Source organism: Muscardinus avellanarius, assembly GCF_963383645.1.
Source record: "Muscardinus avellanarius genome assembly, chromosome: 10".
Taxonomy (NCBI): Eukaryota; Metazoa; Chordata; class Mammalia; order Rodentia; family Gliridae; genus Muscardinus; species Muscardinus avellanarius.
Window position 1 is genome coordinate 88,250,760 of NC_137796.1, and position 141,436 is coordinate 88,392,195.

At 47.2% G+C, this 141,436-nt stretch overlaps 8 protein-coding genes across 11 annotated transcripts in view; 4 read left to right on the forward strand and 4 right to left on the reverse strand.

The window, feature by feature from the left end:
* Positions 1-7,381: 7,381 nt before the first annotated feature.
* On the forward strand, positions 7,382-7,690 carry NUPR2 (nuclear protein 2, transcriptional regulator; the record flags this gene model as incomplete). The annotated part of the gene is made up of 1 exon (XM_080704626.1): positions 7,382-7,690. One exon carries the CDS (start codon positions 7,382-7,384, stop codon positions 7,688-7,690), a length of 309 nt encoding a protein of 102 aa, XP_080560752.1.
* An 8,953-nt stretch (positions 7,691-16,643) lies between these two features.
* CHCHD2 (coiled-coil-helix-coiled-coil-helix domain containing 2) lies at positions 16,644-20,817 on the forward strand. Its single transcript, XM_080702259.1, has 4 exons — positions 16,644-16,734; positions 18,888-19,137; positions 20,026-20,173; positions 20,686-20,817. The coding sequence occupies exons 1-4, from the start codon at positions 16,685-16,687 to the stop codon at positions 20,694-20,696; spliced, it is 459 nt and encodes a 152-aa protein (XP_080558385.1). The 5' UTR covers positions 16,644-16,684; the 3' UTR covers positions 20,697-20,817.
* Positions 20,818-26,661: 5,844 nt separating this feature from the next.
* PHKG1 (phosphorylase kinase catalytic subunit gamma 1) lies at positions 26,662-35,328 on the forward strand (the record flags this gene model as incomplete). 2 transcript variants are annotated; one of them, XM_080702399.1, is made up of 9 exons in its annotated part: positions 26,662-26,744; positions 27,833-28,011; positions 28,243-28,297; positions 31,569-31,634; positions 32,751-32,914; positions 34,155-34,245; positions 34,352-34,505; positions 34,762-34,887; positions 35,080-35,328. In XM_080702399.1, 9 exons carry the CDS (start codon positions 26,662-26,664, stop codon positions 35,326-35,328), a joined length of 1,167 nt encoding a protein of 388 aa, XP_080558525.1. The 2 variants fall into 2 exon arrangements, with proteins under 2 accessions (XP_080558525.1, XP_080558526.1); XM_080702400.1 differs by having other exon boundaries at positions 27,833-27,989; positions 28,248-28,297.
* A 1,711-nt stretch (positions 35,329-37,039) lies between these two features.
* On the reverse strand, positions 37,040-50,295 carry SUMF2 (sulfatase modifying factor 2; the record flags this gene model as incomplete). Its single annotated transcript, XM_080702797.1, has 8 exons — positions 37,040-37,124; positions 39,664-39,808; positions 39,949-40,033; positions 42,413-42,468; positions 43,463-43,613; positions 43,909-43,953; positions 44,838-44,952; positions 50,159-50,295. 8 exons carry the CDS (start codon positions 50,293-50,295, stop codon positions 37,040-37,042), a joined length of 819 nt encoding a protein of 272 aa, XP_080558923.1.
* A 5,458-nt stretch (positions 50,296-55,753) lies between these two features.
* Positions 55,754-74,456, reverse strand: CCT6A (chaperonin containing TCP1 subunit 6A; the record flags this gene model as incomplete). 2 transcript variants are annotated; one of them, XM_080704453.1, is made up of 14 exons in its annotated part: positions 55,754-55,826; positions 56,001-56,073; positions 56,977-57,079; positions 58,193-58,326; positions 59,826-59,973; positions 60,198-60,294; positions 62,203-62,285; positions 62,650-62,809; positions 63,054-63,164; positions 64,962-65,065; positions 66,241-66,414; positions 69,393-69,527; positions 73,845-73,908; positions 74,320-74,456. In XM_080704453.1, 14 exons carry the CDS (start codon positions 74,454-74,456, stop codon positions 55,754-55,756), a joined length of 1,596 nt encoding a protein of 531 aa, XP_080560579.1. The 2 variants fall into 2 exon arrangements, with proteins under 2 accessions (XP_080560579.1, XP_080560580.1); XM_080704454.1 differs by lacking the exon at positions 69,393-69,527.
* A 19,996-nt stretch (positions 74,457-94,452) lies between these two features.
* Positions 94,453-102,767, forward strand: PSPH (phosphoserine phosphatase; the record flags this gene model as incomplete). The annotated part of the gene is made up of 5 exons (XM_080704296.1): positions 94,453-94,592; positions 96,770-96,904; positions 97,335-97,480; positions 99,713-99,861; positions 102,660-102,767. The coding sequence occupies 5 exons, from the start codon at positions 94,453-94,455 to the stop codon at positions 102,765-102,767; spliced, it is 678 nt and encodes a 225-aa protein (XP_080560422.1).
* Positions 102,768-109,765: 6,998 nt separating this feature from the next.
* On the reverse strand, positions 109,766-136,247 carry NIPSNAP2 (nipsnap homolog 2; the record flags this gene model as incomplete). 2 transcript variants are annotated; one of them, XM_080702798.1, is made up of 10 exons in its annotated part: positions 109,766-109,830; positions 111,170-111,253; positions 112,832-112,926; positions 119,426-119,457; positions 120,917-121,057; positions 123,140-123,210; positions 124,098-124,192; positions 128,123-128,168; positions 128,249-128,388; positions 136,156-136,247. In XM_080702798.1, 10 exons carry the CDS (start codon positions 136,245-136,247, stop codon positions 109,766-109,768), a joined length of 861 nt encoding a protein of 286 aa, XP_080558924.1. The 2 variants fall into 2 exon arrangements, with proteins under 2 accessions (XP_080558924.1, XP_080558925.1); XM_080702799.1 differs by lacking the exons at positions 123,140-123,210; positions 128,123-128,168.
* Positions 136,248-140,429: 4,182 nt separating this feature from the next.
* MRPS17 (mitochondrial ribosomal protein S17) overlaps positions 140,430-141,436 on the reverse strand; it is a gene marked incomplete at both ends in the record, with an annotated part of 1,982 nt that continues 975 nt past the window's right edge. The window contains one exon of the mRNA XM_080703004.1: positions 140,430-140,699. Coding sequence (XP_080559130.1) covers positions 140,430-140,699 — 270 coding nt within the window. The remainder of the gene's footprint in view (positions 140,700-141,436) is intronic.

Here is a 141,436-nt window from a genome sequence, read left to right on the forward strand (position 1 = left end):
CATCACATCTGACTTTCCTCCATACTGTTTTTTTATGATACTGAGGATGGAACTCAGGGGTGTTCTATCTCTGAGCTACACCCCAGCCCTGTTTTTCTGTTTGTTTGTGATATTGGGGATTAAACCAGAGACATTCTACCTCCAGGCTACATCCCCAGCCATTTGTTTTTATTTATTTATTTATTTATTTATTGTCGTATTGGGGATTGAACCGAGGGGCGTTCTCCCTCTGAGCTACACCCCCAGCCCTAGGGTGGCATGCACCACCATGATTGGCCTATTTTTTACTTTGAAACAGTGTTGAAATATGAAAATAAGGTGACTTTTATAGAGGAATTTCGCCGGGTGTGGTGGCTCACGCTTGTAATCCCAGCATTTGGGAGACTGAGGCTGAGGATGGAACCAGGGGCATTCGACCTCCGAACTACATCCCCTGCCCTATTTTTTATTCTTTATTTTTAAACCGGGTCTCACTGAGTTGCAAAGGGCCTTACTAAGTAGCTGAGGCTGTCCACGAACCATGGTCCTCCTGTCTCAGCCTCCCGAATGCTGGGATTACAAGCGTGCACCACCATGCCCAGCTTTATTCTTTGTTTTGAAACAAGGTCTCAGTGAGTTTTGAAGGGCCTCACTAAGCAGCAATCTTTCCCCTTTCCCAGAGGCCAAGATCTAGCCTTTGTGGGGAGGGCAAGACTGTCGACCACGGGATGGTAAAGAAGTTACCAGGGGTGCTGGCCTCACTGGTGATCCCAGGACTTGGGAGGTTGAGACAGGAGGAGCCCAAGTTTGCGGCCAACCTCAGCAATTTTTTTTTTTTTTTTTTTTTTTTTTTTTTTTTGGTGGTACTGGGGTTCCTGGAAGCCCTTCTACCTCCGGGCTACACTCCCAGACCTATTTTTTACATTTTCATTTTGGAAACAGGGTCTCCTAAGCCAGCGCGCGCGGCTGGCTTCGAACCTGCGGGATCCTCCTGTCTCTGCCTCCCAAGCGCGGGGATTACAAGCGTGCGCCACCACGCCCGGCCGACCTCAGCAATTTAACGAGGACTTTTTGAAATAAAATAAAATATGGCACATGCCTGTAATCCTAGTACTTGGGAGGCTGAGACAGAAGAACCACGGGCTCGAGGACCGCCTCAGCAACTTCACAAGGCTCTGCAACCTAGTGAGGTCCTGTTTCAAAATAAAAACAAAATAAGGCTGAGGGGGTAGCTGCAAGGTAGAATGCCCCCGGGTTCGATCCCCCAGTGCCATAAAATAAAAATAAAATAAAGCTGGGGCTGTAGCTCAGAGGTAAAATGTTCCTGGGTTCAAATTCCCAGTAACACACACACACACACACACACACACACACACACACACACACACACACACACACACACGAGTCATGGTGAGGCCATGCTGGTGGAATTTCCCGGAAACTGGCCCTCTGAAATTTGTCAGAAATCCGCCCTCTAGGGGCTTGAGGAGCCCTGTCCGGCGGGATTGTGTGTGTTTCTCTGAAGGCGCTCGGCTGTGGAACCCTGGACGGCGGGGCCTGGGGAGCTTCGGGCTGGCGCTGCTGAGCCAAACGCGGGCCAGGAGCCGGCTCTGAGAACCAGCCGCCAGCTGAGTCCTGGAGAGGCTGCCCGCCCCGGGACCCCGCCACCTGCCGCAGCAGCGCCAAGAAGCAGGGAGGAGCTGCTTTCCCCTGCAGTGTCTCCTCCACTCCCTCTACTGACGAAGGGTCACATAATACCAGCTGCCAGACATGTTTATTGGGGTTTGTTGATTGGCACTGGGGAGTGAACCCATACCACGGCCATTTATTTATTTACTTATTTTTGTTTATTTATTTGTGGTACTGGGGGTGGAACCCAGGGGCTTTTTTTTTTTTTAACTCCAGGCTATACTCTCAGACCTATTTTATATTTTATTTGGAAACAGGGTCTCACTAAATTGCCGAGAGCCTCACTAAATAGCTGAGGCTGGCTTCGAACCTGCGTGATCCTCCTGTCTCAGCCTCCCGAGTGCGGGGATTACAAGCGTGCGCCACCACGCCAGACTTTATTTTTGTTTTGAAACTGGGTCCCTCCTAGTTACTGAGTCTCACTACTCGCTGAGGCTGGCCACGAACCCTCAATCCTCCTGTCTCACCTTTCCAAGTACTGGGATCACAAGCGTGAGCCACCATGCCTAGTAAATTCTTGGGCACACTCAAAAGAATCTATCCCACACCACAGCCTTCAGAGTTATTCTGCCCGGCATAGCTGTCAAGTGTAGCTGTCGCTTTGCCTCGGTCAGCATTCCATCCCAATCAACAAGTGATAGCTCCATTGATTGTGAGATTGCTTCATAACATAAATTATCAGCACCTCCTTTTCCATGACCAAGATCAGCACTGTACTCAAGGCAAAAGCCACTAACCAGCTGGCTGTGGTACAACAGGTGCTTGTACTCCCAGTACTTGGGAGGCTGAGACAGGAGGATCGCAGGTTCAAATCCCAGTCTCAGCAACTTAGTGAAGCTCTCAGTAATTTTTTTTTCTTTTTTGCAGTTCTGGGGATGGAACCCAGGGGCATTTTACCCTCGAGCTACATCCCAGGCCTATTTTTTATCCTTTATTTTGAAACAGGGTCTCACTGAGTTGCAAAGGGCCTCACTAAGTAGCTGAGGCTGTCCGCGAACTGCAATCCTCCTGTCTCAGCCTCCCGAATACAGGTATTACAAGCGTGCGCCACCACGCCCTTCTAGCTCTCAGTAATTTAGCGAGATCTTGTTTCCAAATAAATAAAATAGTCTGGGGACCTACTTGGGGAGCTGAGACAGGAAGATCGCAGGTTTGGACAGCCTCACGAAGCAGCAGGTGCGAGTAGGCACCGTGCACTGTGGGAGGCGCCGGGAGAGAAGCTCTGCGGGTGGGGAGGGAGCTCCCAGCCAGAACGCGGCAGAAAAGCCTTCGCCTTGTGATGCTTCTCCAGCGCCCTCTACTGACCACGTCTGGTGATGTGTCGGCTGCCTGAGGAAACCGTAAAGGGTCCATCTCTATGTTTCTGAGTTTGTTTTTGTTGTTGGTTTTTTCTTCTTTTTTCTGTTTTCTCTTTTTTGCGGTACTGGGAATGGAACCCAGGGGCATTCTACCTCTGAGCTACACCCCAAGCCCTCTTTTTTATTCTTTATTTTGAAACAGGGTCTCACTGAGTTGCAGAGGGCCTCACTAAGTAGCTGAGGCTGTCTCTGAACCACCATCCTCCTGTCTCAGCCTCCCGAATGCAATGCTGGGATTACAAACGGATTACAAGCGTGCACCACCAAGCCTGACCTTTTTTTTTTTTTTTTTTTTTTTTTTGGTACTGGGGATGAAACCCAGGGGCATTCTACCTCCAAGCTATATCCCCTGTCCTATTTTTTATTCTTTATTTTGAAACAGGGTCTCACTGAATTGGGGAGAACCTCACTAAGTAGCTGGGGTTGGCAAAAAAAAAACTGCAATCCACCAGTCTCAGCCTCCCAAGTGCTGAGATTACAAGCGTGCACCACCACTCCCATTGTCAGGGCTATTTTAACTTCATGTTTGCCACCCTCTACCAGAGCTGGGCATGGTGGCACACACTTGTAATTCCAATACATGCTGAGGATCGCATGTTTGAAGCCAGCCTCAGCTACTTAGTGATGTCCTGTGAAACTTTGTGAGACCTTGTTTCAAAACAAAAATAAAATAGGGCTGGGGGTGTAGCTTGGAGGTAGAATGCTCCTGAGTTCAATCCCCAGTACAAAAAGAAAAAATAAAACCCCAATTGATACATGCCTGTAATCTCAGTATTTGGGAGGCTGAAATGAAGATGGGAGGACAGCAGGTTTGTAATCAGTCTTGGCAACTTAGTGAGACTCTGTTTCCAAATAAAAAATAAAATAGGGCTGGTGGCCGGACTTGGTGGTACATGCTTGTAATCTAAACATTTGAGAGGTTGAGACTGGAGAATTGTGGTTTGCAGACAGCCTCAACTACTTAGTGAGGCCCTTCGCAATTTAGCGAGACCCTGTTTCAAAAATAAAGAATAAAAATAGGGGTTCCATCCTCAGACCTGCAAAAAAATTAGGACTTGGGGGTATATCTTGGAGGTGGAATGCCCCTGGGTTCATTCCCCAGATTTAAAAAGGAGGAAGAGGAGGAGAAGGAAGTGGAAGAGGAGGAGAAGGAGGAGAAGGAAGAGGAAGAGGAGAAGGAAGAGGAGGAGGAAGGAGAGGAGGAGGAGGAGGAGGGGAAACCCACTTGGAGGCTGAGAAAGGATCTCAGGTTTGAGGCCAGCCCCAGCAATTTAGGGAGGCTCTTAGCAACTTAATGAGACTCTGTTTTCAAATAAAAAATAAAATAGAGCTGAGCTTGGGGGCCCAGGCCTGTAATCACAGTACCTGGGAGGGTGAGACAGGAGGATTTCAGGCCAGCCTTAAAAATTTAGTGAGATAGCCAGGCATGTTGGCACATGCTTGTAATACCAGCATTCGGGAGACCGAGACAGGAGAATCACAGTTTCCAAACAGCCTCAGCTACTTAGTGAGACCCTGTTTCAAAATGAAAAAAAAAAAAATAGGGCAGGAGGTGTAGTTCGGAGGTCGAATGTCCCTGGATTCCATCCCCATACCTGCAAAAAAAAAAAAATTTAGTGAGTAATGTACATGATGCACGTTCACACGCATGTCAAAGTCAGTCACTAAGCCAAACCTGAGAAGGGAGGGGGAAGGCATGGGGTGAGAATTGGTTAGGGCTCATTGAGTGATATGTGATGTATGCCTCTACCATCTCGTACTCCACGAAGATATATGACTACAATGTACCAATAAAAAAAAAAAATTTAAAGTAGGGCATGGCGGTGCACGCTTGTAATCCCAGCATTCCAGAGGCTGAGACAGGAGGATCCAGGTTCACGGACAGCCTCAGCTACTACTTAGGCCATTTGCAACTCAGTGAGACCCTGTTCCAAAATAAAGAATAAAAAATAGGAATTGGGCGTGGTGGCGCACACTTGTAATCCCAGCATTTGGGAGGCTGAGACAGGAGGATCGCGGTTTGCAGACAGCCTCAACTACTTAGCGAGGCCCCTTGCAACTCAGTGAGCCCCTGTTTCAAAATAAAGAATAAAAAATTGGGCAGGGGGTGCCGGGCGTGGTGGCGCACGCTTGTAATCCCCACGCTTGGGAGGCAGAGACAGGAGGATCGCGCAGGTTCGAATCCAGCCGCGCGCGCTGGCTTAGGAGACCCTGTTTCCAAAATGAAAATGTAAAAAATAGGTCTGGGAGTGTAGCCCGGAGGTAGAAGGGCTTCCAGGAACCCTAGGACCACCAAAAAAAAAAAAAAAATTGGGCAGGGGGTGTAGCTCGGAAGTCAAATGCCTCTGGGTTCCATCCCCAGACCTGCCCTCGCCCCCAAAAATTAGGGCTGGGAAGTAGAATGCGCCTGGGTTCCATCCCCAGTCCCAATAAATAAACAAGTTGGGATGTAGCTTGAAGGTAGAATGCCTCTAGGTTCACAATCTCCAGCAACTCACTCTCTCTCTCTCTCTCTCTCTCTCTCTCTCTCTCTCTCTCTCTCTCTCTCTCTCTCATCAACAATTTAGTCACAGAAAACCAAGAAGATCAAATATTTGAGAAGCTTTTGATTTAAGTAGGGAATTATTTTCGATCTACTAAAAATAAATCCCCAAGGGGGTAGCTGCAATTTTGTGGGATAAGAATTATCTGGGCTAGTCAGAAAGAACCAAAACAAGGCCTCCTTCCTGCTAATTGCCTGGCAGCAGCGTTTAGAGAGCAGTAATTAGGTAATTAGACCTGGGAGCCGCGCAGCCCGGGGTGCGAGGCTCAGGACCCCTCCCCGCGCAGCCCTCGACTTTTTTGAACGCAGCTCCCTTGGCCTGATTCCTCTGCCCTCTGATGTTCTTGTCGAGCGCACGGTCCCCTATTCCCACCCCCGCCCCTGCCGGTCCACCTGACAGAGCCGGTCCCACGAGCCTGGGCTGCTGCCTCCTGGCTATGGCTAGCTCACCAATTTAGCATCTCAGACACCGAGGCCGTGGGTCCCCGCCGTGGACCACGGCTCCCAGGACCGGAGGGATGGGCTGCGGGGGAGGGGGAGGCTCCTTCGGTTCCCGCCTGGCAGCATACTGATTTATCTCTCTCTCTCTCTCTCTCTCTCTCTCTCTCTCTCTTGTGGTACTGGGGACTGAACCCAGGGGCAATCTACCTTCGAGCTACACCTCCAGCCCTATTTTTATTGTTTATTTTGAAACAGGGTCTCACTAAGTTGCCGAGAGCCTCACTAAGCACCTGAGGCTGTCTGCGAACCGTGATCCTCCTGTCTCAGCCTCCCAAATGCTGGGATTACAAGCGTGCGCCACAACACCCGGCTTCTTTAATTTTGAAACAGGGTCTCATTAAGTAATGGAGGGTCTCATTAAGTAGCTGAGGCTGGCCGCGAACCCTCGATCCTCCTGTCACAGCCTCCCAAGTACTACTAGGATTACAAGCGTGCGCCACCACACCTGGCTTGTATTCACTCTAGTACCATCACTCTCGATACATATGAGGCTTATTCCTTACACAGAATTGTGGAAAGAGAGAAAATATAAAATAATGTGCCCTGCCGCCCAAATACACTTTCAGCATTAATGAATGTCTATTCTCTTTTGTACAGACAGGTGTGTTTAAAAGTACATTTCAGAATCAGGTGTGGTGGTGCATGCCTGTAATCCCAGTACTTGGGAGGCTGAGACAGGAGGATCACAGATTCAGGACGCCATTAACAAAGTGATGAGACTGAGACCTGCAGCCAATTTAGTGAGACCGTGTTTAAAAATAAAAGGTTGGAGGTGAAGCTCAGGATGCCCCTGGGTTCAATCCCCAGTACAAAAAAAAAAAAAAAAGAATCTACATACTTCATTTTGCGTCATTACTACGCACCATTCTCGAGCCATACAGCCTAACAAAATGTTTACGGCTGATAAAAGTCCTCGGGAATGCACTACTCTCCTACATTTTCCTTAAACTGGTAGTCTGGGATTTTCGGCTGACCCTGGGCCTGGGTTTGTCGGGCGCCCTCTGCAGGCAGCGGCGGGCGTCGGCATTCCGAGTCCGGCCAGGGAGGCTTAGCCGAGGCACCTCCGGCTCTGTGACGCAAGACCCCGCCCCCTCCAGAGGAGCCAATCGGGGCTCGGGGGCGGAGCCTCTGGGCCCAACCCGTGCCATCCCCATCTCCGCCGCCAGGCTGCGGGGCGCCGTGGACGCGGGCGCCGGGCCCCGCTGTGACGTAATACCCCGCCCCCTCCAGAGGAGCCAATCGGAGATCGGGGGCGGAGCCTCCGGGCCCAGCCCCTGCCATCCCCATCCCCGCCGCCAGGCTGCGGGGCGCCATGGACGCGGGCGCCGTCCCTGCGGGGCCTGGCGCCCAAGGTCGGGCCCGGCCCTGGGCGCCCGAGGCGCGGGCGCTCCTGAGCCCCGAGGAGGAGCTGTACGACTGCCTCGACTACCACTACCTGCGCGACTTCCCGGCCTCCGGGGCGGGGCGCAGCAAGGGCCGCACGCGGCGCGAGCAGGAGCTGCGCACCAACCGCTGCGTGCCCGGCGGCCACGAGCGCAAGGTGGCGCAGAAGCTCCTCAATGGCCAGAGCAAGCGGCGCCAGCGCCAGCTGCAGCCCCGGCCGCGCACTCGCCTCGCCTGAGCGCCAGTAGGCGAGGCCGGGCACACCTGGACTTTTGAGGCCGCCCAGCAGGAGCGAGTCGTAGCTGTGCCCGCCACGTCCCTGACATCTCCTGGCCGAAGCTGGAATAGTGTAAGACGACACCGGGCGCGGTGGCGCACGACTGTCCTCTCGGTACCTGGGAGATTGAGACTGGAGGGTCCCAGGTTCGAAGCCGGCCTCAGCATTTTAGTGAGACCCTGTTACCAAAAAAAAAAAAAAAAAGATTAAGCCGGACGCAGTGGCGCACGCTTGTACTCCCAGTCCTTGGGAGGTTAAGACAAGAGGACCGCAGATTCGAAACCAGCCTCAGTGGTTTAGAAAGGCTCTCAGCAATTTAGCAAAACCCTAAATTAAAAAAAAAAATAGTTCGAGGAGTGTAGCCCGGAGGTAAAAGGCCCTTGCCTTTCAGCCTCTGTGCCACAAAAATAAACAGCCGGTACAGTGATGCATGCCTGTAATCCCAGTTTGGGGAGATTGAGACAGGAGGGTCCCAGGTTCGAAGTCGGACTCAGCATTTTAGACCCTGTTTCAAAATAAAAAATAAGTCGGAGCCGGGCGTGGTGGCACACGCTTGTAATCCGAAGCATTCGGGAGGCTGAGACAGGAGGGTCACGGTTCCGGGACAGCATCAGCTACTTAGTGAAGCCCTTTGCAACTCAGTGAGACCCTGTTTCAAAATAAAGAATAAAAAAAAAAAAAATAGAGATGGGGTGTAGCTCAGAGGTAGAATGCCCCTGGGTTCCATCCCCAGTACCGCAAAAATAAATAAATCAGACATGGTGGCACATGTATATAATGCCGGTACTTGGGAGACTGAGATGAGAAGATTGCAGATTCAAGGACAGCCTTGGCAAGTAGTGAGACTCTCATCAACCTAGTGAGACCCTGTTTCAAAAACAAAAATTAAAATAATCCCAGTACTTGGAAGGCTGAGACAGGAGGATTGCAGGTTTGAGGCCAGCCTCAGCTAATTAGTGAGACCTTCTGCAACTTAGTGAGATCGTGTTTCAAAATAAAAGATAAAAAATTGTGCTGGGGTCGCAGCTCAGAGGTAGAATTCCCCTGGGTTCCACCCCCAGTACCACACACACACCCAAAAAAAAAAAAAAAATAGGGCTGGGGGTGTAGCTCAGAGGTAGAATGCCCCTGGGTTCAATTCTGAGTACCCCCTCAACACACACACATAGAAAAACACCTCTTTGGAACTTCACAGTTGAGCAGAAGGTACTAGGAAACAGAAAACCATTTACAAAATAAAATTTTAGCTGGGCGTGGTGGCGAATGCTTGTAATCCCAGCATTTGGGAGGCTGAGACAGGAGGATCGCAGGTTCATGGTCAGTCTCAGCTACTTAGTGAGGCCCTGTCGCAAAATAAAGAACAAAAATTAGGGCTGGGGGTGTAGCTCAGAGGTAGAGTGTCCCTGCGTTCCATCTCCAGTACCGCACACACAAAAAAATATAATTTTATTTCTAATGCTCATGATTAGGCCAAAATGAATGAGTTTTGTTTCTCTCATTTTTTCCAGGATACCCAAAGGACCTGCTCAAAATATTTTCACTGACTCCAGCTGTAACTGTGGCCCTCCATGTTGGTCAACAGAACTTTTTGACATTAGTTTACTAAAGCTTCAATCTTTTCCTTACTAATTGATTGTTAAGTAAGTAACATCCAAGTGGGTATGCCTTCTTAGGGTTTTTAATTAAAATTGAACAGCAAGAATGACATTTTTAACTCTCTCTGTTTCTTTTTCTTCAGTTACTATGGTAACTCATTTCCAACTTACAAATACTTCTGTTCTTATGTGTAAAGAAGTCACAGCCCAGCTTGTTGGTACATGCCTATATAATCCCAGTATTTGGGAGGCTGAGATAAGATTGCAGGTTCAAGGACAGCCTCAGCAAATAGTCTCTCTTAACCTAGTGAGACCCTGTTTCAAAATTAAAAAAAAATTTTTTTAAATGGGGCTTGAGTGTATCTCAGAGGTAGAATACACCCAGGTTTAATCCCCAGTCCAAAAAATAAAATAAAAATGCCTACCAACAATCAAAGGGAGAGGAATTAGGCTTCTTTTTTTTTTTTTTTTTTTTTTGGTGCTTAGGATTGAACCCAGGGGCTTTCTACCTCTGAGCTATACCTCCAGACCTATTATATTCTTTTATATGGAAACAAGGTCTCTGAGTTGCTGAGAGGCTCATAAGTTGCTGAGGCTGAGCCCTTCTACCTCCGGGCTACACTACCAGACCTATTTTATGCTTTTTTATTTTTGGAAACAGGGTCTCTTAAGCCAGCACGGCTGGCTTCGAACCTGTATGATCCTCCTGTCTCCGCCTCCCAAGTGCAGGGATTACAAGCGTGCGCCACCACGCCTAGCTAGTTTTAAAAATATATGTGAAAGCCGGGCATGGTGGCGCACGCTTGTAATCCCTGCGCTTGGGAGGCGGAGACAGGAGGATCACACAGGTTCAAAGCCAGCCTCAGTTACTTAGTGAGGCTCTCAGCAACTTAGTGAGACCCTGTTTCCAAATAAAATATAAAATAGGTCTGGGAGTATAGCCCGGAGGTAGAAAGCCTCTGGGTTCCACCTCCAGTACCACAAAAAAATAAAAAATTTAAAAAAATAAAAATATATGTGAAGCCAGGCGTGGTGGTGCACACTTGGAATAGAGTTGTCCGTATGTCCTGGATGTAGAAGGCACTTGGGTTCCACCCCCAGTACCACAAAGAAAATATATGTGAACTTTCTCAAAAATAAAGCTACTGTGTATACTACTTTGTAAACTGTTCTTGCACTTAATAAAATGTGATAAGACTTTTCATGTCAAATATTCTTTCATAGCTGGGTGTGGCGCATACTTTTAGTCCCAGCAATTGGGAGGCTGAGACAGGAGGATCCCACAGTTTCAAGGCCAGCCTCAGCTACTTAGTGAGGCTCTCAGCAACTTAGTGAGACCCTGTTTCCAAATAAAATATAAAAGAGGTCTGGGAGTGTAGCCTGGAGAAAGCCCCTGGGTTCCATCCCCAATACCACACACAATAAAATGTTCTTTCATAACTCTGTGTGTGTGTGTGTGTGTGTGTGTGTGTGTAGTGCTGGAGATTGAACCCAAAGATGCTGTACCACTGAGCTACATCCCGAGCTCTTTTATTTTCAGACAGGGTCCCACTAAGTTGCCCAGGCTGGCCTCATATTTGCAATACTCCTGCCTCAGTCTCCCAAGTACTAAGATTATATGCATGCACCACCATGTTCAGCTCCAAACATTTTTCAGGGAAGAGGGTACTGGGGATTTAACCCAGAGGCATTCAACCTCCAAGATACACCCTCAGATCTTTTTACTTTTTGCTTGGAAACAAGGTCTCACTACGTTGTAGAAAGTTTTGCTAAACTGCCAAGGCTGGCCTCAAACCTGAGATCGTAGCTGGGCGTGGTGGCACATGCTTGTAATCCCAGTACTTAGGAGGCTGAGACAGGAAGGTTGCAGTTTTTCGGCCAGCCTCAGCTACTTAATGAGGCCCTCTGCAACTTAGTGAGACCCTATTTCAAAATAAAAAATAAAAATAAAGCTGGAGGTATAGATTGGAGATGGAATGCCCCTGGGCCCAACCCCAAGTACCAGAAAAGAAAAGAAAAAAAGAGATCCTCTTGAACCAGTCTCCCAAGTATTGAAATTACAAGCACCATTACATCAAGCTTATAATTTTTTTGTTTGTTTGCGGTACTGGAGATTTATTTGTGTGTGTGTGTGTGTGTGTGTGTGTGGTACTTGAGATTGAACCCCAGGGCATTCTACATCTGAGCTATACCCCCATTCCCATTTTATTTATTTATTTTTTTGTGGTACTGGGTTCCAACCCCAGTACTCCCAGCCCTATTTTTATTTGGAAACGGTCTCACTAAGTTGCTGAGAGCCTCACTAAGTAGCTGAGGCTGGCTTTGAACCCGTGCGATCCTCCTGTCTCAGCCTCGCAAGCACGGGGATTACAAGCATACACTACCACACCCCACTTATTTTTATTTTAAAACAGGACCTCACAGGTTGATACTGGGATTACAGGCATATGCCACCATGACTGCCTATTTTTTATTTTGAAACAGGGTCTTGCTAGGATGCTGACAGTCTAAGTTGCTGAGGCTGGTCTTGAACCTGTGACTCTCCTGTCTCAGCCTCCCAAATACTAGTATTACAATCATGTGCCACCATTTCTGGCCACTCATAAAATTTTAATGGCAGCATATGTTTCCTCATATGTATGTATCAATATTTACCTATTTTTGCAGTACTGGGGATTTGCTAGCAAAGTAGAGAAACCAGTGAACATGAGCATTTAGGAGCAAGCCCTGGGTCTCTCAGAACAAAGTGATCTTCAGGGTCATTCTGGGTCTTATCACGTCTAAGTCATCCTTGTGGCCTTCTGATTCATAGGCCAGAGTCTGGTGGCCAATGTGAGGACTGAAAGTTTAAGGCCAACCTTAGCAACTTGGCAAGATCCTGTTTCAATATAAAAATAGCTGGGTCTAGTGGCACCCAACTGTAAACCCAGTACTTGTGAAGCTGAGACAGGAGGATCACAGGGTTGAGGCCAGCCTCAGCAACTTTAGTGAGACTCTCTGCCGAGACCACCTGCCTCAGTCTCCCAAGTACTTTAGTGAGTACTCCCAGCAACTTTAGTGAGACTCTCTCCCTTCGACTGAGCAGTTTACGGCACTCTCAGCAACCTAATACCCTGTTTTTGTTTTGTTTTTTCTTTTTTTGCAGTACTGGGGATGGGACCCAGGGGAATTCTACTTCAAAGCAACACTCCCAGCCCTATTTTTGTTGTTCTTGTTGTTGTTGTTGTGGTGGTGGTGGTGGTGGTGGTACTGGGGATATAACCCTTCTACCTCCAGGCTACATTCCCAGACCTATTTTATATTTTTATTTGGAAACAGGTTCTTTTAAGCCACCGAGGCTGGCTTTGAACCTGCCAGATCCTCTTGTCTCTGCCTCCCATACTCGGGGATTACAAACCTGAGCCACCACGCCCGGCTTCCCAGCCCTATTTTTAATCCTTTATTTTGAAACAGGGTCTCACTGAGTTACAAAGGGCCTCACTAAGAGCCGGGCATACGCTTGTAATCCCAGCATTTGGGAGGCTGGCAGGAGGATCGCCGCAGTTCCAGGACAGCCTCAGCAACTTAGTGAGGCCCTTTGCAACTCAGTGAGACCCTGTTTCAAAATAAAGAATAAAAAACAAAACTAGGCCGGGCATGGTGGCTGGTACTGTGGTTTCCAGGAACCCCAGTACCGCCAAAAACAAAACAAAATAAACAAACAAAAACCTAGGGGTGTAGCTCAGAGATAGAATGCCCCTGGGTTCAATCCCCAGTACTGAAAAAAGCAGTTTAAAATTAGACATAGTGGCCCATGTCTGTAATCCCAGTATTTGGGAGGCTGAGATAGAAGGATAACAGATTCAAGACCACCCTTAAATTATCGAGACCTTTCAAAATAAAAAAGGGAGAGACTGGGGATTGAACCCACGGACATTCTACCTCTGAGCCACACCCCACCCCTATTTTTTAAATATTTATTTATTTATTTATTGGTACTGGGAATGGAACCCAGGGGCATTCTACCTTCGAGCTACTACACCCCCAGTCCTATTTTGTATCCTTTATTTTATTTTTATTTATTTATTTTTTTTGGTGGTACTGGGGGTGGAACCCAGAGGCTTTCTACTTCCAGGCTATACTCCCAGACCTATTTTATATTTTATTTGGAAACAGGGTCTCACTAAGTGCTGAAAGCCTCACTACGTAGCTGAGGCTGGCTTTGAACCTGTGCAATCCTCCTGTCTCAGCCTCCCAAGCGCGGGGATTACAAGCATGCGCCACCACGCCCGGCTTGTATCCTTTATTTTGAAGCAGGGTCTCACTGACTTGTGAAGGGCCTAAGTAGCTGAGGTTGTCCTTGAACCATGATCATCCTGCCTCAGCCTCCCAAATACCAAACATGTTCCACCACACCTGGCTCTATTTATTTGGTAATGGGGATAGAACCAGGGGCTTTTACCTCTGAGCTATACCCCCAGCTACATCCCCAGCCCTATTTTTTATTCTTTTGAAACAGTCTCACTAAGTGAGGCTAGCCAGGAAACTGTGATCCTTCTATCTCAGCCTCCAAAGTACTGAGATTACAAGCATGCACCATCATGCCCAGATTTAAAATTATATATATATATATATATATATATATATATATATATATATATATATAATTTTGGGGGGGGAGTTTGGGGATGGAACCTAGGGGCATTTGACCTCCGAGCTACATCCCAGCCCTATTTTTTATTCTTTATTTTGAAACAAGGTCTCACTAAGTTGCAGAGGGCCTCACTAAGTAGCTGAAGCTGTCCGTGAACCACGATCCTCCTGTCTCAGCTTCTCGAATGCTGGGATTACAAGCATGCGCCACCACACCCAGCTTATATTTTATTTTGAAGCAGGGTCTCACTAAGTTGTGGCGGGCCTCACTAAGTGGATGAGGCTGGCCTGGAACCCATACATGAGATCCTCTTGCTTCAACCTTTTTATGCTCTTGCCAAGGCCTTGAACCTGCTGAGGCTGAGGTTGAACCTTCAATATTTCTGTCTCAGCCTCCCAAATACTGGGAATTCAAGCATGCAGCACCATGCCTGGCTTCAACCTTCGGATTACAGGTGTATGCCAACATGGCCTAATAGGGATCTTCATTGTTTTGAAAGACCCTAGCTCAGCTTAGCTAAAGCGAAGCCATGATTAACCTAAATCTGAACCCGGAAGATAGAGTTGCTGCTGTGGAGGGTTTCAAAAGTCAGTAAGCCTGCCAAACAGGAAGAATGGGAGCATAACTGCTCGCTTGCAGTCTCCTGGCAGAACAGACCGTTACCGTATGTCCTATACAATTTTCTATTAAGTAAAGGCCAAAACAACCTCATGATCGAGGTCGTCTTGTTCCCTAGTTACCTGGACCAATAACAACTCTGTATCTAGGCTAACAATGCTTTTCTGCTTCTGTAACCCCGCTTCCGCTGCCCCTATAAAAACCCCCTGAAAAAGACCAGGGGCGCGCAAGTCTCTGTGCAGACTCTGCCGCCCACAGGTACCTGTGTCCTTCAATAAAATCCTCATGCTATTGCATCCTGTGGTCTCGGGCTGATCTCTGGGTTTCGGGGTCTCCATTCCTAAGGGAAAGACCACTCGGGGGTCTTTCAGTTTTTTAGTGGAGATTGAACCCAGGAGTATTCTACCACTCAGGCACACCCCAGCTCTATTTTACTTTTTAAATTTTGAAACAGGATCTCCCTAAGCTTCTAAGGGTCTCACAAAATTGCTGAGGCTGGTCTTAGACCTGTGATCCTTCTGTTTCAGCCTCCCTAGCACTGGGATTGCAAGTGTATGCCACGGGTCGGGTTTAGGACTCTTTTTATTTTATTTTTGGTACTGGGGATGGAACCCAGGGGCCTTCTACCTCCAGGTTACATCCTCAGACCTACTTTATGTTTTATTTGGAAACAGGGTCTCACTAAGTTGCTGAGAGGCTAAGCTGCTTAGAGCTCACTAAGCTGCTGAGGCTGGCTTCAAACCTGCGATCCTCCTGTCTCAGCCTCCCAAATACTGGGATTACAAGATAATGTGCCACCACGCCCGGCAGGGCTCTTCTTTCACAAGGGACTTTTGTAAGGATCGGGCAGGAGGAAGTAGATGAAGATGACATCAGTCCGTCATCACATGACATCTGGAGTTGGGTCATCTACCAGGTCCGGATGACCTTCACTGTTTTATCAGGAGGTGCGAGTTTTGTTTACTCTGTTCAAGAACAGCCAACACCACCAGAGGAGATTGCTCTCTGGAGGAGTGACAACAGAAATTCCTCTCGCCTGCTCTGTTGTCATCCTAACTCTTGGATGTAACCATATAAAATGTTCCTTGTTTTCCCGTACATCTCCTTTCTACCTTAGGTCTTCCATACCATCTCAATGCATAAATAAGGCACTACTGTTTAAATTTCATTTTTTACTGGTTCCATAGACAAGAAAAGGAAATACCATTCAGACCTCAAATTTAGCTCCCAAACTTTGTTTCTTTAGTTTGGGTCTGTGTGTTACTGGGGATTGTACGCAGGGGCATACTACCTCTAAGCTACACCCCCAACTCTATTTTTTATTTTCAAACGAAATCTCACTAAGTAGCAGAGGGCCTAAATTGCTGAAGCTGGGCTGGAACCGACGATCCTCCAGTCTCAGCCCCCCAACCAGGCTTAATCTTCCAACATTTAATACATGTTTGAAGAAACTAGCGTCAGTCCTTCTGCCCTATGAAGCAAAACTGCTAATAATGGTTCTGACTCAAGATAGGCTGGGAGCCCGTGGTGGCGCACGCTTGTAATCCCAGCATTCGGGAGGCTGAGACAGGAGGATCGCGGTTCGCGGACAGCCTCAGCTACTTAGGCCCTCTGCAACTCAAGTGAGACCCTGTTTTAAAATAAAGAATAAAAAATAGGGCTGGGGTGTAGCTCAGCGGTAGAATACCCCTAGGTTCCATCAGTCCCGCAAAAAATAAAGAATAAAAAATAGGGCTAGGGACTAGGGATGCAGCTCGGAGGTAGAATGCCCCTGGATTCCCTTTCCAATACCGGAGGGCGGGGGTGGGGGGGGGAGCGGCCGGCAGCCGCGGTCGCAGGGCAACTGTAGAAACTTCCAGTTCCCTACGGCGCCTGCGCGGAGCTCCCGAGGTCGCCGGAACCGCGGCGCCGTCTGCAGTCTTGCTCTTCCAATGACCTTCAGGGCCGCGGGGACGCCGGCTTACGTAAGGCCTCTTTCTGTGCGCCGATTGGTCGAGCACTAAATCCGGTCCCGCCTCCCGGCTTCCGCTCCCCTTCTACCCAGAAAACGCCAGTCTGCGGAGGATCTTGCGGTTGCAGACGCCGAGCTCTTGCGCGCTCAGGCCCAGGATGCCGCGTGGAAGCCGGAGCCGCACCTCCCGCGTGGCCCCCCCGGCCAGGTGAGCGGGTCGTGGGCTCGGGGCGCGGCTGGCGGCGGCGGGGAGCGGGGCCGAGGCGGCGCGGCCTCCGGGCTCACCGCGGTGTCGTCGCACTGTACGCCGGGAGGGCAGGGGAGAGATTCGCTCGCGGAAAGAGGCTTGCTATGCTAAGCCAAGTTGGGGAAGACGCTAGCCAGGGCCACGTGCTTCTTGACACGAAGGAAAGTCATAACCTTCGACCTAGACTTATTTGGGAGAACGCCCAAGGAAATAATCGCGAAAGGGGCAGAGAGCGCTGGTTTTTTGCGGTACTGAGGGTTGAACCCAGGGGCATTTTACCTCCGAGCTACACCCCCAGCTTTGTTTTTGGTCCTGGGGGTGGAATTTGGTGGCTTTCTACCTCCGGGCTATACTCCTTATTTTATATTTTATTTGGAAACGGTCTCACTAAGTTGCTGAGAGCCTAAGTAGCTGAGGCTGGCTTCGAACCTGCACGATCCTCTTGTCTCAGCCTCCCAAGCGCAGGCATTACAAGCGGGCACCATCACGCCCGTGGTGGTTTGTTTTTTTTTTTTTTTTTTGGTGGTGGTGGTACTGGGATGGAACCCAGGGGCCTTCTACCTCCGGGCTACACTCCCAGACCTGTTTTATATTTTATTTGGAAGCAGGGTCTCTTAAGCCAGCCTCCGGCTGGCTTCGAACCTGCGCGATCCTCTTGTTTCAGCCTCCCAAGCGCGGGGATTACAAGTGTGCGCCACCATGCCTAGCTCTTTTTGTATTTTTGAAATAGGCTATCACTAAGTTGCTGAGGCTTACATTGAACCTGTGAGCCTCCTGTCTCAGCCTCTCAAATACTGGGGTTACAGAGGGGCCACCGAGCCCTATCTTTGGTTTTTTTATTTTTATTTTTTCCTGCATTACTAAGAATTGAGGCCATGGACATTTTACCTTCCAGCTGTACCCTCAGCCCTTTTAATTGTTTTGAAATACGGTCTCACTGGGCTTCTGAGGCTAGCCTTAAACTTGAGATCCTTCTGTCTTAGCCTCCCAAGTACTAGGATTACAGGCTTGCACCACAGTGCCTAGCTAAGTGTTTTGATTGGAGAGATGCCCCTGTACTCCCAGTACTTGGAGGGCTAAGACAGGATTGCAGGTTTGATGCCAGTGCTCAGTAACTGAGCAAAGACCTTGTTTCAAAATACAAAGGGCTAGCCGGGTGTGGTGGCGCACGCTTGTAATCCCCGCACATGGGAGGTTGAGACAAGAGGATCGCACAGATTTGAAGCCAGCCTCAGCAACTTAGTGAGACCGTTTCTAAATAAAATATAGAATAGGTCTGGGAGTGTAGCCCAGAGGCAGAAGGGTTCCATCCCCAGTACCACCAAAAGGGGGGGGTTGGCTCAGAGAAGGATGTCCCTGGGTTCAATCTCCAGTACAAAAAAAAGTGATCTCGGCTCTGAATAAGTACATGGAAATGCTTACAAAAAGTTTGTTAGATCATTACAACCTTAATAAAAGATTAAAGAGAGAAAGCAGCCGCTGGGTGCAGTGGCACACACATAATCCCTGTACTTAGGAAGCTGAGATTAGAGGGTCGCAGCTTCAGGACCAGTCTCAGAAACTCATCCCGTATTTCAGAAGTAAAAATTAGCCGGGCGTGGTGGCGCACACGTGTAATCTCCGCGCTTGGAAGGCAGAGACAGGAGGATCACACTGGTTCGAAGCTAGCCTTGCTGGCTTAAGAGACCTTGTTTCCAAATAAAAATATAAAAAATAGGTCTGGGAGTGTAGCCTGGAGGTTAGAAGGGTTTCCAGGAACCCCAGTACCACGAAAAAGAAAAAAGTCAAAATTAGAGCTGGGCATGGTAGCGCATGTCTATAATCCCAGTACTTTGGAGGCTAAGACAGGAAGATCGAAAGTTCAAGGACAGCCTCAGCAAGTGAACCTAGCCAGACCCTGTTTGAAAATTAAAATGAACAAAGAGGGATAGGGGTGTGGCTTGGAGATAGAATGCCCCTGTGTTCAATCCTCAGCACCAAAAGATTTAAAAAGATGGCATAATAAAGTTATTTTCTCTAAAGTTTTCTTGTATGTATATTTATGTTTAATATATGGTTTTAATTGCCAATTTCCAAAACTGGCTGGAAGTAAGCACTTTTTTTTTCTTTTTTAGCCGGGCCCCTCAGATGAGAGCTGCACCCAGGCCAGCACCAGCAGCTCAGCCACCAGCAGCAGCCCCACCATCTGCAGTGGGCGTGCCCGCGGCTGCGCCCAGGCAGCCAGGGCTGATGGCCCAGATGGCAACCACTGCAGCTGGTGTGGCTGTGGGCTCTGCTGTCGGACACACACTGGGTCACGCCATCACTGGGGGCTTTAGTGGAGGAGGTAGCAGTGAGCCTGCCAGGCCTGACATCACTTACCAGGTAAGATCTGGAGCAGTGATTCTAAGGGCTGGAAGCCACACTTGGTGGCAAACACTTGTAGTCCCTCCCACTTGGGAGGCTGAGACAGGAGGGTCGCACAGGTTCAGAGCCAGCCTCGGCTACTTAGTGAGGCTCTCAGCAACTTAGTGAGACCCTGTTTCCAAATAAAATATGAAATAGGTCTGAGAGTATAGCCCGGAGGTAGAAAGCCTCTGGGTTCCACACCGAGTACCACCAAAAAAGAAAAAAGAAAAATCGGGCTGTAGGTGTAGCTCTGAGGTAGAATGCTCCTAGGTCCAGTCTTTAGTGCCATACCCCCACAAACACACACATACAAAAGACCTTGATGTCCTCCCTTTTAATCCCGTCTATCTTAACTAATTCTAAATCTCTTTTATTGCTGATCCTTACCTGGTATTTTCCACTATCTTTTTTCCTGTATAGTCTCGTTTTTCCTCCATGAAGCATCACTGGAATTTCACATGTTAAGCATATATCCTACCACTGGGCTTTATCTCCAGCCTGTTTTCCTTTTTATTTATTTCCTTTTATTTGTGCAATGCTAGGGGTCAAACCTAGAGCCCGACCGACACCCCCCCCCCTCCCCAGTCCATTTAGTCTTGAGCCCGGATAGCCAGTCTACCTCATTTGCATCCTTTTTCTTGACTTTCTGTTGACGCTGAAATTTTGTTAATGTTCATTTGCTTTCTGCCTTTACTTTTTTTTTTTTTTTTTTCACTTTTCTTGGAAACTTTATGGAAATGAAAACTTTAATTTGCACCTGATTCTAGTTGTTTCCCCAGTTAAATGCAATGAGAGTGCATATGGCCCTTCGTCTCTGTGGAAATAGGCTTTTTTCTCAGCAGTACTGAATATTTTTCTTTGCAGGAGCCTCAGCTGGCGCAGCAGCAGCAGCAGTCTGGTGGCCCGTGCCTTTTTGAGATAAAACAGTTTTTGGAGTGTGCCCAGAACCAGAGTGATGTGAAGCTTTGTGAAGGTTTCAATGAAGTGCTGAAACAGTGCCGAATTGCAAATGGTAGGTGACTTACCAGATTGAAACCCTGTTCATTATTCAGAGCTGACAAGTTAGAGGAAATTGTGTTTAGGTTCATGTTTTTGCCAGTTACGTCCTAAGTCTGAACCTTCCTTATGCAGGTATAAGGAAGAATCCTTATATCTAAAGATAAACCTTCAGACAGGATACCTCCTGTCTACCTAAAGATCCAGGCATCTTTTGAAAGCTTATTTTCACTTTCTCACCTCTCTCCTGTTATGTAGGTAGTCAAACTATAAAATTAAAAATGCCATGTCTAGATATAGTAGGTCTTTGTTGACATTACATTTAGTTCGAAAGCGGCTCCATTCTGCTTTAGACCTCTTTCCCTAGAGGCACACATGCCTTCTTCCCTCGTTTGTGAGTGTGGCGTTGGCGTTCTGTTGGTTGGAGGGAGCCTTCAGATGCTTACCAAAGCAAGCAGCAGCCTTGAGCATCTGTTTTGTAGAATATCTGCAGCTGGCATTCTTCTAACATAACTTTTCTCTTTGCAGGATTACTCTAATCAAGAAGTTCAAACTGAAGAAACAGAAAATTGGCTCTGACTTTAGCATGAAAATTAATTGGTAATGAAAGAGTCATATGTAAAATCATAAATTAAGCCTCAGGATTAATAGCTTCATTGCTTCGATGGGGGAGGTTATTCTAACTTTAGAAGCTCACTGAGTTGACATAAAATGTGGGCCTAGGCAAATGTTTGTATGGCCTCCTTAGATCAACTGTTGCAATATTATCCTTTGTTAGTTCATTAAAATAAAGTGGTTTTCTTCCGTGGTGTGGTGTGTTTAACTGTGAGTTGTGAACTGCGGGTACATGCTGAGCTTCTCGGCATCTTTCAGTTCATCTCGTCTGTAGTCTGGATATTAAATTAGCATCCCAGATGATCGAACAGCTTCCTTAGAGTTATAGAGAGTAGCTTGCTAGCAAACATGCTACTTATTTAAACGGGTTTATGTGTTGGGCATGGTGTTGCACGCTTGTAATTCCAGTTCTTGGAAGGCTGAGTCAGGATCACAGGTTCAAAGACAGTCTCAGCAAGTAGACAGATTCTCATCAACCTAGTTAGTGAGATGCTGTTTCCAAATTAAAATAGGACTTGGGGTATATCTCAGAGGTAGAATGCCTAAGTTCAATCCCCAGGGCTACATAAAAAGCTTTCAGCAATGCTGGGCGTGCCTGGGAGGCGGGAGACAGGTTCAAAGCCAGGTCTAGGAGTGTAGCCCGGAGGTAGAAGGGTTCCATCCGCAGTACCACCAAAATAAAAGGTTTCAGCAAGGTGGGGGGGTGACATCTGCAATCCCAGTACTTGAGAGGCCGAGACAAGAGGATCACAGGTTCAAGGACAGCCTTAGCAAGTGAGGCTCATCAGCTTAGAGCCTGTTTCAAATTAGGGTTGGAGATGTAGCTCAGAGGTAAAATGCCCTGGTACCTCAAAAAAAGAAATCCTGTTTTGGGTGAATGATAAAAGGGAAGAGACTTAATGGACTTCCTTGGCCAGCCTGCATTACTGTCACTTCCCGCCAGGTGCTGGTGAGTGAGTGGATTACACTTTGCTGTCTCCCATCCTCAGCACCGCTCTTAGAGCGGTTTTCACTACATTAACACTTTCTGAAAGGGGCCAAGGCTGTACTCAGGACCCCAATGGCCAGACACTATTCTTGGCCAGTGTTGTGTGTTCCTTCCTGAGTTTATCCTCTGCCATCTCGAACCTCACCTACTTAGTGAGGCTTTTAGCAACTCAGAACATATTTCAAAAGTGAATAGACAAGAGCTGGGCGTGGTGGCACAGGCTTGTAATCCCTGCGCTTGGGAGGCTGAAACAGGAGGATCGTGCTACTTAGGCTCTTAGCAACTTAGGCCCTGTTTCCAAATAAAATATAAAATAGGTCTGGGAGTACAGCCCGGAGGTAGAAAGCCCCTGGGATCTACCCACAGTACCACAAAAAAAAAAAAAAAAAAATTTTTTTTTTTTTTAATTTCTTTGCAGTACTGGGGATGGAACAAAGGGGCATTCTACACCTCCAGCCCTATTTTTCTTTTCTTTTTTTTTTTTTTTTGGTGCTACTGGAGGTGGAACCCAGGGACTTTTCTACCTCTGGGCTATACTCCCAGACCTATTTATACTTTATTTGGAAACAGGGTCACACTAGGTTGCTGAGAGACTTACTTCACGCCTGGCAAAAATTTAAATAAATGAAAAGACTAGCCAGGCGTGGTGGTGCACACTTGTAATCCCAGCATTCAGGAGGCAGAGACAGGAGGATCGTGGTTTGCAGACAGCTTCAGCTACTACTTAGGTCCTTTGCAACTTAGACCCTGTTTCAAAATAAAGGGAACAAATAAGGCTGGGGGTGTAGTTCAGAGGTGGAATGCCCCTGGGTTCCATCCCCAGTACTGCCAAAAAGAAAAAGGGCTGAGGTGTAGCTCAGAGGTAGATGCCCCTCAATCCCTAGTACCACAAAAATAAAGAGCTGGAGATGTAGCTCTGAGGTAGAAAGCCCCTGGGCTTAATCCCCAGTACCAACCAAGGGAAATGAATGTTCCTCACCAAGCTGGCTTTACCTGGCCTGGAAGCCAAGTGAGCTGCAGGGAGGACCCCATCCATGTTCTTCCTCATCCTGGCCACCTTAGCTTCCCTCACCGTCCAGCAGAGGTCGCCACGGTGAAGTCTGGCCGGGGCCCTGTCCCTGCAAGGCCTTGGCTGCCCTCCTAGGTTTGCAGTTGTGATTTATTTTTGGCATGTCAGTCTTCCGTCATCAAACAGCAAAACCCAAAAGGAGAGCGGCAGGATATCTTACCCCAGCTGCAGTGTATGCTCCAGACAGCTCCGGCCCTCCGTCACTTCTTCCCCAGGGGCTCTGGGGTTTTGGGGATTCTTGTCACATTCATTAAAGGGCCTGCGAACACCCAACGGTGAGTAGTGGGGCGGGGGAGGGGTTAGTAGAGAAGAGAGAAACCCCTAGTCTGCTAGAACCATTTCTCTTCCCTTCTGAAGACCGGTGGATCTGGGACAGTGGCAGCAGTGACTCTTGAAACGCCCCCTGGGAAGTTTTCCACAGAAATCCTGGCCCTGTGGTTGTGCTTCCCAACTCTAGGTTTGGGGGAGGGATGTTATGTTCCAAAAAGGCCAGGTAGCTGGGCATGTGGTGGTGCATACCTGTAATCTCAGTACTTGGGAGGCAGAGACGGGAGGACCAGAGGTTTAGAGCAGCCTCAACTACATAGTGAGCAAGGCCCTGTTTCAAAACAATAACTTGAAAGGCTGAGGCTGGAGGATTGTAGGTTCAAAGCCAGCCTCAGCAACTTAGCCAGGCTCTTAGCAACACAGTGAGACACTGTTTCCAAATAAAAAGTAAAATAGGGCTGGGGGTATAGCTTGGAGGTAGAATACCAGTGGGTTCAATCCCCAGTAACACACACACACACATACACACCAGACCACCTACTACACACACACACACACACACACATATACACATACCCAGACCACCTACTCCTATTTGGGACGCCTCTCTCAAGGGGTCTTGGATGGAGGCACAAAGTTGGCCCCGGTCAGGCCTCAGAGCAGGGGATGCATATCACACACATCACCAAAAAAGGTAAGTGTGGCCAGAACTTGCCAACCTGGTTGTGCCGGGCATGGAGCCCCAGCCCAGGATGGCACCCTGGCATGGGTCCAGGTAAACCCATAGCTCCCAGCCATGGCGGGCTGGGGGAGGCGAGGGGCCTGGTGCTCCTTTGGGAAAGTAGAGGGGCACAGATGCTCATCTTGGAACTGAGAAGGACTTGTCAGAAAGTGAGCATATTTTGCGAGGCACAGATATTCCCAGGCCCTGTTGATTGCTGACAGGGCAGAGGAGGCCTGTGTGCTGTCCAGGCGCCTGCTGCTGGCAGAGGAGACTTGTTATTCTAAACCTTCCTCTGGTAACCAGGCACCCAGTCGCAGGGACACCAGGCATCCCGGCACTATCAGCCTGAATCCGAGGCTGGTCGGCAAACTGGTTGATCCTTTCAGAGCGAGGCCTTCTTGGGCTGAGGGCTGTGGAAGTGGGGCAGGAAGCAGCTTGTGCCTGTTTTCTTTCTGCCCCTCTTTTTGCTAGATGATCTGCATTCTTCAAATCCTGCCTCCGGCCAGGTGTGGTGACTGAGACAAGAGGACTATGATTTGTGGACAGCCTCAGCTACTTAGGCTCTTTGCAACTCAGTGAGGCCCTGTTTCAAAATAAAGAATAAAAAATAGGACTGGGGGTGTAGTTTGGAGGTAGAATGTCCCTGGGTTCCATCCCTGGTATGGGATAAAATAAAATCCTAGCCCAGCGTGGTGGCGCACGCTTGTAATCCCAGCATCTGGGAGGCTGAGACCGGAGGATGGTGGTTCATGGACAGCCTCAGCTACTTAGGCCCTCCGCAACTTAGTGAGACCCTGTTTCAAAATAAAGAATAAAAAATAGAGCAGGAGGTATAGCTTGGAGGTCAAATGCCCCTGGGTTCCATCCCCGGTGTGGAGAAGAAAAAAAAATCCTGCATCCGAGGTGGGAGTGCAGTTCACTGGTTGGAACCTCTTTGTTCCTGAAGCAAGTGGGCCAGCCAGCTCAGCTCCCGTGTCCCGGCTTCCCTACCCAGTTGTTGCTTTTATTTGTTACAAGGGATTGAACCCAGGAGCATTCTTCCTTCTATCCACACCCCTAGTTCCCCCTTTTATTTTCCTTAATTTTTTTTTTTTTTTTGAAACAGGGTCTTGCTACATTGCTAAAGCTAGCTTTGAACCTGTAATCCTCCTGTCTCAGCCTCTCAGTACTGGGATTACAAGCATGTACCACCAGGCTTAGCTAGTGTGTGTGTGTGTGTGTGTGTGTGTGTGGTACTGGGGATGGAACCCAGGGGCATTGTACCTCTGGGTTACATTATTTTGAAACAGGATCTCACTGAGTTGCAAAAGGCCTCACTAAATAGCTGAGACTGTCTGCAAACTGCAATCCTCCTGCCTCAGCCTCCCAAATGCTGGGATAACAAGTGTGCACCATCATGCTCGGCTTAATTTTTTATTTTGAATGAGGATTTTGCTACATTGCTGAGCTGTCCTGGAACCTGCAATCCTCCTTCTACTTAGTAAGGCTCACGGCAACTTAGTGAGACCCTGTTTCCAAATAAAATATAAAATAGGTCTGGGAGTATAGCCTGGAAGTAGAAAGCCTCTGGATTCCAACCCCAGTACCACATAATAATAATTAATAATAATAATAATAATAATAATAATAATAATGAATTTAAAATAGGGCAGGGGGTGTAGCTCAGAGGTCTAATGCCCCTGTGTTCCATCTCCAGACCTGCAAAGAAGAAAAATAAAAATAAAAAATAGGGTTGGGGTGTAGCTTGGAGGTTGAATGGCCCTGGGTTCCATCCCTAGTACTGCAAATAAATAAATAATAAATAAATAAATACGAAAGAATAAAAAATCAGGCTAGGGGTGTAGCTCAGAGGTAGAATGCACTTGGGTTCAATCTCCAGTACCACAAATAAATTAAAATAGGGCTGGAGGTGTAGTTTGGAGGTAGACTCTCTCCAGGTTCAATCCACAATAAATAAATCTCTAGGCAGCAAGGTGAGGAGAATCCACAAAGAGGGAGGGACGAGGGTCATTATGGGGGTCCAGAAAGGCCTAAAATATAAAGTTGACTAAATTTTTTCATTGCAAAACCAGGTGTGGTGGCGCACACTTGTAATTCCAGTACTTGGGAGGCTGAGACTAGTGAAGGTCTCTGCAAGTTAGTGAGACCTTGTTTCAAAATAAAGAATACAAAATAGGGCTAGGAGTGTAGATCGTAGGTAGAATGCCCCTGGGCTCAATTCCCAATACCAAAAAAATATATGTTTTTTGTTGTTCACAAACATTAATTTATTTGTACTGGGGCTTGAACCCAGGGGTATTTTACTTCTGTGCTACACCCCTAGCTCTATTTTATCGTATTTTTAATTGGGGAACAGGGTCTAAGTTGCAGGTGGCCTTGCTAAGTTGCTAAAGCTGGTGGTGAACCTGTGATCTTCCTGTCTCAGCCTCCCAAATACTGGGATTACAGGAATGCACCATCAAGTCCAGCACAAATATACATTTGTTTATTTATTTACTTACTTATTGTGCTGGGGATGGAACTCAGGCAAGTCTACCTTCAAGCAACACCCCTAGCCCTATTTTATTTTTTATTTGCAAACAGGGCCTCACGGAGTTGCCAAGGCTGTTCTTGAACCTGCAATCTTCCTGTCTCTGTCTCCTGAGTACTGGGATTACAAGCGTGTGCCACCACATCCACTTTTAAACATTTATTTTAAACCCTCAGGATAGGCCAGTCCCGTGCAGAAGAGGCCGAGAAGGGCCCTGGAGGAGCGCCTCGTCTGTCCCCTGGTGGTGCTGGCCACCGGCTTCTCTCTGCTCCCCTCAGGCAGCCTCGGCCATCGGCCCCTGAGGAGCGAGCATGACCCGGGACGAGGCCCTGCCGGACTCTCATTCCGCACAGGGCTTCTACGAGAACTATGAACCCAAGGAGGTCCTGGGCAGGTAAGATCCAGACCGTCCCGGCCAAGTGCCAGCCTGGGTCCAGCGGGCTCTGTGGGCTGCAGTGATCTCTGCTTGACTCAGCACAGGGTCATTCCTGTGCCCTGAGCACCATGTCTTGGAGAATCCCTCAGTTCAGGGCCGGCCCTCCTGAATCCAGGACGGGTCAGAGGCGTATGAGATCAGAGATCGCTTCCTTTTTTTTTTTTTTTTCTTTCATTTGTGGTACTGGGGATAGAACCCAGGTATGCTAGGTAAGCACTCTACCACTGAGCTGCACCCACGGCCAGATCAGAGATCTCTTTCAACAAAAGGTTCCTAAGAGCTGGACATGGTGGAGCATGCCTGTGATCCCAGTACTTGGGAGGGGAGACTAAGACAAGAGAATCACAGGTTGAAAGGTAGCCTCAGCAACTTAGTGAGACCCTCAGCAACCTAGTGAGACCCTGTTTTGAAACAAAAAATAAAAAGAGCTGAGGTGTAGTTTAGAGGTAGAATGCCCCAGATTCATGGTTCATTCTCCACTACCAAAACAAAAGTTCCCAGGTGCTCTTGATAGCACATCTAAACTCAGCTTTGGGCTAGGGGCAAGGATAAAGGATCAGAAGGAAGAGCAGGCCCTAAGAGCGTACCACGGCTTCTATGTTCTATGTGCTGAGGAAGAGCACTGAACGAGGAGTCCGAGGCCGGAGTCCAGGCTTGTTATCTGTCAGCTCTAGGCCCATCCCTCCTCTGTGCCTTTCTTTCTTTCTTTTTTTCTTTTTCCTTTTCTTGTGGGTCTGGGGATGGAACCCAGGGGCATTCAACCTGTGAGCTACACCCCCTGCCCTATTTTTTTATTATTTATTTTGAAACAGGGTCTCACTGAGTTGTGGAGGGCCTCACTAAGTAGCTGAGGCTGTCCGCGAACCGCGATCCTCCGGTCTCAGCCTCTCATCCGTGCCTTTATTTCTTCCCTCCATGCTCCTCCAAAGCTCACTGAGAGTTGGGGAAGGACAGACCACTAGATGAGGGCAGGACATCTCTGCTGTGGCCTTGACCCGGGACGTCCTGGGGTGAGGGTCCCACAGCATCTGTCCCGTGTGCCCCAGGGGAGTCAGCAGCGTGGTCAGGCGCTGCATCCACAAGCCCACGTGCCAGGAGTACGCCGTGAAGATCATCGACGTCACCGGCGGGGGCAGCTTCAGCTCCCGGGAGGCGCAGGAGCTGCGGGAGGCCACGCTGAAGGAGGTGGACATCCTGCGCAAGGTCTCGGGACACCCCAACATCAGTGAGTGCGGGGGAACCCAAGTCAGGGCGGGCAGCCCTCGAGGACCCAGCAGGCTGTGACGGAGGGGCGCAGGAGCGGCTGGCGGTGGAGCGCGGCCTCCTAGCTCCTGGTGGGCTTCCCTTGAGCATCTCCCCCAAGGCTTTTGAGTTAGCCCCCAGCTTCGAACCGCCTGGCCCCCACGCCCTGCCCAGCTCCCTGCTCCCGGAGACCAGCCAGCCATTTCCCTTTCAGTACAGCTGAAGGACACTTATGAGACCAACACTTTCTTCTTCTTGGTGTTTGACCTGTAAGTACGCAACCCCGGAGCCACGCGTCCTTGGGGCCCCCGGGAGAAGCGCACTCTGGCCCTGCCCGGTGCGCTAGCCCCCACGCTGGGAGGCCAGGCAGGCCTGCGGGCCTGGGCCGCCATTTACTAGCTCCATAATTTCTTTTATTTTTATTTTTTATTTTTGGTACTGGGGACTGAACCCAGTAGTGCTGTACCACTGAGCTCCATCCTCAGCCGTGTGTGTGTGTGTGTGTGTGTGTGTGTGCGTGCGCGCGTGGCTGGGGATTGAACCCAAGGGCATTCTACCTTTGAGCTATACCCTTAATCATATTTTATTTATTTATTTATTATTATTATTATTAATTATTATTATTACAGGTCTGGGGATGGAACCCAGAGGCATTTGACCCCTGAGCTACACCCCCTGCCCTATTTTTTATTCTTTTGTGTGTGTGTGTGTGTGTGTGTGTGTGTGTGTGTGTGGTACTGGGGTTCCTGGAAACCCTTTTACCTCTGGGCTACACTCCCAGACCTATTTTTATACTTTTTTATTTGGAAACAGGGTCTCTTAAGCCAGCGCGGCTGGCTTCGAACCTGCGCGATCCTCCTGTCTCCACCTCCCAAGCACGGGGATTGCAAGCGTGCGCCACCACACCTGGCGTCTTTATTTTTTATTTTGACATCGGGTCTCACTGAGTTGCATAGGGCCTCACTAAGTAGCTGAGGCTGTCCACAAACCACGATCCTCCGGTTTCAGCCTCCCAAATGCTGGGATTACAAGTGTGCGCCACCACGCCCAGCTTTTTATTTTTATTATTTATTTATTTATTTGTGGTACTGGGGATAGAACCAAGGGGCCTTTTACCTCCGGGCTACCCCCCTGACCTATTTTATATTTTTATTTGGAAACAGGGTCTCCTTGCTGAGAGCTTCACTAAGTAGCTGAGGCTGGCTTCGAACCTACGGGATACTCCTGTTTCAGCCTCCCAAATACTAGGATTACAAGCCTGTGCCACCGTGTCCAGCTATTTTTTTTTTTAAACAGGGCCTCACTAAATTGCTGAGGCTGGCCTTGAACGTGTGATTCTCCCGTCTCAGCCTTCCAGGTACTGGGACGAGAGGGTGTACTACCACACCTGGTTCGTTTGTTTATTTGTTACTGTGGTACTGGGGATTGAACCTGGGGGTATTATACACCCGAGATATATCCCTAGTTCTATTTTTTTTCTGTTTAAAGGTTTTTTTATTACCTTATTTCATCTTTTTTTTTCTTCTTTTATTTATAAGTGGAACAAGCCGGGCGTGGTGGCGCACGCTTGTAATCCTAGCATTTGGGAGGCAGAGATCGGAGGATCGCAGTTCGCAGACAGCCTCAGCTACTTAACGAGGCCCTTTGCAACTCAGTGAGACAATGTTTTAAAAACTAAAAATACGCCGGGCGTGGTGGCGCACGCTTGTAATCCCCGCACTTGGGAGGCGGAGACAGGAGGATCGCGCAGGTTCGAAGCCAGCCGCGCGCACTGGCTTAGGAGACCCTGTTTCCAAATAAAAATGTAAAAATAGGTCTGGGAGTGTAGCCCTAAGGTAGAAGAGTTTCCAGGAACCCCAGTACCACCAAAAAAATAAAACAAATAAAATAAAATAGAAAGGCGGGCATGGTGGTGCAAACCTGTAATCCCAGTACTTGGGAGGCTGAGACAGGAGGATTGCAGGTTCCCAGCCAGCCTCAGCAACTTTGTGAGACCCTCTGCAACTTAGTGAGGCCCTGTTTCAAAATAAAGAATAAAATAAGCCTGGGGATGTAGCTTAGAGGTAGAATGACCCTGGGTTCCATCCTCAGTGCCACAGAAAAATAAAATCAAGTTGGGGGTGTAGCTCAAAGGTGGAATGCCCCTAGGTTCAATCCTCAGTGCCACACACACACAACAAAGAACAAGGCTTCCCCTGTAAAAACACATCCCTCCCCTCAGCCTCCACCAAACCCATGGGTCTCTTGCCTCTCTGTGATGCAGCCACACTCTCCCTTCTGCCCTAGGGATCCCTCTGCTCTGCCTGGAGGGGAGGGAGGGCTGTCCCCCCCCTAGTTAACACTGGGCCCTGGAGGGGAGGGAGGGCTGCCCCCCCTAGTTAACACTGGGCCGTCCTAGGCCCTTGGGCAGCAGCAGCCATCCCCGCCACTGTCACCCTCACCACCCTGCCCAATGCTGACGGCAGCTCAGATGTCCTTAACCTTTTAGGAGTTGCTTGGGAGGCTGTTTTCACTGGTGTCCTGAGAAGCCCTTCAGAAGACTAAACTACAATTTTTTTTTTTTTTTTGTGTGTGTGTGTGTACATGCATGTGTGGTAGTGGGGATGGAACCCAGGGGCATTCTACCTACAAGCTACACCACCAACTTTATTTTACTTTTATTTATTTATTTAGTTTATTTATTTATTTTTTGCGGGTTTGGGGATGAAACCCAGGGGCATTCTACCTACAAGCTACACCCCCTGCCCTATTTTTTTAATTCTTTATTTTGAAACAGGGTCTCACTAAGTTGCTGAGAGCCTCACTAAGTAGCTGAGGCTGGCTTCGAACCTGTGTGATCCTCCTGTCTCAGCCTCCCAAGCGCAGGGATTACAAGCGTGCGCCACCATGCCTGGCCACTTTTACTCTCTCTCCTCTTTCTTTCTGTTTATTTATTGTGGTACTTGGGGTGGAACCCAGGGGCTTTCTATCTCAGGGCTATACTCCCAAACCTATTATGTATATAATAGTGCTGGGAGTATAGCTCAGAGGTAGAATGCCCCTGGTTTCAATCCCCAGTACCAACCCCCCAAAAAAAATAGATTCTTACTAAGTTGCCAAGAGTCTTGACCAGTTGCTGAGGCTGGCCTCAAACCTGTCATTCTTTTGCCTCAACCTCCTGAGTACTGAGATCACAGGTGTGTGTCACACGCCCAGCTGAGTCCTGATCTGGGCCCAGGGTCCTAGGTCAGTGGCTCAAGGCCCCTTCGTTCACTCTCTGACCTGTCTTGGGCCCTGACAGATCCCAGTCTCTGATGTCACTTCCAGAGATGGGGGGCCTGGCTCTGGTGCGGTTCACCTCTCCACCTCTGTTATTTCCAGCTAATGTTTCCCAGACAGCTTCCTCCTCCCTTCCCCAGTTCCCCGTCCCAGATGGGGGTCCTCCAAGAGAAGCAGCCCCACTTTGCTCTGGAGGTCTTAGGGTAGGAGACAGCTCTCTGGGGGCAGGTAAGGAGCGGTGGTCTCCGGAGCCACCCAGCTACTAACCTTCTGTTTTCACAGGATGAAGAGAGGGGAGCTCTTTGACTACCTCACTGAGAAGGTCACTTTGAGCGAGAAGGAGACCAGGTGAGGGTTTGTTGGCCTCTCTCCTCTCCCTCCCCAAGCACTGAGGCCACATAGCTGGGGTCTCAGGGAGACCTGGCACGCCGGCCTCTGCTGCTGGTGCCCAATGCTGGCTTTAGTGGCCTCTCTCCCTCTTTGGCCCAGTGTGGGCCACCCACCCTTCCCTAGGCCTCCCTCCCACACTTGGGGGCGGGAGGAGGCTGGTGTGTAGGCTTTGGTCTCCTGCCTGTTACCTGACCCTGAACAGTAAAAAAGTAACAAGGTCCTATAATCCCAGTACTGGAGAGGCCAAGACAGGAGGATTGCAGGCAGGAGGATCTCAAGTTCAAGGGCAGCCCTGACAATTTTGGAGCCAGGTGCACGCTTGTAATCCCAGTACTTGGGAGGCTGAGAAAGGAAGATGGCAGGTTCGAAGCCATCCTCAGCTACTTAGTGAAGCTCTCAGCAACTTAGTGAGACCCTGTTTCCAAATAAAAATATAAAACAGGACTGGGAATGTAGCCCAGAGGTAGAGAGCCCCTGGGTTCCACCCCCAGTACCACAAAAAATTAAAATAAAAAAAATAAAATAGGGCTAGGGAAACACCGCTGGATTCAATTACCAGTACCTTCAAAAGGAGAGAGAGAGATCGGGAGGATCACGGTTCGCGGACAGCCTCAGCTACTTAGTGAGGCCCTCTGCAACTCAGTGAGACCCTGTTTCAAAATAAAGAATAAAAAATAGGGCAGGGGGGTATAGCTTCAGAGGTAGAATGCCCTTGGGTTCCATTCCTAGTGCCAAAAATAAATAAATAAAAAAGAGAGAGAGAGAACATAACATGGTAAAACACTCCTTTTAAGAAGTGTTGCAAGCTGGGCGTGGTGGCTCACGCTTGTAACCCCAGCATTTGGTCTGGGAGTGTAGCCCAGAGAAGGATTCCATCCCCAGTACCACCAAAAATAATAATAAATAAATAAATAAATAAATACTTGAGGCTGGTTGTGAACCTGCGATCCTCCCGTGTCAACCTCCCAAGTACTGGGATTACAAGCGTGTGCCACCATGCCCAACCAATTGAGATCTTTGATCTAAAAAAGAAAATAAAAAATAAAAAGGCGCACTGTGTGCCTGCCCCCGCAGGAAGATCATGCGCGCGCTGCTGGAGGTGATCTGCACCTTGCACAAGCTCGACATCGTGCACCGGGATCTGAAGCCGGAGAACATCCTCCTGGACGACAACATGAACATCAAGCTCACCGACTTCGGCTTTTCTTGTCAGCTGCAGCCCGGACAGAAGCTGCGAGGTCCGGTGATTCAGCCTGGGCCTGTGTCAGGGGCTCCGGCGCTCTCATCAATTCTCCCAGGAGCAGAGACTGCCTGGCTTTCTCCCCTTTTTCCTCTAGAATAGAAGTCCTAGCATTTCAGGGGCTACATGTCCTTTGCCCAGGTTCCAGCGGCCTGATTTCCACGTTAGGATGGCTGACAGTGACCGGGGACCAGTAGGTGCCGGCGAGCCTGAGGGCCCTCCCCAGCCTTGGCCCTGAAGGTGGCCAGTGTTCAGAGTCCCAACCCAAGCACTATTTCTCTTCCATCTCCTATTTATTTATTTATTTATTTATTGCGGGTCTGGGGATGAAACCCAGGGGCGTTCGACCTCCGAACTACACTTCCTGCCCTATTTTTTATTCTTTATTATTATTATTTTTTGTTTTGATTTTTAGTGGTACTGGGGGAGGAACCCAGAGGCTTTCTACCTCCGGGCTATACTCCCAGACCTTTTTTATATTTTATTTGGAAACAGGGTCTCACTAAGTTGCTGAGAGCCTCACTAAGTAGCTGAGGCTGGCTTCAAACCTGTGTGATCCTCCTGTCTCAGCCTCCCAAGCATGGGGATTACAAGCGTGCACCACCACGCCCAGTTTATTTTGAAACAGGGTCTCACTAAGTTGCAGAGGGCCTCACTAAGTAGCTGAGGCTGTCCACAAACTGTGATCCTCTGGCCTCCGCCTCCCAAATGCTGGGATTACAAGTGTGTGCCACCACGCCCGGCTTTTATTCTTTATTTTGAAACAGGGTCTCACTGAGTTGCAAAGGGCCTAAGTAGCTGAGGCTGACATGAACTGTGATCTTCCTATCTCAGCCTCCCAAGTGCTGGGATTACAAGAGTTCGCCACCACGCCAGGCTTATCTCCATTTTTAAAAAATTTTGTTTTTCTTCCCCTTTAGTACTGAGGATTGAACCCAGGGGCACTGTACTTTTGAGCTAGACCCCCAGCCTGCCCGCCCGCCCTCCCTATCATCTATCTATTGATCTATCTATCCTGGTACTGGGGAACTGAATCCAGGGATGTTTTACCTCCAAGCTACACATCTGGCCCTATCTTATTATTTGGAAACAATCTCTCACTAAGTTGCTGAGAGCCTCAAACCCATGATCCTCCCGCCTCAGTCTCCCGAGTGCTGGGATTAGAGGCCAGTGCCACCACGCCTGGCTTGGACTAAGTGTCCCCAGTTCACTTGTCCCCGTGGTATCTCTCCCTGCAGAGGTCTGTGGGACCCCCAGTTACCTGGCCCCTGAAATCATTGAGTGCTCCATGAATGAAGACCACGCAGGCTACGGCAAGGAGGTGGACATGTGAGTATGGGGGCGCAGGCGCTGCCCCAGGCAGGCCCGCCAGGCTGGTGGAGTCGGGAGGTGCTGCCGGCCCCCACCCGGCGCGCCCAGCGGGCCCTGTGTGCAGGTGGAGCACCGGCGTGGTCATGTACACCCTGCTGGCCGGCTCCCCGCCCTTCTGGCACCGGAAGCAGATGATGATGCTGAGGATGATCATGAGCGGCAACTACCAGTTTGGCTCGCCAGAGTGGGACGACTACTCAGACACCGTGAAGGACCTGGTGCGGGGCCTCCCGGGACGCGGGGGTGGGGGGGGCGCTCTGGGAGGGACCCATGTGGTCGTCCTTCGAGGTCCTGGGGTTGCCTCCGAGTCACATCGCCAGCCCTATTTGATTTTTAATTTGGAGCAGGGCCTTGCTAAGTTGCTGAGGGCGTTGCTAGCCACGAGCCTGCAACCCTCCCGTCCCAGCCTTCCAAGTCCTGGGGTTCCGGGCGGCCCTGCCTAGGCATTCTCAGGCCCCCCTCCTGTGCCGGCAGGTGTCTCGATTCTTGGTGGTGCAGCCGCAGAACCGCTGTACTGCAGAGGAGGCCCTGGCGCATCCCTTCTTCCAGGAGTACGTGGCCGAGGAAGTGCGGCACTTCAGCCCCCGGGGGAAGTTTAAGGTGCTGCAGCTTCCCCCGCCCAGGGCCCCTGTGCTCCCCTGCTGCCCACCTGAGGGTCCCCGCTGACCCCGGCTGCAGGGGAAGCAGGGGTCAGCTGACTGCTTCGTCAGCCTAAGTTCCTACAGGCTGGTGGGTTAAATGGCGCGGGCCGGGGGCTGTCAGCTCAGGGGCGCTGCGTCCGGCCCTTCGCAGGTGGTGGCTCTGACAGTGCTGGCCTCAGTAAGGATCTACTACCAGTACCGCCGGGTGAAGCCGGTGACCCGGGAGATTGTCATCCGCGACCCCTACGCGCTGCGGCCCCTGCGGCGACTCATCGACGCCTACGCCTTCCGAATCTATGGTCACTGGGTGAAGAAGGGGCAGCAGCAGAACCGGGCCGCCCTCTTTGAGAACACGCCCAAGGCCGTGCTCCTCTCCCTGGCGGAGGAGGAGGACTACTGAGGGGCTGGCGGGCGGAGGCCCGGGGCGCAGGCGGGAGGGGCAGCCATGAAATACAAGCCTAAGGAGTCAGATCCGTGTGGGGCTCTGTACAGAAGGGGCACGTGGAGGCCCAGGCCGCCATCCTCCCAGCTCTGCGTGAGGCCCTGCCGCCATGTGATAAACGCAGAGGGCCGGGTGGGGAGGGAGCCCAGGGCTTGAGCCACAGGCCCTCCTGCTTCTCCACCGCCTACTTATACCACGGCTGTTTCTCCCTGCGGTGCCCAGAGGTGCAGTCTGCGGCCCTCTTCCCTACAGGCTCCCAGGGGATGCCAAGAGGGAAAGAGCTGAGGTAAACAAGGCTGTATTGACATCATGGGATCATCACAGAAGCAGGTTGTTATTCTCTCTCTCTCTCTCTCTCTCTCTCTCTCTCTCTCTCTATATATATATATATATATATATATATATAGTATATATACATTTAATATATTTTTTGTGGTACTGAGGATTGAACCCAAAGGCATTCTACCTTCAAGGGACACCCCCAGGTTGATTTTATTTCTTATTTGGAAACAGAGTCTGGCTAGGTTGAGGAGAGTCTCACTACTTGCTGAGGCTGTCTTCGAACCTGCGATCCGCCTGTCTCAGCCTGCCAAGTACTGGAATTACAGGTGTGGACCACCATAACCGGCTCTCTAGGGGTATGCTTTATTTATTTATTTCTTTATTTGTGACACTGGGGATTAAACCCAGGGGTGTTCTATCTCTGGGTTATACCCCCAGACCTATTTTTTTCTTTTTCTTTTTTTTATTTTTTTGTGAGTCTGGGGATGGAACCCAGGAGCATTTGACCTCCAAGCTACACCCCCTGCCCTATTTTTTATTTTGAAACCAGGTCTCACTGAGTGGCAGAGGGCCTCACTACGTAGCTGAGGCTGTTCTCGAACCGTGATCCTAAGGTCTCAGCCTCCCAAATACTGGGATTACAAGTGTGCGCCACCACGCCTGGCTTATTTTTTTCATTTTGAAACACGGTCTCTCCAAGTCACTGAGGATCTTGTTAAGTTGCTGAGGCTGGCCTCAAACTTGCAATTCTCCTGTTTCAGCCTCCCAAATACTAGGATTACAGGCATGCTCCACCATGCCTGGCCAGGAACATGCTTTAGAGCATATGAAAGCCTCTACATAATTAACAAAGGAAGAAGCCATTTCTGCGATTTGTCTTTCTGGAATATTATTTACTTTGTGAGGATTGAACCCAGGGGCATTATACCTCTGAGCTATACCTCCAGCCCTATTTTATTTTTTTATTTTGAAACAGGGTCTCACTAAGTTGTGGAGGGCCTCACTGAGGCCGGCTACAAACCTGTGATTCTATCTCAGCCTCCCAAGTACTAGGGATACAGGTGTGCACCTCCACGACCAGCTTGGCTTAAAATTTTTAACAAGCTGCCATTTGGAGCACTCTGTTCCAATTTGAGTACTAGGCCCCGTGTCATTAATACTTAATTCTAAGAGAAACCCCAGCTGCAGCCCGTTTATCCCCATCTCTGCAGGGCAGTGGCAGTCCTCCTCTTTGGGGAAGGGCGGTGTGTGCTGCAGAAGGATGGGGGAGGGAAGGGAGGCCGTCCTGAGGCTCAAGGAGAAAGGCTTTGAGCTGGCTGCCTGGGAGCGCAGTCGGTGAATGCGTGGGTACCAGGCGGACACTTTGCTCCCGGTCTCTGGTGGCTGCTCACAGCTCCCCGGGGGGCCGGCCTGAGCCGGCCGCACAGCGGAAGCCAAGGTTGTCTGAGGCGGAGTCTGGAGTGTTGCCCATCCTGCAGCAGAGAACGGGGAGAGAACAGGCTTGTTGAGAAAGGGGCCGTGGCCTTCGCCAGCTGCCCTGCTGCACCCCAGGGCCTGCGGAGGTCTGGTGCGCTTGACCGCAGAGGGCAGGGTATGAGGGCCAGCCCCCAGAGACCTCGCTGGAGGGCAGGACTTAGTTATTGCTGACTAATAACCTCTAAAGTTAGTGGTTTAAAATGACTCACCCGCTTGTAATCCCAGCATTTGGGAGGCGGAGACCGGAGGATCACGGACAGTCTTGGCTACTTAGTGAGACCCTTCACAACTCAGACCCTGTTTCAAAAAAATAAAAAGACTAAAAAATAGGACTGGGGGTGTAGCTCAGAGGTGCAATGCCCCTGAGTTCCACCCCTAGTACTGCAAAAAAAATTAATAATAATAAAATGACTCAGCCCCCAAAACCTGTAGGCAAGAAATAAAATGTCAAAGCACTAATCAGTACTTCATGCTTTTTTTTTTTTGGTAGTATTGGGGATTGAACCCAGCAGCATTCTACCTGCGAGCTACACCCCCAGGCCTTTTTGTTTCTTATTTTGAAACAGGGTCTCAGTTGCTGAGGGCCTCATTACGTGGCTGAGGCTGGCCACGAACCTTCGATCCTTCTGTCTCTGCCTCCCAAGTACTGGGATTACAGGCGTACACCACCACACCTGGCCTACTTCATACTTTCAAAGACCCTTTCACTGATACCCTTCACGTGGCACTTCCCGACTGCTCTGGAAGGCAGAATCTCACCATTTTACAGACCCAGAATTAGCTATTAGAAAGACTGAAGTGTCTAGGCCTGAGGCCAACCACGGCTTCGTGGTAGAACAGAATCAGTAGACACCCAGCCTCTACTGCTTGGTAGACTACTTGGTCCAGAAAGGAAAGGGGAAGAGCAGGGCATGCGGAGCAGCCTATGATCCCAGTATGTGGGAGACACAGATGGGAGGATCCCAGGTTAGAGGCCAGCCTCAGCAATGTAGTGAGACTTTTTTTTTTTCCTGGTACTGGGGATGGAACCCAGGGGCATTCAACCTCTGAGCTATACCCCCCTGCCCTGTTTGTTTTTTTTAATCTTTCTTGCTTTCTTTCTCTCTCTCTCTTTCTTTTTGTGATACTTGGGAACCCAGGGGCATTGTATCTCCAAGCGACACCCCTAGTCCTATTTTTAAGTCTTCTTGTTTTTGAAACAGGGTCGAAGTGAATTGTGCAGGGCCTTGCTATGTAGCTGAGGCTGTCCACAAACTGTGATCCTCTGGTCTCAGCCTTCCAAATGCTGGGATTACAAGCATGCGCCACCATGCCCGGCCTTTACTCTTTATTTTGAAACAGGGTCTCACTAAGTTCGGAGGGCCTCACTAAGTAGCTGAGGCTGTCCGCAAATCACTATCCTTCTATCTCAGCCTCCCAAGTACTGGGATTACAAGCGTGCGCCACCATGCCAGGCTTACAGCAAGCCTCTTAAGCAACCTAGCAAGACCCTGTTTCAAAACAAAAAATTAAAAGGGCTGGGGGTGTAGTTCAGAGGTAGAATGGCCCTGGGTTCAACCCCCAGTTCTGCAAAACAACAAAATTAATGAAGAAAATCCAGGGATTTCAACATGTCAAGGAAACCTCTCCAACTGTGACATCCTAAGGCCACAGATACAGCGGACGCTCGTTCTCCCCCCCCCCCCCAGTACTGGGGATGAAATCCAGGGACATTTTACCTCCGAGCTACACCCTACCCTATTTTATTTTAATTTTTGGTGGTACCGGGAATGGAACTCAGGAACATTCTACCTCCTAGCTATACCACCAGCCCTATCTTTTAGGCCTTTTATTTTTATTTTATTTTATTTTTATTGTTTATGGTACTGGGGATGGAACCCTTCTACCTCCGGGGTATACTCCCAGACCTATTTTATATTTTATTTGGAAACAGGGTCTCTTAAGCCAGCGGGGCTGGCTTTGAACCTGCGCGATCCTCCTGTCTCTGCCTCCCAAGCGCGGGGATTACAAGCGTGCGCCACCACGCCCGGTGGCCTTTTACTTTTGAAACAGAGTCTCACTGAGTTGTGAAGTGCCTCACTAAGTAGCTGAGGCTGTCCGTGGCAACAATCCTCTGGTCTCTGCCTCCCAAATGCTGGGATTACAAGTGTGTGCTACCACACCTGGCTCCTATTTTATTTTTTATTTTGAAATAAGATCTTGCTAAGTTGCAGAGGGTCTCAGCAAGTTTTGAGGCTGATCTCAAGCCTGTGATCCTGTCGGCCCCTTAAGTGCCCTCTAGTTTGAGAGTCATAACTCCATGGCCACATGGTGGCCCATGGACGCGGCCATTCCTCTTCCCTCCTCGGTGCTTCTAGTTCGAGGTCAGGAGGGAAACACATCGAGCGTGCCAAACGCAGTGTGTCCTGGAGCTGAGCCGAGGGGCACACGCTGCCGGGGCCGCCTCCTCCTAGCTGTAAGTGCTGCCTGCTTGAGCTCCTGTGCCCTCCCCTTGCCCCCAGCTACCGAGTGCTGCGCCCCCTCTGCCAGCCTCACCTGGTGGTGACTCGGGCCCGGTGATTGGCGGAGCCGTCAGCCGTGTCGATCCAGGAAGCTCCCCGTAGGACGCGCCTGTCCTGGGGCGCAGCCTGGTGCAGTGATGCCGTCCACTCCCACACGTTGCCCAGGAGGTCATAGAGCCCTAGGGCAAAGCAGGAGGGTCCATCCCAGGCTGGGATGTGCTACCCCTCCAGTGGGGGGGAGTCTTGCGGGGGAGGCTTTCTCTCCTCCTCTACCAGGCAGAGCGACGCTGCCAACGGACCGGGAGCGCTGGTGGCTTACCGTAGTTATTCTGCGGGGGAAACGCGTTCACTGGGGACACTCCGTGGAAGCCGTCCTCAGCCTTGTCACCCTTGGGGAACTCCCCCTGATGGGAGAAATTAAAGGATTGATCCGCCTGTTTCCAGGCAGGTGTCCCACCTGCATCCTCTAGGGGAAGGGTTACTGCCTAAGGCTCCCATCCTGAGCTCCCGACCAGTGGCCCACGGGCCTCCATGATGGCCTCGGGGCTGGAGGAGGAAGACTGTGGTTCCTCCTGTGCCCACAGTGCTCCATGCAAGCTCACCCTCCTCCTGTGCCCGTTACTCTCAGCAGCTTCCCCCTTTTGCCTCCAAATCCACTTGCCACAGTGCCTGAGGCGCGTCTTAGCCTCCTGTGCTGGAGCACCGCACCCACCTGCACCTGCTCAGCAGTCACAGGGCCCACCCCGTGCTCCCTTAACACCTCCTCGTCTACCACCAACAGATGCAACTTCACGTCTATCCTCACCATAACTTCCTATCTCCTGCTCATTAACAGTGGGTGGTGCACACTTGTAATCCCAGCATTCGGGATGCTGAGACCAGAAGATCGCAGTTCGCAGAAAGCCTCGGTTACTTAGTGAGGTCCTTAACAAGTCAGCGAGACCCTGTTTCAAAATAAAGAATAAAAGCCGGGCGTGGTGGCGCACACTTGTAATCCCTGCGCTTGGGAGGCGGAGACAGGAGGATCATGCAGGTTCGAAGCCAGCCACGCTGGTTTAAGAGACCCTATTCAAAAATATATATAAAAAAATAGGTCTGGGAGTGTAGCCCAGAGGTAGAAGGGCTTCCAAGAACCCCAGTACCACCAAAAAGAAAAAAGAAAAAAGAATAAAAAATAGGGCTAGGGGTGTCGTTCAGAGGTAGAATGCCCCTGGATTCCATCCCCAGTACTGCAAAAAAAAAAAAAAAAAAAAGGGCTGAGGTGTATCTCAGAGGTAGAATGCCCCTCAGCCCAATAAATGGCAGGAGGGTATGTGCCTCAGGGATAGAGCACTTGCCTAGCAGTGCAAGGCCCTGTGTCCAATTCCCTGTAACACACACACACACACACACACACACACACACACACACTCCCCCTCTCTCTCTCTCTCTCTCACAGTCCCTTTTGAATTCCTGCCCCCAGCTGGACTTGGTGGCACACACCTGAGACTCTTGTCAACTTAGCAAGAGGGTTTCAAACTAAAAATAAAATCAGGCTAGGGGGCGCAGCTCAAAGTAAGTAAATAAAAAGTAAATAAATTCCTGTCCCAACATGCTGGTGCTCTGTTCCACTCCCGGGCATGCGCTCTGACTCCCTGCTAGGGTCTGGATGTATTCTGCCCTGCAAGGGTTCATGGCAGTATGGAGAGGTGATGGGCCCAGGAGGTCCCATGTGACTGGGCGTCACATTCCGAATGGACTGATGCTGGCGTCCTGGGCTGGCTCTCCCGCGTGGGCCATTAGAGAGCGAGGCCCGCCCGCGTGCTCGGCCCCTTCTGCTTCTCCACCTTCGCCATGCCAGTGTTCTCAGCATCAGGCTTCTATTGTCTTTTCTTTTCTTTGAGGCACTGAGGATTGAACCCAGGGGCATTCTACCTCCAAGCTACATGCCCTATTTTATATTCTTTATTTTTAAACAGGGTCTCACTGAGTGGCTGAGGCTGTCTACGCACTGAGCTCTTCCTGTCTCAGCCTCCCAAATGCTGGGATTACCAGCGTTAGCCAGCGCGCCCGGCCACACAGTGATCCTCCTCACTATAAAGCAGAGCCAGGACTTCATGCTGTTTGCTCACCTACCCACCCCTCTCTTCTTTACTTCCCTCCCTCCCTCCCTTTCTGTACTACTGGGGCTTGAACTCAGGGGTATTTTGCTTGAGCTACACCCCCAGCTCTCTTTTTTTTATTGTTGACACAAGGTCTCACGAAGGTGTGGAGGACCTACGTTTTTGAGATTAGCCTCGACCCTGCGATTCTCCCAGGACTGGGATAACAGGTGCGTGTGCCCCAACTCAGCTTCCTTCTTTCATTTTTCACTCAACAATCTCCTTTTTTTTTTTCTTTTTCAGTACTGGGGATGGAACCCAGGGGCTTCTACCTCCAAGCCACACCCCCAGCTTTTTATTCGTTATTTTGAAACCGGGTCTTGCTGAGTTGCAGAGGGCCTCACTAAGTAGCCGAGGCTGTCCGCGAATCGCGATCCTCTGGTCTCAGCCTCCCAAATACTGGGATTACAAGCGTGCGCCACCACGCCCGGCTGACAATCTCCTATTCTACTAGCTCAAACATCACCTTCTCTTGTGAAGTCGTCCCCGCACCTTGGAAATTGTCGTCTGCCTGGCTGCATCAGTGATCAGTCCCATTAGAACCCCCTGCACAAAGCCTGTGAATCCCACAGCGGGGTAACCAAAGCCTGGCATACTGCAGGCTCCAGCAGTGCCTGGTGAGAGGAGGGAGGTGGGTCTCACCTGCCACAGGTTGGTGCGGTTTGGCTGGAACTGGTTTCCCCAGGGGTAAACCTGACCTGTAAGAAGAACAAGGAGACAGCAGAGAAACCAGAGGCAAAGAGTGGGAGGGGGGTTTACAAGACAATCAAAAGGAAGTAAGAGCCGGGTGTGGTGGCTCACGCGTGTAATCCCAGCGCTGAGAGGCTGAGATAGGAGGACTGCACAGGTTCGAAGCCAGCCTCAGTTACTTAGTGAGGCTCTCAGCAACTTAGTGAGACCCTGTTTCTAAATAAAGTATAAACAATAGGTCTGGGAGTATAGCCCAGAGGTAGAAAAGCCCCTGGGTTCCACCCTCAGTACCACTCACAAATAAAGGAAGTTAGGTGCCAGGCGTGGTGGCGCACGCTTGTAATCTCAGCATTCCGGAAGTAGAGACTGGAGGATCGTGATTCACAGACAGCCTCAGCTATTTAAGCGAGGCCCTTTGCAACTCAGTGAGACCCTGTTTAAAAAAAAAAAGACCAAAAATTAGGGCTGGGGGTGTAGCTTGGAGGTACAATGGCCCTGAGTTTCATCCCCAGTGCTGAAAAAAAAAAAAAAAAAAAAAAGAGGAAGTTAGGAGCCAGGCATGGAGACCCACGTTTGTAATCCCAGCATTTGGGAGGCTGAGACAGGAGGATCACAGTTCACAAACAGCCTCAGCTACTTAGTGAAGCCCTTTGCAACTCAGTGAGACCCTGTTTCAAATAAAGAATAAAAAAAAAGGGCTGGGGGTATTACCGAGAGAGAGAATACCACAAAAAATAATATTTTTGTGTGTATGTACGTGTGTGTGTGTGTGTTGAACCCAGGGGCATTCTACCTTTTTTATTTTTTATTTTGAGACAGGGTCTTGCTAAGTTGCTGAGGCTGGCCTTGAACCAGCCTTCAGTCCTCCCATCTCAGCCTCCCAAGGACTAGGATTCCAGGCATGCTACAGATAGTCTAAGAATTAGCTCTGGCTCTAGGAAACATGGCCCTGCCCACACTTTAACCCCCGCGCAGGACAGGAAACCGCCTTGCTCTGTGTACCCTTCAAGCCCCCTCGGGCAGCAAACTCCCACTCCTCCTCGGTGGGCAGCCGTTTCCCCCGCCACGCGCAGTAGGCCTGAGCGTCGTTCCAGCTCACGTGGACCACTGGCAGCTCCAGTTTCTCGCGGATGCCGGAGCCGGGACCTGCAGGCTGACAGCCGGGAGAAGTGAGCAGGCTTCTGCGCTCCTGCAGAAGGGAGGCTAGGCCTAGGGCTCCCCGAGCAGCTCTGACCACTAGATGGAGCAAGGAAGTTGGTGAGTGGGCACATCCATGGAAGAGAAAAGAGACTACCGAGAGACAGAAGGGAGAACTGGGATGGCGACGGGAGAGAATCAGAGCAGAGGAGACGGGCGGCTTGGCGCAGCAGCAACACAACGCCGGTGTTCCCGGTGGGGAAGGGTTGGGCGGCCATGCCTTCAGGAGTTGGCAGGGCAGCAGCGCTTACCTGCCTCCAAAATGCCCTCTCCACCGGAAGCCACCAGAGCACAGGCTGCAAAAGAGGGCGCAGGAGTGGGCGAGGCCCGGCCGGCCGGCAGCTTCCCCACAGCACAGCGGCAGGCTCGGGAGGTCACTGTGTGTGTGTTTACATGAGGTACTGGGATGGCTTCTACCATCTGAGCTGTACCCTCAGCCCTATTTTATTTTTATTTTGAAATAGGGTCTCGCTAGGTTGCTGAGAGTTGCTGAGGCTGGTCTCAAGCCTGTGCTCCTCCTGTGTCAGCCTCCTAAGGACTGAGATCACAGGTGTGTGTCACCATGCCTGGCCGCTCACAGCCCTTTTTATTTTTTTTTTGCAGTACTGGGGATGGAACCCAAGGGCATTCTATCTTTGAGCAACACCCCCTGCCCTATTTTTTATTTTGAAACAGGGCCTCACTGAGTTGTGGAGGGCCTCACTAAGTAGCTGAGGCTGTCCACGAACCGCGATCCTCCTGTCTCAGCCTCCCAAATGCTGGGATTACAAGCGTGCGCCACCACGCCTGGCTTCCTTGTTATTTTTTGATACTGGGGATTGAACCCAGGAGGCTCCAGCTCCACGCAGCACCCCCAGCCCTATTTTCTTTTCTATTTTGAAACAGGATCTCACTAAATTGCTGAAGCGCTTGCTCAGTCACTGAGGCTGGCCTCGAGCCTGAGATCCTCCTCTCTCAGCCTCTGAGGGACTGGGATTGCAGGCATGTGCCACCCCATTCAGCGTAAATCTTGCATTTATTTGGATTTTCTCAGTCTCTCTGCAGAAACAAGCTCAGTCAGGGTTAACTCCCAGGAGTGCTCGGCTGTGGGGCCCAGGAGGGTGTCTGTCGAGTCCTCTCGGCTTCCTGTTCTCAGAACTGCATCCCCCGGACCCCACAGGACCCCGATGGGTTTGCTCACCTGCATGGGCTGGGTCGCTTTGTTTCTCAGCTCACTGGAGACAAAGTCTTCAAAGACAAAACTCCACCCAAACATCTCCGCCTCCGTGCGGTACTTCTTCTCCCTGACAAACTCCCTGAAAGAGACCCTCACCTGTGTCAGCTGGATAGTCCCAGGCCCCATCCCGGCCTCCCCTGCTCCAGGAACCTTCAGACCCCCTTGTCCCACACGGCAAAGCGAGTTTGCTGCCTCCCTCCCTCCCCCCTCCCTTTCTTTTTTGGTGCTTGGAATTGAACCCAGGGCCATTTTACCTTTGAGCTACACCTCAGCCCTATTTTATTTTTATTTGTTTGTGTGTGTGGTACTGGGGTTCCTGGAAGCCCTTGTACCTCCAGGCTACACTCCCAGAGCTATTTTTCATATTTTTTATTTGGAAACAGGGTCTCTTAAGCCAGCATGGCTGGCTTCGAACCAGCGCGATCCTCCTGTCTCCGCCTCCCAAGCGCTGGGATTTACAAGTGTGCGCCACCACGCCCGGCCCTATTTTATTTTAAAATGGTCTCATTAAGTTGCTGAGGGGCTCACTTAGTTGCTGAGACTAGCCTCAAACCTGGGATTCTCCTGTGTCAGCCTCCCAAATACTGGGATTACAAGTGTGCACCACCATGCCTAGCTAGATTTTCTTTTAAATTAGGACATAATTTCATTTTTAGTGTACAGTCCTATGAGTTTAAAAATATATAATCACTACCACAATCAAGATACAGAGCAAGGTGGGCATGGTGGCACATGTTTATAAGCCAAGTACTTGGGAGGCTGAGACAGAAGGATTTTAGGTTTGAGGCCAGTCTCCGCAACTTAGAGAACAAGAAAGAGAAAAATTATCATTATTGTTATTTTTGTGTGTCGTACTGGGGGTGAAACCCAGGAGCTTTTTACCTCTGGGCTACACCCCCAGACCTATTTTATACTTTATTTGGAAACAGGGCCTCATTAAGTTGCTGAGAGCTTCACTAAGTAAGTAGCTGAGGCTGGCTTCGAACCTGTGCGATCCTCCTGTCTCAGCCTCCCAAGTGCTGGGATTACAAGTGTGTGCCACCACGCCCAGCTGAAAGAGAGAGATTATGAATAATGTCACTGAGCAGGAGGTTTAAGGGTGAGAAATACCTCTCTTCTGAAAGGTCTTCGTCACATATGTAAACACACAGCAATCAGGAGACAGAAGAGATGTTACTATCCTTCTCTCTACCTAACATACGAAAGACAGCGAATTCAATAGTAACTACACACTGACACTTGAATGGATTGCACCGTACTTTGGGATGGTTCAGTATATTTCAGCAAGCAGACCGCAGGGTAAAAGAGATTGTTGTCTCCAGGCTAACAGTACCCTTTTTGTTCCAGACCTCTGATATAAGAAGATGTTGTTTACCCATCAAAAGGCCTCTGAGACTGGGGGAGGTGATCAGGAAATTTTGTAGCAAAAGCTACTTAGCCCCAGAGCGCGAGAATAGTTTGAGAACTTATAATCAGGGAAAAATCGTGGGGTAATAAGCAAAACTTAGGCACTAGTTGGAAGTTGATATCTATATTTCTATAACATGATTTGCAATATAAAAGAATGCACGCAGGCCGGGCATGGTGGTACACGCTTGTAATCCCAGTTCTTGGGAGGCTCAGAAAGGAAGACTGTGGGTTAAGGATAATCTCGGGAATGCAGTGAGACTCTCGGCAACCTAGAGAGACCCTGTTTCAAAACAAAAAATAAAAAGGGCTGGAGTGAAGCACAGAGGTAGAATGCTCCTAGGTTCAATCCCTAGTACCACAGGAGGGGAAAGCACATATAAGGAAGCCACATTTTACTGTAGAAAAATTACTAAATAGCTGGGCGTGGTGGCACATGCTTGTAAGCCCAGTACTTTGGAGGTTGAGAAAGGAAGATGACAGGTTTGAGGCCAGCCTCAACTACTTAGTGAGGGCCTCTACAATTTAGTGAGACCCTGTTTCAAAATAAAGAATGAAAAGTAAGGTTGGGGGTTTAGCTCAGAGGTAGAATGCCCCTGGGTTCAATTCCCAGTAACGCAACAAAAAAAAAAAAAAGAAAAAGAAAAAAGAAAAGAAAAATAGGGCTGGGGTATAGCCGAGAGGTAGAATGCCCCTGGGTTAAATCTTCCATTTTCAAAAAATAAATTAACTAATTAAAAATAGCTGGCATGGTGTCACATATTTGTTTTGTTTTGTTTTTGTGGGTCTGGGGATGGAACCCAGGGGCATTCGACCTCCGAGCTACACCCTCTGCCCTATTTTTTTATTCTTTATTTTGAAACTGGGTCTCACTGGGTTGCAGAGGGCCTCACTAAGTAGCTGAGGCTGTCCGCGAACCACGATCCTCTGGTCTCAGCCTCCCGAATGCTGGGATCACAAGCGTGCGCCACCATGCCCCGCTCCTGTCGCTCACTTGTAATCTCATTACTTGGAAGGCTGAAACAGAAGGATCACAGGTTTGAAGCCAACCTCAGCAATTTAGGGATGTTTTCAGCAACTTTGTGAGACTCTGTGCCAAAAAAAAAAAAAAAAAAAAAAAAAAAGGTCTGGGGTTGTATCCTGGAGGTAGAAGACCCTGGATTCCATCCCCAGTATCACAAAATAAATAAATAATTTTTTTTTTGTGGCACTGAGATTGAACTTAGGGGCATTCTACCTCCAAGTAGCTCCAGCCCTATCTTATTTATTTTTTATGGTACTGGGGATAGAACCCAGGAGCATTCTACCCCTGAGCTATGCCCTCACCCTATATTTTATTCTTTTTTTTTTTTTTTTGGTGGTGGTACTGGGGTTCCTGGAAGCTCTTCTACCTCGGGGCTACACTCCCAGACCTATTTTTACATTTTTATTTGGAAACAGGGTCTCCTAAGCCAGAGCACGCGGCTGGCTTCGAACCTGCGTGATCCTCCTGTCTCTGCCTCCCAAGTGCGGGGATTACAAGCATGAGCCATCACGCCCAGCTTCTATTTTAATTTGTGTGTGTGTGTGTGTGTGTGTGTGTGTGTGGTATTGGGGATCAAACCCAGGTGCATTCTACCTCTGAGCTAAACCCTCAGCCCTATTTTATTTTTTTATTTTGAAACAGGTTTGCCTGGAATGATAGCATAAACCTGTAATTCCAGTACTTGGGAGTTTGAGACAGGAAGATTATAGGTTCAGGGAGAGCTTCAAATTATAGTGAGACTCTCATCAATTTAGCAAGACTCTGTTTCAAAATAAAAATAAAATAGGGCTGGTGGTGTAGCTTGGAAATAGAATGCCCCAGAGTTCAATGCCCAATACCAAACCAAACCAAACAAACCCAGAGTCTCACTAAATTGCTGAGGCTGGCCTTGAACCTGTGATCTTCCTGTCTCAGCCTTCCAAGTACTTGAACTACAAGCATGTAACACCACACCTCATCTGGTTTTTAATTTTTTTTTTTTTTTTCAGTACTGGGGATGGAATTCAGAGGCATTCTACCTCTGAGCTACACCCTCAGCCCTATGTTTTATTCTTTTTTTTTTTTTTGGTGGTATTGGGGTTCCTGGAAACCCTTCTACCTCCGGGTTACACTCCCAGACCCATTTTATATTTTTATTTGGAAACAGGGTCTCCTAAGCCAGCACGGCTGGCTTCGAACCAGCATGATCCTCCTGTCTCCGCCTCCAAAGCACGGGGATTACAAGCGTGCGCCAACACGCCCGGTTTATTCTTTATTTTGAAACGGGGTCTCACTGAGTTGCAAAGGGCCTAAGTAGCTGAGGCTGCGAAATGCAATCCCCTGGTCTCCGCCTTCCAAATGGTAGGATTACAAGCGTGCGCCAGCACACCCGGGTGTGGCTTTTAATATAAATCTGAAACTGGATCTCACTAGGTTAAAGAAAGTCTCACTACTTGCTGAGTCTGTTTTTGAACCTGCTATCCCCCTATCTTACCCTATCTCAACCTCCCAAGTACTAGGATTGTAGGCATGTGCCATCATGCCCGGCTTAATTTTAATTTTATTTTTTGTACTGAGAATGGAACTCTGGGACATTCTACCTCCGAGCTATACCCTAGCCCTATTTTTTTTTTTTTTTTTTTTTGCGGGTCTTGGGATGGAAGCCAGGGGCATTCAACCTTCAAGCTACACCCTCTGCCCTATTTTTATTCTTTATTTTGAAACAGGGTCTCACTAAGTCGCGGAGGGCCTCACCAAGTAGCTGAGGCTGTCTGTGAACCGCGATCCTCTGGTCTCAGCCTCCCAAATGTTGGGATTATAGGCGTGTGCCAGCACACCCGCCTACCCTAGTCCTATTTTATTTAATTTTGAAACAGGGTTTCACTATGTTGTGGAGGGCCTCACGAGGTTGCTGAGGCTGGCATCGAATCTGCAGTCCTCCTGTCTTGGCCTTCAAGTTATGGGATTACAAACAGGTGTCACCACACCTGTCTTAGTTTTCATTATGGAACAGGGTTTACTAAGTTGCTGCGGGTCTCACTAAGCTGCTGAGGCTGGCTTCTAACCTGCCTACCTCTTGTCTCAGTTTCCCAAGTACTAGGAAACAGGTGTACACCATCGTGCTCAGCTATGCTATTTTCCTTTTAGATATTAGAAATGAATTTTAGAAAGAGCCTTTATAGTTGGGCATGGTGGTGCATGCCTATGATGCTGGTACTTAGGAGCCTCCCGAATGCTGGGATTACAAGCGTGCACCACCACACCCGGCTATTCACTTAGGAGACTGAGACTTAAAGATCACAGGTTCCAGACCAGCCTCAGAAGCTCTCAGCACCACCAGAGCGTGGTGGCGCACGCTTGTAATCCCAGCATTTGGGAGGCTGAGACCGGAGGATCGTGGTTCGCAGACAGCCTCAGCTACTTAGTGAGGTCCTCTGCAACTCAGTGAGACCTGGTTTCAATATAAAGAATAAAAAATAGGGCAGGGGGTGTAGCTTAGAGGTCAAATGCCCCTGGGTTCCATCCCCAGACCCGCAAAACAAAACAAAACAAAAAAACCCTCTCAGCAACCTAGTGAGACCCTATTTCCAAACAAAAACTAAATAAAGGGAGGGGTTGGAGGTTCAGCTTGGAAGCAGAACACCTGTAGGTTCAATCCCTAGTCACAGACACACAAGCCGGGCATGGTGGCACACACAGACAGCCTCAGCTACTTAGGCCTTTGCAACTCAGTAAGACCCTGTCTCAAAATAAATAGAAAATAAGACTGGGGGTATAGCTCAGAGGTAGAATGCCCCTGGGTTCCATCCCAGTACAACACACACGCACACACACACACACACGCCTTCATTCCCCCTAAAAATCCCTGATGTACCTGAAATCTTTATTGGTGACTGGAAATACATCAATGGCAAAGGGTTTTACTGTCACCTCCCGAACGGGCCCTTCACCATCTCTGCCATCTGGAGCGTTTGTTCCCATCAGGAATTTCCCACCTGGCAGCTGGACCATGCTAGTAGCCTGTGCATTCCCTGCAGAAAAGGAAAGTTATGAGTAATGCATGTATACGCATATGTCTTACATCTACATATGAAAAATGGTATTAGTTGGATCATATACAACATTCATAATGGTGTAAAAAGTTGAAATGTGAGCTGGATGTGGTGGCACATACCTTGAAAGGCTGAGACAAGATAATTGCAGGTTCAAGACCAGCCTCAGCAATTCAGTGACTCTCAGGAACCTAGTGAGACTCTGTTTGATTTTTTCTTTGTGGTGCTGGGGATCAAAACTGGGGCCTGGTGCATACTAGGTAAGCACTCAACTACTTAGCTACATCCCCAGCCACTAGACCCTGTTTCTAAACCAAAAAAAAAGACTAAGGTAAAATGATTCTGGGTTCAATCCCAGTAAAACACACACATGGAAAAAAAAAAAAAAAAAGACAAAATGCAAAGGCTTAAAAATGTTTGTTTCAGAGCTGGGCATGGTGGCGCATGCTTGTGATCCCAGGATTTGGGAGGCTGAGACCAGAGGACCGCAGTTTGGGGATAGCCTCAGCTACTTAGTGAGGCCTTCGCAACTCAGTGAGGCCCTGTTTCAAAATAAAGAATAAAAAATTGGGCAGGTGGTGTAGCTTGGAGGTCAAATGCCCCTGGGTTCCATCCCCAGACAGACACACACACACACACACACACACACACACACACACACACACACACACACGTTCGTTTTGGTTGGGTGTGGTGGCACACAGTTGTAATTCCAGTACTTGGAAGGCTGACACAGGAAGATAGCAGGTTTGCAGCCAGCCTCTGCAACTTGGTGAGAGCTTCTGCAACTTAGACTATTTCTAAATAAAAAATAAAATAGGAAGCAGGGCTTGGTGGCACACATTTGTAATCCCAGCATTTGGGAGGCTGAAACAGGAGGATCACGGTTCGTGTACAGCTTTAGCTAGGTAGTGAAGCCCTTTTGCAACTCAGTGTGGACAGCCTCAGCTACTCTGGCAGTGTGGCTTGGAGATAGAATGCCCCTGGGTTCCATCACCAGTACTGCAAAAAAAAAAAAAAAAAGTAAATAAAATAGGGCTGGGCATAATGGCACACGCTTGTAATCCCCGCATTTGGGAGACAGAGAAGAACCCTAGGATTGTGGTTTGCAACAGTTTAAGCTACTTAGTGAGGCTCTTCCCAACTTAGTGAGACACTGTTTGGGAAAAAAAGAAAAGACTAAATAGGGCTGGGGGTAGAATGCCCTTGGGTTCCACCCCCAGTACTGAAAAACAGAAAACAAACAAACAAAAAAAACAACAAAAAACAGGGCTCAGAGGTAGAATGCCCATCCCCAGTACCAGAAACAAACCAACCAACCAAGTTAGGAGTGTAGCTTGAAGATAGAAAGCCCCTGGGTCCATCGCCAGTAAAATACACACACACACACACACACACACACACACACTCTATTTACTATAATTCAACAAGGTGACTATAATTTCAAATCATTTTGGAGTTAAGAGGCAATCTGAACAGACTGGATATGAATTTAAGGAGTATTGTCAAAAATTTTTGTGTGATGCTAGCCGGGCGTGGTGGTGCACACTTGTAATCCCGGCGCTTGGGAGGCTGAGACAGGAGGATCGCACGGGTTCAAAGCCAGCCTCAGCTACTTAGTGAGGCTCTCAGCAACTTAGTGAGACCCTGTTTCCAAAAAAAAAAAAAAAGTCTGGGAGTATAGCCCGGAGGTAGAAAGCCTCTGGGTTCCACCCCCAGTACCACCAAAAATTTTTGTGTGATGCTAGGGTACATTCTATCTTCGAGATATTTTTTGTTTGGAAATAGGGTCTAAGTTGCTGAGAGCCTATTAACTAGGTTGATGAGGCTGGTTTTGAACCCTTGATCCTCCTGTCTCAGCCTCCCGAATGGGATTACAGGCGTGTGCCACCATGCCCAGCAGTACTGTCAATATTTAAGCTGGGAAATGGTTTAGATTTTTTTTTTTTCATGACTTGTGTTTTGCCTATTCTAGACAAATTTCTACGAATATAATGGTATGATGCCTGGATTCCCTTATGGCTCCAGGAGAGAGAGGGAAAGCAGGTCACAATTCGCCAACTCTTTAAGCTAGACGATGGGTACGTGTAGGACTTGGGAGTCCTTCCCCCCCAAGAGATTCTAAAATGAGTTAAAGTAACAGCAGTGAGACCCAAAGCCCTGCGCTGTAACCGCCTCCCACGCCGGCCGCCTCGGGGGCGCCCGGGCCAGGGAGGCTCTTCCCGTCCCCGATCGCCACGCGGCGGGGAAGGAAGGCCGGCACACTGACCTAGCTCGAGCCCAGGGCCACACGGGAAGGTCAGCAAGGACAGGAGCGGCAGCCAGCGGCCCATGCCGGAGTCCGAGCGCGGTGCACGCCCGCCGCGCGGCCTGCTGCGCATGCGCCACCGCGAGCCACGTGGGCGGCGCCGGCCGCGCGTGCGCAGAGCGCCCCGAGCGTCCCTTTGGAAAAGGATGCCGGTGTGGTGGTCCCTGCCTGTGAGCTCAGTACTTGGGAGGCTGAGACTGGGGGAGACAGCAGGTTCGAGGACAGCCTCAGCAGGTAGTGCGATTCTCATCGACCCAGCGAGACCGAAAAAGAAAATAGGGCTGGGGTTGTACTCTAGAAGTAGAAGGTCCCAGGGTTCAATCCCCAGCCCTAAAACTCAAAACAGCCCGGCATGGTGGTGCACGCTTGTATCCCAGTACTTGGGCGGCTGAGACAGGTGGGTCCGGGTTCTCAGACAAATTCAGCTACCTAGTGGGACCCTGTTTCAAAATAAAGAATAAAGTCGGGCTGATGTTGTAGCTCTAAGGCCCTGGTTTCAATATCCTCAGTACCGAGGGGGGAAAAAAAAAAAGCAGGACAAGGAGTGTAGCTTGAGGGAGAAAAAAAAAAATTTTTTTTTTCCTACTAATGGACGTGGTTAAGTAGAGACCTATGCAGATATTAGGGCATTTGCTGACTCTTGGAGGGGTGGGGGGATGATAGTGAAATAAGGCACTGTTTGGGCTCCTGCCATTCCAGAAGGCCTCTCTTTACTTTTATTGGTACTGGGGAGATTGGACCTAGGGAGTCTACCTTGGAGCTATACCCTCAGCCATATATATTTGTGTGTGTGTGTGTGTGTGTGTGTGTGTGTGTGTGTGTGTGTGTGTGTGTGTTACTCGGGATGGAACCCAGGGGCCTTCTACCTCCGGGTACACTCCCAGACCTATTTTTTATATTTTATTTGGAAACAGTCCCTTAAGCCAGCTGAGGCTAGTTTTGAACCTGCGCAATCCTATCTCAGCCTCCCAAAGTGTGGGGATTACAAGCATGAGCCACCGCCTGGCTATATTTTCATTTTGAAACAAGGTCTTGCTAGGTGAGTTTTCCTATTTACTGAGGCAGGCTTTGAACCTGTAATTCTTCTGTGCTAACCTCCCAAGTACTAGGATTACATGTACAACCACACTCAACTGAACCCACAGGAATTCTACATTCAAGCTACATACTCAGTCTTTTTTGTGTATGTGTCCAGTACTGGGGATGAAACCCAAGGGCATTCTACCTCTGAGCTACATCCCCAGCCCTATTTTTTATTTTCAAACAGGGCCTCACTGAGTTGCAAAGGGCCTAAGTAGTTGAGGCTGGCTTCAAAGCTGTCTCAGCCTCCAAAATGCTGGGATTACAAGCATGTGCCACCATGCCCCACAACACTCAGCCTTTTATTGAGATTACAGGTGTGCCACGCCTGGCTACTTCATCCTTTTATGTTCAGATGGCTTTAGTATAGCAAACCATTGCAAGACAACAGAAAGATTTCAAATTAGCCAGGCGTGGGCACACACTTGTATGTAATCCCAGCATTCAGGAGGCTGAGACTAGAGGACCGCAGTTCACGGATAGACTCAGCTACTTAGGCTCTGCAACTCGGGGATCCTGTTTCAAAATAAAGAATAAAAAATAGGGCAGGGGATGTAGCTCAGAGGTCGAATGCCCCTGGGTTCAATCCCCAGACCGGCAAAAAAAAAAAAAGATTTCAAATTAGCTTTTATTGCACTCACTGTAGGACAGACTAAGCCAATACACAAATCCTGTAACACATTTTACCATCAACGACTTATCAACTATACAAAACCAATTTAACAGAAACAGAACAGTAATCTGGATGAGAAAAGGGGGATTGAGATGGTTTACAAAATCAAAGTTCATGGGCTTGAAAAATCTAATCCATGGAATTTTTCTCTTCACTAAATGCCCCTGGGTTACATCCCTAGACCTGAAAAAAAAAATTTTTTTTTTTTTTGGTGGCACTGGAGTTCCTGGAAACCCGTCTACCTCTGGACTATACTCCCAGGCCTATTTTTTATACTTTTTATTTGGAAACAGGGTCTTAATCACGCTGGCTTCGAACCTGTGTGATTCTGTCTCCACCTCCTAAGCGCGGGGATTACAAGCGTGCACCACCACAGCAGCACAAGCATAAAACTTTTAATTGGGAACTGTTTATTTTTTGTGGTAGTGGGGGTTGAACTCGGGCATTCTACTCTCAGGTATCCTGCCTCTGAGCTACTCCTCAGCCCTTTTTTTTGTGTGTGGTACTGGGGGTGGAACTCAGGAGCTTTTCTACCTCTGGGCTATACTCCCAGACCTATTTATACTTTATTTGGAAACAGGGTCTCACTAAGTTGCTGAGAGCCTCACTAAGTTGCTGAGGCTGGCTTCGAACCTGTGTGATCCTCCTGTCTCAGCCTCCCAAGCGCAGGGATTACAAGTGTGCGCCACCACGCCTGGCTATTGGTATATTTTCAAATTAACAGTTTCTAAACTGGGCATGGTGACACATGCTTGTAATCCCAGTACTTGGGAGGTTCAGACAGGAAAATCCAAGTTTGTAGCCGGCCTCAGCTACTTAGTGAGGCCCTTTGCAACTCAGCGGGACCTGGTTTCAGAATAAAGAATGAAAAATTGGGCTGGGGGGTGTATGTAGCTCAGAGGTAGAATGCCCCTGGGGTTCAATCACCAGTACCACCAAAACAAAACACCAAATTATTATGCCATGGCCAGCCGAGGTGGCCATGCCAGAGATGGAATGCCCACGGGTTCCATCTCAGTACAACATAAAAAAAATTAAGCCATTAGCATTTATTTTTCAAGGAATATTTAATAAACAAGATGTTAATCCAATATCACCAACAAATCTGTGGTGTCTTTGCAGCTAAACAAGACATCCAGTTTCTGGGTGAAAAGGACCTGTTTTGTGTATACACTCAGTGCTATTTAAAAAATGCCGGAATTATTTCACATCATAATTTGAATAGTGGCCAAGTATTCTTTTGTCATATGAGAAAATTCCTTTGAAAAGTTATTTGAAGCTCGGACAAAGATTCCACAGCAATATTGTTCAGGATTATTCTGTAGTCTCCAAGATTCCGATGACACAGGGAAGTTTTCAACCTTTAAGAGAAGACATTCCAGCTCGCATAATCTCATCAACCAGGAGAATGTTGGTGGCAATCACAGTGCTGTGAGGGGAAAAACCAGATGGCTCAGATATGCACCCTATTCCACTCCATTTGCCAACTCAACTGCACACACTCTACCCAATCAACTTCCCCTTCCCCCTCCAAGCAGGTGTTTACCATCCCTAGGCTGATAGTTAATTAGAAGCTTTTTACTTTTGATTGTCCCAAACTTACCAGGAATGAAGAAGCTGTTTCTTCACACAGTAGTTATCCCATACACCTACTTCTGCTGCTACCATTGGCTCACCTGAAAGGTAATCAAGTCTTCTTCAAGTGCAGGTCTAACACCAGGTGTTGTCTAAAACAGGGAATGCTGTTTACGTGGTACCTGGGATTAAACCAGAGGCATTCTGCCTCTGAGCTATACCCCCAGCCGTTTTTGTTTTGAAACTGGGTCTTGCTAGGTTGCTGAGGCTGTCCTCGAGCTTGCAATCCTCCCAAGTACTGGGATTACAGGCATTTTTACTCATTTCTGTGGTGCTGGGATCGAACTTAGAGCCTCACACACACTAGGCAAGCACTCTACCATTCAGCTATATCCCTAGACCTCGTTCTATTAATTTTTTTTTTTTGGCACTAGGGATTGAACCCAGGGCCATTCTACCTCCAAGATATAACCCCAGCCCAATTTTTTATGGTACTGAGGATTGAACGCAAGGGCATTCTACTTCTGAGCTCCACTCCCACTCCAGTTTTATTTTTATTTTGAAACAGGATCTCACTAGGTTTATGAGAGTATCACTACTTGCTGAGGCTGGCCATGAACCCGCAAACCTCCTGTCTCACCCTCCCAAGTACTAGAATTCCAGCAGCACATACACTGAGCCTCATCTCACTCTATTTTTATATTTCATCCCAACTTAGAAGCCATTGTTCCCCGACAGTACTGGTACCAAACTACAAAGTACTCACCATGATTCTCTGTCCTCCTTTTCTAACTTTCCTAGCTTAATATTACCCAGTCCCTATCCATTAAGCCAAGGATGGGAGGGAGGGAATAGGGGGGGGGACTGGGTAGGACCTAACTGGGTGATGTGTGCATGTATGTCTACACAAGTTTTTTTTATCCCATTATGATGTATGAATACAATGCACCAATAAAAAATAAAAATATGACCTAGTCCCCCTATAAACAGGTATATTCTCTTACCAGTGTTCAAGTCCACACCCACAAGCTGACCGGATTCTGAATGCTCTGCTTGAATTTTAACTAATGTTTCCTGAAGGTCAAAACCAGAGTTCTGAGCAAGAACCTAAAGTAAATAAATTTAATTACTGAAAAGACAGAACTATACAGTGAGAGTAAAATCTACAATTAATAAACAGTCTCAATTAAAAAAAAAAAAAATTCAAGGCCGGGAGTGGGATTATAAACGTGCACCATACCCAGCTCTCACATCTTTTTTTGTTTTGTTTTTTCATCTGGTACTGGGGATGGAACCCAGGGGCATTCTACCTCCAAGCTATACCTCCAGCCCTCTTTTTTATTCTTTATTTTAAAACAGGGTCTCAGCTGGGCGTGGTGGCGCACGCTTGTAATCCCCGTGCTTGGGAGACTGAGATAGGAGGATCGCACGGGTTCAAAGCCAGCCTCAGCTAACTTAGTGAGGCTTTCAGCAACTTAGACCCTGTTTCCAAATAAAATATAAAAAAGGTCTGGGAGTATAGCCCGGAGGTAGAAAGCCTCTGGGTTCCACTCCCAGTACCACACACACAAAAAATTTAAATAAATAAATAAATAATAACAGGGTCTCACTGAGTTGCAAAAGGCCTCTAAGTAGCTGAGGCTGTCGGCAAACTGAGATCCTCCTATCAGCCTCCCAAAAATACTAGGATTACAAACATGTACCACCATGCCAGGCCAGTTTTTTTTTTTTTTTTTATTATTTATGTGGTATTTATTGGGGATTGAACCCAAGAGCATTCTACCTCCAGAATACACTCCCAGGCCTTTTTTTAAAAATACTTTTTGGAAACAGGGTCTAAGTTGCTGAGAGCCTCAAGTAGCCGAGGCTGGCCTTAAACCTGTACGATCCTCCTGTCTCAGCCTCCTAAACGATGGGATTATAAGTGCGTACCACCACACCGCCCAGCTTTTTTTTTGAAACAGGGTCTTGCTGAATTGCTAGGGGGGTAGCTCAGAGGTAGAATGTCTGGGTTCAATCTGGGCCCAGTACCATAAAAATTAATTAATGAACAAATAATAAGTTTTTACTCCAGCATCTCTTTCATACTGCAAGGTGACAGGATACTCTAGAAAATCAAACTGCTTATCCAAAATCTACATTATAAAAAACCTCACATTATCAAAAAGGCTTATCATACAATCATTTTGATAAAACTTAGAAAACTGAAAGAATTCACACCTTGGGAATGATGAGCAACGCATCAGCGAATGCCTGGACCCCAAGCTGCGCCCTGCCCTTGATGCTGCGCTTGTATTTAGTCAGGGCCTCTGCCATCGCCACTTCTACTGCACCAGCACCTGGAACCACGCAGCCTGTGGGTGGAGGAGGAAAAAAAGGCTAAGAATAAATATGCAGAACCAATGGTAAGGGGGAAAAAATAGAAATTAAAAGCACATATGTGAAAAGCTGTCTTATGAATTCACAATTGTTTTGTTAGGAGGACAAGTTCAGAGGCCAGACTCAGCAATTTAACAAGATACTGTTTCAAAATAATCCCTGTACTTGAGAGGCTGGTACAAGAGGACTGCAGGTTTGTGGCCAGCCTCAGCTACTTAGGGAGGCCTTCTGCAAATTAGTGAGACCTTGTTTCAAAATAAAGAAAAATAGGACTGGGGTAGCTCAGAGGTAGAATGCCTGAGTTCAATTCCCAGTACCTTTAAAAAAAAAAAAAAAAAAAAAAAAAAAAGAGGTTGAGGGTATAGCTCAGAGGTAGAATTACTCTGGGTTTAATTCCTAGCACAATCAATAAATAAGGACTATACTGCCCAGTCCCCCCACCTGCATACAATAAATAAATACATAAATCAAACAAACACGGTATCCCCCCTCCCCCCAGCACTGAGGATGGAACCTGGGGCATTCTACGTCCGAGATACATCCCCAGTCCTGTTTTCATTCTGTATTTTGAAACAGGGTCAGCCGGGCGTGGTGGCGCACGCTTGTAATCCCCGCGCTTGGGAGGCGGAGACAGGAGGATCGCGCAGGTTCGAAGCCAGCCGTGCTGGCGTAAGAGACCCTGTTTCAAAAAATATATAAAATAGGTCTGGGAGTGTAGCCTGGAGGAAGAAGGGCTTCCAGGAACCCCAGTACCACCCAAAAAAAAAAAAAAAAAAAAAGAAACAGGGTCTAAGTTGTAGAGGGCCTAAGTAGCTGAGGCTGGCTGTGAACTAGAATTCTCCTGTCTCAGCCTCCCAAGTACTGGGATTACAAGCGTGTGCCACCACACATGCATGGTGCGATTTCTTTTTTCCCCCCCGGGTCTGGGGATGGAACTCAGGGGCATTCAACCTCCGAGCTACAACCCCTTCCCTGTTTTTTATTCTTTATTTTGAAACAGGGTCTGAGTTACAGAGGGCCTCACTAAATAGCTGAGTCAGTCCACAAACCGTGATCCTCTGGTCTCAGCCTCCTGAATGTTCTGATTACAAGCGTGCGCCATCATGCCCGGTTTGCTATTTCATTTTTGTTTTGTAGTGCTGAGGGTTAAACCCAGGACTTGACACGCTAAGCAAGCATTCTAGTGCCGAGGTCCACCCCAAAGAACTGCACATGAAAGCCACAATATGAGCAACATATCACATGGCAAAACTTAAAATGGTTCACTTGGCAGTTCTTGTGAGCTCTTATTACTAGTTCATTTACTTGTATTCACTTTTTAAAGATGATATACTATGAGAAAATTAGCATACCATCAGTTATTTTAAAAGGAAGACTTTGATTTTGCATGGTGTCTGGCTGTGTAAACTATTGATAAAAGAACACAGTATTCAGCCATGCCTTACATACAATTTAAATATAACAAGAACCTTACCATCGTCGATAGCATTCTTGACCGCCCTCAAGCCATCTCTTATTGCATCTTTGATTTGCATGAGTGTGTGCTTATTTGGTCCTTTGACCAATAAAGTGACAGAACGGGGATTATTACATTTCTCAATAAAGGTAAACTTTTCTTCTCCCTAAGTATAGAAGAGATTTAAGAGAACAGAGTAAGGAGGGGGAGAAGGAAATAATAGCATATAATAGAGGACCACACTGATGATATTAATACAAATTTTAGTTTAAAAAAATCACTATAAAAATAGGTAATTTCCTCCCCATAACAAGGAAAAATCTTATTCTAAGACTGAATTTTTTCTACTGACGAAGTCATGAGCAAAAGGCAAAAACAAACAAAACTTACCAAGGTATACTCATAGACAAGTCCTGCATATCCCAAACAATCAGGACTTAGGTCCTCCAAAGAATTGACAGCTATCCCACCACAAGCAAGAGTCAGCCTGAAACAGAGTATTTTAAGGAAGCGGTTAGCAACGTCAGCAGTTGGGTTCCAAGAAAATTTACACAAGTACACACTGAAATTATACATATATATTTTTGTGTGTGGCACTGGGCATTGAACCCAGAGGCATTCTGCATCCAAGCTACACTCTAGCTCTATTTTTTATTCTTATTTTGAAACAGGGTCTCACTGAATTGCAAAGGGCCTAAGTAGTAGCTGAGGCTGGCCAAATTCCGGATCCCCCTGTCTCAGCCTCTCAAATGCTGGGAATAAAAGCGTGCACCACCATACCTGGCTATTTTTTATCTTTAAACAGGATCTTGACAGGTTGCTTAATCTATTTTGATGAGGCCCTCCCCCAACGTGTGATCCTCCTTTCTCAGCCCAAGTAGTAGGATTACAAGTGTGTGAAAACACTTGCAGTGCTGAAATTATATGCTAAAGTGTATTTCAACTGAAGCCTTTCTACTCATTATCTTTTGTCATGGGGGGGCGATGGGGGTGTACTGGGGATTCCCAGGGGGATTTCACTTCTGAGCTACATTTCCAGCCCTAACTTATTTAAAACAAGGACTCACTAAATTGCTGAGGCTGACTGCAGACCTGTGATTCCCCAACTTAGCCTCCCAAGTACTGGAATTACATGCATTTACCACTGTGCCCAGCTTGGTCTTTTCTCTTATCCCTCTATTCAAACCACCATCCCAGCTGGCTGTGGTGGCGCACGCTTGTAATCCCAGTATTCAGGAGGATGAGACCAGAGGATCGCGGCTGGTGGTGAAGCTCGGAGGTAGTATGCCCTTGGGTTTCATCCCCAGTATCACAAAAAATAGATGAAGAAACAGCCAGGAGTGGTAGCACACACCTGTAACCTCAATAACTTGGAAGGCTGAGAAAAGAGGATCACAGGTTCAAGGCCAGCCTCAGCAACTTAGTGAGATCCTGTTTTAAAATAAAAAATAAGCTGAGACAGAAAGATCACTGGAAGTCAGACATGGTGGTACATGCTTGTAATCCCAGTACCTGGAAGGCTGAGGTAGGAGGAACGCAGGTTCATGGCTTGCTTCAACTACTTAGTGAGACTGTTTCAAAATAAAAGATAAGCCAGGCGTGGTGCTCACACCTATAATCCCAGTATTTGAAAGGCCAAGACAGGTGAATCACAATCTTGAGACCAGCCTCAGCAATTTAGGCTCTCAGCAACCTAGCAAGACACTGCTTCCTAATAAAAAAAAAAAAAAATCAGTCTGGGGTTGTAGCTCAAAGGTAAAATACCTCTGGGTTCAATTCCCAGTACCAGAAAAAACAAACTAAATAAAATTTAACCCAGCATTTGGGAGGTTGAAACAGGAGGATCCCATTTCACAGACAGCCTTGGCTACTTAGTGAGGCCCTTTGCAATTCAGTGAAACCCTGTTTCAAAATAAAGAATAAAAAATAGGGCTGGGGGTGTAGCTCAGAGGTAGAATGCCCCTAGGTTCTATCCCTAGTACTGGGGGAAAAAAATTAAAAGGGCTATGGATACAGCTCAAACTCTGCGCTTGGGGAAAGTGTGGGTATGCGGAAAGAATACCAATTCACTTCGTTTGTAATCTGGGGATTGAATCCAGAGGCAGTCTACCTTTGAGCTATACCTCTAGTCCTATTAAAGTAAAATTCAAAGCCGGGCATGGTGGCACAAGCACGTAATTTCAGCATTTGTGAGGATGATGCGGTTCGCGGACAGCCTCAGGTAGGTAGTGAGGCCCTTTGCAACGCAGTGAGACCCTGTTTCGAAATAAAGAATGAAAAAATAGAACTAGAGGTGAGCTCAGAGGTAGAATGTAGAATGCCCCTGGGTTCCATCCCCAGTGCTGAGGGAAGAAAAAAATGTAAAATTCATATTGCATACACAACCTGCACATACCTCTCCATATTTCTCCTTTTAGCTCTGCGCAGAGCTACTATGCCTTCTTTTGCAAGAGCATCCAGGGAAAAGGGGTCAATTCCCTATAACAGAAATAAAAGTAAGTTTGTGTCTTTCATCTAAAAAAAAAGAAAAAGACAAAGAAAAATTAAGATGGGCGTGGTGGCACAAACTTATAAGCCCAGCATTCATTCAGGAGGCTTTGGGTTTGCAGATGGCTTCAGCTACTTAGGCCCCCCACAACTTAGTGAGACCCTGTTTCAAAATAAAAAATAGGCCAGAGAGTGTACCTTGGAGGTCAAATGCCCCTGGGTTCCATTCCCCAGACCCATAAAGGGGGGGGGGGGTAGCTCGGAGGTAGAATGCCCCTGGGTTCCATCTCCAGTATTGCAAAAATAAATAAGTAATGAAAAGATTAAGAGTATTCCATATAATCTTCATCCTTACCTTTTGATTAATAACAACAAATCCTTTATCTGAATCACCACAGACTTTCTTTTTCAGTTCTATTATTTTTTTAACTCTATCTTCAATGAATTTTCTTTCAGCTCTTACTAGTTTCTCTCTCTCTTCTGCACTCTTGTAAAAAAAGCCAGAATTCACTTCTCTAAAATAAAAATGGCAGAAAGGGCGACAGTGTTTATTTCTGGGTATGAGAGAGCAGCCTGAACAACTGAACCACTCTTTATAAGCTGCTGAATTCCAATCCTGGCCCATGTATGTCTCCAGAGGATCCCAGTCTCTCAAACTGAGGTACCACTGTCCTCACAGTGGGCAACAGTCTCAAGAAGCAGCGACTTGCTCCAGAATACCAAGCCCCCCACTGCATCGCAAGGGGACCACACACTCACGTTTTCTCATACTCTAACGACACATTGCACGTCAGAATGTATGCATTCTCTACTCTTTTCTTCATATCTGGATGTCGTGCACCATGGTCCAAAACAAGCCCTCTGATTAAGCTGTTAAAACACAAAATGTATAGTTACTGATTTCCACATGGGACTCTAACATAACACTAGTAGAATTGAAAAACAAACTGAGACTTTATTGAAAAATTTCACACCAATTGGCTTTATTTCATGAAGTATTTGAACAAATCTTTTCAGTGAACCCGAGAATCAAATGTAAAAAGCAGCATTCCAGAAGACAGGCTGTTCAAACAAAATAATGCAAGCTTGTAATACCAACATCCTGGAGACTGAGACAGGAGGATCGTGGTTCACAAACCACCTCAGCTACTTAGTGAAACCCTGTTTCAAAATAAAGAATAAAAAATAGGGCAGGGAGTGTAGCTCAGAGGTTGAATGCCCCTGGATTCCATCCCCAGACCCACAAAAAAGAAAAAGAAAAAAGGGAAAATTATGCAGTCAGTCTCAAATGGCAGGCTATCAGCTGAGATTATCATCTATCTATCTATTTTGTGGGGGGGGGGATACTGGGGGTGGAACCCAGGGGCTTTTCTACCTCCGGGATATACTCCCAAAGGGTCTCACTAAGTAGCTGAGGCTGGCTTCAAACCTGTGCAATCCTCCTGTCTCAGCCTCCCAAGTACTTGGATTACAAATGTGGGTCACCAAACCTGGCTGATCATCATCTTTAAAAAATGTTTTCAAGCCAGGCATGGTGGGACACACTTGTAATCCCAGTACGTGGGGGGCTGAAACAAGATTCTGGGTTTGCAGGCAGCCTCAGCTACTTAGTGAGGCGATCCGCAATTTAGTGAGACCCTGTTTCAAAATAAAGAATAATAAATTGGGCTGGAGGTATAGCTCGCAGGCAGGATTATCCCGGGTTCAATCCCCAGCACTAAAAAAAGAAAAAAAAAAGAAAAAAAGAAAAAAAGAAAGTTTTCAAGGCTTTCAAGTCAGGTATAGTGGCGCACACTTGCAAATTAGGGTGTTTTTCTTTGTTGTTGGTACTGGGGATTGACCCCAGAGGCATTCTAACCTCCAAGTTATACCCTCAGCATGACTTTTTTTTTCACGGTACTAGGGATGGAACCCAGGGGAATTCTACCTTCAAACTATACCCTCCGCCAGATTTTTATTCTTTATTTCAAGAACTAGGATTGCAAGCATTCCTCACTATGACCGGCTTCAAACTAGGTTTTTGAAAAGACATTTAAAATTCCCCAACAATCTCATTTTGCTTTGCACCCAAAACATTTTTGTGTGTGTGCTACTACAGAGGGAATCCAGGGGCATTCTACCTCCAAGCTACACCCCCAGCTCTATTTTTTAGTCTTTTTTTTTATTTTTATTTTATTATTTAATTTTTTGCAGTTCTGGGGATGAAACCCAGGAGCATTTGACCTCTGAGCTAAACCCCCTGCCGTATTTTTTATTCTTTTTATTTTGAAACCAGGTCTCACTGAGTTGCAAAGGGCCTCACTAAGTAGCTGAGGCTGTCCACGAACCGTGATCCTCCTGTCTCAGCCTCCCAAATGCTGGGATTACAAGCATGCGCCACCACGCCCAGCCCACCCAAAACATTTTAACAGATGCCAAATTACTGATGTAGTTCACTTTTAGTCTCTTTCAAGAGAAAATATTACTAAGAGAAAATCTAATACCCAACAATTTATCCAATAAATAAATCTACTAAACATATTTGTATGAAATATCTACAAATTCGAAATCCATTTTATTAAGTCTTTTAGGAATGGGGTGCACTAAGCAGTAAAGCACCTGCTTAGCACGCACAAGGTTCAGTCTACAGGTAAAAAAAAGATACACTACCTAGCATTTATCACCTACCTTGTATCTGTTTCAGATTTGTGTTTCATCTCCATGATCTCAACCATGAACAAGTCAATAGGTTCATCTTTTTTCTTAATGGCCAAAATGGAGTCCACTACAGCCTACAAAAGGGGTTTAAAGACAGTTCATTTACTTAATTACAGTACCAGACAGTGAACCCAGAGGAATTTTACCTGATCTGTAACTCTAGTACTTTAATTTTTTAGCTTTTTTTTTTTGTGTGTGTGGTACTGGGATTGAACCCAGGGGCATTCTACCTCCAAGCTACACCCTTAGCCCTATTTTTTACTCATTATTTTGAAACAAGGTATAAGTTGCAGAGGGCCTCACTAAGTAGCTGAGGCTGTCCTTAAACCTGTGATCCTCCGGTCTAGGTCTCCCAAATACTGGGATTACAAGTGCACACCACTCTCCTAGCTTACTTCATTTTTATAATGGGGATTGAATCTGGGGACATTCTACCCCTAGACGTGTGTGTGTGTGTGTGTGGGGGGGGGAGGTTTACTAGGTGTTGAACCCAGCGGAGTTCTACCTCTGAACCACACCTCCAAACCTATTTTATCTTTTGGTTTGAAACAGGGTCTCTCTAGGCTGCTGAAAGCCTTGCTACATTGTTCAGAATTAAAACACTGAACTGAGACTATATTGAAAATTTTTCACACCAATTGGCTTATTTCAAGAAGTATTTGAATCAGTCTTCTCAGTGAACCTTAGAATCAAATGTGAAAAAGCAGACTGTCCTTACACCCCTCAGCTTCCCAAGTACTAGGATCAGAAGCACTTTCTACCATGAAAGCGACCTTGAGACCTTTTTAATTTTAATTTTTGTTTCAAAACAGGTCTTGATATGTTGCTGAAGCTGTCTCTTTTCAGCCTAAATTTTTTTATTCTGAGATAGGCTCTGCTAAGTTGCTGAGACTGGCCTCGAACCTGTGATTCTCCTGTCTCAGTCTCTGAAGTTTTGGAATTACAGGCACATGTAAACACACCAGGCTCATTTATATTCTTAAAATCACAATTTATAGTTGCCCAAAGAATAAGCAAAGCCCAATTATACTTTTATAACCTGATGAGATAAATTATTACTTGATTTTTCGCATTTTATCCTTTAGTGAGAGATTAGGTATCATTGCCTAGCACATAAATGAACCTGCTTATTTCACAGTGTGTGAAGATTTCAGATAGCACCCTCTAATTGGAATTGCCAGAAAACTGGCATTTCTGGCTCTCTTCCTGGTGTATTATAGCGTGCACACACACAAAATTTAATACGCACCTCTGTTAAGACATCTGCAAGTTCAGCATGAACTTTAGTACGTAGAGATGTTCTGGCCACATCTATAAGCGTTTCCCTGTCCATCTCTCTGCTTACTTTGATTTGTTCCAAAAACTCAAGTGCCTTTTCCTTTGCAGCTTCAAAACCTTCAGTGATTATTCTGGGATGAAGACCCTATAACAAACACAATTACAAAACCAGAAGTAACACATTTATTTTCAATTTGATGCAACTATATTTCAGGGAAGTTCGGGTAATTTTTTTTAAGTGTTATCTGAGATCATGCATAACCTTTTAATACTATTAAGGTTAATATAATGTACTGACTTTCTGAATACATTGAAAAGGATAAAATATTCCTTTTAATGCAGAGGAAAAGAACAGACGTTACTCTAGCACAGAGTGAAGGCCAAGGGAACTATAAAGCACACTTGGGTGTTCACTGTGCAAACCACCAGAAATAATACCAAAACCCAAATCCCAAAAATAGGTCCTAAAAACTTGAAGTGCTCTACCACTGAGCTATCTCCCCAGCCCTTTCTTATTTCAGGATAGGGTCTCCTTAAGTTGCCCAGGCTGTCCATGAACTTGCAATCCTCCTGCCCTGGCCTACGGAGTACCTACACACATGCTTCACCACGCCCCGCTAGCAGGAATAACTTTTCTACAAATAACCTGAAATTCATTCACACCATTCGCAACATTTAGCAATAAAAACAAGTGAAGATTAAGCACCTGCTTTCACTCTTTCCAGGAAATTCTGATGGTGGATTAGCATTCACTGAGCTTTGTCTTGGAACTATTCAGCGCTAAAAAGTTGTAGAATCATGACTCTAATATCAATATTTAGTTGACTTTTCCCTTGTAAATAACAGCTAATCTGAATCTCCAGATTCAAATTAATTATTAATTATCGATGTTATAGAGAATATACAAATCATAAATGAAAAGCAACTTGCCAAAATTTTATTCCAGCCAGATATGGTGGCATACACTTAAAATCCCAGTACTTGGGAGGCTGAGACAGGAGGATCGCACAGGTTCGAAGCCAGCCCCAGCTACTTAGTGAGGCTCTCAGCAACTTAGTGAGACCCTGTTTCCAAGTAAAATATAAAATAGGTCTGGGCCGGGTGTGGTGGCACATGCTTGTAATCCCTGCACTTGAGAGGCTGAGACACGAGGATAACACAGGTTCGAAGCCAGCCTCAGATACTTAATGAGGCTCTCAGCAACTTAGTGAGACCCTGTTTCTAAATAAATTATAAAATAGGGCTGGGGATGTAGCCCAGAGGTACAAAGCCCCCTGGGTTCCATCTCCCATACCACACCCACACCCAAACACAAAAGGGCTGGGGATATAGCTCAGAGGTAGAATGCCCATAGGTTTCATCCCCATTACCACAAAAAAGATTGATTAAATAAATAAAAACACATTATAAAATAGGTCTGGGAGTGTAACCAGGGGTAGAAAGCCCCTGGGTTCCATCCTCAGTACCACAAAAAATAAATACAACTGGGCATCGTGATGCATCCGTGTAATCCAACATTTGGGAGGCTGAGACAGGAGGATCGCAGTTTGTGGACAGCCTCAACTACTTAGTGAGGTCCTTTGCAACTTAGTGAGAGCCTGTTTCAAAATAAATAGCTGAGAGGCAAAATGCCCCTGGATCCCCAGTACCACAAAAAAAAAAAAAACCATACATACACACATACATAAAAAACAAGTCGGGCACAGTGGCACACACTTGTAATCCTCACGCTTGGAAGGCTGAGACAGGAGAATTGCACAGGTTCGAAGCCAGCCTCAGCTACTTAGTGGGGCTCTCAGCAACTTAGTGAGACCGTTTCCAAATAAAGTATAAAACAGGTCTGGGTGTATAGCCAAATAAAGTATAAAACAGGTCTGGGTGTATAGCCAGAAGGTAGAAAGCCCCCATTCGGGAGGCTGAGACCAAAGGATCACGGTTTGCAGACAGCCTCAGCTCTGCAACGCAGTGAGACCCAGTTTCAAAATAAAAAATAGGGCAGGGGGTGTAGCTAGGAGGTCGAATGCCCCTGGGTTCCATCCCCAAACCCGCAAAAACACAAAACAACAAACAAACAAACAACCCCCCCCACAAAACTACACCAATTAAAGTTACTTGTCCATAATCAATTTTTTTCCATACTAGGGATTGAACCCAGGGCATTCTATCTTTAAGCTATACCCCCAGCCCTATTATTTATTCCTTTTTGTGTGTGTGTGTGTGTGTGATACTGGGGGTGGAACACAGGGGCTTTTCTACCTCTGGGCTATACTTCCAGACCTATTTTTATACTTTATTTGTAAACAGGATCTCACTAAGTTGCTGGGAGCCTAAAAAGATGAGGCTGGCTTCGAACCTGTGCAATCCTATCTCAGCCTCCCAAGCGCTGGGATTACAAGTGTGCACACCACCACACCCAGCTTATTCTTTATTTTCAAATAGGGTCTCACTAAGTTGCGAAAGGCTTCGTTAGTAGCTGAGGCCCCTCCTGTCTCAGTTTCCCAAGTACTGGAATGACAAGCGTGTACCACCACACCCGGCTTCATAATTATATAATAATTGTCAGAATAATTGTCAGGTTCCTATATATTTTTCTTTTTTTGTGGTACTGGAGGTGGAACCCAGGGGCTTTCTACTTCTGGGCTATACTCCCAGACCTATTTTATACTTCATTTGGAAACAGGCTCTCACTAAGTTGCTGAGAGCCTCACTAAGTAGTTGAGGCTGGCTTCGAACCTGCCCGATCCTCCTGTCTTAACCTCCCAAGTGCTGGGATTACAAGAGTGCGCCACTACGCCCAGCTTCTATCTATTTTTCTTGTTTGTGGTACTGGCAATGGATCCCAGAAGCATTCTATCTCCAAGCTACACCCTTAGCCCTATTTTGATACTGGGTCTCACTGAGTTGCAATGGGCCTCACTATGTCGCAGAGGCTGTTCATGAACAGCAATCCTCCTGTCTCAGCCTCCCAAATGCTGGATTACAAGTGTGCGCCACATATCTGGCTCCCAGGTTCCCATATTTAAGGTTCCTGATCTTCCTCTTCCTCAGCTACCATAAAACATCCATTCTGGATAAATACTAGACAGTTACTGCACACGATATGGTGGCACAGAAGACACATACCTCAGAAATGTAGAGGTCGGCCTGCTTCAGGAGCTCCCCGATGATGAGGACGTTGGATGTTGTTCCGTCCCCCGTTATGTCGTCCTGCGCTGTCGCTACTTTTGCTATCAAGGAGGCTGTCGGGTGCTGGATTTGCTGAAGGTAGAAAAAATTGTTAAATGACTTAAACCTATCTCAAAAGTAACCTGTGAAGGGCGGGCATCTGTAAGTACTATCTACTTAAACTGCCCAAGTATTTGTCTGCTATTACTTTGATTAAATTCATAATTTGCAGTGAGACCCTGTTTCAAAATAAAAGGGCTGGGGTCAGAGATAAATAATCCTGGTCAGGCATGGTGGCCATGCTTATAATCCCAATACTTAGAAGGCTGAGGTAAAATGATTACAGTTTAGACGCCAGCCCAAGCAACTTAGCAAGGCTCACATCAACTCGCTATACCGTTTCCAAATAGAAAAAAACAAAAAACAGACAAAAACCCAGAAATGACAATGTAGCCTGAAGGTAGAATACCCCTGAGCTCCATCCCCAGTACGTGTACACACACACACACACACACACAAACACAAACACACACACACTTAAACAACCCTGAATTCAATCTCTAGAACCTTCCCCAGGAGTCACGATTTGCTTTTTTTGTAGTACTGAGAATGAAATCCAGGGGTATTCTACCTATGAGCTACACCCACAGTCCTATTGTATTTCTTTTTTATTTTGTTCTTTAATTTGGAACAAGGTCTCACTAAGTTGCGGAGGTCCTGAGTAGCTGAGGCAGTTCGTGAACCGCATCCTCCTGTCTCAGCCTCCCACTCACACACACGGCTTATTCTTTATTTGAAATAGGGTCTCACTAAGTTGCTGAAGTTGGCCACAGACCTGTGATCCTCCAATCTCAGCTTCCCAAGTACTGAGATTACAAGTCTGGGCTACCACACCCAGCTCAAGAAAATAGTCTTGTCTTGCGGTACTGGGGATTCAACCCAGGGGCATTCTACCTCCAAGCTACACCCCCCTCCCTATATTTTTTTATTAAGAAAGTTTTGAGCCAGGCGTGGTGGTGCACACTTGTAATCCCTGCACTGCGGAGGCGGAGACAGGAGGGTCGCGCAGGTTTGAAGCCAGCCTCACTGGCTTAAGAGACCCTGTTTCAAAATAAAATATAAAATAGGTCTGGGAGTATAGCCCTGGAGGTAGAAGGGTTCCATCCCCAGTACCACCCCCCAAAAAAAATAGAAATAAAAGAAAAAGTTTTGATTTTCATAAACTGATGTGCAAAATACCAAAGTGTAGCTGGGCATGGTGGTGCAAAAAAATAGAACTAGCATCTAGCTCAGGTAGAATGCTCAAGTTAAATACCCAATCAATCTCAATATCACACACACACACACAAAAAAAAACTCGCGCGCGCTTGTAATCCTGGTACTGAGACAAGAGGATCAAAGGTTCCCAGCATTGAAAACTTAGTAAGGCCCTTTGCAACCTACTGAGACCCTGTTTAAAAAATACTAAGCTGGGCATGGTGGCGCACGCATTTGGGAGGCTGAGACTGGAAGATTGCGGTTTGCGGGCAGCCTCAGCTATTTAGTGAGGCCCTCTGCAACTCAGTGAGACCCGGTTTCAAAATAAAGGATAAAAAATAGCCGCACGTGGTGGCACACGCTTGTAATCCCAGCATTCGGGAGGCTGAGACCTAAGGATCATGGTTCGTGGAAAGCCTCACCTACTTAGTAAGACCCAGTTTCAAAATAAAGAATAAAAAAATAGGGCAGGGGCTGTAGCTAGGAGGCCAAATGCCCCTGGGTTCCATCCCCAGACCTCCAAATAAATAAATAAATAAATAAATAAATAAATAAATAATAAGTCTGGGATATAGCTCAGAGATAGACTGCCTGAGTTCAATCCCCAGTCCTACAAAAAAAAAAAAAAACAAACAAAAACATTTTCTTGAGCTGGAGTACATGCTTGTAATCCCAGCTACTTGGGAGGTCAAGGAAAAAGTTTGAGGCTAGCCTGGACAGCCTGAGTCTCTGTCTCAAAATAAAAAAGTAAATGCCAGGCGTGGTGGCTCATGCTTGTAATCTCAGCACTTGGGAGGCTGAGACAGGAGGTTGCACAGGTTCAAAGCCAGCCTCGGCAACTTAGTGAGACCCTGTTTCCAAATAAAGTATAAAATAGGTCTGGGAATATAGCCCAGAGGTAGAAAAGCCCCTGGGTTCCACCCCAGTACCACACCAAAAAAAAAAAAAAAAAAAAAAAAAAAAAAAATATATATATATATATATATATATATATCCATATCCCTAAAGGGCTGGGGATATAGCCCAGTGCGCTTATGGCACAAGGTCCTGGGTTCAATTCAATTCAAAAAAAATTTTTTTTTCCTTGTATAAATTTATTTCCACCTTACTTTTTGCCCCCACTCCTTCAGTTCTGGGGATGAACCCAGTGGTATTCTACCACTGAGCCACATCTCCTCCCCCTTTTTTTTTTTTGGTACTGGGAATTGAACCCAGGGGCATTCTACCTCCAAGCTATATCCCCAGCCCTATTTCATTTTGAAACAGGGTCTCACTGGGTTTATGAGAATCTCACCATTTGCTGAGGCTATCCTTGAACCTGTGATCCTCCTGTCAGTCTCCCAAGTACTGAGATTACAAGTATGTACCACCACGCCCGGCTCCCACTTTTAAATTTTTTTTTTGAGGGTCTGGGGATGGAACCCAGGGGCATTCTATCTCTGAGCTACACTCCCTGTCCTATTTTTTATTCTTTATTTTGAAAAAGGGTCTAAGTTGCAGAGGGCCTAAGTAGCTGAGACTGTCCGAGAACTGAGATCATCCGGTCTCAGCCTCTCGAATGCTGGGATTACAAGCATGTGCCACCACGCCTGGCTTAAAAAATTTTTTTCCCCCTCAGTGCTGGGAATGAAACACAGGGGCATTCGACCTCCAAGCTATACCCCTTATTTATTTATTCTTTATTTTGAAAACAGGGCCTCACTAAGTAGCTAAGGCTGCCTGCGAACCACGATCCTCGAGTCCCAGCATCTGGGACAGCCTCAGCTACTTAGTGAGGCCCTCCGCAACTGAGAAGCTGTTTCAAAATAAAGAATAATGTAAAAAAATTGGGCAAGGGGTGTAGCTCGGAGGTCAAATGCCTCTGGGTTCCATCCCCAGACCCGAAAAAAACAACAACAAAATACTGTGCGCCACCATGCCCAGCTTTTTTTTTTTTTTTTTTTTTAATTTCACATAAATACTTTTGGTGGTGCTGGTGATAGAACTTAGGACCTGCACATGTGGTCCCAGCAGGGGAAATTACTGTTTTATGGTGGTACTGGGAACTGAACCCAGGGACGGTCTACCTCCAAACCAGCCCCTGGCCTCATTTTTTATTTTAAACTGGGTCTAGCTAGGTTGATGAGTCCCACTACTTGCTGAGGCTATTCTTTTTTTTTTTGGTGGTACTGGGGTTCCAGGAAGCCCTTCTACCTCCGGGCTACACTCCCAGACCTATTTTTTATATTTTTATTTGGAAACAGGGTTTCTTAAGCCAGCGTGGCTGGCCTCGAACTCCTGTCTCCGCCTCCCGAGCGTGGGGATTACAAGCGTGTGCCACGGCCTGGCACTGCTGAGGCTATTCTTGATCCTATGATCCTTCAGTTTCAACCTCCCAAATACTGGGACTACAGGTGTGTGCCATCACATTAGCTACTATCTTCTTTTTTTTTTTTTTTTGCAGTATTGGGGATGGAACCCAGGGGTATTCAACCTGTGAACTAGACCTTCAACCCTATTTTTCACTATTTTAAAACAGGGTCTCACTAAATTGCTGAAGCTGACTGCGAACCTACAATCCTGTGTCGGCCTCAAAAGTACTGGGATTACAAGTGTGTACCACCCTGCCCGGCCTGGTTTTCTTTTTAGTGTATTTTCCCCATCAGACTCTGTCAACCTCCTTTAAATTTCTCAACTATGTTTAATAATTACAATCCTTTCCCTCAGACTGCAAATGCCGAAAGAGCAAGGATCCAATTATGTTAGTGTTGAGGTTTGAATCCAGGGGCATCCTACCTCGCAGCTACACCCCCAGCCCTATTTTATTTTTTATTTGTAAACAGTCTCGCTAAATTGCTCCCAGTCTCACTAAGTTGCTGAGGCTGGCTTTGAACCTGTGATCCTCCAGTCTCATACTCTTAAGTATAAGGATTACAGGAGTGTGCCACCACACCCCAAAGGACTCAAACTTTAAGCCTGGTCACATCCCACAGCTCCTGTCAGTACTGCCAACATCACATTTGTTTTCTATTCCTTCCACTACCTGAAATACTTATTGGGTCTCCATAAATGTAATTTTCTCCCATCCTGAAAATAAATATTAGCAATCTTCCTAAAAGTCACATAAACTACGGAGAAATTTGAGACCTTTGTGATCTAGCACAGCACTCTCACCATTTCGTGTAGCAACACATTGCCGTCCTTAGTCAGCTTGATGTCTCCAGCTCCAGAAACAAGCCTATAGAAGGAGCAGAAACTGTTAGATCAGAATGAGACTTTTTTCAACAGAAACCAAATTAAGACTCCCATCAAAACGGCTTTTCCCAGATCCCGAGTGGGGGCGGGGGGAGCCATGGAGCTGGTTATCACTTCCCCGGAAGGGGAACGGTGCAAAGCCTACGCCCTCCCTTCGGAGGGATGCGCTGAATGCTCGTGGGCTGCGAGCCCGGTCGGGCGGGGAAGCCGCGCACGCGGGCAGCTTTGTTCTCCGCGGATAACGCACCGACACTACAGGAAATGGCGGGGCCCGAGTGGATCTGCGCAGGAAGTAAGATCGACCAGGGAGGAGGCCGGGGAGAGGGGCTGCGGGCCGGGGGACAGCAGCCCGCGGCCCCGGGGTGGCCAGGCCACAGCGGCCCGCCCGCCTTACATCTTCATGGTGCCCTTAGGCCCCAGGTTGGTCCTCAGCACGTCCTGCAGCCCGCGTGCCGCGGAGATGTTGACCGCCAGCGCCGCCTGCGCTCGGGCCACCTCGGCCTTGGGGTTGAGGGTCTTCACGGCCGCCATTGCTGCCCCGGCAGAGGAAGAGACGAGCAAGCACGCCCCACCCGGCTGAGCGCGGCGGGGAAGAGCGCTCCGGGTCTTCTGGAAAAGTCTGGCGCGCCGGGCCCGCCCCCAGCGTGCCCACGCGGCGCTGCCATTGGTCCGCGCGTCATCGGCGCCCTCTCATTGGCTCCCTAGCGGAAGCCCCGCCCCCGCGTCGCGGCCTCTTGGCGTGGGGGTGGGACCGTGCCGCGGCCATTGGGCTCGTCGGGCTTCCGGGGTCGCTGGCTGCGTGGGCTCGGTTTTGCGGACCTGGGACCGACTCCGGGCCGCAAGCAGGCGCGGGCCTGCTCTGAGGGAGCCGTGGACGCAGGCCCGGCGTCCGGGATGCTGCGGCTGGCGCGTCACGGCGAGACCCCACCGCGTGCGGCTCTCCAGGCCGGAAGTCTGGCCCCAGGGCCCAGAGTGGGATTCTTCCCTCCCTGCGCGCGGGTTTTGCTCCCGCTTTCCTTCCCTTTTATTCCTTTTACTTGAGATTTCTCGACCATAAACTGTGCTCTTGACGGTGTCCTGGGTACCGTGGGGACCCAGAAGCGAATCTATAAGGGCCCTTCCCCCATTACTGAGTGGTGTTTGAATGCCGGGGAAGATGAAAAAGGTGTAAAGTGGCCAGTGCCAGATGGCTTTAGGAGGTGACAGGGTTGCTGCGATGCCAAGAATCAGTCCATGATGCCAAGAATCAGTCCATCCGTAGGGCTTAGGTCGCTGCTGAGACCTCAGACCTTCCAAGGCAGATCTGAAAACCTAAACTTGATTGAGCAGTCGTGTCCAAACTTTGAAAGGATCCCTTTTTAACTTAAATTTCCAGGGAACGTGGTGGCATATGCCTGGAATCCCAGCACTTGGGAATCTGAGATAGGAGGATCACAGGTTCTAAACCAGCCTCAGCAATTTTTTTTTTTGGTGGAACCCAGAGGCTTTCTACCTCCGGGCTATACTCCCAGACCCATTTTATATTTTATTTGGAAATAGGATCTCACTAAGTTGCTGAGAGCCTCACTAAGTAGCTGAGGCTGGCTTTGAACCTACGCGATCCTCTTGTCTCGGCCTCCCAAGTGCTGGGATTACAAGCGTGCGCCACCACCCCCGGCTAGCCTCAGCAATTTATTTATTTATTTATTTTTTTTTTTTTCTGCGGGTCTGGGGATGGAACCCAGGGGCATTTGACCTCCGAGCTACACCCCCCTGCCCTTCTTTATTCTTGAAACTGGGTCTCACTGAGTTTCGAAAGGCCTCACTAGCTGAGGGTGTCCGCGAACCGCGATCCTCCAGTCTCAGCCTCCCAAATGCTGGGATTACAAACGTGCGCCACCACGCCCGGTTTAAGCCTCAGCAATTTAGTGAGACCTTGTTTCCTAAAAGAAATAAAATAGAAGCTGGGCATGGTGGCACGCGTTTGTAATCCCAGCGTTTGGGAGGCTGAGACAGGAGGGATCATGGTTCACAGACAGCCTCAGCTACTTAGGCCCTTTGCAATTCAGTGAGACCCTGTTTCAGATTAAAGAATGAAAAATAGCGCTGGGGTGTAGCTCAGAGGTAGAATGCCCCTGGATTCAATCCCCAGTACTGCAAGAAAAAGAAATAAAATAGGTGTGGGAATATAATTTGAAGGTAGAATGCCCCTGGGTTCAATTTCCAGTACCACAATAAATAATTAAGAAACCTCCGTAGTAGTTTTCTAGTACTCAGTACCTCTATCCCAACCTATTTGCCAATGTTTTGTATTTTATTTTAATAAATAATAGTGAAAATTGAGGCGGATGTGGTGGCCTATGTCTGTAATCCTCGTACTTGGGAAAATGAGACTAGAGGATCACAGGTGTTCCGCCAGCTTCCGCAACTTAGGGAGGCCTTCAGCAACTTAGTGAGACTGTTTCAAAAATAAAAAATAAAATGGGGCTGAGGTGTGGCTCAGAGGTAGAATGCCCCTGAGTTCAATCTCCTCTAACACACACACACACACACACACACACACACACACACACACACACTTCCTAATTCAAAAGGGCATACAGTAAAATGCAAGTGTCCTTCCTCTACTTCAGCTTCCTGGAGACAAGCACTTACCTTTATTTTTTTTTATTTTTATTTTTTATTTTTTATTTTTTTTTTTGCGGGTCTGGGGATGGAACCCAGGGGCATTTGACCTCCGGGCTACACCCCCTGCCCTATTTTTTATTCTTTATTTTGAAACCGGGTCTCACTGAGTTGGAGAGGGCCTCACTTAAGTGGCTGAGGCTGTCCGCGAACCGCGATCCTCCAGGTCTCAGCCTCCCGAATGCTGGGATTACAAGCGTGCGCCACCACGCCTGGCAAGCACTTACCTTTAGATGCTTGCTGATTTCCTCAAATGCTCTATGAAATTTATAAACATGAATAATCATTTTCCTATATAAATGACAATAATACACAGTTGGGTGTATTATAAAATATCAGAGATTTACCATATCCGTACAAATACAAAGACCTCATTCTATAAACAGCTATATGGTATTTTTTGCAAAAATGACAAAGCTAACCAGTCTCCTGGCTGACATTTAAGTTGTTCCCAATCTTCTGCTATTCAGGCTGCAGTGATTAGTTCTACAGACATTACATGGTATGTAAGCAGATTTATTAGACCTACTGATGAAGGTGTATACGGAGACAAACTTTAAACAGGTAGACAGAAGCCGGGCGTGGTAGCGCACGCTTGTAATCCCCACGCTTGGAAGGCTGAGACAGGAGGATCGCATGGGTTCGAAGCCAGCCTCAGCTACTTAGTGAGGCTCTCAGCAACTTAGTGAGACCCTGTTTCCAACAAAATATAAAAAAGGTTTGGGAGTGTAGCCCGGAGGTAGAAAGCCTCTGGGTTCCACCCCCAGTACCACCAAAAAAATAAAAATAAATAAATAAACAGGTAGACAGAGATGAACATTGTGGAATTTCAGGCATTTGCGTAACAAGGGAGTATTGCCTCTATGCTAATGTTTGTATAGAATGCAGAATTTTAGAATGCCTTTTGGGAAATCTCAACCAAACAAACTAAGCTACATCGCTACATCGTGGGAGCAGATCCTCCTGAACGCTGGGATTACACATGTGCGCCACCACGCCCAACATCTGTTTTCTTCCATTGCATTCAGGAGGCTGAGACCTGAGGATCGCAGTTCACAGGCAGCCTCAGCTACTTAGTGAGGCCCTCCGCAACTCAGTGAGAGCCTGTTTCAAAATAAAGAATAAAAAATAGGGCGGGGGTGTAGCTCAGAGGTCGAATGCCCCTGGGTTCCATCCCCAGACCTGTTAAAAAAAAATTCTAATCCTCTGATGTTTGTCAGCATACTTAGCTGCTTTGTGTGTGTGTGTGTGGTAATAGGATTGAAACTCAGGAACATTCTAGTTCTGAGCCATACCCCCAGCCTGTCTTCGTCTTTATTTTAACGTTCCATCACTAGGTTGATGAGGGCCTCTCTCCTTGCTGAGGCTGCCTTTGAGCCCGTGATCCTCTTGCCTCAGCCTCTCAAGTACTAGCATCATAAAGGGGCAGACTGAGCACATGCTCTACCACCCAACTACACGACCCAGCCTGAGCTTTTGAATAAGGAGGTAAGCAGGCGTGGTGTGGCACATGCTTGCAATCCCAGCATTTGGGAGGCTGAGACGGGAGGATCGCGGTTCAAGGACAGCCTCAGCTACTTAGTGAGGCCCTTTGCAACTCAGTGAGACCCTGTTTCAAAGTAAAGAATAAAAAAATACAGGGCTGGGGTGTAGCTCGGAGGTAGAATGCCCCTGGGTTCTATCCCCAGAACTGCAAAATAAAATAAAATAAAATATATAAAATAAAAAAGGGCTGGAGGTAGAATGCCCCTGGGTTCAATCCTCAGTACCAAAAGTAAAATAAAATAAAAGTTGGGCCCTGCATTCGATCTCTAGAACCCAAAGCAAACCCCAAGCAACAAAAACATCAGAATTATTCTTCTTCAACCTTCATCAGTACCATCTCCTTATAAACTTGGGAGTAACTAAAGTGAGTGTGCCCCAAATATGTAGCCACTCTGTGCCTGTGTGTGTGTGTGTGTGTGTGTGTGTGTGTGTGTGTTACTGTGGATTTGTGGACTGAACTCAGGGCATTCTATATCCAAGCTACACCCCCTGCCTCATTTTGTTTGTGTGTGTGTGAGGGGTACGTGGGGTAGAACCCAGGGCCTTCTATCTCAGGGCCATAACTCCAGCCCTATTTTATTTTTTATTTGCAGTCTCACTAAATTGCTGAGGCTGGCTTCATACCTTTGATTCTCCTGTCTCAGCCTCCCAAGTACTGAGATGATAAGTGTATGCCACCATGCCTGACTCCCCAAGCCCAATTTTATTTTTTTATATTGAAACAGAGTCTCAAGCCGGGTGTGGTGGCACACACCTGTAATTCCAGTACTTGGAAGGCTGAGACAAGAGGATCGCACAGGTTCGAAGCCAGCCTCTGAGGTTCTCAGCAGACCCTGTTTCCAAATAAAATATAAAATAGATCTGGGAGTGTAGCCTGGAGGTAGAAGGCCCCTGCGTTAAAAAAAAGAAAAAGAAAAGAAAACAGAGTCTCATTAAGTTGCAGAGGGCCTCATTAAGTTTCTGAGGCTGTCTGGGAACCTGTGTCCTCTGATCTGTCTTCCAAGTACTGGGATTACAAACTTGTGTCACAATTCCTGGCAGCTACCTTTTTATGTGTGTGGGTCTGGGGATGGAACCCAGGGGCATTCAACCTCCGAATTACACCCCTTCCCCTATTTTTTTATTTTTTATTTTTTTGTGGTACTGGAGATGGAACCCTTCTATCTCCGAGTTACACTCCCAGACCCATTTTTTATTTTTTTATTTGGAAACAGGGTCTCTTAAGCCAGCAAGGCTGGTTTCGAACCTGTGTGGATCCTCCTGTCTCTGCCTCCCAAGCTCAGGGATTACAAGTGTGTGTCACCACACCCGGCTCCTATTTTTTATTCTTTATTTTGAAACTGGGTCTCACTGAGTTGCAGAGGGCCCCGCTAAGTAGCTGAGGCTGTCTGCGAACCGTGATTCTCAGGTCTCAGCCTCCCGAATGCTGGGATTACAAGCGTGCACCACCACGCCCGGCTTTTTTTTTTTTTTTTTTTAATACTGTTAAATTCTGGAAGTAATGTAGAATTTCAGAGGCACATGGGGATTCCTTTTTTTTTTTTTGCAGGTCTGGGGATGGAATCCAGGGATATTCGACCTCCAAGCTACAACTCCTTCTCTATTTCCTATTTTTTATTCTTTTTTGTTATTCTTGTTGTTGTACCAGGGGTGGAACCCAGGGGCTTTACTACCTCCAGGCTATACTGCCAGACCTATTTTATACTTTATTTGGAAACAGGGTCTCAGTAAGTTGCTGAGAGCCTTTCTAAGTAGCTGAGGCTAGCTTCAAACCTGTGTGATCCTCCTGTCTCAACCTCCCAAGTGCTGGGATTACAAGTGTGCACCACCATGCCCGGCCTTTATTCTTTCTTTTTTTAATGACATTTTTTTTTCCTTTTAAATATATTTTTATTGGTGCACTGTAGTCAAACATCTTAATGGAATAAAACACTTGTGGAGATATACAAGCACACATCACCCAATTAGCCTTTATCTGACCCCTATCCCATTCTCTCCCCCTCTCTTGTTCCCACGCTTGATTTAGTGATTGACTTTGATATGTTCGTTTAAGTACTTTATGTACTTTAAAGAGCTTCCATCTTCCCCTCTCCCATCCCCTCAGATAGGTCACCTTAATCGCTCCTCTAGGACCCCTTCTTCAACTAGAGTTCCTCCTATTATCCATTTCTCTCTCTCTCTCTCTCTTTTTTTTTTTTTTTTTTTTTTTTTTTTGCCGGTCTGGTAATGGAACCCAGGGGCATTTGATCTTCGAGCTACACCCCCTCACCCCCTGCCCTATTTTTTATTCTTTATTTTGAAACCGGGTCTCACTGAGTTGTAGAGGGCCTCACTAAGTAGCTGAGGCTGTCAGCAAACCGCGATCCTCTGGTCTCAGCCTCCCGAACGCTGGGATTACAAGTGTGTGCCACCACGCCCTGCTTCCATTTCTCTTGAAACAGGGTCTCACTAAGTTACAGAAGGCCTCATTAAGTAGCTGAGGCTGTCTGAAAACCATGATTCTCCTGTCTCAGCCTCCGGAATGCTGGGATTACAAGAATGTGCCACCACGCCAGGCTAGCATGGGGACTCTTGTAGAATTGTAGTTTTGTTTTTTTTTTTTTCGGGTCTGGGGATGGAACCCAGGGGCATTCTACCTCTGAGCTATACCCCCCGCCCTATATTTTTTTCTTTATTTTGAAACAGGGTCTCACTGAGTTGCAGAGGGTCTCACTAAGTAGCTGAGGCTGTCCAAGAACTGCGATCCTCCGGTCTCAGCCTCCTGAATGCTGGAGTCACAAGTGTGCGCCACCATGCCCGACTTAGTTTTTTTTTTTTCTTTTCTTTTGTCAGTTTTGTTTTTTTGTGGTACTGAGGATTGAACTCAGGGGTGTTTTCTCTCTGAGCTACACCCCCAGCCCTATCTTATTTTTTTATTTGGAAAAGTAGCTAAAGCTGGCTTCAAACCTGCAATTCCAGCCAGACGTGGTGGTACATGCTTGTGATCCCAGTACTTGGGAAGGATGAGATGGGAGGATGAAGGTTCCCGGCCAGCCTCAGCTACTTAGTGAGGCCTCTGCAACTCAGTGAGACCTTGTTTCAAAGTAAAGAATAAAAAATCGGGCTGGAGGTGTAGCTTGGAGGTAGAATGCCCCTGGGTTCCATCCCCAGTATCCCAAAAAACAAAACAAAACAAAACCCCTGCAATCCTCCTGCCTCAGCCTCCCAAGTACTAGGGTTACAGGTGTACACCGCCATATGTGGTTTAGATTGTGTTTTTTGAGGGGTTTGATGTTTGTTTGTTGGTTGGTTGGTTGGTACTGAGGGTGGAACCCAGAGGCTTTCTACCCCCCCCCCAATACTCCCAGACCTATTTTTATATCTTATTTGGAAACAGAGTCTCAGTAAGTTGCTAAGAGCCTCTCTAAGTAACTGAGGCTGGCTTTGAACCTGTGCAATCCTCCTGTCTCAGCCTCCCAAGCGCTGGGATTACAAGCACGCCCGTATTTTGAGGGGCTCTATGGATAAAGGGAAGGATGTTGTAACCGAGTAGCTACCTCTGTTTGGGTGGCTAGCCGAGATGGAACCTGGAGCCTGGTTGTCAACATTGGAAGTTTCAAGGTGTCTGTGACTGGGGATTGACTTAGGGCCATTCTACTTCTGAGCTATACCCAAGCCCTATGTCATTTTTTAATGGGTCTTGTTAAATTGCTGAGGCTGTCCTCAGGCCAGCAATCCTCCTGTTTCAACCTCCCAGGTACTGGCTGGGATTACAGGCGAGCACCACCACTCCCGGCTTCACTTTTTATTTTGAATCAGGGGCTCATGTAAGTTGCTGAGGCTGGTTTCAAACCTGCGATCCTCCTGTCTCGGCCTCCCAGGTGCTGGGATTAAGGTGTGCGCCACCCACCATGCCTGGCTCACAGGTTGTGTTTTAGGGTAGATCTCATTACCTAGCTCCAGCCAGCTGTTGCCAAAGGTAAATGTTTGAGGGCAACACTCCTTATTCCTTGTAGTAGAAAGTACCTGGGCAAGTGACACCCAGAAAGAAAAACAGCGTGCAGGGACCCCTTCTGTCACGTATGGAGTTTTGCTGACTTTTATTTTTTTTTCTCTCCTAGTCCTTGGCGGCTGAACTCAGGCTTTTCACATGCTAGGCAAGCAACTCTACTCCTGGGTTACGTCCCCAGCTCTAAGCAATCTTTCAAGTTCTTTTGGGACCCGTATTCCCACAAGAGCGTGGATTTCAGAAGGGGCCCCAAGGAACTTTATTGGTTGCAAAATCAGTGCAGAGGTTCCCGTGTCTGGCGCGCACCCTCATCCCAAGTGGCGTGGCAGCAGGACGCGCTGGCTTCTGAAGGTCGGGAAGCGCTCCGGCTCCTCGCCAGGTGGAGGTGCTGCGGAGGGCGCTGCGCGAGAAAACACCTCCGCTCGGGTGCACGCCCCGACCGCCAGGGCTCGGAGCCCGGGGAGGGGGAGGGGAGGCCGGGCCGCGAAGCCCCTCCCCCGGGGCGGGGCCAAGGCGGCCTCCCCACCCGGCTTTGCAGAGCTAAGACCTGGAGTCTCCAGTTTTGAAAAGCACATGCCAAAGTGATCGGCAGCCGCCCGGGCCCCGGCAGATCTCTTGGGGGTGCTGGGTGAGGCTCCGCTCCCCGGCGCAGGGCGCCTCCCCCAGGAGTCCGCGCCTGAACCTCGAGCCGCCCTCGGCCCCTCGCGGCCGGAAAGTTCCAGCCCCGGGAGGGGGGGCGGGGGCCGCGGCCGGGAGTCTGCAGCGCGGTGAGTCGGGGAGCGGCCTCCCAGCCCGCCGGGCCGCGCTTGCCTCGCTTCCTCGGGGTAGGGTAGTTGTTTCCTGGGATCTTAGGGCGTTCTTTCATTGATTTGTTTTTGGATAGCTTCACTTGTTTTATCCCATAACCGTGCGTTACCAAACCGCATGAATGAATGATGCAATCCCGCCCAGGAGAGCCATCGGTGCAGATTAGGACACCCCAGGATTTAGAGTTGCCCTCTCTGGCGCGGGCATCTTTGCCATTAGACGTAGAACTTTAGGTAAATGCCAGATACGTTGTTAGGAAGATAGAGCCTCAAGTTGGGAATTCAAACATTCCATTTGTTTACTGCAGTTTTATATGTGATTTGCATATTATGGTTATTTCAATATTTGATGACTAGTATTGGTATGAGAATCAGGAAGGGAAATAATAAAATCCAAAAACTGGTTGTGGTGGTGCGCACCTGTAATCCCAGTACTTGAGAGGCTGAAACAGGAGGATCGCAGCATTGAAACCAGACTCAGCAATTTAGCAAAGACCGTGTTCCCAGTTAAAAATAAAATAGGGCTGGGGGTGTAGCTCAGCAGTAGAGGCCCGTGGGTTCAGTCCCCAGCAACACACACACACACACACACACACACACACTCCCAAAGATTTTTATATTTTATTTCAACTGCCATGTAGGTTTTTAATATGGTAATGACTGTAGTCCCATCACATGTTGCTATAACATACTAGCCAGGACTTTGCATTTTTTCAATTAATTTGACACATGCCCAGTAACGTGTGTGTGTGTGTGTGTGTGTGTGTGTGTGTGTGTGTGTGTGTTATTGGGGATTAAACCTGGGGCATTCCACCTCTGAGCTACACTTTCAGCCTATTTTATTTTATTTTTATTTTAAGGCCCTAAATAGGAGGTCCTCACTAAGTTGTTGTGGTTGGCTACAAACCTGCAATCCTGTCTCAGTCTCCCAAGTACTGGGATTACAAGCATGTCTTCTATAACTTTTTTTTTATGGTGCTGGGAATTGAACCCAGGGGCATTCTACCTCTGAGCTATACCCCCAGCTCTATTTTTAAAATATATTATTATTATTATTATTATTATTATTATTATTATTTAATTTGTGGTACTGTGGATGGAACCCAGGGGCATTGTACCTCCAAGCTACACCCCCAACCCTATTTTTTATTCTTTTTTTTGAAACAGGGTCTCACTGAGTTGCAAAGGGCCTCACTAAGTAGTTGAAGCTGTATGTGAACCGCTATCCTCTGGTCTCAGCCTCCAATATGCTGGGATTACAAGCTGGGGCCACCATCCCCCCCACCCCCATCCAGGCTTTTTTTTTTTTTTCAGGTCTGGGGATGGAACCCAGGGGCTTTGACTTCCAAGCTACACCCCCTACCCTATTTTTTTTTTAATTCTTTATTTTGAAACAAAGTCTCACTAAGTTGCAGAGGGCCTCACTAAGTAGCTGAGGCTGGCTGCAAACCTGTAATCCTCCTGTCTCAGCTTCCCAAGTACTGGGATTACAGCGTGTGCCACCATGCCCCAGCTCATCCCATAACTTTATTTTAAAGCCAATCATTTATTGATGCATAATTTAATGCAATAAAATACAATGAGTTTAAATGCACATTTTTATTAATACTCACTTATTAATCAAATTAATACTCACTTATAAAATTATAATTGCTACAATGGGACATTTCTCCTCATTTCCCTTAGGCCTCTTTCCAGTCAGGCCTTCTACCCTGCACTCTGCTGCGGCACTTGGGATCTGATCGTTATTATAGCATTTGTATTTTCTAGAGTTTCATATAAATGGAATCATACTGTATGTACTCTTTTTATAATTAGTATGGGGATCAAATGCAGGGATAGATTACTATTACTTCTGAGCTAAACCTCCAGCCCTTTTTTTAATTTTTTTTTTTTTTTTTTTTTGCAGTACTGGGGATGGAACCCATGGGTATTGTACCTCTGAGCTACACCCCCAAACTTATATTTTTAGTCTCTTTATTTATTTAAAAAAATTTTGGGTACTGGGGATTAAACCCAGGGGCATTTTACCTTCGAGTTACCCCCAACCTTATTTTTTATTCTTTATTTTGAAACAGGGTCTCACTGGGTTGCAAAGGGCCTCACTTAGTAGCTGAGGCTGATCAGTATCTGAAACTGATCAAACCTGTGATCCTCCTGTCTCAGCCTCCCAAGTATTGAGATTACAAGTCTGTGCCACCATGCCCAGCACAAAACACATATATGTAATAATTATTTTAGAGCTGGGCATGGTGATGGCATGCCTATAATCCTAGTACTTGAAAGGATGAGACAGGAAGATTGCAGGTTTGAGGCCAGCCTCAGCAGACATGTGAAGTTCTCCAAAACTTAGTGAGACCCTGTTTCAAATTTTAAAAATAGCCTGGCGTGGTGGCGCACACTTGTAATCCCTGTGCTTGGGAGGTGGAGACAGGAGGGTCACGCAGGTTCGGGTTTAAGAGACCCTGTTTCCAAATAAAATATAAAATATAAATATAAAATAGGTCTAGAAGTGTAGCCTGGAGATAGAAGGGTTCCATCCCCAGTACCACCAAAAAAAAAAAAAAAAAAAAAAAATAGGGCTGGAGGTATAGTTCATAAGTAGAATTCCCCTGGCTTCAATCTCTAGTATCATCAAAAAAAAAAAAGAAACAATTTAGATTCACAAAGAAATATACAGGGAGGTCTATGCCACCTTCTGCGTGGTTCCTTTCTGTACTGTCACCACACCAAGGAATTCCCGTTAGTAAAATCCACAAAGGTATTCAGTTGTTACAGTTACACACACACTCACCTGTATCACAGTCTAACCTCACAGTGACACCTGTCACCTCTGACTCATCCTTTTCACTAGGAGAGAGAGAGCCACTGTATCCAGACCACAGTCAAGAGGCAGGGATCACCCAAAGGTGGGAAAGTGCAGGTAGTGGCGTCATGGGGGCTGTTTTATTTATTTATTTTAATTTTTAATTTTTTTGGTGGTACTGGGGGTGGAACCCAGAGGCTTTCTACCTCTGGGCTATACTCCCAGACCTATTTTTATATTTTATTTGCAAACAGGGTCTCACTAAGTTGCTGAGAGCCTCACTCAGTAGCTGAGGCTGGCTTCAAACCTGCGCGATCCTTCTGTCTCAGCCTCCCAAGCGTGGGGATCACAAGCGTGCGCCACCACGCCTGGCTATACACGCCCATTTGAGAGTAAGCTGTATTAAAGAGGTAAACTGACTTCTCTTGTTTTGCCATTCTTTAGGGGAGGCTTCCCTAGGCTGCAGTTCTCCCCAGGTGTGTGTGTATGGGAGACAGAATACAAGAGAAGAGCCGGGTGTGGTGGCACAAGCTCATAATCCCAGTACTTGGGAGGCTGAGGCAGGAGGATGGCAGGTTCGCAGCCAGCCTTACTTACCTAGTAAGGCCCTCCGCAATTTAGTGAGACCCCTTTTATTCTTATTTTGATAAGAATAGAAAAAGGCCTGGGAAGACGGGCTGGTGGCCCACGCTTGTAATCCCAGCATTTGGGAGGCTGAGACTGGAGGATCGCGGTTCACAGACAGCTACTTACTTAGTGAGGCCCTCCACAACTCAGTGAGACCCAGTTTCAAAATAAAGAATAAAAATTGGGCAGGGGGTGTAGCTTGGAGGCCAAATGCTTCTGGGTTCCATCCCCAGGCCCGAAAAAAAAGGACAGGGGTTGTAGCTTGGAGGAGGTAGAATGCCTCTGGGTTTAATTCCCAGCACCAAAAAAAAAAAAAAAAAAAGAATGCCAGCAAAGCCAGCCATGCTCAGCAGAGTGGGAAAAGAACTGCAAAGCTCGCTTCCTGGCGACCAGGCTTCAAGCACACCTCGTCCTTCCTTATCCTTCAGAGGAGTATTGGCCCATGAGGGCAGGTGTGAAGAATAAACTGTGCCCTTTGCTCTATATTCAGTAAGAGCCATTTTTGAACTTTCTGAATGATTTACTTCCTTTTTTTCTTTCTTTAATGGTACTGAAAAATGAACCCAGAGCGTTCTACCTCTGAGCTACACACCCAGCCCTATTTTTTAAGCTTTATCTTGAAACAGGGTCTCACTGAGTTGATGAGGGTTGCACTACTTGCTGAGGCTGTCCTCAAACCTGTGTTCTTCCTGTCTCAGCCTCCCAAGTACTGGGGTTACAAGCATGCACCACCACACCCAGCACATTCTTCTCTCTCTCTCTCTCTCTCTCTCTCTCTCTCTCTCTCTCTCTCTCTCTTTTTTTTTCTTCTTTTTTTGTGGTCTGGGGATGGAACCCAGGGGCATTCAACCTCCAAGCTACACCCCCAACCCTATTTTTTTATTCTTTATTTTAAAACCAGGTCTCACTGAGTTGCAGAGGGCCTCTAAGTATCTGAGGCTGTCCTCGAACCATGATCCTCCTATCTCAGCCTCCCAAATGCTGGGATTACAAGCTTGTGCCACCAAGCTTGGCTTTATTTTTCTTCTCTTTTGATCTCGCTCTTTATATATCTATATATATTTTTTGTGGTACTGGAGATGGAACCCAGGAGCATTTTACCTCTAAGCTACACCTACAACCCTATTTTTTAATTCTTTTTTTTTTTTTTTTTTTTTTGGTGGGTCTGTGGATGGAACCCAGGGCATTTGACCTTCGAGCTACACCCCCTGTCCTATTTTTTATTTTTTATTTATTTATTTATTTTTGGTGGTACTGGGGTTCCTGGAAGCCCTTCTTCCTCCGGGCTACACTCCCAGACCTTTTTTATTTATTTGGAAACAGGGTCTTTTAAGCCAGCAAGGCTGACTATGAACCTGCGTGATCCTCCTGTCTCCACCTCCCAAGCGTGGGGATTACATGCGTGCACCACCACGCCCGGCCTATTTTGTATTCTTTATTTTGAAACAGGGTCTCAAGCCGGGCATGGTGGCGCACGCTTGTAATCCCCGCGCTTGGGAGGCTGAGACAGGAGGATCACATAGGTTCGAAGCCAGCCTCAGCTACTTAGTGAGGCTCTCAGCAACTTAGTGAGACCCTGTTTCCAAATAAAGTATAAAATAGGTCTAGGAGCGTAGCCTGGAGGTAGAAAGCCTCTGGGTTCCACCCCCAGTACCACCAAAACAAAAAGAAAAAAAGAAAAAGAAAGAAAGAAACAGGGTCTCACTAAGTTGTAGAAGGTCTCACTAAGTAGCTGTCCACTAACTGTGATCCTCCTGTCTCAGCCTCCCAAGTACTGGGATTACAAACTTGTACCACCATGCCTGGATGATCTCTATTTTATATTGCCTCCTGTTTGTAACTGTTTCTTTTTCTTTTTCCTTTCTGAGATTTAGCACCTACACTTTATGTTTGCAGTTTGTTTTTGTTTGTTTGGGTTTTTTTTTGGTGGTACTGGGACTCCTAGAAACCCTTCTACCTCTGGGCTACACTCCCAGACCTATTTTATACTTTTTATTTAGAAACAGGGGCTCTTAAGCCAGCGGGGCTGACTTCGAACCTGCGTGTTTCTCCTGTCTCCACCTCTCAAGCGCGGGGATTACAAGCGTGCGCTACCACGCCCGGCTATGTTTGCAGTTTTAACTACAAGAATTATAATTCAAAGTTGTTGGTTTTCTTCCTTTGTTGCTGAGCAGAATTCTTCTCTGACCCTTCCTTTAATGGTCTAGATTTTGTCTGCTTAATCTTTTTGTGTTCCTGGGCAATGCGCTCCAGAGCCTCACAACATGCTGGGCCAGCTCTGCACCCCCGAGCCCAGCCCCAGCCCAGTCTCCTCATCCTGAGCACAGCAGCGGCTGTCTCAGTCTGGGATGCTCCTGAGTCTACGTTTTTGTATATCTGCATTTCATTCTCTTTTACTTTTGCGTCCTGCTAATCAGGTACAGGTGGTTTCTGGTTAGGGTTGACATATTTGCAGAATCGAAGCCACAGAAAAAGATGTGTTTGCTTCTCTGAAGTGCTTGCAAGAAGGCAGAAGTAAAGGGTTTCCTGGGGAGGCAGCCTGTGAGACCTTGCGTCGGAAAAAACTTCTGTAACAGTTCTGTGCAGAGGGACAGCGAAGCCGGCCTGTGTCCCTCTTTCTCGTCAGGTGTCTGGGCCTCGGTGTTCACGTCTTCTCTTTTTCCTAGGCACTTGGAGAACCCACGGATATTTCCTAAAGAACCGTGTAGTCAGAACTATATGCTGCAACTTTACTTAGAAAAGGGAAGAAAAGAGAAGAGCATCGTCTCCTAGGAATCCCGCACTGGAGAAGCGTGAGTCCCGTGTGACTTTATGCATTTGGATGTTACATGTTTGTCTGTCAGTTAGCAATGTATTCTTCACCTGAATTAAAAAAAGAAAAAAAAGAAAGCAAGCCAAGCATGGTGGCCCATGCCTGTATTCCCAGTACTTGGGAAGCTGAGGCAGGGAGGACCCCAGGTTCATGGCTAGCAATTTAGGGAGGTCCTCTGCAACTTAGTTTCCAAATAAAAAATAAAATAGGGCCGGGCATTTGCTCAGAGGTGGAATGCCCATGGCTTCAATCCTCAGCACCACACACGCACTGCATACATGCAATCTCAGGTTGCCAGAGTAATGCCTGCTTCACTGATAGTAAAATACCCTCTCCGTGCATTGGTGAGGTGCCCCGCTCTGCTTACAGGGAGGCTCCCTGACTCTCCCGATTGCCAAGCTTCTCAGGAGCCACTCTGCCCTGCCCGGAGGGCTGGAATAGACTCACTCCTACTTTCATAGCCCAGTAAACTTTGTTCTCTCAGCTGTGTTTAACCTCCTAACCTCTGTGCTAGCTTTTGTCTGTTCTTATGCAGGTAAGAGGTGAAGAAGGTAAGGTGAATTTAGAGGCCTCTTGCAAGATACCAGATATAAAGTTAGAAGAGATTTTAGTTTGTTTTAGTAAGGAGATTTTTTTTTTTTTCTCTTATCCAAAGTCAGGCCTCTGAAGCCTAACCATGAAGATGAAGGAAAACCTGTTTTGTACTTTGGAGCTATGAAGAAGAGCTTGTCAGCATGGTGTATTTTTTTTTTTTTTTTTTTTTTTAACATCTGTTGGACCAGCCTGGGCCCAGCCAACTAGAGCGCTGTTCAGAGCTATAGAAGGCAGTGGTTGGGCCTGGGTGTGTGTCTGAGCACAGAACCTAACACCAGGATTTTCCTATCCCAGTCCTGTCTTCTCCTCCCTCCCCCCAAGAGCCAGAAGCGAAGGATCCAGAGTCCACTCCCAACAACGATTTTTCTGTGTGTAAAATTCAAATGTACACAATTTACTTTGAAGCAAAGGAGCTTACCCAGCAGATTTTCCCCCTTATAGCCACGAGCATTTTGAATATGCATGAATTCTGAGTCATTCCTGGTGGAGTCCAGGAAAAAAGGGAACTGGAAGTAAGCAAGGAGGGTGAGCATTTTAGGTGCAGGTTGGGAAGAGCTAAAGGAGCTGGGCGTGGCGGCGCATGCTTGGAATCCCAGTGCTTGCGAGGCTGACGAGGCTGACAGGAAGATCATAGGTTCGCAGCCCGTCTCCTCTACTTAGTGAGGCCTTCTGCAACTTAGTGAGACCCTGTTTCAAAATAAGAGTAAAAAAAATAGGGATAGGGGTGTAGCTTGAAGGTAGAACACACCCTGGTTTCCATCCCCAGTACTGGAAAAAAAAAAAAAAGCTAAAGGAAGGGTGGCCAGGTTTGCTCTGTTGGTCACTCAAGCAGAGAGGGAGTTGAAACCCTTGCACCTGAGGGCTGGAGGGCATATAACCTGGCAAGAGAATTTTATGGGCAGGGTTAAGGTCATATAATCCAGCTTGGTTGCTGGGTGTGTGGTGAATGTTTGTAATCCTAGTACTCGGGAGGCTGAGACAAGAGGATCACAAGTTCGAGACCAGCCTGGGCAACTTAGCAAGTCTCAAAGTAAAAAATAAAAAACTGCTAATACAGAACACCCCCAGGGCCGGGCGTGGTGGGGCACGCTTGTAATCCCCGGGCTTGGGAGGTGGAGACAGAAGGATCACGGTTTGCGGCCAGCCTCAGCTACTTAGTGAAGCCCTTGCAACTCAGTGAGACCCTGTTTCAATATTAAAGAATAAGCCGGGTGTGGTGGCGCACGCTTGTAATCCCAGCATTCGGGAGGCTGAGACCTGAGGATCGTGGTTTGCGAACAGCCTCAGCTACTTAGTGAAGCCCTTGCAACTCAGTGAGACCCTGTTTCAAAATAAAGAATAAAAAATTGGGCAGGGGGTGTCGCTCGGAGGTCAAATGCTCCTGGGTTCCATCCCCAGACCCCCACCAAAAAAGAAAAGAATAAAAATTAGGGCTGGGGGTGTCACTCGGAGGTAGAATGCCTCTGGGTTCCATCCTCAGTACTGCAAAAAAAAAAAAATAAATAAATAAATAAAGTAAAATAGGTCTAGGGGTATAGCCTGGAGGTAGAGTCCTTGGGCTCCATTCCCAGTACCACAAAAGAAAAAAAAGAAAAAACACTAAAAAAAAAAAAAAAGAAAGAACACCCCTAGGTTCAGTTGCCAGTACTACAAAAAGAAAAAAAAATATATCAGCTTTTCTTCTAGGGAGAGTATGGGGAAAGAATCAGCCTTCCAAGTAAATCCAGTGTAAGTTTGTCTTGATATACTGTTTTCTGTCTTGGGGACCACATCGCAGGTGCTGAGGTTTTATTCAGGGGTCAGGTGTCAATAATCCAAAGTCCTGAATCAGAACTAGTGCTCAGCTGGGGATACAGGAACCCGTCCTTAAGGAACCCGTCCTTGCTTTGCTTGAGGAAAGTTTCCTTTCATATTCAAGACTGATTCCCTCCATTTCTTCATCTCCAATACTGGGAAGTGAACCCAGGAGCACAGAATACTACATCCCCAGCCTTTTTAAAATTTTATTTATTTATTTTTGCTGTACTAAGGATGGAACCCAGGGGCATTCCACCTCCGAGCGACACCTCCAGCCCTATTTTTTATTCTTTATTTTGAAACAGGGTCTCACTGAGTTGCACAGGGCCTCACTAAGAAGCTGAGGCTGTCCATGAACCATGATCCTCTGGTCTCAGCCTCCCGAATGCTGGGATTACAAGCCTGCGCCACTTTTTATTTTTGGTGGTACTGGGGTTCCTGGAAGCCCTTCTACCTCCGGGCTACACTCCCAGATCTATTTTGTACTTTTTATTTGGAAACAGGGTCTCTTAAGCCAGCGCAGCTGGCTTCGAACCTGTGCAATCCTCCTGTCTTTGCCTCCCAAGCACAGGATTACAAGCGTGTGCCACCATGCCCAGCCCTTTTTTTTATGTTATGAACATTTTTTTTTCTTTTAACAATTTTTTTATTGAACATAAATAGTATACATTTAAACTATATTTGGTGCCCTCTCCCCCCCACCCACATTTTCCCTTCCCCCCTCCCACCAATGGTTGTCCAGGTTAACCATGTCATATTAATAATTTTACACATATTCAGATGTAGACCCTCATTAATCAAGATCAGCCTTCCTCCTCTCCTATCTTTCCATTCAAACTTTGCTGGTATTTCCCCTCCATTATCTGGAGTCCCACTGGTATCCTTTGTGTTTCCTAGTCTGGGCATATTAGAGGAAACATATGTACCTTCTCCTTCTGTGCTTGGCTGATCTCACTTAACATAATGTTCTCCAGGGCTTTCCATCTTCTTGCAAATGATATAATTTTGTTCTTCTTTATGTTCTCCAGGGCTTTCCATCTTCTTGCAAATGATATAATTTTGTTCTTCTTTATGGCTGAATAGAATTCCATTGTGTGTATTTCCCACAGTTTTGCTATCCATTCATCTGTTGATGGGGATCTGGGTTGGTTCCATATTTTGCCCAGCCCTATTTTTTATTCTTTATTTTGTTTCTTTTTTTTTTTTTTTTTTTTTTTTTGCGGGTCTGGGGATGGAACCCAGGGGCATTTGACCTCCGGGCTACACCCCCTGCCCTATTTTTTATTCTTTATTTTGAAACCGGGTCTCACTGAGTTGCAGAGGGCCTCACTAAGTAGCTGAGGCTGTCCGCGAACCGCGATCCTCCAGGTCTCAGCCTCCCGAATGCTGGGATTACAAACTGGGATTACAAGCGTGCGCCACCACGCCCGGCTCTTATTCTTTATTTTGAAATAGGGTCTCACTGAGTTGCTGAGACTGTCCTTGAACCATGATCCTCCTGTCTCAGCTTCTCAAATGCTGGGATTACAAGCGTGTGCCACCACACCCGATTCTAGGCCTTCTTTATCTCCCTCTCTTTTCACTTTCCCTACTGACATTAACCAGGCCGAGTGTTTGACTACCATCTCTACAATAACACAGGTAGATACCCTCATGTTCACCTCTGGCCTCCCTTCTGTGGCTTAAAGCCTTTCAAGTGTTTCCATTACCTGAAAGCTGAAATCCAAACTCCTAGTCTGGCCCAGGGCCCCTTTTGGTCCACAGCCCGTGCGCACTGCCTGGGAGCGGGGCTGTGCCGTCTGTAGCTTCCAGCACAGGTCTGCTCTGCCTTCCTGCTTCTCTACCTGCTTAGAGGAAGCAGGCCCCTGGGTTCTACCCCCAGTACCACAAAAGAGAAAAGTTGAACTGAGCCGAGTGCAGTGGTTCATACTGTTTTTTTTTTTAGGAGGGTACTGGAGAATGAACCCGGGGCATTCTACCTCTGAGCTACACCCCCAGTACTATTTTTTAGCAATTTAAGGATGCCCTTGGCAACTTAGTGAGACCAGTTTAAAAATAAAAAACAAAATAAGGCTGGGGTGGGGGATGTAGCACAGAGGTAGAATGCCACTAGGGCAAAAATCCCCAGTACCACAATAAATAGATAGATAGATAGATAGATAGATAAATAAATAGGGCTGGAAGTGTAGCTCAGAGGTAGAACACACCTGGGTTCAATCAGCAGTTAATACAAACACACATACACACACACACACACACACACACACACACACACACACACACTTGAGCTGGTGCAGTGGTACATGCCTATATTCCCAGCTATTGGGATGGGCCAGGAAGGAGGATGCAAAGTTTGAGGCCACCCTAGACAGCTTAGTGAAATCCTATCTAAAAAAATATCCTCAAGCCGGGCGTGGTGGCAACGCTTGTAATCCCAGCGTAATCCCAGCATTCGGGAGGCTGAGACAGGAGGATTGCAGTTCACGGACAGCCTCAGCTACTTAGTGAGGCCCTTTGCAACTCAGTGAGACCCTGTTTCAAAATAAAGAATAAAAAATAGGGCTGGGGTGTAGCTCAGTGGTCAGATGCCCCTGGGTTCCATCCCCAGACCCCCCCCCCCCCACACACACACAGAAGAATAAAAAAATTGGGCTGGGGTGTAGCTCAGAAGTAGAATGCCCCTGGGTTCAATACCCAGTTCTGCAAAAAAAAGAAAAAAGAAAAAAAAGAAACGAATGAGCCCATATGCACCTGCTCATGTGGACCACACTGAATGATGCAAAGGAAAGAAGATGGGCTTTGCAGGTGCAGTCGGACCTCTTTATGAGTCTTTTGTATGTCTAAATACATTGGTCTTTTCCTCTTACAGGAGGAAAACTCTTCCAAGGATGGTCTCGCACTCAGAGCTGAAGGCACTTTTCTGCTCAGCCGATGCGGTGTGCTTTGATGTTGACAGCACAGTCATCAGGGAGGAAGGAATCGATGAGCTGGCCAAATTCTGTGGAGTTGAAGATGCTGTTTCAGAAATGTAGGAACAATCTTTATTCATTTTATGAAGTGGTAGAGAATTAAAAAAAAGAAGCCGGGCGTGGTGGCGCGTGCTTGTAATCCCAGCATTCAGAGGGCTGAGACAGGAGGATCCTGGTTCTCGGACAGCCTCAGCTACTTAGTGAGGCCCTCCACAACTTAGTGGGACCCTGTTTCAAAATAAGGAATAAAAAGTAATGCTGGGGGTGTAGCTCGAAGGTAGAGTGCCCCTGGGTTCCATCCCCATTACCTCCCCCACCCCACGCACACAGAAAAAAATGTGACTTTTGGATGCAGTGTTAAGTTAGAGCCACAATTCCTGGGTTTTAGTTGTGGACTAGTACTGAGAAAAAGTATTAGGCATTTTCTTCCATCATGTAGAGCTAAATTTGGTATTATGCCTATCCATCATCCATTTATACGAATACTTATAGCAAATATTATAGCAAAAAATAAAAAAAAAATTAGTTGCCACTGGGTGTAGTGGTGCACGCCTATAATTCTAACACTTGGGAAGCTAAGCGAGGATGATCACAGGTCCGTGGCCAGACTCAGCAACTTAGTGAGAACCTCAGAAACGTATCGAGACCCTGTTTCAAAATAGAACACAAGCTCGGGCGCAGTGGTGCACGCTTGTAATCCCAGTACCTGGGAGGCTGAGACAGGAGGATCGCAGGTTTGAAGGCCACCTCAGCAACTTAGTGAGGCTGTCAGTCACTCAGTGGGACTCTGTTCCCAAATAACAAAATAAAAAGGGCCGGAGGTGTAGCCAGTAACACCCATATATCACACACACACACACACACACACACACACACACACACACACACACACACACTAGGGCTGGGGGTGCAGCTAGGAGGTTGATAGCCCCTGCGTGGTTCAATCCCCAGTACAACAAAAATAATAAAATAAAATAGGGCTGGGTTTAGCTCAGAGGTAGGATGCCTCTGGGTTCAATCCCAGTACCCCCACATGCAAAGTTGCCTGTGGCCAACAGATACTAGTAAGTCAGTCTTAGCTTGTTTGGGAGATGATGCCTGTAGGGAGGATAGCCGGGGCCTCCAAGCATCCAGCACTTTGTGCCATGGGAGAGCGTGTGGCCTTTGTGGTTCCTGGACAGCGAGGACTGGTTCAGAGGTCCCAGTGGACCTGGGTCAGAACCCTCCCTCTCTTTTCCACTCCCCACTCTGCAGCAGCGCCACCTCCCTGTATTACAGCCTGTTCCTAGGTCACCGTCTATTTTGTGCTCAGATGCATTTGATATAAGAGTGTCTAGCTTAGCGGGAGGTGGTGGCACACACGCCTGTAATTCAGTACTTGGGAGGCTGAGACAGGAGCATTGCAGATTCACGGCCATTCTCAGCAACTTGGTGAGGCTCTCAGCTACTAAGTGAGACCCAGTTTTAAAATGCAAAATAAGCCAGGCATGGTGGTGCATGCTTGTAATCTCAGTACTTGGGAGGCTGAGATAGGAGGATTGCAGTTTGTGGCCAGCCTCAGCTACTTAGTTAGGCCCTCTGCAATTTGGTGAGACCCTGTTTCAAAATAAAGAATAAAGCTGGGCATAGTGGCGCATGCTTGTAATCCTAGCACTTGGGAAGCTGAGACAGGAGGATCGCACATGTTCGAAGCCAGCCTCAGCTACTTAGTGAGACCCTGTTTCCAAATAAAATATAAAATAGGTCTGAGAGTATAGCTCAGAGGTAGAAAAGCCCCTGGGTTCCATCCCCAGTATCACAAAAATAAATAAAGAATAAAAAATAGGGCTGGGGGTGTAGATGAGAGGTAGAATGCCCCTGGGTTCAATCCTCAGCACCACACACACACACGTACTCCCATAAAAGGTGCGTTCAGCTTTTGGTTTCTTTCTTGGTTTATAAAAGCTTATGGCTTCCAAGGAAGGTCCCTGTGGCCGGGGTGTGTGGTCCTCTCAGCTCATCGCAGAGCCTGTCTGTGGAGGCGAAGCATGTGGAGCCAAAATATCAATGGGCTTGTCAAGCAAACCTTGAGTAGTCAGTTCCCAGGCCTCGCTCCCTTAGGGACGGGCGCATCTGTTGTAGCGTGGGGCTCACGGCGGCACCTTCCTCATGGTGGATGTGGTGAGAACCTGGGCCAGCGGAGCTCGTAAGCTTCCTTGGTGCTGCTGAGCTCACGGCTGGGTCTTCCTCCCCTTAGGACACGCAGAGCCATGGGCGGGGCAATGCCTTTCAAAGTGGCGCTCACTGAGCGCCTGGCACTGATCCAGCCCTCCAGGGAGCAGGTGCAAAGGCTCCTAGCAGAGCGACCCCCACACCTGACCCCCGGCATAAGGTAAGAGCAGCTGTTCCCCATCGCGCCCGTGTGGGGCACCCCCTCTGCTGTCTGTCACTGCCGAGCTCCCTTCTGTGCGCTCCTGGAATTCACGGATCATTGTGTCTGGCTGATTATCTGGTCCTCCCTGCCTGTCCAGGGAGAGCCTAAGCTTTCCTTTCCTAGTATTTCTTCATCTTGTGCTGTTGGGGATCGTGGGCAGGGAAGAGTTGTGGAATGCTTCCCTAAGCAGAAAAGCCCTACCCACTAATTTCTAAGCGCATTTAGAAAAAAAATATAAAATATTATATCTCTAGTCGATATACCTTGTCAGATATGGCTCTGCCAAATGCACTCAGGAGAAAAAATGTATTTTAGTGTCTTTATTCATATTTCATTTTTTCTCCTTTGTATTAATTGATGTTTGCCATTTTATGTTTTATTTTCACAGGGAGCTGGTAAGTCGCCTCCAAGAGCGAAATGTTCAGGTTTTCCTAATATCTGGTGGCTTTAGGAGCATTGTAGAGCATGTTGCTTCAAAGCTCAGTATCCCAGCAACCAATGTATTTGCCAATAGGCTGAAATTCTACTTTAATGGTAAGACTTTAGGGGTAACATGTTCCTTTTCTCATCATTGCTGTTATTCCATAGTCTAGGTAGTGTCTGTCGGGATAAAATTTTCAGTAGAGCCGGGCGTGGTGGCGCACGCTTGTAATCCCCGCGCTTGGGAGGCAGAGACAGGAGGATCGCGCAGGTTCGAAGCCAGCCGCGCGCACTGGCTTAGGAGACCCTGTTTCCAAATAAAAATGTAAAAATAGGTCTGGGAGTGTAGCCCAGAGGTAGAAGGGCTTCCAGGAACCCCAGTACCACCAAAAAAAAAAAAAAAAAAAATTATTTTTTCAGTAGAGTGGCATTAGAGTTAAGTACCAGATGAATGATCCTTTGACGGATGTCTGTCGCTCTTTGCGGACCTTTGCTCTGCTGAATAGACGGATCATCATGTGTCCTAGCTGTAGTACCCGTAGCATCACTTTGCTGTATACAAATGGCTGCATTTAGTAACATAATACTCCTGGGTCACCTGCGTGGCTTGCTTTGTTATGTGTTTCCTCTCTCATACTGAGGATTGAACCCAGGGATGCTCTGCCACTTAGCGCGTCACCAGCCCTTCCTTTTTTTTTTTTGTATATGGGCATTCTACTCCCGAGCTACACCCCCAATCCTTTTGGTTACTTACTTGTTTGTTTGTTTACTTATTTATTTATTTTTGTAGTACTGGGGGTTAAACTCAGGGGCATTCTACTTCCAAGTTACACCCCCATCCCGATTTTAGTTTTTATTTTGAAACTGTCTTGCTAAATTACTGAGATTGGTCTCGAATTCTCCTGTCTCGTCCTCCCAGGCAGTGGAATGATAAGTGTTTGCTACTATGTCTGGCTGATTTTTTATTTTTTAAAAATTTTTTTGCGGGTCTGGGAATGGAACTCAGGGACATTCAACCTCCAAGCTACACCCCCTGCCCTATTTTTTATTCTTTATTTTGAAACAGTGTCTCACTAAGTCACAGGGGGCCTCACTAAGTAGCTGAGGCTGGCTGTGAATTGCAGTCTTCTGGTCTCAGCCTCCCGAATGCTGAGATTGCAAGCATGCGCCACCTCGCCAAACTAATGGTGTTTTGTTTTTTTTTGGCAGTACCAGGGATTGAACCCAGGGGTATTGTACCTCCGATATACACCCCCAGCTGTATTTTTTAGTCTTTTTATTTTTGAAAGAGGGTCTCACTGAGTTGCAAAGGGCCTTGCTAAGTAGCTGAGGCTGTCCACGAACCGTGATCCTCTGGTCTCAGTCTCTCAAATGCTGTGATTACAAGCGTGCACAACCACACCTGGCTTAATTTTTTTATTTATATGTTTATTTTTTGTGGTACTAGGGATTAAACACAAGGACATTCTACCTCTGAGCTATACCCTATCCCTACTTATTTGTTTGTTTATTTTTATTTTTGTGGTACTGAGGATTGAACCCAGGGACGTTCTACCTCTGAACTACACCTCCAGTCCTTTTTTTTTTTTTTTTTTTTTGCTGGTCTGGGGATGGAACCCAGGGGCATTCGAACTCTGAGCTACATCCCCCTTCCCTATTTTTTATTCTTTATTTTGAAACAGGGTCTCACTGAGTTGCAGAGGGCCTCACTAAGTAGCTGAGTCTTATTACTTGCTGAGGCTGTCCTCAAACCTGTCATCCTCCTATCTTAGCCACCTAATACTAGAATTACAGGTATACACCACTATGTTTGTCTTGTTTTTTATTTTGAAGTAAGGTCTCACCAGTAGAACTGCAGTTTTGAAGCCAGCCTCAGCAATTCAGTGAGACTCATATAAACTTAGCAAGACCCTGTTTCCAAATTAAAAGAAAGATAGGGAGCCGGGTATGGTGGCGCACGCTTGTAACCCCAGCATTTGGGAGGCTGAGACAGGAGGATTGTGGTTCGCAGCCAGCCTCAGCTACTTAGTGAGGCCCTCCACAGCTTAGTGAGACCCTGTTTCAAAATAAAGAATAAAAAATTGAGCTGGGGGTGTAGCTTGGAGGTAGAATGCCCCTGGGTTCAATCCCTCGTACTGCAAAAAATACATAAAAGCAAGAAGGAAGGAAAGGAGGGAGGGAGGGAGGGAGGGAGAAAGGAAGGGTCTCACCACGTTGAGGAGGGCCTTGTTAAGTTCCTGAGGCGGGGTTCAAACACTGTCAGCCTCACACTTACTCAGATCACAGGCACCGTGGTGGAGATGCGCCTCCACGGATCCCTAACACTGTTTTATCTGCTTTTTTAAGGTGAATATGCAGGCTTTGATGAGACACAACCGACAGCTGAATCTGGTGGGAAAGGAAAAGTTATTAAATTTTTAAAGGAAAAATATCATTTTAAGAAAATCGTCATGATTGGAGACGGAGCTACAGACATGGAAGCCTGTCCTCCCGCTGTATGTATCAAGGATACTCATTCTTTTCAGATTGTAATTTTGTTTTAGACAGCTGATTTATTTATTTATCTATTTATTTTGGTGTTGGGGTTTGAACCCATGGGCATTTTACCTCAAGGTTATAACCAGTCCTTTTTTTTTTTTTGTAGTACTGGGGGCGGAACCCAGGGGCTATTCTACCTCTGGGCTATACTCCCAGACCTATTTTATACTTTATTTGGAAACAGGGTCTCACTAAGTTGCTGAGAGCCTCACTAAGTAGCTGAGGCTGGCATCGAACCCATGTGATCCTCCTGTCTTAGCCTTCCAAGCATGGGGATTACAAGTATGCACCACTACACCCAGTTTATCCCAGTCCTTTTAATTTATTTTTATTTTTATTTTTTGTGGTACTGGGGATGGAACCTAGGGGTATTCTGCCTCTGAGCTATACCCCTAACCCTACTTTTAAAATTATTTTTTATATTTGAAACAGGATCTCACTGAGTTGCAAAGGGCCTCACTAAGTATCTGAGGCTGTCTGCAAACTGCAATCCTCCTTTCTCAGCCTCCCAAATGCTGGGATTACAAGTGTGTGCCTGAATGCCTGGCTCTGGCTTTTTTTTTTTTTGCGGTACTTGCGATGAAACCCAGGTTCATTCTACCTCCAGGCAACACCCCAAGCCCTATTTTTTATTATTTATTTTGAAACTGGGTCTCATTAAGTTGCAAAGGGCCTCACTAAGTAGCTGAGGCTGTCCATGAACTGGGATCCTCCGGTCTCAGCCTCCCAAATGCTGGGATTACAAGCGTGTGCCACCACGCCTGGCTCCAGCTCTGGCTTTTTATTTTTTGTTTTGAAACAGATTTCACCAAGTTGCTGAGGCTGGCCTCAAACCTTCTGTCTTGTTTCAGCCTCCCAACTATTGGGATTACAGGCATGTGCCACCGGGTCTGGCACTAGACAGCTGATTTAGAACCATATAAGGTTTATACTAGGAGTTAAAGCAGCTAGATGTGGTAATAAAATAGAAACACAAGACAGCTAAAACAAATCCATATGTCATTTGACATTTCTACAAATCCATGAATATTCATGAATAAGGAACTAAAAGCCTTTTAAAACTTTTATGCTGAATATGGTGGCACCACTTGTAATCCCAGTACTTGGGAGGCTGAGACCGGAGGATCACAGGCTCTCGGCCAGCCTCAGCTACTCAGTGAGGCCCTCTGCAACTTAGTGAGACCCTGTTTCAAAATGAAGTATAAAGCCAGGCGTGGTGGAACACACTTGTAATCCCAGCATTTGGGAGGCTGAGACCAGAGGATCGCAGCTCGTGTACAGCCTCAGCTATGTAGTGAGGCCCTCTGCAACTCAGTGAGACCCTGTTTCAAAATAAAGAATAAAAAAATAGGGCAGGGGGTGTAGCTCGGAGGTCAAATGCCCCTGGGCTCCATCCCCAGACCCGCAAAAAAAAAAAAGAAAAATGAAGTATAAAAAATCTGGCTGGGGGTGTAGCTTGAAGGTAGAATGCCCCTGGATTTAATCCTGAGTTCTGAAAAAAAAACAAAAAAAAACAAAAAAACAGGGTCTCAGGACCGGGTGTGGTGGCACACGCTTGTAATCCCCGCGCTTGGGAGGCTGAGACAGGAGGATCACGCGGGTTCAAAGCCAGCCTCAGCTACTTAGTGAGGCTCTCAGCAACTTAGTGAGACCCTGTTTCCAAATAAAATAGAAAAAAGGTCTGGAAGTATAGCCTGGAGGTAGAAAGCCTCTGGGTTCTACCCCAGTACCACCAAAAAAAAACCCCAAAAAACAAAACAAAAAAAACAACAGGGTCTACGTGCGATCTTCGAGTCTCAGCTTCCCTAATGTTGCGATTACAAGTGTGCGCCACCACGCCCAGCTCAGTTTATTTTTTTTATTTTTTATTTTTTTTATTTTTTTTGGTGGTACTGGGGTTCCTGGAAGCCCTTCTACCTCCGGGCTACACTCCCAGACCTATTGTATATTTCTGAAACAGGGTCTCTTACGCCAGCGCGGCTGGCTTCGAACCTGCGCGATCCTCCTGTCTCCACCTCCCAAGCGCGGGGATTACAAGCGTGCGCCACCACGCCCGGCATTCAGTTTATTTTTTTAAACAAAAATAATTGCCCTAGTTACTACTGCATTGGTTATTTATTCATTCATTCACTCATTTATCTATTTCTATTTATTTTACTTATTTTTATTTATTTATTTGTCTATTTATTGCGGTACTGGGGATGGAGCCCAGGGGCACTCTACCTCTGAGCTACACCCTCCGGCCCTATTTTTTATTCTTTATTTTGAAACAAGGTCTCACAAATTTGCAGAAGGCTTCACTCGTAGGCAAACTGTGATCTTCTTGTGGGATTATAAGTGTGCGCCACCACGCCAAGCTGCATTGGGTTTTTTTTTTGCAGGTCTGGGGATGGAACCCAGGGGCATTCAACCTCCGAGCTACACCCCCAGCCCTATTTTTTATTCTTTTTTTTTTTTTTTGGTACTGGGGTTCCTGGAAGCCCTTTTACCACCAGGCTACACTCCCAGACCTACTTTTTATATTTTTATTTGGAAACAGGGTCTCCTAAGCCAGCGCGGCTGGCTTCGAACCTGCGCGATCCTCCTGTCTCCGCCTCTCAAGCGCGGGGATTACAAGCGTGCGCCACCACGCCCAGCTTATTCCTTATTTTGAAACAGGGTCTCACGGAGTTGCAGAGGGCCTCACTAAGTAGCCGAGGCTGGCCGCGAACCTGCATTGTTTTTTTCAAAGCTCTCCCCTCTGTCCTTGTCTTAGGATGGTTTTATTGGATTTGGAGGGAACGTGGTCAGGCGGCAAGTGAAGGACAGCGCCAAGTGGTTCATCACTGACTTCGCAGAGCTTCTGAGAGAGCTGGGAGAATGATGCCCGCTCTCACACCGCTCACAATTCCAGATGGATTCCTAAAAGTTACGCAAACTGATGCTGTTTGCTTACAATTGCCTTTGACAACTTAATATATAAAGTTGGTATGATTATCGCTACATTTATGTAAACTATAGTCAGGAGTCCTAAATATTGCCTTAAAAAAAAACTCTATTCCTAGTATTATTATGACTACTAATTAGCTGGAGAATTTTATGATCTGAATTCCTTATATATATTCCTAGCTATATCTTACTTGAGGCCTTCTAATGGTGTATAGTAAAATAAGCATCTTCACTTTTGGATGTATGGATTCAGTAGCCTTAAGTGAGTATTGGTTTTCCCTTTGGTATAAAAATAAAAGTTTATTCATCTATCAGAATGTATTTGTGGGGTTATTTATTTTGGGGCTACTGGGGATTGATCCCAGGGGCATTCTACCTCCAAGCTACACCCCAGACCTATTTTATTCTTTACCCTGAAATAGGGTATCGTTAGGTGGCTAAGAGTCTTGCTCTGCTGCTGAGGCCGGCCTGGAGCCTGCAGTCCTCCTGCCTCAGCCTCCTAAATTGGGATGACAGATGCGCACCACTGTAGCCAGCTGCGGGATTTTTAATTCTGCCATTTATTTATTTATTTATTTATTTATTTATTTATTTATTTATTTATTTATTTATTTATGGTGGTACCAGGAAACCCTTTTACCTCCAGGCTACACTCCCAGACCTATTTTTTAATATTTTTATTTGGAAACAGGGTCTCTTAAGCCAGCGCGGCTGGCTTCGAACCTGCGCGATCTTCCTGTCTCCGCCTCCCAAGCGCGGGGATTACAAGCTTGGGCCACCACACCTGGCTCATTTTTTAAATTTTTTGGTGATACTGGAGATTGAACTCAGGAACAATCTACCTACAAACTATACCTCCAGCCCTATTTTTTTATTTTTATCTTATTTTATGTTTGTGGTACTGGGGATGGGACCCAGGGGCATTCTACCTTTGAGCCACACTCTCAGCCCCATTTTATTCTTTTATTTTGAAACAGGGTCTCACTAAGTTGCTGAGGCTGGCTTTGAACCCGTGATCTTCCTGTCTCAGCCTAAGTACTGGGATTATAGGCATGCACCACCATTCTGGCTTTTTTGTTTGTTTTTTAGTGGTGCTGGGGCTAAAACCCAGGCCTTATATATGCTAAGCAGGCCTTGTAGCACTGAGCTACAGTCCCAGCCCCAACTAGGGGTAGATGTGTGGTGTGTATTTATGCACATGTGTAAGGCTAGAGAGTAAACCACTGGGGGGCATTCTACCTCCAAGCAAGCTACACCCCATTCCTATTTTATTTATTTTATTTTGTGGTACTAGGGATGGAACCCAGGGGCATTCTACCTCCGAGCTATTTTCCCAGCCCTTTTTTTTGTTCTTTATTTTGAAACAGGGTCAAGTCTCACTAAATTGCTGAGGCTGGCCTTGAATCTGCAATCCTCTTGTCTCAGCCTCCCGAGTACTGGAATTACAGGCATGCACCACCGTGCCTGGCTTCCAATTAGGTTTTAATATTGAAAATTATTTTAAATTATTTTATAAATTTATAATTTATACAAATAATCAAATTTGGCTAAATAATCAAATAATTTTTTTATATATCTACATTTTTTATTTGGAAACAGGGTCGCTCAAGCCAGCGGGGCTGGCTTCGAACCTGCGCGATCCTCCTATCTCCACCTCCCAAGCGTGGAGATTACAAACATGCGCCACCATGCCCAGCCTTCAAATAATTTTTTTTGTGTGGATCCCAGGGGCTTTTCTAACTCTGGGCTATACTCCCAGACCTATTTTTATACTTTTTTTGGAAACAGGGTCTCAGTTGCTGAGAGCCTCACTAAGTAGCTGAGGCTGGCTTCGAACTTGTGTGATCCTCTTGTTTCAGCCTCCGAAGTGTGGGGATTACAAGCGTGCACCACCATGCCCGGCAAGACCCTATTTCAAAGACAAAAAAATAAAAAAGGCTAAGGGGTAGCTCAGAGGTAGAATGCCTCTGGGTTCAATCCTTAGTATCACAACTAACTAACTAACTAAATAAATAAAAACTGGGTATGGTGGTGCACACTTGTAATCCCAGTACTTGGAAAGAGGAGACAGGAGGATCTCAGGTTCCAGGCCAGCCTCGGCAATATAGTAAGACCCTGTTTCAAAAAAGAATGAAACGCCAGGCGTGGTGGTGCACACTTGTAATCCCAGCACTTGGGAGGCTGAGACAGGAGGATCGTGCAGGTTGAAAGCCAGCCTCAGCTACTTAGTGAGGCTCTCAGCAACTTAGCGAGACCCTGTTTCAAAATAAAGAATAAAAAAATAGGGCAGGGGGTATATCTCAGAGGTCAAATGCCCCTGGGTTCCATCCCTAGACCTGCAAAAAAAAAAAAGAAAAAAAAAAGAAATGGCTGGGAGTTTCACTAAAATGTCTCTGGGTTCAATCCCTAGTACACACACACACACACAAAAGCTGGGTGTGGTGACACATACTTGTAACCCCAGCATTTGGGAGGCTGAGACAAGAGGATCTCGGTTAAAGGACAGCCTCAGCTACTTAGGCCATTTGCAACTCAGTGAGACCCTGTGTCAAAATAAGTACTAGAGCCGGGAGTGGTGGCACATGCTTGTAATCCCAGCATTTGGGAGGCTGAGACAGGAGGATCTGGGTTTGGGGACAGCCTCAGGTACTACTTAGTGAGGCCCTTTGCAACTCAGTGAGACCCTGTTTCAAAATAAAGAATAAAAAATAGGGCTGGGGGTGTAGTTCGGAGGTAGAATGCCTCTGGGTTCCATTCCTGGTACCATGAGGAAAAAAAGGGACCTGAATGGTGCTACCATTAGCCACCATCTTCCCGTGCCTTCTCTGGTTTTGTTAATTTGGCCACCAGGAGTCACTATTGTTTCCTCTTGCTTTGTATACAAAAGCACACCACTTAGCCAGAAGAGTTCACTTTCGTCTCAGGCAGAAACACCTGTAAAAGTTCTTTTTTTTTTTCTTTTAGCTGGGCATGGTGGTGCACGCTTGTAATCCCAGCATTTGGGAGGCTGAGACAGGAGGATCACGGTTTGCAGACAGCCTCAGCTACTACTTAGTGAGGCCCTTTGCAACTCTGTGAAACCCTGTTTCAAAATAAAGAATAAAGCCGGGCGTGGTGGCGCACGCTTGTAATCCCTGCGCTTGGGAGGCAGAGAGAGGAGGATTGCGCTGGTTCAGAGCCAGCCTCGCTGGCTTAAGAGACCCTGTTTCCAAATAAAAAAATATAAAATAGGTCTGGGAGTGTAGCCCGGAGGTATAAGGGCTTCTAGGAACCCCAGTGCCACCAAAAAAATAAAAAATAAAAAATAGGGCTGGGGGGTGAAGCTCGGAGGTAGAATGCCCCTGGGTTCCATTCCCAGTACTACCAAAAAAAAAAAAAGTTTTTTGTACTGAATTTTTAACCCAGAGGCATTCTACCTCTAACCTACATCCTTAGTCCCTTTTCTTTCTTCTTTCTTTCTTTCTTTCTTTCTTTCTTTCTTTCTTTCTTTCTTTCTTTCTTTTTGCGGGTCTGGGGATGGAAACCAGGGGCATTTGGTCGCTGAGCTATACTCCCTGTTTTATTTTTTATTTTTATTTTTTGGTGGTGCTGGAGATGGAACTCTTCTACCTCTGGGCTACACTCCCAGACCTATTTTATATATATTTATTTGGAAACAGGGTCTCTTAAGCCAGTGCGGCTGGCTTCGAACCTGCATGATCTTCCTGTCTCCGCCTCCCAAGCGCTGGGATTACAAGCGTGCACCACCGCAGCTGGCTTTATTTTTTATTTTGAAACAGGGTCTCACTAAATTGCGTGGAGCCTCACAAAGTAGCTGAGGCTGTCCGTAAACCTCTGGTCTTAATCCCGAATGCTGGGAAGTGTGTGCCACCATGCCTGGCTTTATTTTTTCTTTTGAAGCAGGTTGGCCTTGAACCTGGAATCCTCCTGTCACAGCCTCCCAAGAACTGGGATTCCAGGCATGCCCTATCATACCTGGCTCACAATTGCCTTTTAGAAGTTGTGTTCCTAGGAGGCCTCCATTGGCTCCAATAGGGCAGAGCCAAGTGATTTTTTCTTTTTTTTTTACTTGTGTGTGCGCGATGCTGGAGATGAACCCAAGGCCTATTCCATTGAACGTGGGGCCTCTGCACGTGCTAGGTGAGTGCTCTACCTCTGAACCACAGCCCAGCCCTTTTTTTTTTTTTTTTTTTTTTTAGGTACTGGTGATGAAACCCAGGGGCATTGTACCTCCAAACTACACCCCCAGCCCTATTGGTTTTAGTCCATTGAGTTGTGAAGGCCTCACTAAGGAGCTGAGGCTGCCTGCGAACCATGATGCTCTGGTCTCAGCCTCCCGAATGCTGGGATGACAAGCGTGCGCCACCACGCCCCACTTAAATCTCAGCTTCTTAGCGAGGCCAACCGTGATCAAGCTATTTATTTATTTATTTATTGCGGGTCTGAGGATAGAACCCAGAGGGATTTGACCTCCAAGCTACACCCCTTGCCCTATTTTTTATTCTTTATTTTGAAACAGGGTCTCATTAAGTTGAGGAGGGCCTCACTAAGTGGCTGAGGCTGTCCGTGAACCACGATCCTCCAGTCTCAAGTCTCCCATATGCGGGGATGACAAGCGTGCGTGCCACCATGGCCGGCTTGTGACCAGGCATATTTAGGCCTGTGTCCTGCACCCTCAGCCCCTCCTTAGCGATCTCTGTCCCTCTGTGCTCCTTTCCTCCATCACGTTTATCAGCTTCTAGCATCCCCTGTCAATTATTCACAATGTCTTTAAGTTTTCATTGCCAGTCTCCTCCCACAGGACTCCTCTCCTTCAGAAGGGCAGGGATTGGGTTCTGTTCATGTTGTAGGGGCCCAGTGCTTAGTACGTAATAGAAGCTCAGTATTTGTTGAACAGAATGAAGGCTAGAGTCTAGAGTCAATAGTGAGGCTGCCTTCTGAAGCCCAAGAACTTAAGACAGAAATGACCACTCCAGGCATATAGTGTATACTGAAAGAATCCCATTTTAAACCGGGTGTGATGGCACATACCTGTAATCCCAGTACTTGGGAGACTGAGACAGGAGGATGACAAATTGGAGGCCAGCCTCTACACCTCAGCAATTTAGCAAGGCCGTCTGCAACGTTAAACCCTGTTTCTAAATAAAAATAAATAACATAAGGCTGGGGGGTATAGCTCAGATGTAGAATTCCTCTGGGTTCAATCCCCAGTAACACACACACACACACACACACACACACAGCCAGGTGTGGTGATGCACACTTGTAATTCCAATACTTAGGAGGCTGAGATAGAAAGATCACAGGTTCAAGGACAGATTCAGCAATTTTTTGAGACCCTGTTTCCAAATAAAAGTTAAAATTGGACTGGGGGTATAGTTCAGTGGCGGAATGCCCCTAGATTCAATCCCCAGTAGTGCGTGCGTGCGCGCGCGCACACGCACACAAACACTGAACCGAAAAACCTCAATGGGTAAGACTGGTTTTGCAAACAGGCAGAGGCTCACAGGAGCCAGCCACTGCCCCAGGCTTCTCGGCAGAGCTGCTGGCGCTATGATGTGCGTTTTCTGCTCCACAGCCCATCCCCTCTGTCCCACGGCACCAGCTCAAGTCATTCTTGGCACAAGTTCATTAAAAAAAATCTCGAACATGTAATATGTGAAAATTAAGAGGATTTTATTGGCTTTTATATGTTCTTAGAGAAAACCATTCACATGTAAAAGTCTGACATTTGATAGAAGATTTATTCACACTTTATTTTACACATGAATTCTTCAAATTATGTGGGGCAGACATGATTTTTTAGTTCAACAGGATTTTCCCATGATTACAGTCACAGAATTGGCACACTATATTAAAACACAAAATCAAACACAGGAGACAGAGTTTGCAGCTTTATGCCAATCCAAGTCTCAACATGCACCGGCCCTCCTACGGGGTCGGCTGGGAGCTTACTAAAACAGCCACCGGAGAACGTCTGAGGCCACGAATGATTGCTTACAAAATAAAACCTCTTTTCCAAGTGCTACTTGTTTTATAGAAAAATATCCCAAATAAAAATTAGTGCTATTCAAGGTGCTCATTTCAAAATCACATATAATACAGAGGTTCCAGCCATCCCCGCCACAGAGACCGTAATAAACTGAGATGAACTGCTGAGCAAACGTGCCTCGTCCTCTCCCGCCGCTCAGCGCCTACGCGGCTCACCACGCCCGCTGCAGGCAAGTGAGAACGAGCCTGTCTTCAGGTTGGTACACTTGGAGTCTGCTCCTAGTTCCAGACTCAGAAAAACTGCTTGAAAACATGACAAGATTTCTATTCCTTCCTGATACAAGAAATTTGTCAAAATCTGTAACTATAAAACAGATTTGCTTTTTTTTTGTTTGTTTGTTTTGTTACTGGGAATGGAACCCAGGGGAATTCTACCTCTGAGCTACACCCCCAGCCCTATTTTTTATTCTTTATTTTGAAACCGGGTCTCGCTGAGTTGCAGAGGGCCTCACTGAGTAGCTGAGGCTGGCTGCGAATCGCGATTCTCTTGTGTCAGCCTCCCGAATGCTGGGATTACGAGCGTGCGCCACCGCGCCCGGCTTTCCAGATTTGCTTTTTAGAAAAAAATAGCTGGGTTTCTTTTTTCGCCATGGTCTCAATCTTCAGAGGTGATGCAAGTCTTAACCCTGACCCCCTTTCCTGGAGGGCGGGGGAGGCGAGGATGGCTAAGGATCATAAGGGGCTTTTGAAAACAGGGGTGCCGCTAGGATCACTCACTGCAAGCTCCTCTTCCTGTGATTGTGTGAATTTTAAAGGAAAGAGGTCTCTTACAAGCTATATACAGCAGTTTACACTTCGGTGTTTCCTTTCTTCACTTGATACATAACTAGTTTGCGCCAAATCCTCGTCGCACCCACTTCTGCCGGCGCGCAGATTCTCTACTCACTGCAGGGGTGAGGTCTTCAGCGGGATCATGATTCTGGATTCCATTTCCTGAATGAGTGGGACTGAAAGCAATGCTGGGGTCACCGTGCTTGTTCTTTTTAAAACTCACTGTAGTAAATATATATTAACAATGGGTAGCTAAGAATGTTCAGAATAGAGACATGCTGCTCGAGCCGAGTGTGGGGGTATACACGCCATCCCAGGACTTGGGAGGCTGAGACAGGAGGACTGCAGGTTTGAGGACAGCCTCAGCAACTTAAGCTTTCAGCGACTTAGCAAAAAAAAAAAAAAAAAAAAAAATCCCTCTTTTTCCAAACAAAAAATAAAATAGGGCTGGGAGTGTAGCTCAGACATAGAATGCCCTGAGCTCAATCCCCAGTTCTGAAACAATAAAAAAAGGTCAAGTTGCAGGGCACAGTAGTACATGCTGGTAAGTCTAGGACTTGGGAGGCTGAGACAAGGGGATCACAGGTTTGAGGACACCCTCGGCAACTTAGCAAGGCCCTGTTCCCAGAAAAAAATCGGTCTGGGAGCGTAACTCAGAGGTAGAATGCCTTTGGGTTTAATCCCTAGCAGCAAACACACACACACACACACACCCCACATACACACAAATCAAGTAACTATTTGAGAAAAATTTGTTCATCTTCCCTCTTCCTAGTAACATCATTATTATTATTATTATTATTATTATTATTATTATTATTATATGTTATATTTATTTTTTTGCAGTACTGGGAATGGAACCCAGGGGCATTCTACCTCTGAGCTACACCATCAGCCCTATTTTTTATTCTTTATTTGGAACCAGCGTCTCACTGAGTTGCAAAGGGCCTCACTAAGTAGCTGAGGCTGTCCTTGAATCATGGTCCTCCTGTCTCAGCCTCCCGAATGCTGGGATTACAAGTGTGCGCCACCACGCCCTGCTTAGTCTTTTCATTTTTTAAAACAGGGACTCACTGAGTTGCCAAATATAATAGGGCCGGGCATGGTGGCGCACGCTTGTAATCCCTGCGCTTGGGAGGCGGAGACAGGAGGACCGCGCAGGTTCAAAGCCAGCCTCAGATACTTAATGAGGCTCTCAGCAACTTCATAAGACCCTTTTTCCAAATAAAATATAAAATAGGTATGGGAGTATAGCCTGGAAGTAGAAAGCCACTGGGTTCCACCCCCGGTACCACAAACAAACAAACAAACAAACAAACAAACAAACATACATACATACTGGCTTCAGGGTGAAAACACAACTAAAATAGATGAAAACAATCAACTAGCTTAGGTCTGTTAAAATGTTACGTGTATAAGAAGGGAGGTACAGCTCAGTGGTAAAGAGCTTGTCTAGCACGCGCGATCCCCAGCAATGCAAAACGTCCAACAACAATAGCTATAAATAGACATTACCCGTGTAATACACCAGCTCCTCCCAGCCGTGTTTGTGCCACGCGGCATTCCGTATATCTTCCCTGGTCTGAAGATCCTTGTAAGCTTGAAAACCAGCACAGAGAAGGAAGCGAGATGTAAGCACAATGCCTTACGTTCCGCTGCGCCTCTACTTAGCCGGTCAGCGAGCGTTCCCAAATACTCCTTAGTTCTGAGCTACAGAAGTGTGAGCACGTGTCTCTGAGCAAAATTATGTCGGGCCTTGTGGGAAAAGAAAACAATCTGCTCGTGAAGCTTTAGTCTCGTGACTCCAAGACATCTTCACAAGCCACTGTACTTCTTCAGCAACATGCTAAACTCGACGCACAGAGACATCAATTTGCTGAGCGGGGCCGGGCTGCAGCTCAGAGACAGAGTGGCTGCCTAGCATACAAGAGGCCCTGGGACTGGGCGTGGTGGCCCACGCTCTACACGCTTGTAATGTCACTATTTGGGAGGCGGAGACCCGAGGATTGCCGTTCGCGGAGGACCTCAGCTACTTAGGGAGGCCCCTTGTAACTCAGTGAGACGCTGTTTCAAAAATAAAGAATAAAAACATTATGGCTGGGGGTGTCTCTCAGAGGTAGAATGCCATCCCTAGTACTGAAAAAGAGGCCCTGGGTTTGATTCCCAGCACCTTAAAAATAAAATTTTGCTTGCCAGGCACGGTAGTGCACGCCGATAGTTCTAGTACTTGGAAGGCTGAGGCAGGAGGGTCGCAGGCTGGAGGACGGCCCCAGCAACTTAGGGAGACTCTGTCTGAAAACAACGACGACGAGCCGGGCGTGGTGGCGCACGATTGTAACCCCAGCATTTGAGAGGCAGAGACAGGAGGATCGCGGTTCATGGCCAGCCTCAGCTACTTAGTGAGGCCCTCTGCAACTCAGTGAGACCCTGTTTCAAAATAAAGAATAAAAAATAGGGCAGGGGTGTAGCTTGGTAGAATACTCCTGGGTTCCATCCCAGTACTGAAAAAAAAAAAAAAAGGGGTGGAGCTCAGAGGCAGAATGCCCCTAGGCTCAACCCCTAGTACCATGTACATGTTTTATCAGACCAACTGATATGGTCTGAAATTGAGTTACACTTTTTCTTTAACTTCAGAAACCTTTTAGATGTGTCTAGAAGGCACTGGCAGGATTACACCAAACTGAGACCCAGTTCCCGCTCTAGCAGGGAGAAAGGCACAAACAGCCACAGATGTGATGACAACATCACACAGGGCCCGGGGATCAGGAGAGGGACTTTCACTCTTTGAGAGGGGGCAACATCGGAATCAGGCTTTGGGAAATACCAAAGAAGGAAGCCAGGCATGGTGTCACATGCCTGTAATCCCAGTACTTGGGAGGCTGAGACAGGAGGGTCACAGGTTCAAGGACAGCCACAGCAAGTAGTGAGACTCATCAACCTAGTGAGACTGTTTCACAATAAAAGTAAAACAGGGCAGGAGGTGTAACTCAGAGGTGCGATGCCCCTAGGTTTATTACCCAATATCACAGAAAACAGAAAAAAAATATACACTTGAAATTCTAGTCCTTGGGCTGGGGGTGTAGCTCAGAGGTAGAATGTCCCTGGGTTCAGTGCCCAGTACCAGGAACAACCACCACCACCCCCCACAAAAACAAAATTAAGGAAAAGCATACATACCCCAAAGATGATGTACCATATACAGCTGCCCAATCTGAGAGAAGAATCCTCCAACTGCCTCATTATTGTCCTGTCTAAAGCGAATTGCACGAGCCCTGGAGAGAAAAACAACATCCAGACACAGACACGGGTGTGTTAGAAAGCCAGCCGGCTGCATCTCCACGCCCAGGGCAAGTCGTTCAAAATGAAGACTGTTTTCCAATAATTACCGATGACGGTTAAAGCAAAAGCAGCAACATAAAAATACGCGCTAATTTTTGACGTAAGGTCAAGAAAAGAGGCAGAGGTGATTCACACTTAAAGTAACTGCTTGTCCAGGAACACTGTTTAGAAGAAAAAGAGGGAAACCCGGGCGCTAGAGCAATCAAGATGCCCGAGGACACCGTGCTCCAGGGAGACGAGGCCGCCCCTGGAAATCAGGGCTAAACATGGAGGGACGCGCAGCTTTCAACCAGCCAGGGGCCGCGAGCTCGAGAACCCGCGCCGACCGCGGGGAGACGGCGCCGGGCAGGCCGCCACCGCCACCGCCACTACCACCAAGCTCCCTCGCCCGTCCTTTCCCTCCTTGCTTTTTTTTCTTATACTGGAGGTTGAACCCAGGGGTGTTCTCCCTCTGAGCTACACCCTCAGCCTTATCTATTTATTTATTTTGCAGGTCTGGGGATGGAACCCAGAGACATTTACCTCCAAGCTACACCCCCAGCCCTATTTTGTATTCTTTATTTTGAAACACGGTCTGAGTTGCAGAGGGCCTCACTAAGTAGCTGAGGCTGTCCGTGAACCGCGATCCTCCTGTCTCAGCCTCCCGAATGCTGGGAATGCTGGGATTACAAGCGTGCGCCACCACGCCCGGCTTATTTATTTAGAAACAGGATCTCACTAAGTTGCTCAAACCTGCAACCCTCCTGGCTCAGCCTCCAGAGTACTGGTAATATAGGCTTAGGCCACCATGCCAGGCTTCTTTCTTTCTCTCTCTCTCTCTCTCTTTTCTTAACAGAGCAAACCACTTGAGAATGAGTATTAAAAGGCACTCATTATATGCTGTGTAAGGAAGGTGCTATATACGCACTATCTGTGTATACAACAAAATTATGATTGGTTAAAAATGGGCACTTGTCTTAAACATATATATATATATATATATATATATATATATATATATATATATATATTTGCGGTACTGGGGATGGAACCCTAGGACACTGTAACTCTCAGCCCCAGCCCTATTTTTTAGTCTATTTATTTATTTACAGGTGTGGGGATGGAAACCAGGGGCATTCAACCTCCGAGCTACACCCCCTGCCCTACCTTATTTTTTATTTTTTATTCTGAAACAGGGCCTCACTAAGTAGCTGAGGCTGTCTGCGAACTGTGATCTCCAGATCCTCCGGTCTCAGCCTCCTGAATGCTAGGATTACAAGCGTGCCCCACCGCGCCCTGCTTAAACTTTCTTTTTTAAGATTTCTTATTGCCAAAAGATAGCAACTCTTTTTTAGTGTGGTGTGTAGGACTGAACCCAGGGGCAGTCTACCTCTGAGATACACCCCAACCCTACTATATTTTTTATTCTGAAACAAAGCCTAGCTAAGTTGCTAAGGCTGACCTTGAAACTGCAACCCTCCTGTCTCAGCCTCCCAAGTGCCAGGATTAGACATTCTACCACCAGGTCCAGCTTCAACTCTTAAACACCTTTCATATTTGTAATCAGGTACTTTAGCTTTACCTTTAGCGGTATAATCTGAATTTCTAAAAAATGTCTTAAAATGTATTTACTGTATTTTTCCAAATGCAGCTATGTGGACGCAAAGGTGAACGTGAAGGGCGTGAAGCAAATGGTGTAGGAGGCCGCCAGAAGCAGCAGAGCTGGAGTCTAACCAGGGACTCTGCACACAGGCGGTGCGTTCTTATCGACACTGCCCAGGCTCTGGCCCCAAGTCTTAGTCACATTGGGGGCCCAGACTTGTCAGGACTTGGGAAGGTGGATGCACTGTCATCCATTTTCAACGAGTTGGAGGCATAGGAGGAACAAGGATAGTAATCTACTGATCCACAGGGAGAGACTTAACCTGCAAAAAGACAAGATTCTTAGGCCGGCTTGGCCTGCACACCCTCCTTGGAGGCAAGCTGCGGGGCGGCGGTGGGGGCTGAAGGGTAACACCTCAGGGGCTGTAGGATCCACCAGGAGCGATCCGCCGTGTCCTCCAGGTCCTGCTGGGCACCTCTGACCTGCTCCGCCATGAGCTCAGCACCACCAGTGACCCGAACCAAGCTTTCAGGCTCCTCTGCGTGGAGGAGGGACTCGCGGCGCTGCCCCAGGGGCTAGCAATAAATGACGGTCAAGTCTTTAACACTCACACTGGGAATTAAGTAACATCTTCAAAAAAATTACAAATCTGATTTGATAAATTATTAAAATTAAGCAAATCAACATAATGTACATTTTAACTATGCTCGGGAGGGGAAAAAAAACCTTATTTTTCATTGTGTGATATATGTTCCTGATTATTCGTTTCATTCTGAATTTTTCTAATTCATTCATGGAAGGCAAAGAGAAATATACTTGCCTCGGGCTGGCAATAATCAGAAGCATGTACCGAAGAGGAGACCCCCATCTTAAATAAGTTACCTATGTGCCAAAATATAAATTGAACGCTCAGCTGGTTCTATAAAAAATTTTAAAAATACATCCTGTGGATTCCCAGGTGAGCAAATTTTAACCAGTAACACGCAAGAATTGAAGTAGTGGACAATGCTATTCCGTGAGTATGTAAATTATTACAGTTACAGGCCAAAACCAAAAACACAAAAGTCCCAGGGCAAAATGGTGGCTATAGTAGTAATAAATAATCAAGTATGTGTTTCTTGATTTTCAAATTAAAGGATGTTGTAACTTGAGTTATTTAGTCTTTGATGGTCTAAAAAGAGTCATTAGAAAGAAAGAACTATTTGTTAGAGCTAAAAGAGATCTTAGAAATTATTTAATGCAAAGCAAGAAGTTTCATAATTAAAAAGAGAGAACATATATAAGCTGAAAGCAAGCGGAAGTCCCAGGTTGAGAGGCAGGGGCAGAGCCGCCGGGGAACTCACACCAGGGGCTTCCTCAGCAGCGCAGCGCCGCCCCGTCTGTGGAAAACAACGGCATGAAAAGCCAGCTCAGAAAAGAGCAGTGACAAGTCCCCAAAGGAAATTACGTCAATGTAACCACCTCAAAGACACACAGGGACCCCTTCCAAAGAAAGGAAAGCAGAAAAATGAATTGGGGCAGAAATATATTTAAAAGTTCAAAAAATAAATGCTCAAAATATTTTGTTATTACACTTTTGTGCATTTTCCCCCCAATACTGGGGATTGAACCCAGAGGCATTCTACCTCCAAGCTACACCCTCAGCTCTATTTTTTATTCTATTTTTTTTTTTTTTTTTTTTTGGTGGTACTGGGGTTCCTGGAAGTCCTTCTACCTCCGGGCTACACTCCCAGATCTTACGTTTTTATTTGGAAACAGTCTCCTAAGCCAGCGCGCGCGGCTGGCTTCGAACCTGTGCGATCCTCCTGTCTCTGCCTCTCAAGCGCGGGGATTACAAGCGTGCGCCACCATGCCCGGCTTTATTCTTTATTTTGAAACAGGGTCTCACTCAGTGTGGAGGACTTTACTAAGTAGCTGAGGCTGGCCACAAATCTGTGATCTTTCTGTCTCAGCCTCCCAAGTACTAAGATTATAAGCCTGTGCCACCACGCCCAGCTGATTTTATTTATTTGCAAACAGGATCTCATGAAGCTGTAGAAGGCCTCACTAAGTTGCTGAGGCTGGCTTCGAACCTGTGATCCTCCTATTTCAGCATCCCAAGTCCTAGGATTACAAGCATGTGCCACCATGCATGGCTCCTATTTTTCCTTCTTTGTAAATGCCCGGCAATCTTCCCAAGGCATTCTACCTCTGAGCTACACTCCGAGCCCTATTTTATTTATTTGGAAATGGGGTCTCACTAAGTTGCTGAGGCTGATCTTGAACCTGAAATTCTCCTGTCACAGCCTCCCAAGTACCAGGATTACAAGCATAAGCCACCATATCTCGCTTTTTAAATTTTGAAACAGGGTCTCACTAAGTTGTTGAAGGCCTTGCTAAGTTGCTACGGCTGGACATGAACCTACAGTCCTCAGCATCAGCCTCCTAAGTACCAGGCTTATGGGCATGTACCACCATGCTCAGCTTCTTAGGTGAAATCTTATTAAATACTTTCTCAACATATAAGATTTTTTTTTTTGGTGTGGAACCCAGAGACTTTCTACCTCCGGGCTATACTTCCAGACCTTTTTTTTTTTTTTTTTTAATATATTTTATTTGGAAATAGGGTCTCACTGAGTTGCTGAGAGCCTCACTCAGTAGCTGAGGCTGGCTTCGAACCCGTGCGATCCTCCTGTCTCAGCCTCCCAAGTGCGGGGATTACAAGCGTGCGCCACCACGCCCGGCTTGTATTAAGATTTTTTTAAGTTATAAAATACTTGCCTGGCGTGGTGGCACATGCTTATAATAGCAGCATTTGGGAGATGAGACAGAAGGATTGTGGCTCGCGGCCAGCCTCATCTGCTTACGGAGGCCCTTTGCAACTCAGTGAGACCCTGTTTCAAAAAAAAGAATAAAAAATAGGGCTGAGGGTGTAGCTTGGGGGTAGAATGCTCCTAGGTTCCATCCCCAGTACCACACACAAAAAAACAAAACAAAACTGCAAACATTCTAATTGCTTAGGTTTTTATTTTATTCTCGGTGGTACTGGGGATTGAACTCAGGAGTGCTCTATCTCTGAACTAAACCCTCAGACCATTTCTCGTTTTTTAAATTAAAAAACAATTTTTTGAGGTACTGGGGATTGAACCAGGGCATCCTACCTCCATGCTATATCCCTAAATCTATTTTATTATTTTATTTTGAACAGGGTCTCACTAAGGTGCTAAGGCTGACCTTGAACCTGTGATCCTCCTGTCCCAGTCTCTCAAGTGCAGGGATTACAGATGTGTGCCACTGTGCCTGACTCACATACTTTTTTTTTTTTTTTTCCCGGTACTGGGGATGGAACCCAGTGGGCATTTTACCTGAGCTTTTTTTTTTTTTTTTTTTTTTTTTTTACCTCCAAGCTACATCCCCTGCCCTACCCTATTTTTTTATTCTTTATTTTTTTGTTTGTGGGTTTTTTTTTTTTTTTTTGGTGGTACTGGGGTTCCTGGAAGCCCTTGTACCTCCAGGCTACACTCCCAGACCTATTTTATACTTTTTTATTTTTGGAAACAGGGTCTCTTAAGTCAGTGAGGCTGGCTTCGAACCAGCGTGATCCTCCTGTCTCCGCCTCCCAAGCGCAGGGATTACAAGCGTGTGCCATAACGCCCAGCCTTATTCTTTATTTTGAAACAGGGTCTCACTAAGTTGCAGAGGGCCTCACTAAGTAGCTGAGGCTGTCTGCAAACCGAGATCTTCCTGTCTCAGCCTCCCAAATGTTGGGATTACAAGTGTGCACCACCACGCCGGCTTCTACCCTTGTTTTTTATTCTTATTTTAAAACAGGGTCTCACTGAGTTGCAGAGGGCCTCACCAAGTAGCTGAGGCTGTCCGTGAACCTGGATCCTCCTGTCTCAGCCTCCCAAATGCTGGGATTACAAGCGTGCACCACCACGCCCGGCTCTCACGCGCTCTTTTTTAATGAGTTCTTTTAGACGTGTCCGTGCTGTCATCTGCAGGTCTGGTTTATTGAAACAACTTGATAAAATTTTACTTCATGAGGACACTAAAATCTACTTCTCTAAGGCATTTAGGTTGTTTACAATTTGGGGAATCACAATTGATCTATTTCTCACATAACCACAAGTTTCTGCCACCATCTTATCCCTTCAACATTTACTGACCGCTGAGGCTGTGCCGGGTCTTGAACACAGTGGCAGAATAGCACGGCCTCTGCTGGGACGTGAGAGGTGCTGTAACAGAGACACGGAAGCCATGGATGGGGTGCAGAGACCAGGAACTCTCAGAGGGTGTGTGCCCTGAACATATAGTCCAGCCGTGATTACAGGTGAATCAATTTCTTAATTTAGAATTATCCTTGGAATTGTGGTGTAAGTTCTATTAGGTGAGGCATGTCATTAGCAATTCTACTGAGTTACATTTTATATACCATAAAAATCACTTAAGTGTACAATTCTCTGATTTTCAATAAATTGGCAAATTTGTATAATGATCATAATACAGCCGTGCTAAATGATGCCTGGGGCCCATCTGCGGTCATTACCTATTCCCAGTGCCAGGCCCTGGGATCTGCTTTGTGTCTCTACAGAGTTGCCCTTTCTGGGTATTTTCATACAAGTGAAACCATATAGCAGGGCCTGGCGGCCGGCGCGTGCTGGTAACCCATCTGCTTGGGAGGCTGAGGCAGGAGAATGGCTTGAGCCCAGGAGTTTGAGACCAGCTTGAAAACACAGCAAGATCACCTATCCAAACAAACAAACACCGTCAAGTCATGTACTCTCCGAGTATTTTCTTAAAATTAACATTACAGTTTAAAATACTCTTATTAAGAAGACTTACAAACTAAATAGCAATAATATACTCACCAGTAATTGCCCCATTCAATCATGGTTCCTGGCTGAAAAGAGATTTAGATTTTGGTTTGTTAGTTCTGTGAAAAAATATAGAAACAGGAGTAAAAATATAATTATTGACTATGTTTCTACCCTATACCAGGAGTAATATGTTATGGCTTAATATAAAAAAACATATACCTAATACAGGAGTTACTCATCAATTTATGGTTATCAAAACCATACTTAGGTCTATCCTTGTTTGTGTGTGGCACTAGAGATTGAACTTAGAGGCAATGCCTCTGAACTAAATCCCCAGCCCTATCTTACTATTTATTTACTTTTTTATTTATTGAAGTTCTAGAGATTGAACTCAGGGCATTTTATCTCTGAGCTATACCCCCGGCTCTATTTTTTTATTCTTTATTTTGAAACAGGGTTTCACTAAGTTGCAGAGGGCCTCACTAAGTAGCTGAGGTTGGCCTTGAACCTGCGATCCTCCTGCCTCAGCCTTGGAAATACTGGGACTGCAGGTGTGTGCCACCACACCCAGCTTTACTTTTCATTTTGAAATAGTCTCACTAAGTTGCTGAAGACCTTGATAAATTGTCTCAAAATTAAAAAATTGTTTAAAAAGTGCTGGGGTGGTATTGCACACCTGTAATCCTGGTATTTGGGAGGCTAAGACGAGAGGTAAAATAATCCTGGGTTCAATTCCTGGCACTGAAAAACAAAACAAAACAAAACAGGGCTGACAGGGCTGAGGGCTTAGCTTGAAGGTAGAAGGCCACCGGGTTCAATCCCCAGTACCACATTAAAAAAAAAAAAAAAAGCCAAGCATAGTGGCACATGCTTGTAAACCTAGTACTTGTACTTGGGAGGCTGAGAAGGGAGGATCACAGGTTGGAGGACAGCCTCAGCAAGTAGTGAGACTTCATCAATCTAGTGAGATCCTGTTTCAAAAAATAAAAAAATAAAAAGCCAGGCACTGTGGCGCACACTTGTAATCCCTGCATTTGGGAGGCTGAGACAGGAGGATCATGGTTCATGGACAGCCTCAGCTACTACTTAGTGAGGCCCTTTGCAACTCAATGAGATCCTGTTTCAAAATAAAGAATAAAAAATAGGGCTGGAGTGTAGTTCAGCGGTAGAATGTCCCTGGATTCCATCCCTGATACTGAAAAAAAAAAAAAAAAAAAAAAAAAAAAAAAAAATGAGGCCTTGGCATGTAGCTTGGAGGTAAAGTGCTCCTGGATTCAATCAATCACTAGTACCAAAATAAACTAAAATAAAATAAATGTTATTTGGAAAATAATCAAATATTAAACATTATATACGGGATCATAAAAACAAAAGAACTTAGCTCTCTAGAAGAAGTGAGAAAGAGAAAAAGGAAACGGGAAGGCCTGAACAGGGAAAACACAACTCCAACCTCATTACAGTGCTGAGCGTACGCAATCTACACAAACCCCAGCGCCCGCTGGCCCTCCAGAACGGGGCAGCACCATGCGTCCCGGTACTCACTCGGAGCTGGTAAGACCTGAGTTCATATATATTGGGTCCTGACCGTGGGACCGGCTCATTCCAGAAACTGAATTCCAGGAGCAGCTGATTCTTCCTAGAAAGGAGCATGTCGCTTCTTGCCTTACGGAAGTTCACAAACTCCTTTGGATGAAAGAAAGAAAGGCAGCCATGAATTCTCCCAAGACTTACGTGTAAGTATACTTTAGTAACAACTATGTTCCCATAGAGCACTATTATAACAGGGTAACCAGGGGGTTCTGGCTGGCCTGATGTCTCGGTGGCAGAGAGCATTCCCTTTCACTCTAGTGTCCAGGTGAACACGACAGACAACATGGTTACATAAATGACATACACAACAGACACAAATTTGATTTTCTATAGTTTTAGGTTTCTCTAACAGTGTTTGATAGTATGTAAATAGAGGTTAACAGCTGGGCATGGTAGTGCACACTTATAATCCTAGCACTTGGGAGGTTGAGACAGAAGGATCCAAGGTTCGCAGCCAGCCTCCTACTTAGTGAGGCCCTCAGCAACTTACTGAGATCCTATTTCAAAATAAAGAATGAAAATAAAGCCGGACATGGTGGGGCACGCTTGTAATCCCTGTGCTTGGGAGGCTGAGACAGGAGGATCGCACAGGTTCGAATCCAGCCTTAGCTACTTAGTGAGGCTCTGTTTCCAAATATATAGGTCTGGGAGTATAGCCTGGAGGTAGAAAGCCTCTGGGTTCTACCTCTAGTACCACCATCACCACTACCAAAAAAAAGAAAAAAAAAAAAAAGAATAAAAATAAGCGGGGCATGGTAGCGCACACTTGTAGTTCCAGCATTTGGGAGGCTGAGACGGGAGGGTCATGGTTTGCAGACAGCCTCAGGTACTTAGAGAGGCTTGCCGCAACGCAGTGAGATCCTATTTCAAAATAAAGAATAAAAAGCACAGTTGGGGGTGTAACTTAGAGGTAGAATGCCCTTGAGTTTCATCCTTAGTACTGCAAAAATAAATAAATAAATAAATAAAAATAAATAAATAAAAGTCAACAAGATGACTACAACTGGGCATGGTGGTGCATGCTTGTAATTTGGGAGTCTAAGACAGGAGGATCGTGGTTTGTGGACAGCCTCAGGTACTTAGTGAGGCCCTTTGCAACTCAGTGAGACCCTGTTTAAAAAAAAGACTAGCCGGGCGTGGTGGTGCACGCTTATAATCCCCGCGCTTGGGAGGCGGAGACAGGAGGATCACGCAGGTTCGAAGCCAGCCGCACTGCCTTAAGAGACCCTGTTTTCAAATAAAAAGTATAAAATAGGTCTGGGAGTGTAGCCTGTGGGAGTGTAGCCCAGAGGTAGAAGCGCTTCCAGGAACCCCAGTACTACCAAAAAAAAAAAAAAAAAAAAAAAAAACCGACTAAAAAATAGGGCTGGGGTGTCGCTGGGAGGTGCAATGCCTGGGTTCCATCCCCATTACCGGAAAAACAGTAACAACAACAAGATGACTACAGGTAAATTCAAAACAACAGGTAATTCAAATGTTTCAAAGTACAACTGACTTTTCCAACAAGAACTGTTAATTTATTAGTATTGCGACTGGTTACTTTATGTTTAAAGACAACTTCAGGAGTCCAAATGACAAAATTTCTACTACAAAAATTTAATAGGGGCCAGGCATGGTGATGCATGCCTGTAATCCTAATACTCGGGAGGCTGAGACAGGAAGTTTGCAGCCAGCCTCAGAAAGTTAGCAAGGCTCATCAGCAACTCATCAAGACCTCGTTTTTTTAAATAAAAAATAAAATAGGGCTTGGGGTATAGTTTGGAAGTAAAACGCCCTGGGGTTCAATACCCAGCACCACAGAAAAACAAAAACAAAAGCAAAAACTAAATAGTGTGCCAACAAAAACTGACAACAGAAAAGAGTCATTGAAGCCGGCCGCCGTGGTCACGCTTGTAATCCCAGCATTTGGGAGGCTGAGACTGGAGCATTGCGGTTCGCGGAAGTCTCAGCTACTCAGTGAGACTCTGCAAGTCAGTGAGACCCTGTTTCAAAGTAAAGAATAAAAATAGGGCTGGGAGTGGAGCTCAGAGGTATGTCCCTGGGTTCCAACCCCAGCACTGCAAAAAAGAAAAAGAAAAAGAAAAAAAAAAAAAAAGAAAAAGAGTCATTTAATTCTACACAATCATCTACCGTATCATTAGACTGAATGAGTACACGTTTTCTCAAAATCATTACCTGGTTTTCTCTGAGTTTATTCATGACCTCCGTGAGAGCTGGATAGCCGCCTTCGTATCTCCAGAGGTGGACTGAAAAGCATTTTAAAAGCCAGCACACTTTAGCGTGTTCATAGGATAGTCTCACCTCTTATTCCAGGTATGAGCAATGTTAACATAGTGCAGAACTGTAACACACCATGTACTGGTGCATCATGAACTTTTAATAATAGGTTCAAACATCAAAATTAAAATTAGTTTTTTTCAGTGAATTACTGAAATACTTTTTTTTTTTTTTTTTAACATACTGGGGATGGAACCCAGGGGCATTCTACCTCCGAGCTATACTCCCAGCCCTATTTTTTCTTTCTTTTTCTTATCTCTCTCTCCCTCCCTCCCTCCTTCTTTCTTTTTTTCGCAGGTCTGAGGATGGAACCCAGGGGCATTCGACCTCTAAGCTATACCCCCTGCTCTTTTTTTATTCTTTTTTTTTTTTTGGTGGTACTGGGGGTGGAACCCAGAGCCTTTCTACCTCCGGGCTATACTCCCAGACCTTTTTTATGTTTTATTTGGAAACAGGGTCTCACTAAGTTGCTGAGAGCCTCACTATGTAGCTGAGGCTGGCTTTGAACCCATGCGATCCTCCTGTCTCAGCCTCCCCAGCGCGGGGATGACAAGCGTGTGCCACCACGCCCGGCTTCTTTTTTTATTCTTTATTTTGAAACAGGGTCTCACTAAATTGCAGGGCCTCACTAAGTAGCTGAGGCTGGCCATGAACTGTGATTCTCGTCTCAGCCTCCCAAGTGCTGGGATTACAAGTGTGTGCCACCACGCCCGGTTCTGAAAGTACTTTAATTATAAAACTAGGCTAAGATTTGGAAAGTCTTGATTACAAATACAAACATTAAACTAGAAAAACTTTAGTGTTTACAAAAAGGCTTGAGGGAAAAGTATTCATCCCAAAGACTTCTGCTTCCTACCAGCTTGGTCCTGCTCGCCATACCACGTGTTCCAAGTCCCCACCAGAGTACAAGGGTAATGTGTATCTTCATGGATCTTTGGTAACACCTCTTGACTTAAAGAGAAGAAACAGCAACACGAATTAAACAACCAGTAACATTTACCAGTGGATCAGACATAAGCGTGTACAGGAGCGAGACCCCCTGCTCTGTGTTCTGGCGACTGACCTCAGCGCGCGTTCATGACATGAGGTACAGAACTAACCTTTCAGTGAAATCTGTTGTACTCTAACACCCCACTTCTCATAAGCTTAGGGGTCAACCCCAACGATCCGGAAGAGCTACCAGCCACTCAGGTGCTGTGGTAAAATGATAGAGTCCAGGAGCCGGTGGTCTACTACCTGCCATTCCAGTGAGGGTAGGGGAAGGAGAATGAGAAGGAACTGCTTAGGAATGTGAAGTTGACAAAAGCCAAGTTCTGCTGGCTCCAAAGATAAGAAGAATGAGAGACAGGATAGTGGAAAAGAACATGGAAGAAAGCGCAGGTTGAGGTGGGGGCGGCAGTGGGCAGAGGAGGCAGGAGCGGAGGACCGGCAGGCCTGGGGTCGGGGACTCAGTGCAGCCTGGAAGCGGCCCAGCCCTTGTCCCGGCGGAGGGGGAGGAGTCACAATTAAAGGTACACAGGGCACGGGTGCTGGGCTCTGCTCAATTCAACCAGTCGAGGGGAGCCCAGAGGTATCGCAGCAGGCGCGCACTGCACACACCAAGGCCCTACGGGAGGGGGCAGGGGACCAGCCTGCGTTCATTTAGTAGGGGTGGAGCGGAGCTGAGTTTCTCAGGAGCTTTCCTGTGGTATACATTCTAAGTCGAGGGAAAGGAAGAGGAAGGATGCAAAACTGCATAACTTTTATTTTTTTTGGTGGTACTGGGGTGGAATCGAGGGGCTTTCTACCTCCGGGCTACACTCTCAGACCTATTTGATACTGTGTTTGGAAACAGGGTCTCACTAAGTTGCTGAAAGCTCACTAAGTAGCTGAGGCTGGCTTCGAACCTGTGCGATCCTCCTGTCTCAGCCTCCGAAGTGCGGGGATTACAAGTGTGCGCCACCATGCCCGGCTAACTTTTTTTTAAATTGTAGTACTGGGGATTGAACCCAGGGGCATCCTACCTCTGAGCTACACCCCCAGTTCCCCTTTTTGTTTGTCTTGAAACAGGATCTCATTAGGTTGCTGAGAGTATCACTGTGTTGCTAAGGCTGGCCTCAAACCTGCAATCCTCCTACATCATCCTCCGTGGTACTAAAATTACAGATATGCATCGCTGTATCCAGCTTCTAGTGTCACTGCATCCAGCTCTCAGCTCTGTTTTATTTTGAGCCAGGGTCTCACTTGGCCCAGGTTGGCCTCAGACTTGCAACCCTCTTGCCACAGCCTCCCAGCAGCTGTGATTACAGGTGGCAATTGCACCTGGCACCATTACTATATTTATTTATTTATTTATTTATTTGTTTGTTTGTTTGCTTGTTTGTTTAGGTACTGGGGATTGAATCCAGGGCATTCTACCTCTGAGCTACTCCCCCAGCCCTATTTTATTTTTTATTTTGAAACAGGGTCTCACCAAGTTGTGGAGGGCCTCATCAAGTTGCTGAGGCTGTACACTAACCTATGATCCTCCTGTCACAGCCTCCCAAGTACTGGGATTACAGATGTACACTACCACGCCTGGCACCATTACTATATTTTAAAGGATACTTACTTCTTTTGTGTGTGTGATACTGGGGATAAAACCCAGGGGTATTCTACCTCCAAGCTACACCCTCAGCCCTATTTTACTCTTTATATTTTGAAACAGGGTCTCACTAAATTGTGGAGGGCCTCACTAAGTTGCTGAGGCTGGCCTTGAACCCGTGATCCTCCTGTTTCAGCCTCCCAAGTACTCGGATTACAAGTGTGTGCCACCACACTTGGCTTGATATTTACTTTTAAAACTAAGATCTGACATTAACTATGTCTGATGCACAACTCATGAATGTTCAGAAATAATGAGGACGCTGGCATGGTGGCACATGCCTATAATCTTAATACTTGAGAGGCTGAGGCAGGAGTATCACAAGTTCAGGGACAGTGATAGCCTCAGCCACTTAGCAAGCCCCTGTTTCAAAGTGAAAAATAAAAAGGGCTAGGGTGTAGCTCATTGGCAGAATACCCCTGGGTTCAATCCCAGCACCAAAAAAATGAGGAATGGAAGAAGAGATGATTCTGTTAGGAAAGTGGAAATGGTTTCTTCTTGTCACACAGCGTGAGCAGGATGTACACGGCTCTGAATGAGGGCCAGTGTGGCAGAAGGGGTCAGTGCACACGTCCCGGGGGGTCCAGAAAGGACCGGCCCGACAGTGGGCGGGCTTTCCCAACACAAGGCCGCTGAGGGATCGTAGCCCTACCTACTCTTTGCTGGGGCCCTCACCTGCTCTTGCAAGGGGCGGCCTGACCTGAGGGAAGGTTGAAAGGCAAACAGTACTTGTACAGAGCTGGATGGGTGGGGCAGAATCTCATTATAGGGGCCCCTAAAAACCAGCCACGAATTAAGTCTTTATGTTCTGGAAACTGGGAGCTGCTGAAAGTTTCAGAGAAAACAAAAACAAAAACCAAAAACCATGATGAATTAGACAGAACTTAGGCAGACCAATCCTATAAACTTCGGGGTAATGGATGGGGCGTGGGGTAAAGGTAGAACCTCAAGCCCAGAAAGGCAGCCAGAAAGGAGGTTACTGGGCAATGGGGCTTGGTCGGCTGGACAGGGTGATGGAGAGAAAACAAACAGAGAGAAGTCAAATACAAGTCAGATGAAGAATGCACAGCCCCAACAACCAACTAACCACAAAGAGCTAAGAAGGCTAAGGAGAACCGCGGGGACGGGGCGGAAGAGCACGGCCAGAGCAAGGCATCCACGCGCAAATAGGAACGGACAGTCAGAACCAGAGACGGGATGATGGACGGAAAACAGGACAAGACAATAATCCAAGGAGACACAAGCAGAGAGGAAACTTGATCTGATGAGAAAAGACTAGGAACCAACATCTACTTTACTCTAGGTCTTTATGAAATAAAGATAAAGGTGTTGAGCAACAAATTCTATGCTCAAGTCATGCATGGTGAAGACACCCCCAAAATAAAAGAACAAAAGGATTTTGCTTCTAAAATTTTTGTTGATCCTGAAGTCAAAATCATTTGCTTTCTCTTGAGAGCAGCAGACATCAAAGTCAAAAATTACTTTTTCCTTATATTTGCTCCCAAATGATCATTAAAACACAGTGTTTGTTAACTTAGTTAAGAACTGATGCGCTAACTTCTCCCGTCTTAAAATTCACAAGTGTGATCAGAGGGTGTGGCTCTCCTATCCTATGGCAACCAGCTCGAGGGGCTGGAGTCTGAGAAGGGAAGGCGGGGAGACACGTCCACCAAGCTCAGATTCCTACAGGACTTGCAGGTGACAGCTTTACTTAGAAGGAAACCAGAAACAATGTAAGTCACAGGGACATGCTGTCCAGAGATGGGATTAAATGATCTAAACCAGGCAGTCAGGAAGGTATTTGGAAGGGACTCAAGCGCTGAACCAGCAGATGGACTGGACTGCCTTACAAGGCTTCCTCCCAGCTTTCCAGTCTATGATTTAGCTGTGTGTGTTCAAAATCAAAACGCTACTGGCAATCCCACACAGAACTCAGTTTAAGAACCTCTGAACATTCAGCTTTTTTTTTCTTTTCTGATGGTATTGGGGATTGAACCCGGGGCATGCTACCTCTGAACTACACCCCTTCCCCTATTTTTAAATTTTGAAACAGGGTCTCGCCAAGTTGCTGAAGCTGGCCTCAAACCTGTGATCCTCCTGTCTCAGCCTCCCAGTACTGGGACCACACACGTGCACCACCACGCCTAGCTAGACATTCAGAGGAGACCGAAGATACCCCTGCTACCAAGAATTAGCTGATCCCATAAATATTAAAATCATTATTTTTCCCCAAGGGAAAGGCAGTCTGGTATACACACCAAATTTTGTTGTACGCTTCTAGGCATTCAGGCTTCACGTTGTGAACTGAAACAAAAGAGAAGCAGACGATAAACTTAGGAAGGAGCAAAGCGAGTCAAAGGCGAAGGCGCGGGCGCGCTACTCACACTGCAGCTTGTACAGGCTGCTCGTTTCCTTTTTAGCGAGGAGATTAGAATGGGCGTCTTTTCTTGGATCGACTTTCCGGACAAATAAGGATTTTAACCAGCTGTCTTCTCGAGGCCTGTGATTAGAGGATGTCAATTTCCTATGGAAAAACAAACGGAGCATTTGAGTTTGATCAGAAGGGCCAAGACCGCGGTGCCTTGAGCGTAGAGCCTTCAGGAGCTCGGCGCTCTACTCAGCAGACAAGTACGGGGCACCTTTTCTAGGCAGTGAACTGGGATACCCAAAAAAGTCAGCTGTCCGAGACGACAGCACTCACTTTAAACAAGGGGGAGAAAAGAAAAACGCAACAATACTGTGGCCCTCCTAAGAGTTCCCTGTCTATCTTAGCAATTTGTGCTCTCCCCCTCTTCCAAAGCATTTTTTTGGGGGAGGGAATGGTAGTTCTAGGAGCATTCTGTTTACAGGCTGCAGCCCCAGCCGCCCCCCTTTTTTTTTTGCAGTACTAGGGATGGAACCCAGGGCCACCCCCAACCCAGGGGCACCCCCAGCCCTATTTTTTATTCTTTATTTGGAAACAGGGTCTCACTGAGTTGCAAAGGGCCTCACTAAGTTGCTGAGGCTGGCTGTGAACATGCGAGCCTCCTGTCTCAGCCTCCCAAATGCTGGGATTATAAGCGTGCGCCACCACGCCCAGCTCCGCCCCAGCCCTTTTGAAAAACATTTTTAAATTTTTATGTTAGGTGTGGTGGTGTACATTTGTAATCCTAGTACTTGGAAGCCTGAGACAAGCAGGTTCTTGGCCAGCCTCAGCAACTTGTGAGGCTCTCAAATTTAGCCAGACCCTGTTTCAAAACAAAGAAATAAAATAGGGCTGGGAGTGTAGCTTGGAGGTAGAATGCCCCTGGAGTCAACCCCCAGTACCACATGCTGGCTTTGAACCTGTAACCCTCCTGCCTTAGCCTCCCAAGTATGAGGTTTACAGGTGTGTACAACCACACCTAGCTACTTCTTTCTTTCTCCCTTCCTTTCTTTTTTTCTTTCTTTCTTTCATAGTACTAGGGATGAAACCCTGGGGCATTCTACTTCTGAGCTACACCTCCAGCCCTATTTTATTTTATTTCTTAAAACAGGGCCTAAATTGCTCAGGCTGGTCATGAACTTGTGATTCTCCTCTCTCAGCCTCCCAAGTACTGAGATTTTAAGCATATACCACCACACCCAGCTATTTAATACTCCAGAAGTGAACATAATAAAGAATTACTGGAGGCCAGGTGTGGTGGCGCACGCTTATAATCCTAGCATTCGGGGGTGCAGCTCGGAGGCAGAACGCTCTGAGTGAGACACAGGCAACACAGGAGCATCCCGGTGCAAGTGCCATCCGGGTAGCAGCTGCTTCTGGAAATGCCAGGCTGCCCGGCCCAGCGTTACCCCTCTGACTGTCACGATGGGAAATCTTTTGTGACAGGTGAGCAGAGCTTCCTCATCTGCCCAGTGTGTCCAGTGGTCTAAGCTGAATCACGGAAGGATCTATTCCATGAACTGTCAGTGACAAGACTCAGGAAAGGGTTGGGCTATTTTATTATGGTGCTGGGGATCAAACCCAGGGCATTCTACCTCTGAGCTACACCCCCAGCTCTATTTTATATTTATTTTGAAACAGGGTCTCTCTAAGTTGCTGAGGGCCTTCCTAAGTTGCTGAGGTTGTCTTTGAACCTGTAATCCTCTTGTCTCAGCCTCCCAAGCACTAGGATTACAGGCGTGTGCCACCACGCCCGCCAGGCAGGCCTGGAATCAACAGTGACAATCACCAGGGTCAGGAGTCATGTATATGTTAGGTGGCGCTTTACAAGAGGGGTAGGGAGCAGAAGGTTCTATAAATTGCTAGACTTTAAATAGAATATGCATTACATACCAGGCTCTGGGGCTATCAAGCTGACCAGATGCTGAACCTGTCCACCCTAATGGGAAAAACCTATCAGTCAACAGCCAGAGTGGTCATGGATACTGTAGGAACAGACAGGCTGGCTGCAGGCGTGCGGGCATGGGTCAGGGCGGGGACTCCACTAGAGCATTCTGGCTCTGTCTTGGAGGACAAACAAGATAGGTGGAGAGTGCAGATGGCAATTTCAGCCAAAGGGAACAACATATCCAAGGGCACGGAGCCATGAAACGAAGTGGCGGATTTCTGCAGCAGCAGAGTTCAGTGAGGGCCGGAGAGAGAAGGGGAAGGCTCGGGCAGAGTGTGTGAACAGGTGAGATGCAAGCAAGTTTTCAACAAAGCATAAAAAGCAGCCGGGCAGGCGCGTGGCAGACGGCAGCCACAATAAAGGCAGGGCGCACGGTTCCTGGGCACCCCACCCCAGGGGCTGCCACGATCAGCAGCACTGGAATAAAGCAGGTACTGAATAACCGTCCACTGGATGGGCTGAAGGACGGTCCAGGCTAAGAGGATGGCAGCAGGGATGAAGGGAAAAGATGCTCCTAAAGCCAGGCGCGGTGGCACACACCTGTAACCCCAGTGCTTGGGAGGCCGAGACAGGAGGAATACAGGTTCGAGGCTAGCCTCAGCAACTTAGTGAGACCTTGCTTCAAAATAAAAATAAAATGGGGCTGAGTGTGCAGGTCAGAGGTAGAATGCCCCTGGGTTCAATTTCTAGTGTCAAAACAAACTAACAAACAAAAGAGGTGAAAAGGATTAGCCACAGGTCCTGATTAGGTGTGGAAGATGGTGGGTGAGCTTTAGTCAGAAAAAATAAAAGGGAAACGCATTCAGCATCAGAGCACAGGAGGCGGCGGCAGTAGCACAGTGGGCTTCATCGTTTGACCTTCAGATGTTTACTAATGGTGCTGGACCGCTGCCAAAGACACCTGCCTCCCCAGTTGTTGTTCCTTTTTCTCCTTCTCCTTCCTCTTCCCCTCCCCCTCCCCCTCCTCCTCCTCCTCTTCTTTTGGTACTGGGGATGGAACCCAGGTGCATTCTACCTCCGAGCTACATCCCCAGCCAGCCCTATTTTTTATTCTTTATTTTGAAATAGGGTCTCACTGAGTTACAAAGGGCCTCCCTAAGTAGCTGAGGCTGTCTGCAAACCGCAATCCTCCTGTCTCAGCCTCCCAATTGCTGGGGTTACAAGTGTGTGCCACCACGCCCAGCCTCTACTCCCTATTAAAATGTCCTTAAATAGCTGAGTGTGATGGTTCATGCTTATAATCCCAGTACTACTGTGGATTCAGATCCAGTTAAGGATAGCAGAACCGAGACCTGTTCTAACAAAAGTAATAGGAAAATGTCCTTGTACCCCCCTGACCCCATGACTAGGAATTGAACCCAGGGCCTTGTGCATGGTAGGTAAGCGCTGAACTATTGTCTCACATCCTAGTCTTTTTTATTTTTTGCTTTTTTATTTTTATTTATTTTTTTAATTTTTGGTGGTACTGGGGATGGAACCCAGGGGCCCTCTACCTCTGGGCTATACTCCCAGACCTATTTTATATTTTATTTGGAGACAGGGTCTCTTAAGCCAGCTGAGGCTGACTTTGAACCTGCGCGATCCTCCTTTCTCAGCCTCCCAAGCGCAGAGATTACAAGCGTGCGCCACCACGCCCGGCGTTATTTTTTACTTTTTTAAAGACAGAGTTAGCTGGGCGTGGTGGCGCACGCTTGTAATCCCAGCTTTTGGGAGGCTGAGACCAGAGGATCGCAGTTCGAGGACAGCCTCAGCTACTTAGTGAGGCCCTCTGCAACTCAGTGAGACCCGGTTTCAAATTAAAGAATAAAAGATAGAGCAGGGGCTGTAGCTCAGAGGTCAAATGCCCCTGGGTTCCATCCCCAGACCCGCAAAAAAGAAAAAAAGAAAAAAAAAAAAAAAGACAGGGTCTTATTAAGCTGCCTCGGCAGCCGGGCGTGGTGGCGCACGCTTGTAATCCCAGCATTTGGGAGGCTGAGACCTGGAGGATCACGGTTCGCGGACAGCCTCAGCTACTCAGTGAGGCCCTCTGCAACTCAGTGAGACCCGGTTTCAAAATAAAGAATAAAAAGTAGGGCAGGGGGTGTAGCTCGGAGGCCAAATGCCCCTGGGTTCCATCCCCAAACCCGCAAAAAAAAAAAAAAAAAAAAAAAGAAGTTGCCTCGGCTGGCTTCCTGACTAGCTGGGATTACCAGTGTGCACCACCATGCCAGCTCTTAGGATTCTTTAGTTGTCCCTTTCACCAGCAGGCTCCGGGCCACGTTCTTCTGTGGGAATACACACACACACACACGCACGCACGCACGCACGCACGCACACACGCTGCTGTGGGTGAGCTGAGGGCACTGGGGATGGAGATGCAGGAGACGCAGAACTGACTGATGTGGAAGCAACTAGGCGGGAAGGCGGAGAGGGGGCTTGGGAAGACCTTCTGGATTCTGGCCCGAGCCACTAAGCGGAAGATGCTCCTTTACTGGGGAGAGAAGCCCGGAGGAGCAAGAGCTACACCCTGGGTACACGTCCTTTCCAGCACCCGTGGGACACTGCTGCAAGTGTCCAGTGCGCAGTGAGGAGCTCAGCCCGGCCCTGTGCAGAGCGAGCAGGAGCTGCCAGCCCACGCACACCCAGGGCCGAGTCCCCTGCTCCTTCCTTCCTGAAACTGGTCTTGCAAGGTCACCCACAGCGCCCTGTTGGCAAATCCAGTTTTCTTCTATCATCTTACTTAACCTTTCAGCAGTATCTGGTGCAGCTGACGTTCCCTCCTTGAAATAACTCCCCTGCCAGCTGTCTCATCGCGACGACCTTGTTCACTGCTCTCTCCCCAGCCCTCGCTGGCTCCCTCCCTGGCCAGCCTGTAAATGCTGGCACAGACCGGGGCTTGTTTCTCCGCCTCTTCACTATCCACACTCTTTCCCCAAGCACTTTCCTCCGCTCCTATGATTTTAAAAACATTTTATATGAATATTTTCAATCAAGCACAACACTGTATAATGAAACCCCTGTGGGGCTGAGAGTGTAGCTCAGAGATGGAGGTTTGCCTAGCGTGCTTGAGGTCCTGGGTATGATCTATAACACAGAAAAACAAACCATTTGTCTACCAACATTTAGCATGTACATGCTGACAACTCCCACACGTTGCCTGCAGCCCAGGCATCTCTTTTGAGAAGCCAACAGCCCATTTGTTATTTCCATCTGAATAGCATGCGGCCATCTCAGACTTTGCGAGGTTCTCAACTTCTCTGTGCCCCTCCCCCTTCCTCCCCTCTGAACTACCGGCCAGTTCCAGAAAGCCTTGCACCCTCTATTTGCCGGCACGTGGTGTGCACTTACATGTTTGTGGTACAAATGACTCTTCGTCAATGGCACCAGCATCCACTAACCTGGCCGTTACCTAGATCTGCTCGCCCTCTAAAGGAAGACTTTGAGTGCTACAAAATACAGATCAGATCGTGTCACACTGGAGTCTATAAGTGTAAGTATCTTCCATCTTCCGTAGCCCTCAGAATAAAACCCAAGCTCCCTCTGAGAGCCTGCAAGGCCTGGGAGGATCGCGCTCCCGCCCCCTCTGCCCAGGCCGGTCTGCCTCCTGCACTCCGGCCTTCTAGACTGTTCTTGGCTTTCTCTGTGTCTTACCCACTCAAAGCTTTCTCATACACTTGCCCTTCAGGTCTCAGCTCAAGGTCACCTTCTTGGAGCGATACTACGCACACTCGCCTCTGTGGCATCCTGCTGGGGACAGTGATAATGGCTATTATGCCCAGTTCCATCGGGCTTCAGGGACATCATGCCCATTCAGCATCTGACAGAATTAGTGAACTGATTAGGTCTACGTTGTGTCCTACAGTTAAGAGTAAATGGAGGCCAGAAAGTAATCAAAAAGTTCAGGGGAAGCCGGGCGTGGTGGCACACGCTTGTAATCCCTGCGCTTGGGAGGCTGAGACAGGAGGATCGCACAGGTTCAAAGCCAGCCTCAACTACTTAGTGAGGCTCTCAGCAACTTAGTGAGACCCTGTTTCCAAATAAAGTATAAAATAGGTCTGAGAGTATAGTCTGGAGGTAGAAAGCCTCTGGGTCCACCCCCAGTACCACCAAAAAAAAAAAAAAAAAAAGTATAGGGGACCTGGGAGAGTCAGGAAAGAACCAACAGGTCAGACAGGGGTGAGAACTCAAGTGTCAACAGCATTCGGCTCCAGCAGGCAGCAGGGGAACTAAGCAGACCAGGTCCAAACTAGTTTACAAGCTTTGTGACCTTGAGCACTCAACAAACATGTTGGGTGGGCACCTTCAGGTTCAGCTGCTGCTTTTACTTTTCTCTTTTTTTTTTCTTTTTGTCCTGGAGATTGAATCCAGAAGCATTCTACCTTCAAGCTACACTCCTTGCCTGATTTTATTTCTTACCTGGAAACTGAGTCTCACTAGGTTGCTGAGAGCCTCTCTAAGGCTGGCTTTGAACTTGTGATCCTCCTGTCCCAGCTTCCCAAAGCCTGTGCCACCACGCCCAGACCAGCTGCCTCTTTTTTCAAAGAACGAAATATAAACATCAGGAGCAGTGTGAAAAAAAGAAAACGCCGCACCGTAGAGACTCCGTAACGATAAAAATCAAATTAAATAACTTGGAGTTACAAGTTGCACATCAGTCTTAGGACCGGCACAGGGCCTGAAGCTGGCAAAAAAAAAAAAAAAAAAAAGGGGTTCAGATACCTTTCCTGGTTGTGCCTTTGCCCTCTCTGAGGTTCCATCTCCTCATCATTTTTTTTATATTGGGGATTGAACCCAAGGGGCATTCTACCTTCAAGCTACACTAACAGCCCTGTTTGTGTGTGTGTGTGTGTGTGTGGGGGGGTACGGGGTGGGGATTGAACCCAGGGGCATTCTACCTCTGAGCTAGGCCCCTAGCCCTATTTTATTTTTATTCAGAAACAGCATCTTGCTATGTTGCTGAGAGCCTCACTGAGCTGCTGTGGCTGGCTGTTAACCTGTGATCCTCCTGTCTCGGCCTCCCAAGTACTGGAAAGCACATGCTACCACACCTGGCTCTCTCAGACTTTTTTATTTTGGGGTACTGGGGATGGAACCCAGGGGCATTCTACCTCTGAGAGACACCCCCAGCCCTAATTTTTTATTCTTTATTTTTGAAACAGGGTCCCACTGAATTGCAAAGGGCCTCACTAAGAAGCTGAGACTGTTGGCTGAGGCTGTCCGCCATCCTCCAGTCTCCGCCTCCCCAATGCTGGGACTACAAGTGTGCACCGCCATGCCCGGCTCTTCCAGCCTTTTTTATTATTTTGCTTTGAGACAAGGTCTTGCTAAGTTACTGAGGGTCTTGCTAAGTTGCTGAGGCTAGCCTCCAACCCGTGATCCTTCTGTGTCAGCCTCCCAAGTACTGGGATTACAGGGAGGCGTTACTGCACCCGACTTCACCTCGCCTCTACGATGCGCATCCCTACTACTCACCTCTTAGGACTGCTACGGGGTAAATTAAACAAGCCACATTACAGGGAGCTCCCTGGCCCGTAATAAGAATCGGACACTGAGTTTTACCTTCAACACTGCAAAGGGAGGACCGTTTAGGAGTTCCTTGGCTTTCTTTCTTAAGTGCCAATTACATTTCCTACAGGATCATAAATTAACAACCACTACCACACGCACGCACACGCACAAAGTTAAAAGAGAACATAAAAGCAGACAGGTCTCCGGGCGAGTCGGGGCGCGCGGGGGTCCCGGCGGCAGAACGCGGCACATGGACGGGCCGTCAGGGCGGGTTCGGACCTCCGAGCCTGTGGCCGGTGTCCGGGGCTCCGCCGGCCCCCGCGACCCCTCCCGCCGCCGCCCGCCGGCCCCGGCCTCCCCTGCACCGCGGCCGGCGACCTCGAGCGAGCCGCGGCCCCTGCCCGCCGCCGCCGCCGCCCTCGAGCCGCCCGCCCGCCCCGCGGCGCGCTCACCGGAGCCCGGGCTGCAGGCTGCCCGCGCAGGCCGGCCGCAGGAGGCCCGCGGCCCCCGCCGCCCCGCGGGCGCACAGCACTCGCGCCGCCATCTTGCTCCGCAGCCTGGGCCCCCCCGCCCGCCTGGCGCCGCGCGACCCCTCCCCCGGCCGGGCCGACGGGAGGGCGGGGCCGGGGCGGGGCGCCGCGCGGGAAGGCGGCGGGCTGTGGCCAGGAGAGGTGGGGAGCTGTCACCGGACGGGAGGGGGGTGCCTCCCCAGATAGCTTGGATCTTTGTACCAGGTGGACATATTGCCATTTCAAAAAAGTAACACTTTATCTTTTATTTTACTTTTTATTTTGGCAGGACTAGAATTGAACCCAGGGGCATTCTACTTCTGAGCCACACCCTCCCCCCGCTCTTAGTATTTTTTATTTTGATTTTGATGGTACTGGGGGTGGAACCCAGGGGCTTTTCTACCTCCAGGCTAAACTCCCAGACCTTTTTTTATATTTTATTTGGAAACAGGGTCTCACTAAGTTGCTGAGAGCCTCACAAAGTAGCTGAGGCTGGCTTCGAACCTGAGTAATCCTCCTGTCTCAGCCTCCCAAGTGCAGGGATTACAAACATGCGCCACCACACCCGGCTCTCTTATTCTTTTATTATTCATTCATTCATTCATTTATTTTTTTTGTGGTACTGGGGTTCCTGGAAACCCTACCTCCAGGCTACACTCCCAGACCTATTTTATATTTTTATTTGGAAACAGGGTCTCTTAAGCCAGTGTGGCTGGCTTTGAAGCTGCGCAATCCTCCTGTCTCAGCCTCTCAAGCACGGGGATTACAAGCGTCCATGCCCGGCTTATTTATTTATTTATTTATTTATTTTGGTGGTACTGGGGTTCCTGGAAGCCCTTCTACCGCCGGGCTACACTCCCAGACCTACTTTATATTTCTTTTATTTGGAAACAGGGTCTCTTAAGCCAGTGCTGCTGGCTTCGAACCAGCTCGATCCTCCTGTCTCCACCTCCCAAGGGCGGGGATTACAAGCGCCCGCCACCACTCCTGGCTTATTCTTTTATTTTGAAATAGGGTCTCACTAAGTTTCAAAGGGCCTCGCTAAGTAGCCAAGGCTGGTAGTGAACCTGTGATCCTCCCGTCTCAGCCTCCCAAATACTGAGATTGCAAGCATGTGCCACCACACCTGGTTAAAGGAACACTTTATTAATGGAAATATTACCATTGAGTTTGTGTACATATGTGAATGTATTGACGTCAATCTCAGAACTCTGTATTGGGAAGAGGAGAAATGGGGGCCCACCAAGTGCTGTGTGCATGTATGTCATTGCCAACATAATTTACATTATCATGCGAGACTATAATGCACCAAGAAAAGCACATTATATAAAAAAGTAACACTTTAAGCTGGGTGTGGTGGCACATGCTTGTAACCCAAGTATTTGGGGGGCTGAGACAGGAGGATCACAGGTTCTTGGCCAGCCTCAGCTACTTAGGCTCTTCACAATTTATTGACAACCTGTTTCTTTTTCTTTTTTTTCTTTTTTTTTTTTTTTTGTGGTACTGGGGTTCCTGGGAGCCCTTCTACCTCCGGGCTACACTCCCAGACCTATTTTATATTTTTGAAACAGGGTCTCTTATGCCAGCGTGGCTGGCTTCGAACCTGCGCGATCCTCCTGTCTCCGCCTCCCAAGCGCGGGGATTACAAGCGTGCAGATTACAAGCGTGCGCCACCACGCCCGGCCTGACAACCTGTTTCAAAATAAAGAATAAAAAAATAGAGCTGGGGGTGTAGCTTGGAGGTAGAATGCCCCTGGGCTCAATTCCTAGTACTGTTAAAAAAAAAAAAAGTAACACATTAATAAATGCATTCTGAGCGGGCGTGGTGGCACATGCTTCTAGGAGGCTAAGACAGGGGGGGTCACACCAAGGACAGCCTCAGCTATTTAGCGGGGTCCTTTGCAACTCAGTGTGACCCTGTTCAAAATAAAGAATAAAAATTCGGTCTGGGGGGATGTAGCTTGGAGGTAGAATGCCCCTGAGTTCCAACCCCAGTACTGGAGTAAATAAATAAATAAATAAATAAAAGCATTCGTGCGCCACCATGCCCGGCTGAGGCCGGTTTTGAACATGGGATCAAGAACTGGGACCATGCCGGGCGTGGTGGCGTAGGCTTGTAATCCCAGCATTCAGGAGGCTGAGACCAGAGGATCACGGTTCACGGACAGCCTCAGCTACTTAGTGAGGCCCTCTGCAACTCAGTGAGACCCGGTTTCAAAATAAAGGATAAAAAAAATAGGGCAGGGGGTGTAGCTCTGAGGTTGCATGCCCCTGGGTTCCATCTCCAGACACGCAAAAAAAAAAAAAAAAAGAACTGGGACCAAGTACTGGGCTTACAGGCAGCACCACCACTCTCAGCTCAAGAATTTTTTTGGGGGGGATGTGTATATACATACACACACACACACACACACACACACACACACACACATTGGGGGGATGTATATATACATACATACATACATACACACACACACATACACATATACATACAGTTAAAACATTTAATTGGCATAAATTTTTTGTGGTACTAGGGATGGAACCCAGGGGCATTCTACCTCTGAGCTATACCCCCAGCCCTATTTTTTATTCTTTTTTCTTGAAACAGGGTCTCACTGAGTTGCAAATGGCTTCACTAAGTAGCTGAGGCTGTCTGAGAACCGCGATCCTCCAGTCTCAGGCTCCCAAATGCCGGGATTACAAGCCTGCGCCAACATGCCCAGCTTACTTTAAATTTTAAAATAGTCTAGCGATGACTTGGACTGGGACCCAGAGATGGTACAGGTGCCCTGTCTTCTGCTGTGAGCACCGCTCAGGAAGCCTGAGATGCTTCCACCAGCACCACACAGCCCCACCTGCCAGACTCCCACACTTCCCTCTCGCCTGTCCTGGCACCAGGCCAAGAGTCCTGCTCTGGAACATCAGCTCTCCAACTGCCCATCATCTCTGCGTAACGGCTTAGTGTCAGGACCAGGCTGAACAGCTCACTCTCCAGCCTCTCATCTTTCCCCATCAGCCCATTCTCTACTCTGATGCTATCAACTTACTGACATGCAAATCTAACATATCACTTGGAAATTAAAAAAATCCACTATGAAGCTGGGCATGGTGGCGCACGCTTGTAATCCCGGCATTTGGGAGGCTGAGACGGGAGGATCACCGTTCGCGGACAGCCTCAGCTACTTAGTGAGGCCCTTTGCAACTCAGTGGGACCCTGTTTCAAAATGAAGAATAAAAAGTAGGGCTGGGGGTGTAGCTCAGGAGTAGAATGCCCTTGGGGTCTATCCCCAGTAATGGGAAAAAAAATCCACTATCATTTACAGTGTAATTCCTACTTTCCAGCCATACAAAGCATCCCAGAAATTCACTCCCGCTTCTACGCCACTAGCCTTTCACCCTGAGGACTTTACACACCTTTCCTTTCTTGCTGCCTGAAATGCCCTTTCCATACTCTTCATCAACTCACCTGGAGACAGCAAGATCTGGTGCTAGCACTGTCTCCTTTCTCCTGGGGAAGTTACTCTAAACCCCCCCACGCAGGAGGTCCCGTGTGCCACGAAGGTGTCTGCGCACGCCTCCCAGCCCCGGGAGCCCTCATGGCCAATGCCTGTCACCTTGGAAACCCTGTGTTATACATGTATTAGCTAACACATGTATTAGTCGAGGTTAAAATATGTCCCAAGTTTCTTTCTAGGAACCAGAAAACTGGAATATATAAATCAGTGTTACCTATTCAGGCTCAGAATCTAAGTTATCAGAATTTATTAATGAAGAGGAAAAAACTCTGCAACCTCCAATTCAAGTGCGTGAAGGTGTGAGATTAAGAATTCAGGCCTATTTCATCTAGGCTAGGATATAAATGACAATTTAAAATTTTTTTTTACACATCAACATTCTTGTTAATACAGCTTTGTCTGATAGATTTGGTCACAAACATGTTATTTCCCTTGTCAATGGATAAAACCAGAGAAAAAAATTTATTTTGGATATATACTATCCAAAATATTCACTGAATGTGGGCTTATCTATTTATACAAAAAGATTTTCTTCTCCCCAAATAGAGGTCCTAAAACAAATTCAAGATTCCTTTGAATGAATAAAGCCAAAATACAATATAAGAAAAATTGAACAGTCTGCAATGAAACTTAGGAAAAAATATATTTTTTTTTCATAAAGCAAATACATAAACCTTTCCCTTTGGCGCCTTCTCCAGTCCTTCACTGCGCTGAAGAAAGGTCGAGGTCTCCCAGCGCTTTGGTTAGGTGAGTGGTTTCCGAGCTGACTGGACTCTCCAGGTATGAGGTTCCTGCACAGGGCTTTCCTGACACCGGATCTATGACTCTGCCAACTTTGAAGACGATCTCGGCCAGCTCATGTTTCACGTGCTTTGTCCGTGCAACGGGTAAAGCTTTGAGCAGCACAATATCCCCAACGGTGCACTGCTGAAGGGCATCGTGAGCAAAGTAGGTTTTGCGCTTATTAAAATACTGTTGAGGGAAGGAGAGGAATAAATCAGTGCTTCCCATCCAGGCCTCAGCAATGCTGTAGATGATGTGAAGAAGTAATCCACAGAAAACAAGCCAGGACTTGGGAAAGCAAGAGACTTAAGGAGACTTCTTTTATTGTGGTACTGGGGATTCAAGCCAGGGGCATTATAACCTCTGAGCTGCACCCCCAGCCCTTTTTATTTTTTGTTTGCTTATTTATTTTGTGGTACTGGGAATGGAACCCAGGGCATTCTACCTCCAAGTGACACAGCCAGCCCTATTTTTTATTCTTTATTTTGAAACAGGGTCTCATTGAGTTGCAAAGGGCCTAAGTAGCTGAGGCTGTCTGCAAACTTTGATCCTCCTGTCTCAGCCTCCCAAATGCTGGAATTACAAGCGTGCGCCACCAGGGCTGGCTTAAGGAGATTTCTAATAAAAAAAATTAGCTTCTTATTCTTTGAAAAAGAGCAATGACTTTCCAGAGCTGATCGCTGAGCTCTCCGGTTCACTCCCTCTGGCGCCCTCGCTCTATCAATGATCTTCCCCTGCACTCGTCCTTCCCGAGGAGGCCTGTTCTCCAGCCTATACACATGTTACTCTCTCTACTACCTATGTGAGTCACTTAACCACTACAAGCTCAGTTCCTCCACCATAAAAGAAGGGTCTACACCAGGAGTGGGGGCACCCTCCTGTATTCCCCGATACTTGGGAGACCAAGGCAGGAGGATTGCAGTTCA

Bases quoted from the DNA above. Each gene is read 5' to 3' on its own strand.
- CHCHD2 (XM_080702259.1), top strand. From the start codon at position 16,685: ATGCCGCGTGGAAGCCGGAGCCGCACCTCCCGCGTGGCCCCCCCGGCC. The intron at 16,735-18,887 runs GTGAGCGGGTCG...TTTCTTTTTTAG, and splicing joins CGCGTGGCCCCCCCGGCCAG to CCGGGCCCCTCAGATGAGAG. The intron at 19,138-20,025 runs GTAAGATCTGGA...TTTTCTTTGCAG, and splicing joins GGCCTGACATCACTTACCAG to GAGCCTCAGCTGGCGCAGCA.